At 53.4% G+C, this 140,813-nt stretch overlaps 1 protein-coding gene and 1 long non-coding RNA gene across 7 annotated transcripts in view; one reads left to right on the top strand and one right to left on the bottom strand.

The window, feature by feature from the left end:
* LOC134759045 (uncharacterized) overlaps positions 1 to 599 on the bottom strand; it is a 4,038-nt gene extending 3,439 nt beyond the window's left edge. Inside the window, exon 1 of the long non-coding RNA XR_010134903.1 lies at positions 476 to 599. This is a non-coding gene — a long non-coding RNA (uncharacterized lncRNA). The remainder of the gene's footprint in view (positions 1 to 475) is intronic.
* A 32,139-nt stretch (positions 600 to 32,738) lies between these two features.
* On the top strand, positions 32,739 to 133,872 carry SLC45A4 (solute carrier family 45 member 4). Of its 6 annotated transcripts, none has more exons than XM_004047576.5 (9): positions 32,739 to 33,029; positions 85,480 to 86,118; positions 119,245 to 119,433; positions 121,201 to 121,380; positions 121,998 to 123,019; positions 123,841 to 123,940; positions 125,060 to 125,271; positions 128,488 to 128,847; positions 129,352 to 133,872. In XM_004047576.5, the coding sequence occupies exons 2-9, from the start codon at positions 85,878 to 85,880 to the stop codon at positions 129,475 to 129,477; spliced, it is 2,430 nt and encodes an 809-aa protein (XP_004047624.2). In that variant the 5' UTR covers positions 32,739 to 33,029; positions 85,480 to 85,877; the 3' UTR covers positions 129,478 to 133,872. The 6 variants fall into 6 exon arrangements, with proteins under 6 accessions (XP_004047624.2, XP_063565618.1, XP_055205345.1 ...); XM_055349369.2 differs by lacking the exon at positions 32,739 to 33,029 and adding an exon at positions 35,109 to 35,266; XM_055349370.2 differs by having other exon boundaries at positions 32,740 to 33,029; positions 128,488 to 133,872.
* Positions 133,873 to 140,813: the final 6,941 nt, after the last annotated feature.

Raw genomic sequence — 140,813 nt, 5'->3', positions numbered from 1 at the left:
TGCACCCTGCGGGGATAATGTCATGAGCCTGAGAAGCCACCAGCTTCCCCTACTCCGTGAGCACCAAGCTCCAGCCTGCTTGAGCTGTTGGGGGCCCCCTGCCTTGGCACTGTTCCTAATAGAGGTTAGGATCTTGTTTGAGCCCTACAAGGAGGCAGGGATCCCAGGCATCATCTTACAAACAAGGAAACGGAGGCTTGGGAAGGGGAGGAGCTTGTGGGTCCATGTTCCCTGCCGGCTGTAACACTGTAGCAGTCAGAACCTGGCCAATGCCTGGAGGGGGCTTCCCTGGCCAGGGCTGAGCCTCAGGCTGCCCCCACCCCATCTCTCCCCCACTCCCATTGCATATGGAAACCAGAAAATCAATCCTAAGACCCCCAGCCAAATGAACGGACCCTCATCTTGGCCAAGGACATTCCAAAGTTAACCTGAAAAACGAGTTCAGGCCACGGTGGGAAGCGGGAGACGGACATACCTTGTTATCCCCCCTCCCTTTTGGAATGACTGGCAGAACAGTCTTTCAGTCTGATAATAAACATCTCCCATCCATTCTCTCTGCAGTCTGCTGCCTGGAGGCTTCATCTGCATGATGAAACCTCGGTCTGCACAACCCATTATCGTAACCCAGACATTCCTATCTACCGACAATAACTCTTTCAACCAACTGCCAATCAGAAAATCTTCGAATCCACCTATGACCTGGAAGCATCCCCGCTTCCGGTGGTTCCGCCTTTGTAGGCATAACCAATGTACAGCTTATGTGTATTGATTGATGCCTTGTGTCCCCCTAAAATGTATGAAACCTAGCTGTGGCCCGACCACCTTGAACACATGGTCTCAGGGTCTCCTGGGGCTGTCATGGGCCCCCAGCCATTCATCTTTGGCTCAGAATAAATGTCTCAAATACTTTACGGAGTTTGACTTTTTGTTGATATATACCTCCAGGGAGGTCTCACTGCAGACTCACTGGGCCGCAGGGGCCTCAAGGACCAATATGGCCCCTCCTCTTGGAACAGACGGCCCCAAGCCAAGAGGAATTGGGGACCCTGTGGCCCAAACGGGTCATTTCACAGAATGGGAGATGGGGGCCCACACGGGGAATGGAGGAGAGCGAGGTGGAGCAAGGCCCTTCCCAGCCCTGGGTGGCCCCTTGACCCTTTTGCTCCCCCTCGCTGCCAGGCCTGTGACTGGGTGGGCCTGGGTCTGCAGCCCTACGGGGCCTGGAGGGACAGCTGAGTGAGCAGAAGGTGCCCTGTGGGCCAAGGCACAGAGGCGTCAGGGCCCAGCTGCGTTCAGCAGGAAGAAGGTCTGTGAGTGGAATATGGGGGTGCAGCGGCGGGGGGGGGGCGGCCAGCTTGCAGCTCAGATGCTGCGCTGGGGCCTCAGCCGTGACCACACTCAGCCTCTGTGTCCTCCCCTGTAAAGTGGGAGGAATCGCCTTCCACACAGGACTCAGGGCTGGGTGAGGGCTGGGCGGCCACCATCACCTGCCCTGGGGCAGCAGGAGCTGCAAAGCCAGGCTCAAGGCCTGGGGGAAGTAACCCGGCGCTGGGTGCCCAGAGTCCAGATGAGATGGGTGTGGGGGGAAGGAACCCAGCGCTGGGCGCCCAGGGCCCACACGAGATGGGTGTGGGGGGAAGGAACCCGGCGCTGGGCGCCCAGGGCCCACACGAGATGGGTGTGGGGGGAAGGAACCCGGTGCTGGGTGCCCAGAGCCCACATGAGTTGGGTGTTGGAGGAAGGCGACCCCACCCAGGCCACCCCAGCCAGGGCTCAGGGACTTTGCCCACATGTTACCCTCTGGATCTTTCGGAACATTCTGCTGAATAAAAACTGGATTTAAAAAAGAGGCCAGGCACGGTGGCTCATGCTTGTAATCCTAGCACTTTGGGAGGCCAAGGTGGGCAGATCACTTGAGGTCAGGAGTTCAAGACCAGCCTGACCAACATGATGAAAACATGTCTCTACTAAAAATACAAAAATGAGCCAGGTGTGGTGGCACATGCGTGTAATCCCAGCTACTTGGGAGGTGAGGCAGGAGAATCACTTGAAACCTGGAGGCGGAGCTTGCAGTGAGCTGAGATTGCGCCACTGCACTCCAGCTTGGGCAATAGAGTGAGACTCCATCTCAAAAAATAATGAAAAATAAAAAAGGTATATTCTATGAAACTCTATTTGGGGTGTGCTCTCGTTTTTAACAAGTATTTAAGAAGTAGGCTGGTGCAAGGTGTTTCTAAATGCTTCACAGTGTTATCTCTAGCAAACATTTCATCTGACGGTCTTTTGAATGAGGAGCTCCTGAACGTTCGGCAGAGGAGGCGGAACAGAAGAGAGAGGGCGGGCAGGGGCGTCTCCCTTCTTATCAAGGTATGACTAAGGGCACAACCTTATTTCCAAACAGAACAGTGGACAAACCGGGAGAGGGAGAGTCTGGAGAGATGAAGCGATACTATTAGTGCGGCTGACATGTCAATCACGGGGCTGGCACCGTTCACAGCTCTGAGGCTGCTGGATCTTTCCTGCCTCTCACCTCTGCTCTGCTCAGGCAAGCCTAGCCAGGCAGGGACTGGAGTGGGGGGCTGTTTTCCAGTTCACAGAAGAAGTCACAAGGCCCTAGGACACTCAGGGCCTTGGGAAAGCCAGCCAAGGACCAGAACAGATGTTTCGGCCTGACAGCACCTACTCTTGGGTTAAGCATCACCCTCGGTTTGAAAAATAGAAGTGAGGCCAGGAGTGGCTCACGCCTGTAACCCCAGCACTTTGGGAAGCCAAGGCGGGCAGATCACTTGAGGTCAGGAGTTCAAGACCAGCCTGGCCAACATAGTGAAACCCTGTCTCTACTAAAAATACAAAAATTAGCCGGGTGTGGTGGCCGGCACCTGTAATCCCAGCTATTCGGGAGGCTGAGGCTGGAGAATTGCTTGAACCCAGGAGGCAGAGGTTGCAGTGGGCTGAGATTGCACCACTGCACTCCAGCCTGGGCAACAGAGCAAGACCCTGTCTCAATAAATAAATAAATAAAATTTTTAAAATAATTAAAAAAAAAAAACAGGCCGGGCACAGTGGCTCATGCCTGTAATTCTAGCACTTTGGGAGGCCACGGTGGGCGGATCACTCAAGGTCAGGAGTTCAAAACCAGCCTGGCCAACATGGTGAAACCCTGTCTGTACTAAAAATACAAAAAATTAGCTGGGCGTGGTGGTGCACACCTGTAGTCCCAGCTACTCAGGAGGCTGAGGCAGGAGAATCGCTTGAACCTGGGAGGTGGAGGTTGCAGTGAGCTGAGATCGTGCCACTGCACTCCAGCCTGGGTGACAGAGCGAGACCCCATCTCAAATAATAATAACAATAATAAAACAGAAGTGGGTAGGGCACGGTGGTTGACATATGTAATCCCAGTACTTTGGGAGGCTGAGGCAGGCAGATCGCTTGAGCCCAGGAGTTCAAGATTAGCCTGAGAAACATAGTGAGACCCCGTCTCTACAAAAATAAGTAAATAAATTAGCCAGGCATAGTGGTGCCCACCCATAGACCCAGCTACTCAGGGGCCTGAGGCGGGACGATTGCTTGAGCCTAGGAGTTCAAGACCAACCTGGGCAACATAGGAGACTTTGTCTCTATAAATAATTTTTAAAAATTAGCCAGACCTAGTGGCACACATCTGTAGTACCAGCTACTCGGCAGGCTGAGGCGGGAGGATTGCTGGAGCCCAGGATGTCGAGGCAGCAGTGAGCTGTGATCGTGCCACCTCACTCCAGCCTGGGCAACAGAGCAAGATCCTGTCTCTAAAAAGAAAAAAAAAGAAGAAGTATTCGTAGGAGGATCACAGAAGACCCCCAACACCCTGGTGATGTCACCCTGAAGTCCAAGAGAGCCGAGGCTGGAGTCTCGAGGGGAAGGACCTGGCCTGGACTGGGCCGCAGCCTCGGCGGTGGAGCCAGGCCTAAGACACTGCTCTCTATCACGCTGGGCTCCCCCCGCGGTGCTGCACAGCGTGGGCTGGGCACCCTCTCTGGGATCAGTTTGCGCCCTGCAGGATGACAGGGTAGGCAGGGACGTGTATGGGACTCACCACCCACAGCAGGGACCCAGGTCCTTCCCCATCTGGCTGGGGTCAGCCTGGGAGGGGCAGGGGTCGGCCTGCCTGATGCATTGCCTCCTGCTCACCAGCCTCAAGCAACACTCCAGTCACTTCTTACTTCCATACCAAGTCTTCGCACTTGCTGTTCCCTCTGTTTCCCATGCCTTTCCTCAGGAGAGCTCCTATGCCTCCAACACACAGCTGGGCCACTGTGTGGTCTGGGAAGCTGTCTCTGAGCAGAGGCAGCCACTGTGCCCCAAGCCCCGTGGGCCCTCGTCCTCACCTCCGTTCAGCTGTGGCCCTGCTGGATCGTCACCATCCAAGCTGATACTCTCTCCCAGGGCCCCGTGAGCCCCATCAGTGCAGGGACTCCATCTGCTCTCTCCCGACTCCCTGCTGCACCTGGTCCAGGGTTCCCCACGGAGGAGCTACTCCATGAAGGCTCAGGGACCAAATGTGGAAGTCCCAAACATGGGCTCCAGGGAGGAGGAGAGACAGGCAGGGCCATGCGGTCAGATAGGGACAGTGAGGACACCATTGACACGCTGATCTGTGTCACCCACATAGGAACCCTGGGGAGATGCCAGTCTCTTCTTCACAAGATATGGGAAGGGGAAACTGAGGCTCAGAGACATGAGAAACCTGCTGGGTTTCAGGAGTCTAACCCACCAAGGACCCCAGGATGCCTCACACCCTCCCCAACCCCACTTCCCAGCACCAAGTTGAAGACAAACTGGACTCACACCCTGGTCAAGGACCACCACCACCCGCCGCTGCCCATGTGCAGCCTCCGGTCTTCCTGCCTGGAAGCGGGCATGAGTGTGCATGTGTGCATGTCCACACAGGCATCTGCTGCACACCCACCGGCTTCCTGATCCCCTAAACAATCTGTCAGCTGTGACTGCCCATGTCCTGGCCCAGGTGCGTGCAGAAGGGTGGGATTAGGGAGGGAGCCCGGAGGATCTGCAGGGGAGGCCGGGTCCAGGTCAGGGACACAACCAAGATGGCTGATGGGGTGGAGACGGCTCAGGCTTTGAGCAAGGACTTGGAATGTAATCCTGTGTCCAGATCCTCGTCAACAGGAGGCTTAAAACATGGGTGAAAGGATGGCACTCAAGAAAGACTGACCTGCCCCTCCAGGGCCCAGATAGGGCACACCTGTGGGGTCAAAGCTCTGGCTTCTGGTCCAGCAAGATCCAGCTGAAGATGGTCACTAAGAGGCCTAACTTCAGAGAGCACCCTGAGCTCCCCTACATCCTGAGCCCTGGCCCTGGTCACTCCTGATACACAATGAGCCCTGACCTCAATCACAGTCTGAGCCCTGGCCCTGGTCACTCCTGATACACAATGAGCCCTGACCTCAATCACAATCTGAGCCCTGGCCCTGGTCACTCCTGATACACGTTGAGCCCTGACCTCAATCACAGTCTGAGCCCTGGCCCTACCCACAGTCTCAACCAGGGGCCTTTATCGGGCAGTGCCAGTGCTCAACCAGTCCTTGAGTTGGGGTTGCAGCTCCATGACCTCCTGGCCCCAACTCCAACACCTGAGGAAGTCAGAGCTGCGTCCCATGCCTGCGAGCTGCCCCGTCTCTGGACCCCGAACCTGCAGGTCAGTAGGAGTCCTCAGGGCTGGCCCCCGCGCTCCACACGGAGCTGGGTACCAGGTACTGGGTGGAGAGCTGCATCACGTCCGCTCCCCCGGGCACCCAGCAGGAGGCTGGAACAAGGGACTGGAGCTGAGGGCGGCGATTTCTCTCCAGAATATTTCCCGTGCTCCTACTGTTTACCAGGATCTGAAAAGACTCACAGGCCCGTGGGTTCCCCTCTCTCCCAGGCTGCGGTCTGCAGAGGAGGTGCCGGCTGTGTGGGGTGCTGGGCATTCGAGCAGTCTCGGGTGGCCGGAGGTGTCAGCCGGGCAGAGTGGACAAGAGCCATACAGACAGAAGTGCGGGGGTCCCTGGGAGACCCCAACAGTCCACGGGAGGCTAGGGCATCCGGGTGGCAGCAGGAGGGTGTGGAGGACCCAAGGCCTGGAGGACAGAGAGGGGATGGCAGCAGGCTCTGGGAGAGCAGTGGGGCTGGGACAGAGAGGGACGAGGGGATGTGCATTTGCCGGGGTCTTGGCCTCTGGTTGTGAAGCCTGGGGTCGGGTGGGGCTGGGGGTAAGGGCCTGAGCTGAGCCCCAGGGCTCTGGCTAGGAGGCTGGGAAAGTGGTGGAGGTAGAAGACCAGCAGGAGGTGTGTGCTTGTGCACACGGGTGTGCATACACACACACACACACACACACTGTGTTTGCACCATTGGCTCCTGGGCAGATGCTTTTCCCCACTACCATTGTAACTTCCCTTCCCCTCCACCCTGCCAGGACATCTTTTCCCAGACTTCCCACCCCCATGCCCTTGCCCCACTTTCTCCCCATCTAAATCTTCCCAAACTGCCAGCCCTCCTCCTCCAGGAAGTCCTTCCTGTCTATTCCTGCCCCTGGGCTCCCCATTTTGGCAGAGGCTGGTATGCAGTGACAGTCCCTCCCCTCCTCAGCATCCATCCAGCACCCACCGCAGCCAGACCTGTCCTGGATCCTGAGGGCTGGGGCACCTGACATGTAGACATTCCAGGGACAGGTGGCATCCTACTGCACGTGCATTTCCTCATCTAGCCCTCACACTCTGAGGGTGGACACTGAAACGGTCCTGTTATGCAATGAGGAAACTGAGGCAGGAGGCTAAGACACTTACCCTTAGTCACAGAAGGAACTTCTGTGTCTGAAAAGACCAAAGTCCCCCCCTGCCCCGCCAGGTCTCTATAAAACATCTTTGGGAAAGGGTTTGGCTGCCTCTGCCGTGGGACTGGGGCTGTTCACGGCCTGCCTGCGTTCTCACTCACCTGCATCCTCTGTGGGTCCCTGCACACAACCCCAGGCTTTCCTCCAGCCCCTCCTCTCACCCCTCCCCTCCAGCTCCCCTCGGCTGCTTCCTCCTCGTCTTCCCTCCCACACTCCACACCCCTGTCCATCCTCAGTGCAAAGACATGAACTTGCTTCCCACGGACCCTGATCCCCTCCCCTCTGGGCCCCACCTTGACTTCTCTAGATCTTTTCCTAAATAAATTCCAGGGAAGGATTGGGAGCTGGTCTCACGGTGATGGGCTTTGCTTCCTTTGCCCAGTGCTATCACATTTCATCTTTGCAGTGACCTGGCTTCATCCAAAGTACCAGGCCCAGCCCCTCCAGCCTCACCTCCCTCCACCAGCCGCCCTTTTCTCTGGCTCCAGCCCCTCCCTCCCGCCTCCAGGCCTGTCCCCAGGTACACACTCTCCACCCATCTCCTCCTTCACCTGCTCACCCCCTGCCCTCCACAGGTCCAGCTGAGACGCTGCTTGTTCCGGCAGCCATCCTGACCTGCTCAGTCTCCCTGATGATCCTTTGCAGGGGCCGTTCCCACTGCCTGCAACACCCTGTCCCACCCCCCTTCTCCGGAGGCCTGGCTGTTTGTGCATCAGCAGGGGAGATGATCCAGATGTTCCGGATGGTCCAGAAATGCCATTCTTCTGGGCTAGAAAAGAGAACTGGGTAGGAGTCTCTTCTGTGGGGCCAAACCAGGTGCCAAGCCCATGAGTCCAAGGATGGCATCTGCTCAGAGGAGGGGATTTTTCTAGTTCTCAGGGAGGGCTGTAAACCTAGAGGCGGGTGCTGGCACAGTCGCCCCGATGCCCAGGGGCACACTTCAGCCCTCCCAGAACACCCTTCCCTGCTCTGTGCCCCCCTTACTAGAGATCAATGTAAACACTAGCCCAATTATTTATTGTCAAACTAAATAGACAGGCTCCAGACTCTGGCAGGATCTTCCCATTGAATTCTCAAGAACATATTTTTGAATTATATCTTAGTATCCCATTTGATAAGAGGACACTGAGGCTCAGAGAAGTGAAGTAACTTGCTCAAGGGCACACAGCCCATTGTGACTGAGCAGAGCTCGAATCCAGAACTGCGGAAGCCCAAGGGCAGCCTCCCTCCCTTTCTGTCAGCCGCCTGGTTTCATCCAGCATGCTTACAGGGACCTGCTGCCCCCACCTGGGTTAGGGGTGGGCTCTAAAGATGATCAGGGTGCTCCTGGTCCCATCATCACATAGGCAGGGCTCCATCCTGCTTCTGCCACAAGCTGGGTGACCTTAGGCAACTTACCTAACCTCTCTGAGCTGCTGCTTCCTTTTCTGCAAATGGGTTACTGGGATTTATCCTGCATAAACAAGACATGTAAAAAAAAAAATCAAAAGGCTCAGGACAAAGCCTGCTACACAGAACACCCTCAGTAAGTGTCAGCTTCAGGCAACAGCTCATGACTGTGTGCTTAACGCTGGACAATCAAGGAATGTTATAGGACCAAAGCAATGAGGCCCCACTGGTGAGGTTTCAGGCACTGTGACAGCATTCAGGGGGGTACAGGAAGCCCCACAAAGGCCCTGAGGCCCATGGCCCTTCCCAGCAGCAGGTCAGCAGGAAGCAGGTGAAGGGATTATGGGCCCTGAGGATAGATGACCTGTTGCTGCCCATTCTTGTCGGGGTAAAGCGCTCCCCTCCCCCCAGGGAGTTTATGGTGAGCTCCCCTTTCTGCTTGGTCCTGGCCTGAGCATCTCCCTGGCATGGTGGTACCACTGCTCTGTGCCCTGACGCCTCTGCCCAGACCTCGGCTGCAGGGCCCATGTTGCAGAGAATTACTCCCCCTTCCATAGACGGTCCTGAGGCCAAGAACAGAAGCAGGTGCTGGCCCAGCACCCACCTCTTGTCCGCATCCTTTCCCAGACCCCCTTCCTTCCTCCACACACCCCGGTCATGCCCACCCCGGGTCCTTGGCCGCACAGCCCTCAGTGTAAACCCAGGATCTAGGCCCTGAGGGCTGAGCTCATGGTCTCTGCAGAGGTCCCGGCAGGCAGGCAGGCTGGACACTATTCCCGGTGACAGCTCAGAGGTCAAGCAGGTACCCCCGGCCACACGGGCACAGGAGTGAGGTCCCACAGGGCTCCCCCTCCCCTAAGCTTCCAGCCAGTGCCCCCACCCCAGCTTTGGCTGGGCCTCGAAGGCTTGGTGGAGCCCCTGTGAGATGCTGCTCCCGCGGAGGACAGGAGGAGGCCTGTCCCATTGCAGTGGGTTCACTCGCCTGCCACTTTATTTTCCCAGAAAGGCAAAAGACAACTTGGGATAGGACAGTGGGATGGAGTCTGATGTATTTGAAATTGGAAGCAAAAAACCCAGGTCCCAGGGGCTGGGAGAGAGGCCGAGGGCAGTGGGAAGGTGGGGCGGGGACACACCAGGACGCAGGAGTCTGCTGGATCATAGCCAAGTGCGTGGGGCCCACCCGACCAAGGAAGAGCAGGGGGACCCAAATTAGGAACTCCCTTGGGAGGGGAGCAAGCACTGGAGAAAGCCCAGCCTGCCCTGCTGCCCTCCGCATCCCTGCGGGCTCCTGCCCGGCTGCCCTCCGCGTCCCCGCAGGCTCCTGCCCGGCTGCCCTCCGTGTCCCCGCAGGCTTCTGCACCTCTAGCTCACACCACAGGCTGCCCAGGTGGGGACCTGACCTCGGCTCTTCTCACCCACAACCTCCTGCACCAGGGCCAGCAAATGCTGCCCCTCCTGCTGTTCCCCAGCTTAATTCCCAGCTGAAAACAGAGCAAAGGCATTGGCAAGACCAAAGCCACTTGTTTCCCAAGGACCTGGATTCTGAAGCGGGTGCCCAGGTGTACGGCCACACTGGACACCCTCTTGATCCTCCCTGGAGCTGAGCTAAGGCCAAGGGCCGGCCCCAGCCCTGGCTGCCTAGTAACTATGCCCAGAGGCCCAGCACAGAAGGCGTAGCCTGCGGAGGCGCTGGGCAGAAGGACGGAGCCCTGAACGTGTGCAGAGGACACACTGCCTGCGGGCAAGCGAGGCTGTGGGACTAAGTGAGTGGTGCAAGGTGCACCACCCGCCGGCAGCCCTGGGCAGGGACCCCCATCCATCTGCTACGTGCTCCCCCAAGGCCAACCAGGTGTCTCTGCTGGAGACAGTCACAGTTTGTGATCTGTTTATCTGATTAGTGTCTGCTACAGACTGTCAGCTCCAGGAGGGCAGGGTTCTGTCCTGTCCCTTCCAGCTGGACCCCCACGTCCTAGCATAGTGCCTGACGTATCACATGAGCTCGGCCCATATTTGTGAGAAGAAGAGGAAGAGGGAAGGAGAGGCAGGCACCCCAGGGCCGACACGGAGGGCAGGTTGGAGGGTCTGGGAAACTTATTCAGAAGATGGGCATGGAGCATGAGTGAGTTAGCCTCCACAGCAGCTCAGGGTTTGAGTCCTGAGAGCAGAGTTCAGCGCAGGTGAGAAAAGGCCACATCCCAGGAATGAGGAGCTGGGCCTGACACTTTCCTACGTGGCCGCGGATGGCTCTCCTTTAGGGACCACGTGCATTCGCTGCCATCTCTCTCTGGCCCTAGGAGGGACAAACACCCCAATACCTCCATTTTCACAGAGGAGCAGCGGGAGGCCCAGAGGTGAAGGTCCTCACCAGGCATGCAGCTAGGGTCTGTCCCTAAACCTGTCCTGTGCTGCCCCAGATGCGGACAGGGGCCGAGGCTGAAGCAGAAGCCGGCCTGCTTGTCTGCTCTGTGTTCCCTGAGAACCCCGGCTGTCTAGTGGGGGCAACCCTGGCACGCCCAGAGACCCCACGCTGTGGTGGGGGAGCCCCTCACGGGCCCAGGCGCAGGTGCATGTCCTCCCTGCCCCAGAGGCCCTCGCCTCCTGCAGCTGCTGGGGGCCGCCCTGGCTGAGCGCCCACCAAAGTGTGAAGTGCTTCCCGAGGGAGTCCCCGGGGAAGCTCCAGCCCTGCCTGCTGTGGCTGCATCAAGGAGGCGGCCTTCCTTCCGGGCCCATCGCCTGGGCCTCTGGGGTCAGGCCTTAGGTCACCCTCCGGCTGGGACAGGAAGCCTGACATGAGTCTGGAGTTGGGGGTAGGGCAGGGCCGGGAGCCAGCCCAGCGGGATGGGGATGCCGGCTGTCTGGGCAGACACCGGCGGGGTCAGGGAGAAGGCTGCGGCAGGGTAGCTGCCCTGTGACCTGCCCCCCAGGGATGCCGCAGAGCCCAGGCCCGCTGCTTCCCTCCCATGCAAGCTGGGATGGGCTGGCAGCTGAAGGGAGGGCCAGGAACCCCACCACAGCTCCAGGCCAGGCACCATCATTCCTGCCCTGGAAAAGGGCCTCCTTCCAGCCTCCCTGACTCTACTCCGGCCACCATAGCCCGATGTCCACGTATGTGTCATCCAAGACTGCGGCCTGAGTCTCATCCAAGATGTCATACAAGACTGCAGCCTGTCTTCTGAGTACATGAGGTGCAGCTAGTCCGAATTGAGTTGTACGGTAAGCGTGGAATATGTCCCCACCTAGTATGAGACAGACTGTGAAATATCTCATTCATAATTTGTTATATGAATGACACGTTTAAATAATATATTGGATATATTAGGTTCCATAAAATATATTACTAAAATAATTTGCATCAAATTCTTTTTCTGTTTTCCTAACGTGGCTGATAGAAAATTAGAAATTATTCACAAGGCTGGCATGAGATTTCTAGTGGAGAGTGCTGTCTCTGTGCCGACAGAGGGAGTGTCTCCAATCTAATTCACACCAGTCCCTTCCTTGCTTAAATAAAGCCCATCAGGTCAGGGGAAAGTCTCCCATGTCCGGTGTGGACTTCTCCCAGGACTCAGTCTCACCTCTGCCCACCAACCCCACTTTCCAGCTGCCCCGTGGTGCCACATCTTCCAGCTGCCCCTGCGGTGCCACTGCTGGGCCTCTGTAAGCTGCTCCTTCTCTAGGAGTGCCCTTCCCTAACCCTGTTTCCTCCTTTGTCTAGGGATGTCTTCTGGGCTTTCACAGATGCCTGGAGTGTCACCCTTTCTTCAGTGCTCCCAAGCCCACCTCCCCTGTCCACCCCCAGCAGCCCCTGCCTCAGCTCCGCTGGCTTGGGCTCCAAGAGGCGGGGCACCGTGCCGGGGTCAGGGGATTGAGCAACTTGCCTCGGAGCATCAGTTTGCTCATCTGTGAAACAGGTGCCCCATTCACGGGACCCACATCCCAGGCAGTCACTCAGCTCAAGTGAGGTCATCTAGACAGCTCCCTCAGGGCTGCCGCACAGAAGGGAATCTTTGGCTGGAGGATTAAATGTCCAGGTCACCAAGGTGGCCACCCTCCTGAACAGAGCTGGTGAATCTTGAAAGAAAAAGAAAAATTGTTTCCTGAGCAGCAGCCCTGCACTGGGCCCGAAGGTGATCGCTAAGCAGGTCTGGCCCGGCACCTCTTAGTGCTGAGAGGGCCCCTTCACTTAGGGCAGGGCTGGCTTTCAGACCAAACCTGGCCAGCCACCTGTTTCTGTAGGACTGCAAGCTAAAATGGTTTTTACATTTTTAAATGGTTGAAAAGAAAACTAAAGAAGGGGCCAGGTGCAGTGGCTCACACCTGTAATCCCAGTAGTTTGGGAGGCTGAGGCAGGCAGATCACCTGAAGTCAGGAGTTCAAGACCAGCCTGGCCAACATGGTGAAACTCCGTCTCTACTAAAAACACAAAAATTAGCTGGGCGTGGTGATGTGAGCCTGTAATCCCAGCTACCAAGGAGGCTGAGGTGGGAGGATTGCTTGAACCTGAGAAGTGGAGGCTGCAGTGAGCCAAGATGGTGCCACTGCATCCCAGTCTGGGTGACAGAGCGAGACCCTGTCTCAAAAAACAAACAAACAAAACAAAAACCAAAGAACGAGAATATTACATGAAGTTCTACTTTCAGTGTCCACGAATCAAGTTTCCTGGGAACTCAGCCACACCCACTCCTTTACATCTGCTCTAAGGCTGCGTGCAAACTGCAGCTGCAGAGGTGAGTCTTACAACACAGACCTCACAGCCCGCAAAGGAGAAAAGATTTACTCCCTGGGCCCTTCCCGAAAGAGTTGGCCAACCCCTGCCTTAGGTAATCCTCCAACCCCTTGGGTGGGTGCTATTGGCCAAGGGGGAAACCGAAGCACAGGGGGGCTAAGTGTGTCCCCCGAGGGCCCCGGCCTTCAGCTGTGCTGCTACCCGTCATGATGCGTGGTGCCCACCCCCATCCCCGGGACCCAGAGGTCAACTACGAGTCCTGCTTTTCCCACCCACCTCACACCCGGCCTTGGTGTTGTCTTGTTTTGTTGGCTGTGTGCCGTGTTTAGGAATCACTCACGCTCACCGGAGGCCCTCGTCTGCTGGGCGTCGCTCCGTGCCTCACACACATCTAAACAACCTTAACAACCCCCTGTCACCTGCCGGGGCTGCCAGAGCACAGTTCCACTCGCTGGGCGACTGAAACAACAGGCATTTATTGCCTCACAGCTCCGGAGGCCAGAAGTCTGAAATCAAGGTGTCAGCAGGCTGGGTCCTTCCGAGGGCCAGAGGGAAGGGTCCGTTCCAGGCCTGCCTCCTCGGCTTGCAGAGGGCCATCCTCTCCTTCATGTGGCACATCTGTCTCCAAATCTCCCTTTTTCCAAGGACACAGTCACATTGGATTAGGGCCACACTCCAACGACCTTATTCAACTTGATTACCTCTGTGGAGACTCCCTCCAAATAAGGTCACATTCTAAGGACTTCAGTTTGAATTTGGGGAGTCACAGTTCAACCCATAACACCCCAAGAAGGAAGACTCTCCGCCCCATTTTACAGATGAAGAGGGCTGGGACCCCTGCTTCAAGTGGGCTGGGGCCTGCAGCCCTCCCTGGAGAAGGAGGCTCTGGGAGAAGGTGGCTCCCAGCCTGGTGGGGTGAATCCAGGTTACCAGGGCGGTTGTTGCAGCTACATTTCAAAATCTGGCCCTTGCAACAGCCTCCTCCTCCTCTGCCTCCTCCTCCTCTGCCTCCTCCTCGATTAATTGACCTCAAGCACCCACAGGGGTATCGATGTCTCTTCTCCTGGTCCCACCCCACCTGGGGAGCAGCCCTGGCACCTCCAGCCCTGCCGCCCCACCCCCGGTGGGCATATTCTCAGCTCAGCCTGCTGCTGTCTAGCTGTGTGCCCCAGCAGGCGTCTCTCTGCGCCCACCTGTGAAATGGGCGTGATGAGGCTCGAGTGAGTTCGTACCGTAGCAGGAAACCCCGAAGGAAGCCCTGAGCCCTGGAAGGAGCTTTGCGGGAAGCAAGCTGCCGGAGACCCCACCACAGGCAGTCACGGCCATCTGCTGAGCTCCGGGGTGAAAGCTGGCAAGCTGGGGAAATCTCTTTAGTGCTTAGGGCACTCCTGCAGGGCTGGACTCTCTTAACGGCGGGGTAGGCAGAGTAGGACTGGACCTCAGGCTGCCAGGCTGGACCAAAGCTTCCCCTCCTCCGCCCCTCCTTGTCCCCCCGGCCCCTCGCCCTCCCTGGCCTCCAAGTCCCCACCGTCTCCAGTGAGGCTGTCCGGGCGTCTGTGTCTTGAGCTGGTCCCAGCGTCTTTGTTCCTGCTCTGGAATAGGGATGGCTGAGAAAGCATTTGGGAGGGGCGCTGCGTTTTAGTTTAGATTGGAGGGCATGGGAGCTGGGCAAGGCCGGGCGGCATCTGACTGAAGGAACAGTGTGTGCGAAGAGGCCGGAGTATGGATGACCTTTGACCCCAGGCCCTCTCTGGGTCCTTGCCCCCGCCACCCCCACCCCCGCCTTCTGTGGCTGCAGCCCTCGAGGGGGCTGGCAGCCCAGCCTTAGAGGATCTCCAGGCCTTGCTGTTTTCACAGCGCTGCTCCTTCAGCCGGGAACACCTTTCCATCTTTTCCGTCTGCGGAGACCCTGCCCGCCCCTTACCTCCTGGCCAGGAGTCCAGCCCCCGTGTGCCCTTCACGTCCCTGGGCCACAGCGTCTTCATTCACAAAGTGGGCTGATCCTGTCCTTGCCGCCCCTCATGGTGGGGGTTGGCTGTAGGGTCGGCAGAGCCCCTGGGAGTACAGTCCTCTGTGAACCACAGGTCCCATGATGTGCTATGTGTGTCGGGGCCACGGCAGGTGGGGGCGCTCAGACCCCAGCATGGCAGGCACCACGTGGCAGCTTGCTCAGCAGCCCCAGGGCCTCCGCATCCCCCGGGGGGTCGTGTAGCAGCAGCCACACCACGGGGCGCTGCTGGGGTCAATGCCGAAGGCCAGTCGGGCTCAGGACCAGGGCCGGCTGTTGTCTCTTGGTTTTTCTTCACTCTCTGGGTTCGACATCGAGGGACTGCCACGTGCTGACGCAAGAGCCCCCTCTCGCCCCCAGAGCTCAGAGTCAGAGCCAGGGCTGTGCTTCCCGGGGTGTCATGCTACGTGACCCAGACCGAATGCTTCTAGTTCCCCAGCAGCTTCAGGGAGCCTGAGAAGCTTCCGGAAGGAGCTCACTCTCAGGGGTGCTATGGCCTTGGGGCTGAAGAGCTTGTGTCTCATTGCTGCCGTCTCATCGCTGCCCCCTTTATGCAGGGCCTATCACCCCCTCCTGCAAGCCCTGTGGGCCGGTCGGGCTGCATTCCCTGTCACGGATGAGGAGACTGAGGCTCGAGGCGAAGGCTCCTCCCACCCACTGTGGGCAGAGTCCTGGAAGGAGCACAGTGTTCTTGAAGGAGCCTCCAGGGATGAGCAGAGACCTTATTCAGGTGACCCCAGGATTATGGCAGATGAGTGTCCTGGAGCCACCTGAATGGGGGATCAAGACCCCCCAGCTCCGCCAAGTCAGCACCTCCTATAGCAGGCTGGCCTTCCTGGAGCCTCCGTGTGGCACCACTTCACCCAGGGCCACCCATTAGTCCCCTGTTCCAAGGGCCCGTGAGGTGGGTACTGCTGGTGTTCCCACTGCACAGCTGAGGAGACTGAAGCAGAGCCCAGTGCTTCCCAGTGGCCACGATTGGAGCCAGGATTCCAGCCCAGCCCCCTCCACCACACCCCACTCATGGCGGCGAGGGGAGGGAGGGTCCCCAGACTCCTCGTCAGGAGAGATATGTGAGGCCCAGAGGAGTGCAAGGCCTTCCAGAGGGCTCCAAGCATGGCCAGGACAGACTACACCCTGGACCTGCACAGCTTCTGGTGGCTTCACCCTGGGGAGCCCACAGCCCAGGCACGAGACTTCTGGTCTTATGTCTGCTGCAGGCCGGTCAGCAAGACTCTGTGCCTTGGAAGGCCCTGGTTGGGCAGAGCAGCCGTGTTTAAGGTGGGTGGGTTTTGTTCCTCGCTGGCCTCCCACAGACCAGGCTCTGGGCTGGGCACCAGGACGGGATGGACAGCCTTAGTCCCTGCAGAAGTCACCATGGCATCATCACGGAGGCCGCTGGGAGGTGGGAGCTGTGCATCAGGGTCCTCCCCTGAGAGGCGTCTGTCCACCTGATCAGTGCTGTGCGTGCAGGCGGACACTCAGGAGCCTGCACACAGGACTCGCCTGGCCAGCGAGGCCCACGTTTCCAAGCCTAATGGGCCCACAGGACAGTGGCAAAGAGGATGTGGCTGGCATTCCTTGCAGAAAGGAGGGGTCTCCTCGAGGGGCACCTGGAGACACATCCCAGAACAGCTGCTGGACCGAGAGCCAACAGGGTGTCTGGCACAGGCAGATGGAGCATCAGCCGCTAACAGGAGGACAGGCGGGGTGGCTTTGGCTCTCAAGGACCCCCACTGGGGCCCAGACCAGGGCAACAGGAAGAAGGGGCTTTGGTCCAGCGCCTGGCCAGTTCCTCTTTCTCTGAAGCTGTTCAAACCCTTAGGCCCAGGGCAGACTCCCTCAGGAAGACGTGAGCGACAGAGAAACCTGTGTCAGAAAAAAGGGGCAGGGGACAAAATGAAAAGCAAGACACCCTGGGGCTGGGGCATGGGACACTGAGGGACTGTGTGTGTGAGCAAGGGACAGGAGGGGTGTGTGTGTGCCTGTGCAGTGGGGCACACCCAGCGGGGCAGGATCCGTGGGCACACATAGACCAGCGGGACAGTGGCAAAAGGGGAGTATGGGACAGCCGCCGGCGTGTGCATGTGGATGTGTACATGTATGTGCATACACACGTGTGCGAGCCTGTTCACCTGCAGTCTGAGGCAGAATGTGGGCATGCCTGTGCGCTCTCAAATCCCCATCCGGTGCCCCGGTGGCCCCCACTCAATGGGCTACAAATCTGTCTCATTGGCCTCAGAGAAGCGAATGCTCACAACAACCTGTACCAGTGCCATGTGCTATACACATGGGGAAACTGAGGCACAGAGCGGGGAAGCAGGTTGTCTGATGTCATAGCTTGCAGAGAGTGGAGGGGACTCCAACACCTGGATCCAATTGTGCCTGTGCCCTTTGACCCCACCCCAACTTGGGGCCAGGGTAGCCAGGATGCAGCCTCCAGGTGGGCCTGGGATTCATTCATCCATGAAGCCAGCCCCTCACGGCCCTGGAACAAGGGGGCTGAGCTGTGGTGTGTGGCACCTGCTGGCCAGCATTCAGAGCAGAATCCATGACCCTCCTGGGCCTCTGTGAGGGGAGGTCACGGCCGAATGTTGTAGATGTGGGAAGTTGGCCTCAACCCTCCATGTGATCTCCCCCAGTCACAGACCGGGCTCCCTGGACATGCCTGCCTCCCACGGTGGTTGTGCACCTGCCCTCACCCTGGAAGCTGGTGGGGCTGAGGCTTTGCCTGGAGACCCAGGAGGGTCAAGCCCAGCTCCTCAAACCCATGTTCTCTGGAGACTAAGGAGGGTATCCCAAAGGCCCAGACCCCCCACGGCTAGGGGCCCCCAGCCCAGCTGCGACTGCAGAAGTCCCTGCTCTGGGAAAGAGCAGGTGGGGAGGGCGTAGCCTGAGGGTGCTCCAGGTGTGGGGTGCCAGCAGGGTCAAACCAACCTGGCAGGTTGAGCAAGAACTGGGTTAGTCTCGTTCATTTCTGTACCCCACCCCTGCAGGATGAGAGTGACCTTATTACCGGCCTTGAGGACAGCCTGGGGCAATGGACAGAGGGGCCAGGGCTCTGCCTTCCCCTAATGAGTGTCCAGGCTACTGGGCCACGCCCAGGCCCATTTATGCATCGGTAAAGGGTGATCAGAATATGGCCCTAAAATTGCAAGTGGCCTCGAATGAGCAAGGGATGAAAAGTGTTTAGCATGGAGAATGCTCCATAGATGTCAGCTGTCATTGGTCATCGAGGCTCAAATGGCATCATGGCTGTGAGAGCAATGGGGTCATACCTGTGTCAGGAACCTGAACAGGAGTTGAGTGGGGAGCAGGGGGTGAGGGGCCCCACAAATGCCCAGTCACCTCTGAACTCAGAGATGGTATACTCCCACATCCAGCCCTTTGACCAACACAAGGCTCCAGTCTTTTTATTTTGTATTTTATTTTATGTATATTTATATTTTTATTTATCTATTATTATTATATTTTGAGACAGAGTCTCACTCTGTTGCCTAGGATAGAGTATAATGGCATGATCTCGGCTCACTGCAACCTCTGCCTCCCGAGTTCAAGTGACTCTCCTGCCTCAGCCTCCCAAGTAGCTGGAATTACAGGCGCCCAACACCATGTCTGGCTAATTTTTGTACTTTTAATAGAGATGGGGTTTCACCATGTTGGCCAGGCTGGTTTCGAACTCCTGACCTCAGGTGATCCACCTGCCTTGGCCTCCCAAAGTGCTGGGATTACAGGTGTGAGCCACTGCGCCCAGGCATTTTTTGTCTATTTTTTTTATTTTTAATTTTATTTATTTATTTTCTTATTTTTGAGGTCGAGTGTTGCCATGTCGCCCAGGCTGGAGTGCAGTGGTGCGATCTTGACTCACTGCACTCTCTGCCTCCCGGATTCACACCATCCTCCTGCCTCAGCCTCCCGAGTAGCTGGAACTACAGGCGCCCACCACACGCCCGGCTAATTTTTTGTAATTTTAGTAAAGATGGGGTTTCACCATGTTAGACAGGATGGTCTCAAACTCCTGACCTCGTGATCCACCCGCCTCGGCCTCCCAAAGTGCTGGGATTACAGGCTTGAGCCACAGTGCCCAGCCCTTATGTATATTTTTAAATTTTTAGTAGAGACAGGGGTCTCACTTTGTTGCCCAGGTTGGTCCTGAATGCCAGGACTCAAGCAATCCTCTCACCTCAGCCTCCCAATGTGCTGGGATTACAGGCGTAAGCCACCATGCCCGGCCTTACTTTACTTCTAATTCGAGTCCTCTTGCTGGGGAAGAGTCTCCACTATTAATAACCCTGACCGCTCTTGGGATCAGCAGCCTGGACTCTATGGCTGGATGACTTTGATGTGTCACTTAACTGCTCCAGGCCTCAGTTTCCTCATCTGAGCAGAGGGAATAATGATAGCACCTGGTCCAATGAAGCAGGCTCTTAGAGGGTTGGATGAGTTGCTGTGAGAGGTGCAGGCCCTTCAACCCCACCTGCCCACTGGCCGCTCCTGCCCTGTCAGCAGGCTCAGGTCTCCTCCTCCTCCCAGCCAGCCCCTGCACCCCAGCCCTTCCTGCTTTGGGGCCTCAGAGTTCTGCCGGGGAGGCAGCCCCCTGCCCCTCCAACAGCCCGCTCTCTCCCCAGCCCTGTCTCTGGTCTCTGGGGATGGGTTGCAGGGGGAAGGGGTGGGAAGGAGTGAGAAGAGGAGTCAGTTTTGGAAGAATTCTCAGATGGAGAGGCCTCAAAGGAGCTGATCGCCTGGTCCAGGCCTCGGGGTGCAGGAGTGTCAAGAAGGAAAAGATGATTCTGGAAGCTCTGTGAAGATGGACATGGAGAGAGGGCCAGGCTGGACACCAAAGCCGAGGTCTCGGGGAGGTGGGAGGCCTGGGCCTAGCAAACCAAGGCCATGCAGCTCTGTCCTTCCAGGTGCCCACCCGCCCAGTCCCTGCACCTGCACACCCCTGCACAGATGGCAGAGCACAGGGCCTCGAGGTCCCCCAGGCAAAGCCTTCAAGCAAGAGGTGGGCAGATGGGGCCTCGAGGCTGCAGGGGTTTGGCCATTCCATCAAGCTCCCAGAGGATGGCACCCACCTGGGGACTCAGCCACCAAGGTCCCCACACACCCCAATGTGCCCCGTGTTGGCTTTTTTCTTTCCAGGGCACTACCCACCCTCACCTGCTCTGCTGCCCTGGCCTCCACCCACCCTTCCGCACCCGTCCGCCCCCTTCCACCCGCCATCCTTGTCTGCCTCACGCAGGTTCATTCCTTTCCATTGTCTTCCGGACTCTGGTCCACCCAAGGTGGGCGGCCTCCAGAGCAGGGAGTGCCCACCGGCTGCTAGAGCAACTACTGTCACCTGGCAGGAACTGTCACCTGGGGCCCCCTCAGAGCCCATGAAGACCCACTGTCCGATAACTGAGCCCTCTTCGCACACAGGTGACTCCAGCTCCCAACACTTGCCAAGCACTCATCTTGGCAACCAGCCTTTGTGCCTTTGCTCAGGTGGTACCTGCTGCCTGGAATGCCCTCCTGCCCCCTCCTTCAAGTGACCCAGCCTGCAAAACCTCCTCCAGAGAGCCTTACTGAGTCCCTGGGGAAGAATGCCTCCCTGGTCCTCCCTGAGCCTCTAAGTTATCTTGGTGTGTTGTACAATTGAGACCCAACTGGGCTGCCTGGGAGATGGGAGGTCATTCAGGGCTGGGACTGTGGCTAAGTGGCCCTTGAGTCTGTAGCACCTAGGACAGGTCCTGGCACAGAGAAGATGGTTCTCAAATGAAAGAGAAAGAATGATGAATGGGGCTACTGCTTCAGTGAAAAGAGACCAGGACACCCTGAGTCCACTTTAGGGCTGTGACTGTCACATGGCCCTCATGTTGAGTCCTGGCCTCAGTCAAAGACTGAGTCCTGATCCCACTCGTTACTAATCCTCATAACTGACTGTCCTGATCCACACTGAACTCTCTAGTCACATTCTGAAACCTGATCCTAGTCACAGGCTGCACTTTAACCCTGGTCACACACTGAGCCCTGATCCTGGTCACACACTGAACCTGACCCTGGTCACACACTGAGCCCTGACCCTGGTGACACTCTGAGCCCTGACCCTAGTCACACACTGAGCCCTGACCCTGGTCACACTCTGAACCCTGAACCTAGTCACAGGCAAAGCCCTGACTGTGGTCACACTCTGAGCCCTGACCCTGGTCACACTCTGAACCCTGAACCTAGTCACAGGCAAAGCCCTGACTGTGGTCACACTCTGAACCCTGACCCTGGTCACAGGCTGAGCTCTGACCCTGGTCACATGCTGAGTCCTGACCCTGGTCACACTCTAAGCCCTGATCCTGGTCACACACAGAGCCCTGATCCTGGTCAAACTCTGAGCCCTGACCCTGGTCACACTCTGACCCCTGACCCTGGTCACACTCTAAGCCCTGAACCTGGTCACACTCTGAGCCCTGACCCTGGTCACACACTGAGCCCTGATCCTGGTCACAGATGGAGCCCTGACCCTGGTCACAGAGTCCTGGGCCTGGTCACACACTGAGCCCTGATCCTGGTCACACACTGAGCCCTAATCCTGGTCACACACTGAGCCCTGATCCTGGTCACACACTGAGCCCTGATCCTGGTCACACACTGAGCCCTAATCCTGGTCACACACTGAGCCCTGACCCAGATCACACTCTAAGCCCTGAACCTAGTCACAGGCAAAGCCCTGACCATAGTCACACTCTGAGCCCTGATCCTGGTCACAGACGGAGCTCTGACCCTGGTCACATGCTGAGTCCTGACCCTGGTCACACTCTAATCCCTGATCCTGGTCACACACAGAGCCCTGATCCTGTGGTTCACATTGAGCCCTGACCCTGGTCACACACTGAGCCCTGATCCTGTGGTTCACATTGAGCCCTGACTCTGGTCACACACTGAGCCCTGACCCTGGTCAAACTCTGAGCCCTGACCCTGGTCACACTCTGACCCCTGACCCTGGTCACACTCTGAGCCCTGATCCTCGTAACACACTGAGTCCTGATCCTGGTCACACTCTGAGCCCTGACCCTGGTCACACACTGAGCTCTGACCCTGGTCACATGCTGAGCCCTGACCCTGGTCACACTCTAATCCCTGATCCTGGTCACACTCTGAGCCCTGACCCTGGTCACACTCTGAGCCCTGGCCCTGGTCACACACTGAACCCTGATCCTGGTCATACTTTGAGTCCTGATCCTGGTCACATGCTGAGTTCTGACCCTGGTCACATTCTGAGCCCTGATTCTGGTCACACTCTGAGCCCTGATCCTGGTCACATTCTGAGCCCTGATCCTAGTCACACTCTGAGCCCTGATCCTGGTCACACTCTGAGCCCTGATTCTAGTCACACTCTGAGCCCTGATCCTGGTCACACACTGAGCCCTGGCCCTGGTCACACACTGAACCCTGATCCTGGTCATACTTTGAGTCCTGATCCTGGTCACACACTGAGTTCTGACCCTGGTCACATTCTGAGCCCTGATCCTAGTCACACACAGAGCCCTGATCCTGGTCACAGACTGAGCCCTGACATTGCTTGGACATTAATCCCTGACCCTGGTTATATGTTAAACCCTGATCCTTTCCTCGACTTAGCACTGGCTCTCATTTTACCCACTAAGCCCTGATCCTATTCGCTTCCCGGCTGAGCCTGACCCTGTTGACTGAATTGTGACCCCTTTGCTGTCTGCTGTGCCCCTCCCTCACCAGGTAGCCTGGAAAAGTGCTCCCAGCTCAGCTCCACCCAAATCAGAGGTGGGCCTGGGAAGTGGCTGCTCAGGCTGTGGTTAAGGAGGGTGGAGCCTCCCCTCCCACTCATGGGTTGCCGGGCAGTCTGCTGCCTCCACCCTTCTCCACTGGCCCAGGGTGGCATCAGCACAGCCACCCCCACCTCCCAGCGTGCTGTCAAGGGGCTGACCCCAGGCACTCAGCCCAAATACTCAGAGCTCCTTGGAGCCGGAGAGCCCAGTAAACACCCTGGAAAACAGGCCTCCTGGCACCACTGCCTCGGGAAATGGGGTCAGCCCTCTCTGCAGCCTGCGTTCCTGGCTCCGGACCTCAGGCACCCTGGGCAACTTCTATTGGGCTCTCCCACCTCAGGGCCAGACAGTAGCAACCCTGCCATGGGCAGCTGTCTAACAGGCTGCCACCCTTGACCCAGGATGCCCTGCCGCACCCAGTCACTGTGGCCCCAGTTGCCTTTGGCTTTAGCATTGCTCTCTCCCACCTCCCTTTTTTTTTTCTCTTTTCTTTTGAGTCAGGGTTTCACTCCCATTGCTCAGGCTGGAGTGTAGTGGTGCAGTCTCATCTCACTGCAGCCTCAACTTCCCAGGCTCAGGTGATTCTCCCACCTCAGCCTCCCAAGTAGCTGGGACTACAAGCTCACCACTATGCCCAGCTAATTTTTTGTATTTTTAGTAGGGACAGGGTTTCACCATGTTGGCTTGTCTTGAACTTTCAGGCTCAAGTGATTTGCCCACCTCGGCCTCCCAAAGTGGTGGGATTACCACTGGCTCACTGCAGCCTCAAACTCTCGAGCTCAAGTGATCTTCCCTCCTCACTTTCTGGAGTAGCTGGGACTCTAGGTGGGTGCCACCATGCCTGGCAAATTTTAAAAATTTTCTGTAGAGACAGGGTCTCACTATGTTGCCCAGGCTTCAGCTGATCTTCCCACCTTGCCCTCCCAAGTATTGAGATTACAGGCATGAGCCACCATGCCCAGCCAAAAACACTATTTGTTGAGCGCCTGCGGGGTATTGTGTACCCACGCCTAGACCAGTGCCCAGCATGAATGGGGCCCCATTGAGGCTTTGCTGAGCCAACGAGGGCTGGCTTCACTCCCACATTTTCCCTGGCTTCTTCTCACTAGAGCCTTGGCAGTGAGGTACTAGCACCCCACTTCACAGGCGAGAAAACTGAGGCTTCAGGAGGCTTATGCAAGCTTTTACAGCCGCATCCTACTCCCAGCACTCCAGTGATTCCGCCCTGCAGCTTCAGTGTTTACCAAGAATCCGGCCACGGCTCCTCCACTGCCAACACCCTGCCTGCAGCCATCAGCTCCCTGAATTGTCAAGAAGCATCCCACGTCCTGTGCCCTCCAGCCACCCTCAGCAGCAGCCTGAGCCTTTTTAAAACATCGAGATCCCTGAGTCCCTCCTCTGCTCAGACCCTCCTGGGGTTCCCGTACCCAACTCGGGGGGGCTTTGCTGGCCACCTGCTATCCATAGCAACACCCTCCTTGCTCTGCCCTCTTTGTGTATTTAGTACCACCTGGTCTTCCACTATGTATTTATTCCTATGTCCTTGGATGTAACGCCGTTGAGAGCAGGGACTTTATCCATTTTGCTTCACACTCCACGGGACCCTGATCACCTGTGCTTCTTGCAGAATGGGAGCATGCATGAATGAATGCACGCGTGCATGAACGCGGGAGCGTGTGAGCCCGTGAGTGAACAGGAAAGCATCAGAACCAGGATGTGCCTCATTTCCACTAGTTTCTCCAGGGTGTGCCGTTTCCTACAGGGCCTCCTCCTAGGGGAGGGCACATTCCTGCACCCACCTGTACCCTAGACAAGATGCAGCTGGGAGCCAGGCCAGTCACACTCGCTCATTCACTCCTTTCTTGTCCATTCCTTTGTAAGTTGTGAACTGTGTACCAGGGGCCCAGGGACGGACAGGGTGGGCTAGAGCCCACCCACATAATGCTCACAGTTGAGGGCAGAGGGTCGAAGGCAGCTGGGGCTGGAAGGGGGCTGGCTGGCAGGGCCAGGAGAACTGCAGCAAGGTGGCTGAGGGCAGCCCTACTATGCCTGATCGTGGGGTAGGGGGTGTCTAATTCCCACTGAGAGATGAAGCTAACTCCTCTGCCCGTTCCCTCTCTTCCTTCAGGCCCCTCCTCAAAGTCCCCTTCAAGGGGGACTCTGCCTGCCCCCTTCCCCGCATTTCCACAGCAGCTATCGCCGGCCGGCTTACTGCATGTCACTTGCTTCCTTGCTCCTTGGCTGTCTCTCAGCTGGGATGCAGATTCCAGGAGGTGTGGCCTCCCTAGCATCTATGTCAGAGTACCTGGAGCAGAGCAGGTGCTCAGTCAATGTTTAGTGAATGAGTGAATGAACGAATGAATGATTAGAAATCACATAGGCCAGGCTTTGGCACCCAGGTAGGTCTCAGTGAGTATTAACTATTGGTGCAGTGACACCCCAGGTGAGCTCTGGTCCTGCCCTCACCTTTTAGGCCCCCATCTGTAAGGGGAGACAAGAACTGACTCCACAGGGCTGCTCAGAGGCTCCAATGAGACTGTGGACAGGACAAGCACGTTGTAAAGTATAGGTGGTTCTTTAAATGATGATTCAGGACTTAAAGCCTAGGTGGGCCTTATTTTTGCTATGTGCTGGGGGAGGCAGGAATTATTGAGAGCTGGGGTGGTCTGGGAGGGCTTCCTGGAGGAGGACACATGGGACAGGCAGACCCAAGGGAAATGGTGGGCACTACCGGCAGGATGAGCAGTGTAAGCAAACGCAGGAAAAGGGAGAGCCAACCCAGAGGGCTGAGGAGGCTGCTGACTAAGCAGGGGCAGGGGTGGGAGTCCAGAGACGAAGCTGGGCTGAGGACCACGGCCTGGAGGGGATGTCTGGGAGGGAGGCTTACCCTGGGTTCCGCCCTGCCCTGGTGCCATCAGCAGGTGGGGCCTGCCGCAGGGGTCCTGGGTGGGGTGACCCCAGACATCACCTGCCTTTATTTACGCTTCACTGTGAGAAGCCGTGCCGGATGCCCCACCCTGCTGGCCGCCCTGGGTGGCTGCCTCCCTGCTTCCTTTCCAGGTCACCCTGGTCATTAGGTCCATGGCTATGGCTCCAGTGCCAGCCCCTGTACTGGGCCCTGCCCCTCCTCCCCATCCTGACAGGTGGGCTAGAGATGCCAGCAGATGCAGCAACCACTCCACACTCTGACAGTCTAGGAGCCCCTGGCAGGCCCTGTGACCTTGTGGAAGGGGGCACGAGGACTCAGAGCCAGATGGCCTGGGTTCAAACCCTGGCACAGTCACTGACTCGATACGTGACCCTAGGCCAGCTACCTCCCCTCTCTGTGCCTCAGTTTCCTCTTCTAGCAGATGGGGAATCTAATGGCACCCAGCGCAGGGCTGCTGTCAGCACGAGATGACTTTGATCAGGCAGGGGCCCAGCTGGCTTCGGAGCCTTGTGGTAACTGATCCGCATCATTATCTGGGCCCTGACCAGCCCAGCTGAACAAGCACTAGCCAGCCACTGCCCCACTAGGCTCTAGATCCAATTTCTCAGCCCCGCCCCATATGCCCCACACACGGGCCTCGAGGAGCTCTTTAAGACCCCCATCTGGCCGCTTGAAGACCTCCCCGGGAAAGAAGTCAAATGCTGAGGCCCTCAAACCTGGACAAAGTCGGTGTCTGATCGTGTTGACTTATTTTACAGGTTTCATTGTGGGATATAAGACAGCTACAGAGAAAGGCATCACAGAGCTGCAAGCGTGCACATCCTGCTGCCGGACGGGCGTGGAGCCTGCCCCAGCCCCTCACCCCTCTCGTGCTTCTGAAACCCGGCCTTTGCCCAGGGCGGGCCCATGTGGGGAAGGCCCTTCAGTGAAAACCTGCCTCAGTCTCTTCTGGGGAATCTTCAGGGTCTGCCCAGGCCTGGAGGGCCAGCACCGTGCTGACGGCCACAGCCAGTCCTGGGCAGCTGCCCTTTCCTGGCACTGTGGTCACTGATGAGCTCTTCCTAGTAAATGACCTCCACTGGGCCCTGCACTGTCATTTCCTCACGTAATCCTCTCATACAGTCCTTTGTGCTAGAGAAACAAAGATTCTGTCCACCTCACTGATGAGGAAACTGAGGCTCAGGGAGGGGATGGGGCTCACCCAGGACACAGAAGCAGTGGAATGGCCTGGATTGCATTGAACTTCCAATGAGACACACCAGTATGGGGAGCCGTGTGGCCCCAGGTGTCCATGTGACCTGGGGTATGACCCCGAGTGGCTAAATCACTCCATCATCAGGTAGCTGTGTGACTCCTAGCGATTGTGACCGTGGGCAATCACATGCCTTCAGGTAGCCATGAGACCCCAAGAAGCTCACGATCATAGGATGCCACATGGCCCCTTGGTGGCCATATGACCCCGGGCAGCCATATGACCCCAGGAAGAGAAGCCGTGGGACCCCAGAAGCCCATTGCTCTGCAGCCAATTCAGGTACCTGGAGGTTCCGACCTGGATTCGTGTCCTGGTCCTGGGGCTGCTCTGAAAGCCCTTGGCTGCCCAGGACACTGGGCAGGCACACGGTCTTTAGGGTCTCAGGTCCCCTCCTGGGCAATCGAGATCCAAGACCTGTGGGTTGTGGACCCACTCACCTGCATCCCAGGGCTTTGGCCCCTACCCTCTGTGGAACTCACACCCTCTTCATTTTGCCTTGGGGCTCACAGAGATTAGGTATTTTCTCCAAGGTCACACAGTAAGCTAGAACTCTGCTCCTGCGCTCTTAGCCACACCTAAGCAGAGGCTGCTCCTGGGGAAGGGGCGGAGCAGGCGGAAGGACGCTGGCAGGGTGAGTAGACACAGCCTGAACATCAGCGCCCTAAGCACGAGAGCCAAGCGGGGCAGTGTCTTAGGAACACCTGGTGATACATGAGCGTGCTAATTGACATATTGGGGTTTTGTGAACGAGTTTGTTTAAAAACGTGTTTGTTGCTTTGAAAAGATAAAAGATTTGTGAAGGAGCACAGGAGGTGTCACTAAGGGACTGTCTGGCTGGGACACTGCTTCAGCTCGTCCCCTCTCTTTCCTCCCTCTTCAGGGCCCACCTACTTGCCGCCCCCACCCCACCACTGTGTAGGCTGCGGTCTCTGGAGAGAATCCTGTGCCTCCATTCTCTAAGGAAGCTGGGCAGGGGTTGAGGGCAGCTGGAGCACAGCAGGCCCTTGGTTAAAGGCGGGTTGTTGTTTGAATCATAGTAAAATTGGAGCCAGTTCAGGGAGGGCTTCCATATGTACCACCTCCCTCCCTTTCCTTTCGAACTGGGATCAATGGTTGTTGCTCTCGGACACTTCCTCATGGCAGGAGAGCACCAGGGACACTCCCAGAAGAGAAAATGGCAGATGCAAAGGTCTGGGGATGGGCTCAAAAGGGTGGCACGGACAGTCACCTGGTGTGACAGAGGAGAGAGCCAGGGGAGGGGGGACCTGCCAGGCCCGCCAGGAATGTGGAGCTCCTGGCGCCTGCGGGCTCTACTGGCACCCGCATGCCTCACCAGCCCTCTAGCCTCCACCTCCGTGGGGGCTTCCTGCCCAGAAGCCCTCCTGCTCTTCCTAGGAAGAGAGGCTGCTCAGGCAAGTCACGCTACCTCTGAGCCTTGGTTTGTTTGTCTGTGCAATGGAAAGGCTGACAGAGGGCCAGGGAAGCTGAGGGCAGGGGCTGGAGAAGTCTGAGTGGCCTTCTTTCCTTCTCCTTCTCTCCTGGTTTACCTGTTGTGCGGAGCACCTTCTACCTCTCTCCCATGGCCCAGTGTGTTCTCCACAAGGTCCAAAGAGGGCAGTCTTGTCTTTTCAACCAAGGTAGGAGCTGTCCATACCAGGTCACCAGCTGGCCTCTGGCTCAGAGTAGGTCACAGCCTGTTTGTGGGATGTGGACGTTTTGCACCAAACAGGCTCTTTCCTCTTCATTTACGAGGCACAGAGGAGAGGAAGGGAATGATGCCCAGCAATAGTAAGATGGGTGTGTTCACAGACGTCATTCATTCATTCATTCATTCATTCAATCAGTCAGCCTGTTCACCTAACACCTAACCAGATATGACCCAGGTCTAAATCCCGGCTCTATCGCCTACCAGCTGTGCGGCTACAGGGACCAACAACCTGTGTCGCAGCTTCCTCCTCTGCAGGATGACACCCATCTCACAGGAAGGTGTGCACACATGAGCGCTGGGGATGAGAGGGGCCTGGCCCTGCTCCAAGGCATCCCCAGGTGAGGCACGGAGAAGACAAGGTTGGAACCTAAGCAGTGATGGAGGCGTCACGCCCTGGACTCGTCCCAGCAACGGGGAGGTTGTCATGCTCACAAAGATGCAGTATTTGCCACAGCATTTGTGGGGCCCTTCTTAAAAGCTGTGAAGCATTTAAAGATGGCAACAGCAGAGCGCTAAGCCAAGCGTGGAGCTATTCTGAGCACTGGGTAAGTGTGACTACACAGGTCACACACCCATGACAGCTAAGGGCCCAGGCACGCCTGCTTCAGATCCAGGCCAGAGTCCGTGTCTTTCTGACCCCCGGGCAAGAGGGCTTCCCCTGTATCAAGCTCTCTCCTCACAGGACTGGGGAGCCAGCCATTTAAGGAGGGGGTGGAGTGGGGCAAAGATGTGTGGGGGCCCTGGGGATTCCATTCCCCGGCTTCCATGGGCAGCTGGACAGTGGGGCCACAGGCCACTGACACATCTCACCCTTCTTGGTGGTGGCAGGTAATATAAGGCCCTGGCCGGGTAGGCTGGGAAGGAGTGCTGCAGGGTGGCCCTGCCACTGCCCTCTTGCATAGGCATGCACACACACGTGCACATGCACACATGCACACGCGCACACACACACACATGCACACACGCACATGCACACACGTATGCACACACACATATGCACACACACTCATGCACACACACTTGTTGAGGTGCTTGCACAATGGGGATATATTTTTTCTTAACTTTACTATGGTCTCTGTGTTTAACTCCAGGTTATAGAAGTAAATTAGTTGGGTTTCCACATCTCAGGCTTAGAAACTGCCTTCTAAGTTTCATTCACAAGAAACTTCATGCCTACACTTTCATTCTTTTTTTTTTGAGACAGGGTCTTGCTCTGTCATCCAGGCTGGAGCACAGTGGTGCAATCATAGCTCACTGTAGCTTTGAACTCCCAGGCTCAAGCGATCCTCCTGCCTCAGCCTTCTGAGGGCTGAGATTACAGGCATGTGCCACCACACCCAGCTAATTTTTGAATTCTTTATAGAGATGGGGCCTAGCTATGTTGCTAGACTGGTGCATATACTTCTATACTTGCATTCAGTTACTCTTCTAGAGGCTTTTTTTTTTTTTTTTTTGAGATGGGGTCTCATTCTATTGCCCAGGCTGGAGCGCAGTGGTGCAATCTCAGCTTACTGCAACCTCTGCCTTCCAGGTTCAAGTGATTCTCCTGCCTCAGCCTCCCAGGTAGCTGGGCCCACAGATGCACACTGCCCCAGTCAGCTAATTTTTGTATTTTTAATAGAGATGGGGTTTCGCCATGTTACCCAGGCTGGTCTAGAACTCTTGAGCTCAAGCAATCCACCCACCTCGGCCTCCCAAGGTGCTGGGATTACAGGCATGAGCCACCACCATGCCCAGCCCCAAGAAATACTTATGGAGCACCTACTACAAGGCTGATCCTAGACTGGGCTCCATGGCTACCATGGCTGGTACATACCCCACCATGCGCTCCTTAAGAAGAGAGATGGGATCATGTTCCCAGCTCCAGTACTAGGACCCAGCAAAGCATTGTGGCACATAGTAGGCACACACTCAGTAGTTGGTTACTGCATGAATGACAATGAAGACAATTCAATCAATACCAGCAATTTGTGAATAAACAAAGTCTTTACCTGTTCTGTCCTCTTGACTGTATTGTCATTTTAAAAAGCATCATTTTGCTATTTTGTTTAAGCTTCAGGACAACTTGTGAACTAGGTACTATTAGAATGCTCACTTATAGAAGAGGATTCAGGGAGGTTAAGTAGGTGCCCAGGCTCACACAGTTGGCTCACAGCACACCTGGAATTGCCGCTGCCTCTATCCTTTGGCCATTGAAAGAAAAATCACCAGGGAAGCAGAGGTACAGTTTGAGCACTCATGATGTGTCTGATGCTGCTTTGGACTGTCTACAGACCATTGATGTACTTATTAACCCTCTGTTGAGATACTGCATACACATGGAAAAACACACACGTCTTTTTTTTTTTTTTTTTAATAGAGATAGGGTCTTACCATGTTGCCCAGGCTGGTCTCAAACTCCTGGGCTCAAGCAATCCACCCGCTATGGCTTTCCAAAGTGTTAGAATTACAGGCGTGAATCACCGCGCCCCACAGGCACATGCATCTTGACTGCACAGCTGGAAAAGTCATCACAAACTGAGCACACTGTAACCAGCACTCAGACCAAGACACAGAACACAGCCAGCCCCCAGACACGTCCTCTGTGCCCTGCTTCCTGGCTCTGGCACCCCTCCCTCCAAGGGTAACCACTATCCTGACTGCTACCCCCATATACACCTTCTACCACTTTATCCACATGGAAACAAATATGGCTTTTTATCCTCTGGCTTCTTTTCCTCAACATCATTTGTGAGAGTCATCCATGTTGTTGTGTGTAGTTGTTGATTATTCACTGTCATTGCTGTCATTCCACTGTGTGAATATATCACAATTTATGATCCATTTAACGGCTGATGAGCATTTCAGTAGTTTCCAGTTTGGGGCAATTATAAACACTGCTGCTATCAACAGAAACACAATGTTAGGTGTGTATCTAGGAGCAGAATTGCTGGGTAATCAAGGCCTTTCAAAAAGATTTTGAAAGTTGTACCACTTTGCATCTCCAACAACAGTGTCTGGCAGTTCCAGTTGCTCCATTTCCTTGTCAACACTTGATATTGTCAGATTTTCCCATTTCCGATGCTCTTGGAGGCTCTGCTCTGCACTTCACTTCTAAATTCCTTTAGCAACAGGTGAGATGGATCTTACGATTTCTATTTTACAGATAAGGACGCCAAGGTTCTGAGAAATGAAGTAATTCCTCCAAAGCGACTTAAACCCTGGCAAGGGTGCAGGGCTGCGACGTTAACAGGGTTGGCCTCAGCCCATCACATTTGTCTGTTAAAGCCGCCTCCCCAGACCTTGTCTTGATGGGGTTTCCCAGCAGTCCTGCCCTAGGGATTGTGGCCCTTCTACACGTGGGGAGAGACGGATCTGTGCCCCTGGCCAGGGCCAAGCCTGAGAGGGAGGCCCAGCCTCCAGGAAGCTCCGGGTCGGGTCTTCGTCCTGCCCCGCTCTCCAGGTTGGAGAGGGGACCCGCAGAGCGCGGGGCGTTGGGGGAGTTGGGGACGGGGGGGGGGGGAGGGTGGTCCGGGACCAGGTAGGAGGTCTTCGGAGGGTGGCAGGGAGGGGAAAACAAGAGAGTTTTCTCCTGCAGCGGAGGAGGGGCTGCAGCACCTGGATGGGGCCCATGTCGCCGCGCCAAGGGCAGGCGCTGAGGGGGCGGGAGGGTGCTTGCCAAGGGGCTGGGCTGCCGGGGGCCGGGGCCTCGTGGCTAGCCGGACCCCTCTGCGACAGAGTGGCGAGAGGAGCGGGGAGAGAAGGTGGGGACAGGCGGGGGCCACCTCCTGCGGCTGCGGAGAGGGATGGGGTGGATTGGGGGCCAGCGCTTTAGAGGGGAGAGGGCGGACGCTCGGTGCGGAGGGGCCGGGGCCGGGGGCGTAGCGGGAGGAGGGCGGGGGCGGGGCTGGACTAGGGCCGGGGGCGGGGCCATGGCGAGACGGGGGCGGGAGCCGCGGTCCGCGCGGGGGCGGGGCAGGGGCGCGGCGGGGGCGGGGCGGCCGTTCGGGGGCGGGGTGGGCGGCAGCGGAGGCCAATGAGCGCGTGCGGCGCAGACCCCGCCCCACGAATCCCCGTCCCGCGGCGGCGGGTGCTGCATAGTCATGAGGCGCAGGGGCCGGCGCTGCGTCAGCGGAAGCGGCGCGGAGCGGCTGTTTCCGACCCGATAAAGCGGCGTTGTCTCCGCGCGCCGGCCGCAGCCTCGCAGCGCTCTCTCCGCGCCCGCGTCGCTGACTGACCGCCCGGCCGGCCGGCCGAGGGAGCAGCCCCCGCCCGGACCCGCCGCCGCCTCCCGACCCCGGTGCGCCCGGGGCTCCGCGCCCCCTTCGCCCCTGCCCGGCCCGGCCCGGCCCGGCCCGGCCGCCCCGCCGCCCCCGCGGCCCCGGCCGGAGGAGACAGGTGAGTGGCCTGCCGCCCGCAGCGGCCCGCCCCGCCGCCCCCTGCACCTCGCACCTGGGCGCCGGGCACCTGCAGCCTCCCCACCCCCACCTCCCGCACAGCCTCGGCCTCCAGGTCGGGTCCGCGCCGCAGCCCCAGCCCCGCACCTTCTTCTTCGGGGGAGGGGACGTGCCCCCACCCGGCTTGCGCTGGCTCCTCAGGGCCGCCCAATTCCTTCCCGCCTCCTCTTTCCGGATTGCACCTGCCCTAGTCCCCAGCCCTGCAGCCTCCCTGATTCCCCCCACCCCGGCCCCCACCCCGGAGCGCGCGCCTTCATTTGGACCCGGCCCCCTTTCGCACCCATCAGTCCTCCCCGCCCCCAGTTCCTCGGGTTTCTCTACCCAGAGAGGAGCCTGGCGCCTCTAACTCCTGGTCCTGACCCTGTCCTGTCCTTCTAACCCCTGCCTGCTATCTCTAACTTATGAGAATTCAACCAGCGATACACCACTCGCGAAGTGGCCCCCTCTCCCCTCTGTCTGGACCGGTCCTCCCAACCGAACACACTTCCTTCTTCCCCTTCTTCCCCTTCCCTTCTTCCCCTCCTTTCCCTCTGCCCAGTGCACACACGACCCTGGCAGCACTGCTAGCCAGTGTCCCCCACCTCGGACCCCCAGCCTGCACCGCCAGACTGTGGCTCTGCCCCGGTCTTATCGGCACTGCCCTCCCTTGTGTCCCTTTGAAGATACCTTGATTTCCTGAGACCGACCTTGTCCCTGGAGGAAAGAGGCCAGGGCATCAGTTCATCCGGGCCCAGATTCCCTGCTCTGTAGAAGTCCCCGCACCTTCTGCGTCTCAGCACCCGCTGCCTCTTTCCCCTTTGCGCTTAACCCGTTCCTCCCCCAGGTATCCTGCTCTGGATTGGAGCACATCCAGCAGAGGCTTTTCCAGCGGAGGCGGATCCACAGGGGGCCCAGCCTCCTGGTTAGCTATTCAGAATGATTCTAGAAGGCGGGGGCTAGGGAGGGCTGGGAAGGGCCGCTTGACCTCTTAAGGAGCCTGAGGTGTTTGTGTCTCTCCAGTGCGGGTCACTGATGGAGTGTGGTTTCAGGTTCACAGACCTAGCCACTGACCCCCATCTGATACCTCAGCTGACTCCAGCAAAACAGGGCTTGTCGTTTTTATTACTGTTTTGGGGGCTGTCTTTTCCAGTCTAGGACCCGGAGCGAGGAGGGTTTACCAGATGAGTGATTGAACTAATTGTTGTGGGGTCAGATGATTCTTGTGGGCTGGTAGATTCTGAATCGAAGCCCATTTCTGCTGGGGAAAAGCCACTGCATCTGCCCAGCATTACTGAGAGCGCCCTGCGCTTCCATTCCCCAGACGGTCTCATCCTTCCTGTGTCATTGGCAGACAGGTAGAATGTGGTAGGAATCTTATCCTTCTGTTATTTAGTGCTGGCTTTAGGAAAAAGTAAGAAAACAAAAAGCTGGAGTACTGGTGTACGGGTTAGGGAGTGTAACACATGGGGATCAGAGCAGGTAACACTCACTGTCCTTAAAAGAAATGTATAGTGTCCTCACTTTTCTGCTAGGTTTGAATTATTGTTAAAAGAACGAGCAGAGATTATTTAAATGCTTGCGAGAGGTTTTGCAGAAGCCACTTGAGGATGAGAAGAGGCAGCCCTGCAGGTTCCGGGTGGAGGAGACTCAGGCGCAGTAAAGAACTCATGTGTTTCTAGAGAGAGGCTGGGGAACTAGGTCGTCTTACACATCAAGGATTTCACACCCATTCAGGCTAATTGTTTTTGTGGCAGTGGCTGTAAAGGAAAGAAGCAAATCGTTTGAAATGTGTTTGAAATACACACTGGGTATTTAAAGGTGTGTTTTTTGGCCCAGGTGTTCATAGGGCGGGGAGGGGGGAGGCTGCCCAGGGCCACCTCCCGGGCCTCGTGGGGGGAGTGGCCTGCTGCCCTGCCGAGATGCGTGCTGCAGCTTTGGCCCTTGTCGCATCGTGAAAGCAGATCGGAGATTGGACTGGGTGAGCTCCAAGGTGTGTGTCTTGCAGCTTGTAACACCCTCTAACTTTGCTTATTGGAGGGGGGTGGGGGAGGGGCGGAGCAAGCCTGTAAACCGGATTCTGCCTCCTTTCCGTGAGCTCTGAGATCCCGCCCCAGCCCGCCCCGCAGATCTGCAGGGAAGGAGAGGGCTGCGGCAGCGGCAGCTCCCCCCTTTCCCGATGGTGGAAAGGAGCCGAGGAAGGTATTTCAGCCAATCTTGAGGTTGCTTGGTGGTGAATGGATTGTATCTGTGTTGTCAGGAGAGAGGTGGGGAGGACAGAGGAGTGCAGCGCAGGGGTTCGGGCTGTGATTGTCGTTCTGACCGTGGTGCATCCCAGTGCCCTCTCCCGCTCTTCCCGAGGGCCCCGACGCCCAGTGGCTGGCTGGGGTGGTTTGTGACCAACAGCCTTGTGGCCTGGCACCGAGTGAGGGTGACTGACAAGCACTGTAGGTGGCAGACAACCCCAAATTGCCAGTGCCCTTCTTGGGAACACCCCTGGCAGAGTCGTGTCTGTAATTTGTGGAGCCAGAATATGCTGGAAGCCGCGTTCCTGCTAATGATGGGTGAGGACTGTTCCTCGCTGGCCTCCTAGGTTCCCCAGGTTTTCATCACCGCGTGATTATGCTGACGAAGGCGCACCTCGTGAAACACCATCAGAAGGGTTGTCTCCACCTGAGCCAGGAAACAGATTTGACCAGAGGGAGCAAACCTCCCAGCCGAAGAGCAGCCTTGTAGAAAGGAAGGGGTGAGAGGACCCCAAAAGCAGGCGTCTGCAGTGGGTTTTCATGCAGAGGACCTGAGCGGCTGCACCTCCCCCACCGGCTCCTAGACAAGGTCCCCTTGTTTAGATTAGCTTAATTACCCCACCAAAATCAATGAACAAGGATCTTTTTAAATGTGAAACTTTCAAAATGTGCTTCTAGTGGCCTTTTCCCCCGAGTATCAAATGCTAAGCCTTTGTGAAATCAGGCACTTTCAGAGGACCGGGAGACCTCTTTAATGTTCGTGGAAATGAATCTTCTCTACCCTGAATCAGGAGGGGGCCTGCTGAAAGGGAAGCTTAACAGGTCATATTGTCATTTTCAACCCCTTGCCATTTGGGTGGAGGTGACAGGAGAAACAGCTAGTGGAGGCCTCATAGTGTTTACGAAGTGGCCTCCTTGGCAAGTGACTTTTGGAGGAGGCATTTTAAGAAGATTAAAAACATCCATAGACTTAAGAGGGCAGCCGCATAACCCACTTAGTGTTTCATATCCCTGATAGAGTGGCCCTTTGAGAGCCGTGGATGGGTCGCTATTGTTCCCACCTCAGACGACGTGGGTGTTAGTGCCCCAGGAAGACGGGACACTTGGTAGGGGTCGTTTGTTGAGTGCGACTAGTTAGATTGCGGGAAACAGCACAAAACCCTGATGATGGAGAGAAGGGCTCTGAGTTCTCTTTGGCTCAGCTGCTGTGTAGCTTGGGGACTTCAGGTGAGAGGGAGAGGAAGTTCTCTCTCTCCCCTCTTTTTTTTTTTTTTTTGAGACAGTCTTACTCTGTCACCCAGGCTGGAGTGCAGTGGTGCGATCTTGGTTCACTGCAGCCTCCACCTCCCAGGTTCAAGCGATTCTTTTGCCTCCGCCTCCCGAATAGCTAGGACTACAGGTGCACATCACCATGCCCAGATAATTTTTGCATTTTTAGTAGAAATGGGATTTCACCATGTTGGCCAGGCTGGTCTTGAACTCCTGACCTCAAGTGATCTGCCTGCCTGGGCCTCCCGAAGTGCTGGGATTATAGTCTCTCTCCTTTGCGTGTGTGTGTGTGTGTGTGTGTGTGTGTGTGTGTGTGTATTTAAGAGTCGGGTGGTCTCACTGTGTTGCCCAAGCAGGTCTTGAACCCCTAGGCTCAAGTGATCCTCCTGCCCCAGCTTCCCAAGTAGCTGCTGGGTTATAGGTTCATACTACCACACCTGGTGGGATTTCTCTTAAGTTAGAGGTGCTGGGCTGTAGCTGCATTATTTTGAGGGTCATCCCAAGGCCCACCTTCCTGTCTAGTGAGGGCTCCAGAACACAAGTTCACTCTCAGAGTCTGTCGGGAGCCCCGGGGGGCAGGGGTCGGGGGGCGGGGGGGATAGTGCTGGGCATTTTGTCCCCAGTGCAGGAATAAGGGTGCCAACCAGTCCAGAGTGGGATCCTGAGGCAGCTGAAGGGATTTGCGTAACCTTTCAAGTCATTGAGCTTGGCCATCTCACCCTCCCACCTCTACTGGGCCCAGGCCCCAGTGAGGGAGGTATTGTTCAGACCTGGGTCTCGGTACTTTCATCCTCCTAAACCTGTTGAAGGATTTTGCTGGCAGTGAGAGGAAACTGCATTCCTGAACTCTGGCCCAGAGGTGCTTAATTTGCTGCATTGAAAAGTCCCTTCCAACCTGGGATTCTGTTAAGCTACTTGCTCTGAGTTTTTGTAGTTTGCCCCAAGGTTTCTCTTGGGGTTCTGCCTTGAAATCCTGGAGCCATCTGAATTGACTGGCAACCAAATTTTTCCTATTTCAAAGAAAGGAAAATCTTGAGTGAAAAATGCATAGCAAACCCTTAGAATAGATAATAAAGAGGGATCAACACAGTGCTTACCTGGTCAGGTGTGGTGGTCATTGTACTTTTATATATGACCCTTATTGCACAATTTTAGGAAATCACTCAGGCTGGGCACAGAGGCTTGTTCCTGCAATCCCAGCACTCTTGGAGGCTGAGGCAGGAGGATCGCTTGAGTCCAGGAGTTCCAGGCCAGCCTGAGCAACACGGCAAAACCCCACCTGTACAAAAAAAAAAAAAAAAAAAAAATTAGCCGGGCACGATGGCATGTGCCTATAGTCCCAGCACTTTAGGCGGCTGAGGCGGGCAGATTGCCTGAGCCCAGGAGTTTGAGACCAGCGTGGACAACATGGCAAAACCCTGTCTCTATAAATACAAAAAAATTAGCCGGATGTGGTGTCTCACATCAGTGGTCCCAGCTACTCGAGAGGCTGAGGCGGGAGGATTGCTGGAGCTCAGGAGGTCCAGGCTGCAGTGAGGGGAGATCACACCCACACTGCACTCCAGCTGGGGCAACACAGTGAGACCCTGTCTCAAAAAAAAAAAAAAAAAAAAAAAAGACATTGTAAGGCCAGAAAACAAGAAAATAAGAAAAAACAGAAAATAAGTTCCTTATCACCAACAATGTAGTCATCATTTTAGGGAAATACATTTATTCAAGAGCATGGTTTTTGGTTTGGTATATATGGGAAGGGAATATTTTGTAAGTTTTTTGAGGGGAGGGGTTTGACATCTCCACGCTGGAGATGAAATCGCATATTAAGAGCATGTTAGACACGAGGCGAGGGGGACTGCCTGAGTGTCGTAGAGGCAGCTCTTTCGCCGTCAGTGATGAATGAGTTAGGAATGTTTTAGAGTTACATTGCTGTCAAGCAAAGGCCTGAAAACATTTTTGCTTCTGTGTTCTGTAAAATAACTTTGACGCCTGCCGCGGTGGCTCATGCCTGTAATCCTAGCTCTTTGGGAGGCCAAGGCGAGTGGATCACCTGACGTCAGGAGTTCGAGACCAGCCTGGCCAACATGGCAAAACCATCTCTACTAAAAATACAAAAATTAGCCAGGTGTGGTGGTGCATGCCTATAATCCCAGCTACTTAGGAGGCTAAAGCACAAGAATGGCTTGAACCCGGGGGCAGGGGTGGGGTCGGGGGGAGGGAGGGCAGCGGGGATGGGGGGGGTGGTGGTGGTGGTGGTGATGGTGAGTGGCGTGGAGGTTGCAGTGAGCCGAGATTGTGCCACTTCACTCCAGCCTGAGCGAAAGAGCAAGCCTCTGTCTCCGTCTAAAAAACAAAAAAAACTTTGAAAAACTATAGACACATTTTTAAGTTGATGTTTAAATTTTTGGTCCTAATTTGAAACAACTGCAAAAGATGCAATTTCTAGTATAATGTTGGCATTTAAAAGTAACCATTGTATTGCTTTTTAAAAAGTATCCAATGTTAAATATCCTAATGATACCTACCATCAGTCACCCTTTAAAAAAATGAACAAATTGTTCTTAACAGTCTTGACAAGGCAGTTTTTTTCTTTGTGAACTTGTATGTTTGCTCCATTTGAAAGTCTTTTCATCCCTCATTCTTTTTTTTCTTTTTTGAGACAGTGTTTCCCTCTGTCACCCAGGTTGGAGTGCAGTGGTGGGATCAGGGTTCGCTACAGCCTTGACCACCTAGGTCCATGCAATTCTCTCTCTCCAGCCTCCTGAGTAGCTGGGACCACAGGTGTATGCTATCATGCCCAGCTAGTTTTTATTTTTATTTTTTGCAGAGATGGGGTCTCACTGAGTTGTCCAGGATGATTTTTTTTTTTTTTTTGAGATAGGGTCTCATTCTGTCCCCCAGGCTGGAGTCCAGTGGTGAGATCATGGCTCACTGCAGCCTCGACCTCCTGGGCTCAAGTGATCCACCCACCTCCGCCCTCCAGGTAGCTGGGATTATGCCCAGCTAATTTTTCTTTGTATTTTTGGCAGAGACGGAGTTTCACCATGTTGCCCAAGGCCGGTCACGAACTCCCGGCCTCAAGCGACCCTCCCTCCTGCCTCAGGCTCCCAGAGTGCTGAGATTACAGGCGTGAGCCACTGCACCCGGCCTATGGACTGTCCTCCATACTTCTCTGTGACAAAAGTATATATTGCAATTTAAAACATTTCTGTGATCATTAGGCTATGTTAACATCCAGAAGAATGTTTTATGTCATTGTAATTATCAGTACAGAATTGGTCACAGAAACATAAATATCATTGATCTTGATAAACAATTACTAAATGCACAAAATACATTGGAAGGAGGTCTCAAAGAGCTGGGGGGTGGGGCCCGTTTAAGGTGCCTTAGTTAAAGGAATAATTGAACTGTCCCTGGTACCGGGTACATCTCTGTTGCTGGAACGTTCCCTGGGAAGAGTGCCTTCCTCTTGTCTAGGCGGGGCAGGCAGGGTGGAGGTGGGGGCTCCCTGGGCACCGGGACTTTCTCCACAGCAGCTTCTCAGGCAGTCCAGTTTTAGGCAGGCGTTTGTGGGGACCTTGCGGCTCCCTGAGTTCCCCACACCGGAGGCCCCCTCAGGATGCTCCTGTGTCTGCACGGGGCGCTTGCTGTGCTGTGTTCGCACACTTGGTCCACAGGTAAGGCCCATGCCACTTCGTCGAATCACGGTGTCCGTGCTGCTCCATGTTAAGCTTTACTATTTAATTGCCTGTTTTCTAAATGCGCAATGTTAAAGGGCAGAAGTTGAACCATTTCACCAGTAAGCATGCTGCGGCATTTTCATCTGGTTGGGCTAAAATGTAAGACGGTGGAATTGTGCCTTGGGTTAAATTTCAATTTGACAGAAAGGTGTGTTAGAAGCAGAGAAGACTGACATGGCCAGACTTTAGATTTGCTAGAGGTTTTTGCCTGGCAGGAATCTGGTCACCCTGCTCTGCCCTTCTTCCTGCACAAGGCATCGCTGTGCCTGTTCCGGAGCGAGGCAGCTGGTCTCAGGCCATCAGGTTGCCGTTAGGATCAGGGCCATGGGGTGGGTTGGGAAGGTGGGCCTCTCCCCGAGAACCAGATGAGGCTGGTCCGGGGCATGGACACTTGGCATCCCTGAGAATTTGCTCAAATCTGGAGATGCTCAAAAAGTAGAAAGATTTACTATTTTTAGCCTTTAGACCTAATGAAATTTGGTATGAAAATCAGTTTCGTAACCAAAAAACCACCGCTTCCCATCCCACTCAGAAACAGCACGCTGAGGACTGAGAGCAGTAGAACTTTGCGTTGTGTGATGGTTTTATGACATAAGAGGAGATTTGACGGACCTGGGGTCTCTGGCGTCTCCCAGCTTTGTTGGAGGAAAGCAGGCTACTCGCCCAACTCTGTGGAATCGGTAATGTGGGTCCAGCTGAAGTTTTAACTTGTCTTCTGTCCTCAGGGCTGGCCATTAGGAGTCCACTAAGAATGCGTCACTTCCAATTCGGCCATGCAGCTATTTGGGGAGGCGATGATGTCCTCAGATCATGGGGCCAGTGCCTTCGTTCCAGGGATGGGTGAGGAGAGGAGCAGTTCCACAGTCATGTTCTAGGAATCCTGCGGTTTAAACAGTGAAGAACGGGACCAGGAAGACAGGCCAGCCCCTAATCACCCCACAGAACCGGATTAAATCACCCTGGAAAGGGGATCCTCCATTGGTCCCTTCTCCAAAGCAGCAAATCCTTATATTTTCGTGGTATTTTGGGTATTAATACTGAAATCAAGGTTTCAGTCTCTTAAAAGACTTTGAGAAACGTTTTGGCTGCTGAAGAAGAACAGGTACAGCAGAGTCCAGTTGGTTCTAGAAATTCCTGCCCTAACCTGGGGCTTTACTTCAGTATGCAAATCCGCTCCCAGCCAGGAGTACTAGAATAACTGCTAGTGGTTTTTTTCGTGTTGCTTACGTAAAACGGCATTAAAAGCTTGGAGTGTGGAAGTCCTCCCCCATCAGGGCCTGCGCACCACCACCCTCTGCTGGATGGAGCTGGATCCCAGGGCTGCGGCCACTGCCACTCTGCTGTCCCTAACCGTGCCCATTTGAAGGGCAGCTCTGATTTGGTGGTGAGAACGACGCCCACAGCTCAGGTGGTCTTGTTATGGACTTGCAGCCTGGAGCTGGTGTCTCTAGTGTGACAGGTATCTCCCTAGGTAAGCCGAAGGGAATATCAAGGCTGTTGAAAACATGTCTAGCCCACTACTGAACTGTTGAGGTGTCGAGAGTGTTTTTAATTCTTAAAGGCACGGGGCTCCCTGTCCGCTTTCTCCTTCCGTAGAAACATCATGAAGCCTGGCGTCCTCATTGTGGGTGGGGTGCAGGGAGAGTTTATAGTCCGGGCTGGGCCCTCCTTGGCTTTGTGACCTTCCAGAAGCCACCCAGTGCTCAGAGCTTCTGCTTCCGTGTGGTAACCGGGGTGTGTGAGGGGTTTCTGTCTCCAGCACTCAGTAGGCGCCTGAGAAGGGGTCACAGCAGCACTCACGCTGCTAGACAGTGCGGCATTTGCATCCGTGCCGGGCGCCCAGCTGGGACCTCTGGAGTAGCGCCTGGTGGGGGCACTGGTGAGGGAGAGGAGCCACCGGATACGGCCGGCCTAGTGCAGTTGTGGGCCACTGGGTCGCACTGCTCATCAGCTCCCCCTACCCCCTACTGAAAAGTGCCGTTTGTCTTCTGCCTGGAGAAATGCGGCAGTGCCCTCCATGCCTTGGATTCGACTTTGAGGCACCTTTGCGGTCACTCCCCATGCCAGGTAGCTGCTGCTGGAGGGGGCTCTGTGGCCACCCCTGCTGTTGGCCCACGCAGCATGCTGGTTCCCACATCCCTCCTCCCTGGCCAAGAGCTTGGAAGGAAGGACTCCTGGCTGCCACAGGTATGGGCAGCTGTGCCCAGCTGGCACTGCCCTCTGGGTTGGCTCCCTGGCTCCTGCGGAGGTCAGGGAGGAGGTGCTGCCGCTCCAATTTGTTTCCTTGTTTCTTTCGGGCTGGCCACTTGGCTTGCTGGGTTGAGCCTTTGGTGCCCAATTTCGCCCTCTTGTTGGGCACTGTCACTAGGCTCAGACTGTGAGCTAGCAGGGGACTGGGCCTGCTGTGGTATGTTCCATTCTGGAGATGGTCCCCAGGTGGCTGCTCAGTGCCAGGCTCAAGACAGGTGCCTGAGAAGACAGCCATCTGGGCAGGGTGATGGGGCAGGCCTGGGAACCCCGAGGAGGGCATCTGACCCATGGCTGGGTGCGGAAAACGTCTGAGCAGGTGGTCCTTGAAAGAAACAGAATGTTCTTCTTAAAAACTTCTTACTGTGGTTGTTTTGAGACATGCCTAAAAGTAGTGAAAATAGTGTAATCGTGTTATCCCCGGATTCATCACCCATTAGCAATTCTGTTGACTCTCGCTAGTCTTTGAACTGAGTTTTAAAGGACATGGCCTGTGGGATGAAGGGAAGAGCTTTGCAGAAAGAGTCTGGGGAGTGTGGACATGGGGGATGGTGGGCCAGTCGGGCTTGCCGCAGGGGCTGTGCCCATGGCAGGTGGGCCTCCCGGGCAGCGCTGTGGCCCACCATCCACAGCTGGAGTGAGAAGCTGGGTGAACAGTCACATGGAGAAGATTTTTTTTTTTTTTTTTGCAATTTTGGGTTTCATGTCCTTCTCTTTAATACTATGGCTGTGTGTGAGAAAAATCTTGCTAACTTTTCCTGAAATGAAATGAGGTAATGTTTAAAGCTAATCAAATTTAAAATAAAATTGGAACAGTTTTTTTCAACAAGTGAACTAGCCAGTGGCAGTTTTGCTAATTCAAAAATCTATGCAAAAAGAAGAAAGCATTTTGCCATTTCCTAGATCTCTGCAAATGGAAAGTCCGCAGGTGCAGCCTGTGTGTGGCATGGCCACTGGCCGGGCTATCAGTCCCGGGTTGGTTCCTGACAGTTCGTGCCATCTCTGTAGCAGCGAGGCTGTGTGCCGATAAGGGCCCTGTGACTGGTGCCAGTTTGTGGTTGTAAAGTTCAGATAGGTTTTTGATTAAGTTTTCTGGGTCTGTGGGAGAGCCTGGAAGCCCTGTAAATGCAGGCTGTGATTTCTGCCTGGTGATGATAGGGTTCTGGGAAATAGATTTTAAACATTTCCATGTGGATTTTCTCCTGATCCCCTCAGAGCCTTGTCCATCTGGGGATTTATTTTTGCCCACACAGTTCTGCCTCGGCTTAGCAGGCCTTAGGCGTGGACCCCAGGCCTGCCTCCCCCGCCAGCATCCACTTGCCGCATTGCCAGGCAGAGTGCCCGGCGCCCACCGGGTGCCCGCCTCTTCTTGGTGGAGCCCTGTTGCATTTGGCTTTAATAACTCAGAGGGGAAGGCAGCCAGGGAGCTGCCTGTGCTTCCTGAAGCACCAACTGGATGGTGTAGAGAAGAACCAGAGGAAGCAGTTTCTGACCCTCCTCCCAAGGCCCTCACTGGTGTTTCTGGTTCAGTGTGGCAAACCTGGGGGGGACTCAGTAACTTAGGGTGGTCAGACTGCTTCAAACACGTACCGTAGACGAGGTGGCTTTGCAACAACAAACATTTCTTTCTCAAGTTCTGGAGGCTGGAAGGCCAAGAACAAGGCACAGGCAGGTTGGTGTCTCCTGAGGACCCATTTATTGGTTCAAACATCGCGCCTTCTTGCTCTGTCTTCATATGATAGAGGGTGTGAGGGTCTTTCCCTCCACTTTTTTTTTTTTTTTTGTAATGGAGTCTCGCTGTGTCCCCCAGGCTGGAGTATAGTGGCATGATCTCGGCTCACTGCAACCTCTGCCTCATGGGTACAAGCGATTCTCCTGCCTCAGCCTCCTGAGTAGCTGGGACCACAGGTGTGCGCCACCACACCCAGCTAATTTTTGTATTTTTAATAGGGATGGGGTTTCACCATGTTGGCCAGGCTGGTCTTGAATTCCTAACCTCAGGTTATCCACCCACCCCAGCCTCCCAAAGTGCTAGGATTACTGGCGTGAGCCACCACGCTTGGCCTTTTTTTTTTTTTAATTTTAATTTTAATTTTTTTTTTTTTTTTTTTTTTTTTTTTTAAGAAATGAGGTCTTGCTCTGTCACCCAGGCTGGAGTGCAGCAGTGCAATCATAGCTCACTACAGCTTGAATTCCTGGGCTGAAGCCATCTTCCTGCCTCAGCCTCCTGAGTAGCTGGGACTACAGGCATGTGCCACCATGCCCGGCTAATTTATTACTGTTTTTTGAGACAGGGTCTCACTCTGTTGCCCAGGCTGAAGTGCAGTGGTACCATCTCAACTCACTGCAACCTCTGCCTCCTGGATTGAAGCGATTCTCGTGCCTCAGCCTCCTGAGTAGCTGGGATTGCAGGTATGAACCACCATGTCTGGCTAATTTTTGTATTTTTAGCACGGACCAGGTTTCAGTGTGTTGGCCAGGCTGGTCTCAAACTCCTGGCCTCCTGTGATCCGCCCACCTCAGCCTCCCAAAGTGTTGGATTACAGGCGTCAGCCACTGTGCCCTGCTAATTTTAAATATTTTTATATAGAGAGGGTCTCACTATGTTGCCCAGGCTGGAAGCCTGTTTCCTAGGGGCCAGGCTTGGATGGTGGTCTTGTCGGGCTGACCCCGGGCTGTGGACACCTTGTCCCTTTGTGCCAGAGGGGCAAGGGCTCCAGCACCAAAGCCAGAGAGCCTCTGACCTTACGAGATGAACTCCGCACCATCCTGGGCTGTGCAGGGTGCAGGGCCGCTGGCTGCTGGGGCGCTCAAGGCCTTCAGCCTTGAGAAGTTGTTTTTTCTCATCACATTCACTCAACCAGGGTAACCTTCCCAGGTGCTTCCAGCCTCTGGAGACCTTTCAGACTGATGTTGGGTTCCGAGTGGTCAATCGAGGGGCCTCAGTCAGTGCTGCCGTGGGGCAGTTCAGGGAGATGGAGCTGCTTGTGGGGCCGTTTACCCTGTTTTCTGCGTCCCCCTGGGTGCTGTGTTGTGGAAGTGGGTGTTTCAGACCAGCTTCTTTGCATATTAGATGCCTTCATGTGATTGCAGAAGGGATTTCCTTATACCTGTCCCCTGCTGAGTGCGGTAGTTCCTGATAACACTTAAACTTTCAATGTTAATAGCCCTGTGATGCGCTGTTATCTCCATTTTAAAAAGAGAGAGATCTTCATGGAGGAACTGAGCCTAATTTGAAGGTGGCGGCCTTGGGAGTTCCGCCTGGTGCCCCTGGGCTCTTCCTGCCAGGACTGGGAGGTCCTGCAGAGATTGGATCCTGGTGCCTCTCTCAGGGGCCTGGGGCAGATCTCTAAGTTCTGTGAGCCCCAGGGCCCCGCCCATAAAGCAGGTGTGGTCCCAGCTTCCCTCCTGCTTTCCCTTCACCCACAGGGGCTGCCTTCCCTGGCTCACGTGCCTCCAGCCTGTGGCAGCTCCTCTCTGACCACACAGCGCTGCTTCCTCCTGTCCAGTGTGTGTACTCACTTCCCTCTCTGGAATGTCCATACCCCTCTGCCAACCCAAGACAGACAGGCCTGCCCGTGGCTCTCTCCTGAAGCCCAGTGGGAGGACTGTCCCCGGAGAACCTGGGGGACCTGCTGCCCCCACTCTGCCGGGTGTGAATGCTCCATTACCTGCCAGTTCCTGACTCACTTTCCTTACCTTCGAGCTGAGGCTGCCACTTGGGAGTGCCCTGGGAGCCCCCAGAGGGTTAGATGAGGCCTAGGTTTGGCATTGGCCCCTGGTGGGGCTCTGCAAGTGGTGACTTAGGAGCTGATTCCCTCCCAGGGTGCCTACCTCCCGGGGGTCCCGCACCAACTGGGCCTGGGGCTCAGCACCGCCGTTCCCCTCTCTTGTGCTGCCCTCTGTCTTCACATGTGTGTTTCTCCTGCCATGCTGGCTGGTGGCCCCCATTTAGCATGCATGGGTTCCCTGGGACGTGGGTTGCCACGTTGAGCTCACAGCAGTTCCTGCCACGGGAGTGCTGGTGCAGTTCCACTGCTCACAGGGAACTGGCTGTGAGGCGACCGCTCTGGGGAGGCCTCATGGGGCTCCACAGTCCCAGCCTTGGACCAGCAGGGACCGTGTGTCCCAGCAAGCCTCAGGCCAGCCTTGTCCCCACTGGCCGTCTGCTTGCAGTGCTGCCTTGGAATTGGGTTGGTGAGGCGGGGGCTGGGGTCAGGGCTGCCTCTGCAACCTCCTGCTCTGCTTCTAGGCAGGGGCTGGCCCCCGTGCATGTTCCCTCTGCACGCACTGGTCCCTCCCGGTGCGGCTTGTTCATTCACAGCAGGCGTTGACTGAGACCTGCTTCTGTCCAGCCACCCTGACCAGTCGCTGTGGGTTTTCTCAGGTGGCACATTGTCCCCAGGAAGCTCAGGCAGGGTCCCTCGGTTGGCCCTGGGGGAGTGCTATGCTAGCAGTACACAGAGACCCTGGTCCACGGAGACCCTAGTCCACAGAGATCCTGGGCCACGGACTCAGGTCCCCCTGGTCTGCAGCGTGGCATGCCCAAGGGTCTTCTTTTTGCTCCCAGCTGGCCTGAATCCCCAAACCAGATGTCTCAACCCTTTTTCAAACCATTTTTTCTCACTTTTTCTTCTGTAGATCTTTACCGCGGATGATTTTTTCTTTACATTTTTTTTTTCCTTGAGATAGAGTCTCACTCTGTTGCCCAGGCTGGAGTGCAGTGGCACTATCTCGGCTCACTGCAACCTCCACCTCCAAGGTTCAAGCCATTCTTGTGCCTCAGCCTCCCAAGTAGCTGGGAGTACAGGTGCGCACCACCACGCCCAGCTGATTTTTGTACTTTTAGTAGAGACGGGGTTTCACCATGTTTGCCAGGCTGGTTTCAAACTCCCAACCTCAGGCAATCTGCCCGCCTCGGCCTCCCAAAGTGTTAGGATTACAGGCATGAGCCACTGCTCCTGGTCTGTTTCCATTTTTTGATTGCAGAGAAGTTTTATACACAGAAAATGCATTTCCGAGCATGCCTTCCCCCTTGTCCCAACACTCTAAGCTAAGCTCAAAGGCAGACATTGCCACACTGTCTTCAGTGGAATTTTGCGGATTCCACCCTACACTTTGTACAGTGCCATGCCATGCATTTCATTTTCTTTTTTTTTTTTCGAGACGGAGTCTCATTCTGTTGCCCAGGCTGGAGTGCAGTGGCGTGATCTGGGTTCACTGCAATCTCTGCCTACTGGGTTCAAGTGATTCTCTTGCCTCAGCCTCCCAAGTAGCTGGGATTACAGGCACCTGCCACCACTCCTGGCTAATTTTTTGTATTTTTAGTAGAGATGGGGTTTCACCATGTTGGCCAGGCTGGTCTCGAACCCCTGACCTCATGATCCACCTGCCTCAGCCTCCCAAAGTGCTGGGATTACAGGTGTGAGCCACTGCGCCCAGCCGCATTTTCTTTTTCACTTCGTGGGCTTGAGGAAGCAGGTGGCTGTAGTCACAGTGAATTGCTGGCGTGCATTATGTAGGCCCACGCATCCAGCCTCAGTGGGGGGGTGGGGGAGGATGGTGCTGTCCTCGAGTCACCATGCATGTGGGTGTCCGATCCCCATTTCTGATGACTGACCTGTAATCTGGGCCCTAGGGGGTATGTAGGCCGCTTGCCTGAGTGTCCCAGAGTCAGGCATCTGCGCACTCATCTGTCCTGCAGTTTAGAACCAGCTTCAAGGCTGATGGTTCTAGTCTTGATTTGTTAACAAGCTGATCGAGAACTTGTTAGAGTCAGCCCTTCATCATCGTTGATAGGGTGTGGTTTTTGTCACTGACACCTTCAGTGACCCATGAAGACTGTGTATGCCTGTGTGTGTTGTGGAGCGATGTTAGTTGCTGTGTCAGTCAGGTCCTCGTGTTACCAGGCGGCAAGTGGCACCTGCAAGGAGAGAGAGAGAGGAGGCAGTGGAAGGACTAGACCGAGGGTCGGGCAGGGCTGAGGGACACCAGCAAGGAGGGGTGAAGCCTCATGCTGCTGCTTCCACTCCAGGCCCGAGGGGCACACGGAGGGAGCTGTTACTGGAACCCCCCGAGAGAGCAGGGGTGCAGGAGCAGGCCGCAGCCTTCCGAGGAGGGACCCGAGGAGCCTGTGTGCTTGGCCAGCCTCCCGCCCTGGGCGCGTGCGGGGCTCTGTGCTCCACGGCCTCCTTGTGTGGTTCCCTGTTGGGTGGGAGCTGTGGCCGTAAGTTTACGGTAACTTAGAGCCTTGGGGAGGGAGCAGAAGGAGGGGTCTGTGTTGGCCCACATAGCTGAGGAACCTGAGCCCAGAGTGGGCCCAGTGTGCCACATGGCCTGAGCCCAGAGCTGGATTGGCGGGCCCAGAATGCCGCGTGCCCTGGTCGGGGATGTATGCGGGTCTCCTGAGTGTGAGCCGCTTTCTCCTGTGAGAACCTTCCCCAGGTTGTGCATGGACACCCGCTTGTCTGCCGTGGGCAGCTTCGAGGCAGCTCCAGGGCAGTGAGGGGCGGGGAGTAGGGCCGTGAGGTCTGGTTTCTCTGTGCTGTGATACCTAAGTTAGAGCATGGCCTCCCAGCACCAGGCACACAGGAGCAGCAGTTCTGAGGGCCAACGCGGTGGCCAGACCCCAGAATCTGAGGGTTGAGCGGTGGTGTCCCAGCCGCTTCTTTAAACCTAACATGCGGATGAGATGAACGTTTTATCTGGAGGATGGCCTGTGCTTTGGTTATGAAATGTGAAACCAGTATTTTGCTGCTTTTTTCTAGCTCAGTCTTTCCTTGGCTGGGTCTGTCCTGGGTTACTTTTCAAAATGCATGAGTTAACACCTATACAGAGGGTTCACAACAAGCTCACACTGCCCTGGCAAGCCACGCCAGTAGCATTGACCCAGGGACTCCACTCCAGACACCACTGCTCGCCTGATTTATTTTATTTGACAGATGCCAGTAGTTTTACCTGTAGTCGTTCATACGTTTGTCCATTCCTCTTGGATCAGTTCTAGAAAAATGTGGTTTGACTGTTACTTTCTGACATCACCAAGTACGTGTTTGATGAGCTTCAGAAAATAGTTCTGTAATGATCTGCGCTGTTACTTATAGCTTTTCCTAAACTTAGAATCTATTTTCCTTTGTTTCTATTTGCCCCCCCTTTTTTGTTTTGGTATGAACCTAAATTGCCCAACTAAATTCTGAAGTAAACTACAAAAGGGAGGACTGATTTAAAAAGAAATCATGAGAAGATAATAACCACATCACAACAAAAATTCCTTTGGCCAGTTAGATGAACATGTGTGTGTCCCCCAGCCCTCTTTCTCCAGACTGGGCTGGTTCTGTATCTTTTCTGGGTCATGGATTCCTTTGGAGATGTGGTGAAAGCTGTAAACTTGTTCTCACAAAAATGCAAATAGATGCAACTTTGTATACAATTTAGGGGGTGTTTTGCCAGTGCGGTGGCTCATGCCTGTAATTCCAGCACTTTGGGAGGCTGAGGTGGGTGGATCACCCCCAGCACTTTGGGAGGCCAAGGTGGGCGGATCACTTGAGGTCAGGAGTTTGAGACCAGCCTGGCCAACATGGTGAAACCCCGTCTCTACTAAAAATACAAAAATTAGCCCAGCATGGTGGCAGGCACCTGTAATCCCAGCTACTTGGAAGGCTGAGGCAGGAGAATCGCTTGAGCCCAGGAGGCGGAGGTTACAGTGAGCTGAGATCGCACCACTGCACTCCAGCCTGGGTGACAGAGTGAGACCCGGTCTCAAACAAAACAAACAATTTAGGTGTTGTTTATGTGTGTCCAGGGAAGATCCTCCCCAGGCCCCCCCACCGCACATCCCTGCAGTCTCTGGACTGCAGGGTAGGACCACACGCAGCATGGGCTGCCTGGTCTGTCTCTGGACCCAAGGACAACGTGCTTGACCTGGTCGTTCATGGGAGCTGTGTTTGGCAGCCCTGGAGGAGGGCGGCCTGGTTTCATCCCCAGTGGAGATAAATCCCAAGGGTGGCTGTCCTCACGCCTGGGTTGTTGTGTTTCATGTCGTTGTCGTGACCGAAACTGGCCGAATCTGCAGAGTGACTGGAACGCTGCCATGGTGGTGGCATGAACACCTCATATTTACTTTGTGGGGAAACATCAGGTAGTTAAAATTAGCAGTGAGCACCACGGAAAGTCAAGGTTGTCCAAAAGAATTGTGCAATGTCACATTGAGAAATGTGGCAGAGATAAGACTTGGCAGCGTTGGAGTGGCGGGTGGAATTCTCAACCCTGAGCCCAGCCTGAGTGGGAGGGCCGGGCTTGGAGCTGCGGCACTTGGGGCCTTTCTGCCAGTGCCGAGGAGTCCTGGAGAGGAGCCTGGGGTCAGACACCTGCATGTGTGGTGAGCTCACAGCCAGATGTGCACCACGCACTTAAAAAAAATAGATTCCTTTATACACAGTGCAGTGTTAGATGACCGTAGAAGATGTAGATCATGTATAATATATACATATATAAGTGAATATATTATATATGGACACGTATAATTATACATATGTATAATGAGAGTACTGTCTAGTATAATGTAACATAATATGTTTTTTGCTTTTTACTTCTTTAAAGTTCTTTGTAGGGCGATGTCTGGGTGTTGGAGTTCTCTGCTAGCTCATTTTCCCTGCTGAGGTGAGGGACTGCATGCTTTGTAGGGGACTGAGATCTGGGATCTGAAGCTGTAGGGCCGGGGGCACCTCGCTCCAGTGTCCGGGGCCTCCAGGGCAGAGTTGGCTCTTGGTGGGCTCCTAGTGCTGAGGACTTGGAGGTTGGTGAGGCCTTGCCTTACCTGGAGTGCTCCCTGGGCTGGGCTGGAAGACCCCGGGCCATGGGCTTTCTCTAGCCCTCACTCCAGGCCTCCCTGAGCCCCCCTCTGCAGAGGCCACAGCCGCAGGGGCCCCCTGAAGGTCCCTCTGGCCCCTGACCTCTTAGCTTCTCTTACTACAGGAAGCTGACCCTTTCCAGCATGGCGTCCACCGGAGTAGGAAGCTGGCTTCTCAGCAGGCCAGCCGGCTCTTCTCCACCCAAGGAAAACCCAGTCATACCCATTTGTACAAATCGCCTCTCTGCACTCTTCAAATAAAACTGATAATTCTCAGCAATCTGTTTCCCATCTGGAGCCCTGAAAGATTAGAATCCTTGTTTGAATGCTGAGCCATGGTTGAGATAACATCTTTGTGACTCTTAGACTTCACTCCAGATGACTGTCTGTCATAGATGGAAGGGGTGAGTGAGTTAAGGGGAACTAAGGCATGGAACTTAGGTTTTTGATCAGTGTAGGATTTAATGTCTTTCACTAAAAAGGACAAAAGTACAACCCCTGTTGGCTCCGAGTCTCCCAAGCAGCAGCCCTGTTTCTCACTCCTCGAAAGTGCAGTGTGCACTCCCCTGCCGTCCCCGCCTCTGCCCCTTCTGCTCTCGCCCTGGCCTCTGTGCCCACTGCTCCCTGGCACCGCCTTCTCCGCTCATCCTCTTCCCCAGGCCCTGACTCCATCGCGCACCTGGCTGGTTTCATGGCCGGCTGAGGCCCTGCTTATTCCTCTGGGACCACATCTCTGCCTCTGCCTCCCTCTTGGGAGCTGGGATCCTTTCCTGGACCTCTTTTCCCACCCACGCCGAAGGATTAGCGCCTCGATGTTACTGACTCATCTCTGACTGCAGTCCAGACTGCTCCCCAAGTTCTCCTGCTGTGCCAGCTGCCTGGCCATCTGCATTTGGACGGGGAGTCCCACAGAAAATGTGGCTGCACGGGGACTTGTGCCCCTTGCCCTCGTCTTCCTGTCATCTTTCCCAACCCAGCAATGGCTCTGCATGAGATAGCCAGGGCCGGCACCCTCCGTGAGTGCCCCAAGAGCATGGGTCCCATCCAGTCCCTGCTGTGTGTCCAGCACAGACCTCAGGCAGTGTGACTCCACTCACTGCGGCTTGCTGGGCTCTGGCTGCCTCAGTCCTGCAGGACAGGACAGTGCCATAGTGAGTACACAGGTCCCTGGCTGTGTGAAGTAGGCCTGTAGGAGAAATTCCTGTGTGTAGACTAGCTGGGCTCCAGAAGATCTAACTTGGTGGGGCAAGAGAAGGGTGCTTCTCATGAGCCGTCCAACCAGGCGTGGTCCCCATCAGACACGGTCAGGGCTTTTGCCTGGAGCCTTGTCCCGTGGTGGGTCACTCTGTCGTATGTGAAAATGTGGCATACCGGTGCGCTTGCAATTTGCATTTCTCTTACTGGACGTGAGCTTGAACACCCCTAAGTGCCATTTGCATCTCCTTTTCTGTGAACTATTTCTGGTGTTTGTGTGTTTTGCACTGGGCGGCCAGCCTTCTGCAGGTTTTGAATGAGCTGCACAAGGGCAGCCCTCGAGGCTCTGAAGGGCAGCGTGAATATGAATTCCCAGCCTGTCTTAAAAAATTTAAGACATACTCAAGCCTGTCGCCCAGGCTGGAGTGCAGTGTAGTGGCAGGATCATGGTTTGTTGCAGCCTAAAACTCCTGGACTCAAGCGATCCTCCCACGTCAGCCTCCCAAAGTGCAGGGATTACAGATGTGAGCCACTGCCAAAAAGGAGGCTGTTGACATGACATAGGCTTGAAGGGGCAAGGAGGGTGGGAGAAACGTGGGGGTCGGTGCAAAGCCGTCTAGTCCCCCTCGGTGGCTGTGCAAGAGGGTACGAGATGGAGCTGCTCCTTCTCTGAGCCCCGTCTTCCTCCAGGTGCCCCTGGCCCGGGGCCCTCCTGTGTGCTACCCTGTGGACTGTGCCCTGGGAGGTCTGAGAGCCGTCTCCTCACCGCCCCCCTGAGGCCTGTCTGCAGATGCTGGAGATTCTAGCTGTTCCACCCGGCTGCCTGCTTCTGCCCAGCAGAGAGCCTGCTTGTACCTTGGCAGCTCTTGAATGAGGTGGCAGGTGAAAGGAGGCACTTTTCACCTGTTATGGCCTAAAGCATTCTCTCGCTAGACTGAAAAGATGCCGCACAGAAGATCCTTTTAAGCTAAATACATGCTAGTGTTCACAGAAAAGACAGTACTCAACTGTCTGTAATTGTCCAGTCAGCCAAGGAGGCCAGAAGCCCAGCGTCCTGGCCATGGAAATGCGAAACTCCAGACTTGCCGTGAAGGGTTAACGAGGGACTTTGGGGAGAAGGCCGGTCTGTGGCAGGGGCACAGTCTGTGCTCCGTGCCCTGCGTGTGGGTTATTTCCTCTAGTGAAAACACCTGTAGTATCCAGGTGACCTCACCTATCAGAGCATCAGAGCAGCTGAGTCACGATGCTGTAGTTAGTATCCGCCGGGAGAGGTTTTCATAGCTGCGGTTATGTCTTCTGCCTGTTAAAATCAGTCTTTTGAAGAAAGCATGAGCTGTGCTGAGTTTATAGTCTGTTTATTATAGGTTGCTGCTGGGCTCTGAAGGCCTCTCTCTCATGATGATACACACACCTTCGTGTGTGGTTTTCAATTGTAGAATGAAAGCGTGTAGAAGTGGAAGGAGCCGGGAAGTGCTCTGTTCACACCCTAAGGCCTCGCACATGACCTGGAGCGGTCAGGCGACTTCTTCAAGGTCACACGGTGCTTGGTTGGCCTCAGATGTTTTCTGATACTCTTAGGATTTGGTGATAAAAATACTAACTTGGATGAGTTCAGGAGGGAGCCCCGTGGCCGCCGGCGAGAGAACTCTGCAGCTCCTCCCCACCGCAGCTGACATTGAACTATGGAGTTATTTTGGTTGGCTTCATTGTAAGCTTTAAAGTAGTTTGTGAAGAGCAGCTGCTTCTATTTTTCCCAAGTCTTGAACTTAACTGGGGGAGGATGGGGAAGAGGTTGGAGGCTGTGGTATGGGGTCGGTGGTAGGGGAGGGGGGGCTGCTGCTGATAAGCGAACAAGTGGGAAAGTTAAAGTTGGGGCCTTACCCATTCCTGGGGCTCCTGGCTGATAACAGGGGGTCACATTTCTGGGGGGCAGGCTCTGAAGAAAGCGTGAGTAGGAAGCAGGGTCAAATGCAGATGAGTGCCGTTACTCTTTTAAATATTCTTCAATGGGGAAGTACTTTTCTTGTGAAGTATAAATTCCTCGATTTGCACCTGCCTTCATCTGGAAAGGGTTTCAAGTGGTTTAAGTAGGGCGTGTGGGTAAAGGGTGCCCCGAAAGGGACCAGGAAGATACATTGGCAGGCTTCTGCGCTTACCTGGCTCTGCTTGTAACAACCGCGCATGTGAGGCCACCTCTCGGACTGAGTTTCCTGAGGGCACAAATCCCATGTCCCACGCAGGGTGGTGAGGGTGGAGGCCTTTTCTGAACATGCAGTAAACCACCACCGCCCATTCTCCTCAGCTCCCGAGGGAAGGAAGGGGTGTCACAAGCCCATACCTCACCTTCCCGAGGAGGGGCTGTGGGCACCCAGTGCCTTGGGCACCCGAAGGGCTGGAGCCAGGCCTGTCTCCCCTTGTGCCTTTTTGACTCCTCTGGGCATAGCTCACGACCAGGAAGTCCCCAGCGGAGAGGAGCCAGTGTGTCCTTGGTCCCTGCAATGCAACTGCCCACGCCTGTGGGGTCAGTAACAAGAGCCACAGAGCCACGAGGTGCCGCTCACGTCTGCCCCCACCCCAGGCAACCGCAGGCCCCTTCACGCTGCTGGTTCTCCTGAGGAACAGTGTGAAGGAGGTGCCCGGCTCTGTTCTGTTGTGAGAAGCACCACACAGGTTCCAGAGGTCTTGAGGGTGCCCTATTGGGACCATGGCTAGAACTCATGATCTCACATCTTTAGGATGCACTCGGGAAAGACTGAAAGCCAAGGATGTGTTCAGGTGCCCTGGGCCGGTCGGAAGGGGGCACGGGGCGTTTGCAGACCCCTGCCCGGTGTCGTGCTTTCCGCCGTGGGTCGTGCTCCTGCCTCTCAGTCTTGTCCTGTTGGTCCTCGTTATCCCAGGGAGGCGCTTCCCTAACTTGGGGTGCGCGTCTCTTTGGGAAATATGTTTAAACGGACGTGGCCGTGGATGTGCAGTGGGTGGAGTGCAGACCTCACAGGACTTGTAAAGATGCATTTGTTGGAGGCTGACTGCTCGTGTGCGGTTTATACCCCTGGTCTTGTCTGAAGTGGGGTCCTTCCGCAGAAAAACATGACACACCGTGACCTCGGGCCAAGTGCGAGGCCGGTCACTTGTGGAGTGGGGATTCGGTAAAGATTTAGTGAAGGTCGAACCCGTGTAACTGGGGAGCACACGGGGGAACCACCTATCTTCCAACGTAGGCGAGGCCCCGTCATGGCGCAGGCCGAGGAATCTCAGCCACGGCAGTGAAGGAAGCCATGAGGCTCCGTGACCCGAGGATGGCCGCTGGGGTGCGGGCGCGTTGTGGTTCCCAGCGGACGCTCTCTGGTGACTGCTGTGGCAGGCAGGGCTGGGCAGTGACCACGTGCTGAAGGCAGGAGCTGGCGTTTCACCCGCCCTCAGTCCGTGCTGGACCCCGCTGGGCCGCTGGAGAGGAGAAGCTGCCCGTGAGGTGGGAGAAGTCTGCTTGGGAACCAGTGGCCCCGAGTCCCACTGCCAGCTCTGGACCCCGTTCTGCTCAGGCCTCTGCTGGCTACTGGTTCCTGTCAAGCCGGCCTTGCTGGGGGGCCGAGGCCCCAGGGAGTCGGGGTGTGGGGCGGCTCTGCATGCCACGGTGGACGCTTGGGACAGAGCTCCTAAATGTCAGCTGTGGCAGGGACAGGGGCGGGGCAGGGGGCACGGGCAGCTGTTCTCTTCCACAGTCAGGCCCTGGTGGGGACACAGAAGGGCCTCCCGGGGTGGGGAGGGGCAAGGAGCCTCCTGCCCTTCAGTCCTTCTTCATGGGACCCAGGCAGACACAGGCAGGCTTCGTACTGGGTTAGGCGTTTCATCCCCCAGGAGAGCTTTGCTCTAACCAGATAAACAGAGTAGAGTTACTTGGGGCCACTGGCCAAACTAGAAATATTTTGGATCTAGTGATCTTTTTCTTTGGGTCACTGTTCACCGTAGGAGGTTTTGACCTGTATTCCATTTCAGAATAGGAAGAACGGCTTATTTTTCAGAGTGGCAAATAAGGAAAAGAATGAGAGTATCTCAGAGTCTCTGTTTTCAGCGGCCCTCCTGGGAGAAACATTTTTTATAGACACCAGACGTCCTCGCCAGCCCCGCCAACTTTCCTTCCCCGGATGGCCGTGGAGTGCCGGGGGTGGCCCCTCCCTCCCGAGCTGGTGCGAGGAGAGACCCGCACTGGCTGGGGTGGGTGCTGGGCAGGTCCCCTCAAGTGCACACTGCCACCCTGGCCCTGTGGCCACCTGTTCTTTGCTCTCGAGGCCCCAGGTCCCTGTGCCCACCAGCCGAGCTCTGTTTTGGGCTGTCCTTACATCCCAGACCTCAGAGTCTTCATGACTTGACGGTGGACAGTTGACCTAGATGAACAATTGATCTAGGTGGACAGTTGATCTAGGTGCGGGTGGTTTGGGGGAAGGTGACTGTCATCAAATAATCACTGAGTCATTAAGCAAATTGCATGATGTGTACATGAAAGCCAGTGGAGAAAATATATCAGCAGTCCTAGTTAAAGGAAGCTCCTGCCATTAGGATGAGCAGGAAGACTTCGCATCTCAGGCTTCCTCAGCCTCTTTAGGTGGCATGAGCTCCACAGAGCCTGCTTGGGTTTGAGCGGGTGAAACTCTCCTTCCGTAGAGCTCATGTGCAGAGCTGGGCTTTGATGTCCCTAAGTGCTTTGTAACGTGCTGGTTCTGGGAGTTTTCTGTTTCCAAATGTCCAGCCATCATGGGCCCCGCTGCAGTAGGGAGCAGGGTGGAGCTGGAGGTTTCCCTTTGTAACCTGGCTGCCGTTGATTCTTCTGGGCCCACGTGGAAGTGTGGCTGGGCTGTACCCACACTGCCACTTTTCTTCTGCTCCTTCAAGCTGCCCAGCAGTCACTGTAGGAAAATCCTTGAGGCTTTGCACTTGGGTGGCTGAAAGCTGACTGACCACAGCCCGGTGGTGCCCTTTGTCCCTTGCTGCCCCCTGGGACTAGCCTAAAGCGTAGGCGGGGGTGACACCGATGTTGATGCCTGGAATTGATTTCTGGAGCGGTTGGGACATCCAGGGATGCAGTGCGAGAAGCCTTCATTGGTTCTCCTCTCTGCTGCCTTCTTCTGCCTGTCCCAGGGTGCACTGCACTGGGAGCTGGAGGTAGGCCTGGAGCTTTGGGGCTGGGAGGGAACCTTCCCAGGACATGAGACTGTTGGGCCTGCTAGGAGGCCAGGCATTGCCACTGGTGCCCCTTAGAGAGAAGTACTGAGCGCCACCTGCTCATCTTCCTCATGTTCGCAGGGGCTGCAGTGTTCTTGAGGTGTCTTAGCCTGGGCTCCCCCCGGAGTCATGCTTCAGAGGTTCCGTATCTAGCATCTAGCTCAGGACTTGAGGAATCTCATGTTCGTGAGGTTGTGGGATACGAGAAGCAGCGATGTGACAAATTTTGGATGCAGAAAATCATAAAATCACAAACATTCCAGAGGCAGTAGGGGTGGTTTATCGGCACTTCTTTATCCCTTCAGGTTTTGCCAGAAACTTCTGCCGGCCTCTGGCGCTGAGCCTCAGGCAGGATGCCGGTCTGCAGCTTTGCCGCAGGTCTGTGCAGGTCTCCGGCTAGGCCTGATGGCCTAGGCATGAGGCCATGCTGACATCGTGTGACCCCTGCTCTGCATCTCAGACTCACGTGCCAGCCAGCCCCACTTCTGGGCACCCAGACGAGAAGTCACTGTGGCACTTGAGCGGGAAAGGAGCTGAGCTCAGGCCCATGGACTTGCAGCTGCCTGTTCAGGCACTGGAGGCGCACGGCAGACTCTTGCGACATCGTCGCAAATGGCGAAGGCAGTGCCAGCCCTGGGAAAGGTGGTTGACTTCTTGGCATCTGTTACCTGTAGCCCAGGCCTTGGACGTTGGGTTGAAGTTTAATGTTGTGAAGTGCAAAGGGGAGGTGAGTGCAGAGTTCATGGAAAAGGAAGGACCGCATCCACGAGCTGTGCACGGGGTGGTGTGAGCTGAGCACAGCGCGCCCTGAGTGGCGGCGGCCTGTGGGGAGCATCCACGAGCTCTGCATGGGGTGGTGTGAGCTGAGCGCAGCGCGCCCTGAGTGGTGGCCTGGAGAGAGGGCAGCGATGGAGGCGGCGTGCCCTGAGCGGCGGCCTGGAGGGAGGGCAGCGATGGAGACAGAGGCTCAGAAGTGCAGTTTGGTGGAGGCGGGGCCGCCCAGCGGGTGAGCTTGACTAGTGGCTGCTTAAGTTTGTGCAGCTGCCTTCTTCAGGCTCGTTCAGAGCAGCTGGCCAGTTTTCAGGAAATTCGAGGAAACTCCATCGTGGGGCCACCTGGGAAGGCAGGAGGAGCATAGTGTCAGGTCGGCTCTGCTCACGTGTCATTGTCCTCTTTGCTGAGGGCCCCCCCTTGGCCTCCCGGGCTCCGTTTCTGCCCTGCAGGTTCGAGGTTGGGCAGGATCAGCTCGGATGCTCCTTCCATCCTTGACGTCCTGAGACCCGGGCCTGCCTGTATTTCTGACGATCGTCCTACTTCCAAAGGAGGTTCCCATGCATCCTTCGATTTGCTCTGGGCTTCCCCAGATGAGGAATTGGAGGTCAATCCTGGGAGCCCCACAGCTGACCCGTGTCCTTGCCAACCATGTGTCCTGGCGTTAGGAAAGGTGCCGTGCAGCTCCGGACGGGGGCCAGGCTTTCACTGGCTTTCTGATAACCAATGCGAAACACTTATTAACCTAAGGTTTTCGTTTTCTAAACCAAAAATATATCCCTTTTAGTGACAACTGGGTAAAAATCCTAATGAAACCAATGATATCATCATTATTAGATGATTCTTTTATTCTTTTGAGCCATTGAAACAAAAATTAGACCATGTTCAGTAGCTGCTGCTTTTCAGCTAGATGGTCCTGTGTTTTGTGTCTCTTTCAGGCTGAGTCTGTGTATGTGCAAACACTCTCATGTATTGAACCAAGGATTTGACTCATCCTAAGGCCATTTCAGAAAGTCGCCTTAGTTGGCAGTACCTTGTCTCTGAGAGCAGTCGAGGGGCCACATGCTGCCACGGAGCTTTAAGGCCATTAGCAACTGCTCTGTCCGTGAGAGCCTGCTGTGACAGGCACTGTGCTGTGTCGCCACCTGCCCTTTACAACACTCGCAGTGTTGCTCCCATTTACAGGTGGGGAAACTGAGGGCTGAGCCTGTCACAGTCACAGCTACTGTAGGAGACTGATTCAGAGTTTTTTTTTGTTTTTTGAGATGGAGTCTTGCTCTGTCGCCCAGGCTGGAGTGCGGTGGCATGATCTCAGCTCACTGCACCCTCCGCCTCCCGGGTTCAAGTGATTCTTCTACCTCAGCCTCCCGAGTAGCTGGGATTACAGGCGCTTGCCACCACACCCAGCTAATTTTTGTACTTTTAGTAGAGACAGGGTTTCACTATGTTGGCCAGGCTGGTCTCGAACTTCTGACCTCAGGTGATCCACCCGCCTCAGCCTCCCAAAGTGCTGGGATTACAGGCATGAGCCACCACACTTGGCTGAGACTGATTCCGACTTTTAAAGTCTGTTTCTCTGCACCAGGGGAACTCGTGCGATGCTGAGAGGATGCCTGGACTCCGTTGTCTTTGAGTAGGAAAATGTGCAGGAGAAGGCAGCCTGGTGTAGGACGCACAGCCCGGTCTTGCGGAGACCTCACGAGGCCCTTTTCCTTTCCCTGCCCTGTGAGAAGCAAGGTCGTGCTAGGACAGTCCTTCGGGAGGTGCCCGGACAGGGACCTGCTCTCTGCACACCCACCTGTTGGGGAGGATTCCAGTTACCTGTGCGAGTCAGGCTCTGTCCTGACAGCTTGCTTCCTGTGTGTGTGGAGCTGCACGCTGTCGCATTACACGAACAAAAACCCCCATGGTGGAGGTACGGGTGGGGCAAAAACACACCCTGCAGAGGGTGGGCCGGCCTAGCACCCACTGAGCCTGGCTGTTTGGAGTCTCAACCTGGGATTGCTGATAGCAGGGGCCCCGAGTGACCCACTGCCCTCAGAGCTGGCCCCAACACCATGTTGCAGGGGCCCTGCGTGACCCACTGCTCTCAGAGCTGGCCCCAACACCATGTTGCATTTGGTTACCCAGGTTACTTAAATGTCTTTCAAGAAAGTAAGTTGGAATCAAATCTAAGCTTGAATGCTCCTTTGTTCCCTTTTATTCCAACCATCATCTTAAAACCTCTCCTTTTAGTTAAGTCCATTCTCCACCTATTCCTGTTTGCTGTGGTGGCTTATCTGTTGCCAGGCGCCTGGCCATCAGGGATCCAGGAGACAGAGTCGCAGTCCCGCCCTCACGAGCCGGTGACCCCAGGACAGGGTGGGCAGGGGGCACGTGGGGCCCAGAGGATTGGCGCCCTTGCCCCGTCTCACTCACAGTGCCCAAGGTGAGTCCTGCTGCTCAGCTCGCAGGGGGCTGCATGTGGAGTGTGACACGGGGTGAGGGGCCAGCGTGGTGCTGGGTGCAAGGAGGTGCCTGGGGAGTCGAACTGTGTGCGGCAAGGCTGGAAGCAGAGCCTGGGCCCGTGCCTCGCTGCCCTGTGGCCGCCGCCGCTGCCGCTGGTTCTTGCTTTAGAACTGCTGTCTTGGCAGCTTTTACTTCTCATGTAGGCGAGTCCCAAGCTAATGTTTATCCTCCAAAGTATCTTAACAATGCTAGAGTGCTGAGTGTTTGGGGGGAGCTTTATTAATCTTTGAAAGAGTTATTGTTACATTGATAAACTGAGGCACTGTTTACAATAGCCAGATTGTGTTTGGGCTTGCAGCCTTTAATTCTGCTGTTAGTTTTTGTTCGCAGATGGAATTGTTTTGGCTGTTCTTGTAAAGACTCCTTTGTCCGTGTGGGTTTTGTTTGTTGCCGGCCAGCGCGGGGCGTGTGCCAGGGAGGGCAGCCTGGCCAGGGAGGGGTGCACGATGCACCAGGTCAGGTGTTTCCACTGCATGATTGGCAGGCTTCTCGGGAATGCGGAATTGTGTACTCGAAGCCCCCAACTTTTTATGAATTGTCGGTTTACGACTGAAGGCGTCTCCTTCCAGAGGGAAAGCTGGCCTCCCTCATCAAAGATTTGCAACGTATGTGACAGAGCAAGTGACAGACATAAGAATGGGGGTAGAGGGCACTGAGGTATGGTCCGTGGGATTGCAGGTGTAAAGGAAAATGACACTCTTAGCCGACTTGCTCCTTCAAACAAAGTCAGCTAAGAGTCTGTCCTGCGGATGTTACTTTTCAGTAAAGCCAGACTTGTCCTGGCTCCCCTCCAGAGCCGTTTCCTTCACCTGGCAGCCATCCTGGGCTTCTGAGTAGGCGGATGGGAGGCAAGGAAAGGCTGCCTGGCACGGTGGGGATAGAGCCAGGGCCCCGAGGCCACAGGGGCTCCCATGAGCATCGGCCCTTCCTTTCCAGGCTGCGTGGGGGAAGGTGAGAGGAGAACCAGCAGAGCCTGGAGGTGGGTCCTGCAGAATGTGGGAGCCGTCACAGAGTTGGGGGTCGTGGGGTGAAGGCTGGAGCTGGAAGGTGTGGAAGCTAGGCCCAGCCCAGCCTGTGGAGAAAAACTGTGCCCACAGGCTGGGGGCCAAGGTGGGGGCTGGGGCTTGGCTTGTCTGGCCTTGAAGGGGACAGAGCAGGCTGAGGTGTGCTGCCCTGGAGGCTGGAGCCCTGGCCCCCAGCAGCCTGGCAGTGAAATGTGCCTGGGGGCAGCAGGGACAGAGCCCGGGGCAGAGGATGCCCCCAGAAGGTCTGAGCAGCCCTTGCTGTGTCCTGCAGTGCTGCCCACTCCCTTGCGGGTGCGTCTGTGCCTTGTTGAGACGTTAGCAAGGAGCCCAGCTTCCTCTCTGGTCAGCTGACTGCATTGCATTTTCCTGCTCACTCACAGTTCCTCTATTTCCTCCACTTGCTTGCCTGTGCTGCCCGTGGGGGCTGTGGTCAGCACTCAGCTGCTGGTGGCTAGGGGGCGGAGGCCTGTCTCTCCTTCAGCTGCCCGCCCCACCTCCACTGCAGGTGCTCACCCCTGTCTCACCAGTGTCCTCGTGGGTCGGCCGCCCGCCCCGCCTCCACCGCAGGTGCTCACCCCTGTCCCACCAGTGTCCTCGTGGGTTGTGCTCACCCCTGTCCCGCCAGTGTCCTCGTGGGTCGGCCACCCGCCCTGCCTCCACCGCAGGTGCTCACCCCTGTCCCGCCAGTGTCCTCGTGGGTTGGCCGCCCGCCCCGTCTCGCCAGTGTCCTCGTGGGTTTCACAGACCGAGGAGTCCCAGTTGGTTCAGTTGTTGGGTTGCACTGAGATCCCATCGGGAAAACCCACTGTCTAACGAGTGTGGCCTCAGCCCAGGCTCCCTATGTACTGCGGGAGCTCAGCTCAGCTGCCTGGTGCTGGGGCTGTCAGAGGGCGGGGCTGCTGCTGAGGCAGGTGCAAAAGTGTAAGGGTGTGTCCTGGAACTATTCGCAGATGAGAAGTGTGCTGTATTTAAAACAGTGACTTATAAGCTGGACATGGATGTTGGCATGCATCTGTAGTCCCAGCTGCTTGGGAGGCTGAGGCCGGAGGATTGCTTGAGCCCAGGAATTTGAGGTCACCAGTGAGCTATGATTGCACCACTACATTCCAGCCTGGACCACATGGTGAGACCTTATCTCTTAAAAAAATTTTTTTCACTTTGTGAGGCTGAAGCAGGCGGATCACGAGGTCAGGAGATCGAGAGCATCCTGGCTAACACGGTGAAACCCCATCCCTACAAAAAAAATACAAACAAATTAGCTGGGTGTGGTGGCGGGCACCTGTAGTCCCAGCTACTCTGGAGGCTGAGACAGGAGAATGGCGTGAACCCGGGAGGCGGAGCTTGCAGTGAGCCGAGATGGCCCCACTGCACTCCAGCCTGGGAGACAGAGCAAGACTCCATCTCAAAAAAAAAATGTTTAAAGATAACACAATTTGAAGATTTTTTTTTTTTAAGAGTAAAAGGATGGACTTTTTAGTGAACTAACAGTAAAATCTAAAACATCTAAAGTACGTGAATCATGTTGATTTTATCACGTCTGTGATAAGCTTTCAGGTCTCACTGTCATTTGGAGTTCACATAAAGTAAATACAGTTTATTGATGAATTTGAGGACTCCATTGTGACCAGAGTAGCTTGGCTTAATTATTTTTCTAGGTTTAAACACTGTTGTGTGTCAGCTTCATGAACCTTTGTCCAGCACTTAGCAAGGTTTTAATATTCGGGCAGGGATCAGTTGACATTTCTGAAACTGGTCTTTTTGGTAGCCCATGATGGTCCTTTCATTCCGGTCCTCGCCGGACCCGGACCTGCCTTGTGTCCCCAGATGAGGAAGATTCTGATGAAGTTCACCAGTGTCACAGGATGCAGACAAAACGATGTCTGTCCACATGTGGCTGGCGTGTGTGGCTTTGCATTGCCCGTTGCCATCGTGGCGCACCCATCTGTAGAGGGCGGCGCAGGCTCCTCACCCCTGTGCTGGGCATCCTTCAGAGCCTGGCTCGCAGGTGTCCAAGGGCTCTGCCTGCCTTCCCTTGCTGCTGGGAGCTTGCTGGAGGCGACGTCCTGTGCTGGCTTGCAGGTGGCCATCCAATCCTGGAGGGCAGTGCTTAGGCCGGGGGGACGTCAGCACCTAGGAATTAATGAGTTGGAAAGGTGCCCATGATATCTTCAGCTGAGGAGCCCACGTGAGGTGTTTGGCCTTGGAAGCCCAGCGCTGTCTGGGCCTCAGGCAGGGAGGATGCTGTAAACTACCCAGACAAGAAGCAGAGCTTCTGAGCCCGTGTGGGCCTGTAGCAGGCCATGTCCTGTGGTCTCTTTCAGCCTGGAAAGAAGGGAAAAGGGCAGTCGACTCCTTTCTCCCTGGTAGGCTCAGTGCCTTGTAGTCGCGGCTGACTCATGGATACCTGTGAGTGCCGTGCTGTGCAGAGGCGTGGGTGACACTGGGGCAGAGTCCAAGTGAGGTCCCCGCCAAGGATCCTGGAGGAATGAGTAGCACCTAGGTTCTGAGAACATTTGGGAGGAACCTGCTGTTTTTCTGGGTGGGGTTATGGACCTGCCACTTTCATGCTGTTGCCAGATCGGGGAAGGCTTCTGTAGTGTTTCCGTACCAAATAGCTGGACCCGCGAGCACCTCAGTGCAGTCAGCTTTTCAGACTTGCTGTCCCTACTGAGCTTCAGGAGCTGCTCGCATCGCAAACCTCTGTTGGAAGGTCTAGGCCATCTGAGATTCATTAAGTCAAAACACTCCTGAATGTCATGTCACTTACCCAAACTTGTGTGATGTTGGACAGGGAACCAGAAAATCTGTTTTTAAAGGTAATTTATTGTTTGTTTGTTTTAATTAAAAGTAAATTTGGCCAGGCAAGGTGGCTCACACTTGTAATCCCAGCAATTTGGGAGGCTGAGGAGGGAGGATCACTTAAGCCCAGGAGTTCAAGACCAGCCTGGGCAGCATAGTGAGATCCCATCTCAAAAAATCAGCTAGGTATGGTGCCATATACCTGTAGTCCTAGCTTCTTAGGAGACTGAGGTGGGAGGATTGCCTGAGCCCAGAAGGTGGAGGCTGCAGTGAGCCGTGATTGAGCCACTGCACTCCAGCCTGGGTGACAGAGTAAGACCCCATCTCAAAAAAAAAAAAAAGTAAAGTTTAGGTCCTATAGGAGCAGAAAGACTCTATGAAACATGCATAAATAACACCTTTTTGTCTGCATCCGTACCTTTCTAAAGAACTCAATGTGATCATAATGTAGTTTTAACCTGCTTAAACTTAGTAGTGGGTAAGTATATTTGCATGTGAACAAACTGTCATTCATCATGATTTTGTGATTTTGTATGTGGATATGCCATGCTTTATTTTACCAATCTTTTTTGGATATTTAAGGTTTCTTAGTGGTGTAATAAGCATTGCTCTGTAGTGTTTCATGGTTGTTGTTGTTGTTTTTTTTTTTTTTTTTTGAGACCGAGTTTCTCTCTTGTCACCCAGGCTGGAGTGCAATGGCACAATCGCCGCTCACTGCAACCTCCGCCTCCCGGGTTCAAGCGATTCTCCTGCCTTAGCCTCCCGAGTACCTGGGATTACAGGTGTCTGTCACCACGCCCAGCTTATTTTTGTATTTTTAACAGAGACTGGGTTTTACCATGTTGGCCAGGCTGGTCTTGAACTCCTGACCTCGGGTGATCCACCCGCCTCAGCCTCCCAAAGTGCTGGGATTACAGGCGTGATCTACCACACCTGGCCCAAACTTTACATTTTGTTTATTTGTTTGTTTGAGACTGAGTCTCCCTCTGTTGCCCAGGCTGGAGCGCAGTGGCGTGATCTCGGCTCACTGTAAACTCTGCCCCAGGTTCACGCCATTCTCCTGCCTCAGCCTCCAGAGTAGCTGGGACTGTAGGCGCCTGCCACCACGCCCAGCTATTTTTTTGTATTTTTAGTAGAGATGAGATTTCACCGTGTTAGGCAGGATGGTCTCAATCTCCTGACCTCATGATCCGCCCGCCTCGGCCTCACAAAGTGCTGGGATTACAGGCGTGAGCCACCACGCCTGGCCCAAACTTTACATTTTTTAAAGATGAGCTTTGACATCAACATTGCTGAAATATCCATCATACTTCCTTTCAAACACACGGACATCGTGTGTCCTGAGTGCACACCATAATTGAAATAGCTCCATATCATTGGACAGTTAGCCATTTCCATTTTTCACTTTTGTAGCACGACATTCACTATGTTCTTTTCTGCTTGAGGTTAAGTTCAGGACCTGGAAACCGCTTTGATTTGACTTGATTTTACATGGAAGCACCATCAAAAGGTCTAATTCCATCTTGGCAGTCATTAGTGGTATTCCTCAATTGTGCCCTGTCTGTGAGGTCAGTTCTTGATTATATGTGTGTGATGTGAGGGTTTCTGCTTCCATGTTTGGATACCATTTAGCTGCTTCGCATGCTGTCAGGAACACGCGACCTGCCTCTCCCACGCTGCGGGTGACAGACTCAGTTTATTTGTACCTGGGTTTGCTCCTAAAGTAACCGCGACTCGGAGACCTAGTTTATCCTAGGATTATGGGCATTTCAGGTTGATACTGGCGCTTGATTTTCCTGAATTCCCAGCTGAGATTTCAGGGGATGCGCAGGCTAGAAGCATGCCACCATTTCCATGGCGGCCAAAGCGTTCTTCGGACCCTGGCACACACACCAGGTCAGTGCTTGAGCATTTGGAAAGGAGGGCACACCCCTCATTGCCTCTTAATTAAAAATCCAAAAACCTACTCAGCTGATCGTGCAAATCAAGGAGACTATATACAGGTAAGAAGGGAGATGAGCAAAACTTTGTATGTTCTAACAGAAGCTCAGTGGCGCAGAGAATATTTTCTTTGGGGGGCAGCGTGTCCTTGTTTTCATGTGATTTCCTCTTAAATGAGCTCTTCTCGCGTGTTTGCTACGTGTCGGACACTGCATCTTCTTCCTGTTGACATTTAGGTAACAGTTTGTTTTGGTAGAAGATGAAGAGGGATTCTGTTTAAAAAGGTGTCTTATTTCAAATCCTAACACCTTAACCCTTAAATTTTAGAAAGTGGAGTAATAAATGCTTTGATTCGATGCAGTATTGAGGAGTATTTACCGTCATGTAAATTGTCACTGGCCTTTGCCTGTTTAAATACACTGTCGCGTTTACTTTCTGTCTGGTGTTGTGGAGGGAAGGGGGAGAGCTTGGGGTCCTGTTGGAACTTGGCTCCAGGCAGCGCTGGCGAGGAGGCTGTTTGACCAGTGTGCCTAGGACAGCACCACTGAGGGGCAGCAGGCAGAGGGTATAGCAGGAGTTGGGGGGGGGGCCTAAGGCTTGCAGGTGCCGTGTGGCAAGGGCCCCGTGGTTGGGCTGGGCTGGCAGGCTCTCCGGAAGGGTTTGGGGAGCCAGGCGGGACTCCGTGAGGTGAGGAATGGCTGGTCTGACTCTGTGTTGTAAGGTACCGCCCTGTTCACAGTACTGACAGCGGGTACTGTGGGTAAGGGTGGAAGCTGTGAAACCAGTCACGACCCTCCCGTGGTAGCCTGGGCAGGAGATGCACTGGCACGGACGTGGAGGAGAAGGTAGGAGGGGAGGTTCTGGGTGCACTGGGAGACAGAGCCCAGTCTGCGAGATCAGCCGTAGCGCGTGAGCTGGTGAACACACCACATACCACTTCCTGTTCAGATTTTGGCTTTGGTGTATTTTGGGGACTGTCCTGACCTGTGTCAGCAGGCTTCATAATCGTGCTTCTCAACTGAATGAATTTCTCTGATTAGAATATGGCAACCGAGGAGACTGCATTTCCTGTCTTTATATAGTTTTGAAGATCAGGAAGATCAATGAAAATGAAAATTTTTGAAAGAGACACTTTCAGCTCAGACTGCCTGTGTGTTGCGTGCACATGTGTGTGAATGCATGTGTGTGTGTACGCACGTGTGTGTTGCATGCACACGTGTATGGGTGCATGTGTGTGTACGCAGGTGTGTGTTGCACATGTGTGAGCGCATGCGTGTGTATGCAGGTGTGTGCTGCACACGTGTGTGAGCGCATGTGTGCACGCAGGTGTGTGTTGCATGCACGTGAGTGCGCGTGTGTGCGCGCGGGGGTGTGTGTTGCATGCACACTTGTGTATATACACTCAGTGCCTGTCCTGTGCTGTGTTGGTGCTGGGGTGGTGTCAGGAAGAGTGTTGGTGAACTGCGGACTTCCCCTGACATATGATTATATCTGTGAGAGTGGCTCTCCCCTGCCAGTTGTTGGGGGATAGAACGGTGTGTGGTGGAGAAGAGCTGAGCTTCCCTGGCCCCTTCTGAAATGGGGTCAGGAAGGGGATCAGGAGGGGGATTACCCTGCTGCCTGCTGCCATTTGATCCACCCACACAGCCTCTCAAGGTAGGGGCTGGCACCCCGTTGTCCAGCTGTGTGTGGCCTTTCTGAATGACGTGGTTCTTGGGCATCTGAGCCAGTCGCCAGCCATGTGCCCTGCCCCACAGGCCCTGGGAGTTCCCGGTAGGATCCCACAGCTGTTGGCAAGTCTGAGGTTTGCCTTTGCAGATGGAAAAATGGCTTCCAGAATTGAGTGTGGTGCCAGCCAGGAGAGCCCAGAAGCTGTGAGGTGATACTCTAGCCTGTGGTGCAGGGGCCTTGCCACCAGCATCCTACAGTTGGCCTGTGACTTCACCGGCAGGAAGGTCATCTTCTCCAGGAAGTCTCTGGGAGCTCTTCCAGTAAGCTCAGTTCCCAATGGATTTCCTAGCCATAATGTGTGGGGTTAGCCCCGTGTGCTGGGCGCCAGAAGCGGGCAAGCGTTCTGGCTCATCAGTAACTATGAGAACAGCATTGTCGGTGTCAGTCAGAGCCTTTGTGGGAATAGTGCCATTGTGGGTCCTTTACTCTGGCTTGGTGTTAGCACCCAAGGCACTTCATTTGCTCATTTACAGGTCCTTCTGAGTCCCTGTCTCGCCAGGCCAATGCCCTCTGCCTGCCCCTGGGGTCAGGGATCTTGCCGTGGCTGGGGAGACACAAGCACATGACTGACTAGACAGGGAGGTACGAGCTGGTCGAGCTGGTGGTGGGGCCGTGGGGACCCAGAGGAAGTCCACCTGTTGTCTTGGGGTCCAGGGAGCCCCCTGGGCTGGGGGAAGGGCTCTTTGGTATGTAGAGTTTACTGCTGAGAAAGCAGGCCCAGCAAAGGGAAATGAGCTTGCACCAGGCCTCCTGGAGGTCTGGGCGAGTCTGCGAGGGTCACGCTGGCATCGGACACGGGACAGAGACTCTGTCACCCTGGCTAGAGTGCAGCGATGCGATCTTGGCTCACTGCAGCCTCCACCTCCTGGCCTCAAGCGGTTCTCCCACCTCAGTCTCCTGAGTAGCTGGGACTACAGGGGTGTGCCACCACACCTGGCTAATTTTTTTTTTTTTTTTTTTTTTGTAAAGATGGGGTTTTGCCATGTTGTCCAGGCTGGTCTGGAACTCCTGAGCTCAGGCGATTCTCCCGCCTCAGCCTCCCAAAGTGTTGGGATTACAGGCGTTAGCTACCGCGCCGAGCCTTTTTTTTTTTTTTATATGTATTTATTTATGTAGAGATGGGGTCTCGCTGTGTCGCCCAGGGTGGTCTTGAACTCCTGGCCCCAAGCAATCCTCCTTCCTCAGCCTCCCAAAGTGCTAGGATTATAGTGGTGAGCCACTGCCCCCTGGTTTTCTTTATTGATGGAGTAATTATGGGTTGGACTGGCCCCTCTGCCTTTAGCACTTAGGGATTCATTTCTTTTAAAGACCATCTGGGTGCCTGCGCTGCGTGTGTGCTGGACCCAGAGGTAGTCCAACTGCGCTGTGCCCTCAGGGTCTGTGGGGCAGGAGGCAAGGTCTGCAAGCAGGCGTGAGAAGGGCAGGGCAGGGGTCTGGAGGAGGCGGGAGGAGACTTCAGGGCACTGTCTAGGGCTTGGGCCAGGCCGCCCCGTATGGTCAGCAGAGAAGTGCGGGGAAAGACATGCGGGGGGCATGCACACTGGGCTGCCTCTGCTGTGGGGATGCCAGCCATAGACACACTGTGGCCATACGGTGTCCGCTCACTCCCGGGGGCCCTTCCAGATTTTCCTTAATTCAGTTTCTTCAAACTTAGGGTATTTTACAAACACAACACATACACATACACACGCACAGATATACAGACACAGACATGCAGAGATAGACACAGACATACACATATAGATCCAGAGATGCAGAGGCAGACACACATAGACACAGACACACATACACATACCCACACAGACACACAGAGGCAGACACACAGACACCCCCACACACCCCCCGCACAGACACATAGGCAGACATTGATACACAGACACACCCACACACACACCCACACAGACACATAGGCAGACATTGACACAGAGACACACCCACACACACACCCACATAGGCAGACATCGATACACACACGCGACACAGGCAGACATCACACACAGACACACACACACAGACGCATAGGCAGACATCGACACACACACACCTGGCCTCTGCCCACTCCCCTCTGCCGCTGCAGATTCACAGCAAGCTCTAATTGAAAGGAGAGCAGAGAAGAAGGATCGATGTGTGGTCTGCTGTGCATCCTTTTCGGTTTCTGAAGTGCCCTGACTTGTGGCACAAAATGCACAAAGAGGGTTATCAGAAGACTTAAGGCACAATTAAGCTTTAGATCATTCATCTCTGAAGTGCTGGGATGTTCTAACTGAGACACTCTTGAGGGTGAAAGGGGGGACGTTGTAGCTGCCCCGCCAGGGTGACAGCGCAGCCTGGAGCTGTCGGGTGAGGCGGAGCTCGTGGCGCCCCCTATACAGTGTATGACTCAGGAGTGGCTGCAGTGCAGACTCTTGGTCTCTGATCCAGTGGGTCTGGGATGGAGCCCCAGAACCTGCAGTTTAGGGAAGCCCCTCCACACTGATCCACATGAGGCGCTGAGTGTTTGGAGGATGCCAGGATGTTACATGCCTCGTTGAAACTGGTGTGAACTTTGTATTTCTTTAGCCCATGTGTCTGGGACTAGAGGCTCGTTGTATGATCAGAGGCAGCCAAGCTGGGTTTCTCCAGGTGATGCATAGCACACCTGGAGATGGGCGCCTCCACGATTGGACACTTTGTTCAGGTGTAAGCAGGTGGCACAGAAAGCTTCCCCAAGTACGCGGCAGTCAGCATGGATGCCCCTTAATTCCTTTCTCATGAAGAGTTTTGGTTTCTTCCTAACACTGGACAACCAGGGATTATCAGGAGTTTTTGATTGCCTTATTTATTTATGTAAATACAAGGACACAACATTGAAAATCAACAAACTACTTTCTAGAGCAGTTTTAGGTTCACAACAAAATTGAGAGGAAGATAACAGATTTCCCTTGTGCCCCTGCCCCCACTCCCAGCCTCCCCCAGTGTCCATGTCGCCAGCCAGAGTGGGACATTGATTACGGTGGATGAGCCTGCAGTGGCACGTCTCTGTCACCCCAGTGCGGAGGTCACGTCAGGGTCTCCACTCTGGGCGCTGTAGCTCCAGTAGGTTGGCAAATGCATAGTGACATGCGTCTGCCATTAGAGTGCCATACAGAGTAGTTCCACTGCCCTGACACCCTCCTCAGCCTTTCTTCTTTCCCAGGCCCTGGTCACCGCTGCTTCTTTTACTGTGTCCTTGATTTTGCCTCTTCCAGAAAGTCATCTAGTTGGAATCACGCAGTTGGTAGCCGTTTCAGAGTAGCTTCTTTCACTTAGAAATACTCATTTAAAGTGCCCGCCTATCTTTTCGTGCATGGCGTCAGAGCTCATTTCCGTTTAGCGGTGAATGACATTCCATCATCTGGATGTTCCACGGTTTATTCAGTCACCTACACAAGGACGTCTTGGTTGCTTCCAAGTTTTGGCGATGACGAATAAAGCGGCTCTCACATCTGAGCACAGGTTTTTGTGTGGACATAAGTTCTCAGCTCTGTTTGGTAAATACCAAGGAACTTGGTTGCTGGGTGGCATGGTTGAAAGTATGTCTGGTTTTGTGAAAATGGGCAAACCGTCTTTCGAAGTGGTTGCTGCATTTTACATTTCTGCCAGCCGTGAACAAGCGTTCCTGCTGCCCCACATCCTCGCCTGCTTTTGGTGTTGTCTGTGCCCTAAGCTTTGGCCATTCTCATAGGTGTGTGGTGGCACCGCAGCTACAACCCATTGAGGACCTCGAGTGTGGAGTGTCTTTCCATATGCTCATTTGCTGTCTGTGTGTCATCTTTGGTGAGGTGTCTTCAGACTTTTTGCCATCTTTTCCCCCACATAGCAAAAGATCGTTTATTGGCTCTTGTTCTTCCAGCTCTTTGCTTTGAAACTGAGCAGACGCTACTCTTTAAGCCTCAAAATCCAACACATCATGTGCATCATACTTTCTATAACAAGAATCCATCTCACACAGTGTAAAGCCTTGTCTTGCCTCAAAAATGCAATTCCCCGGCACTGTCCGGCGTCATCAAGTAGTCACAACATTCTTGCCCGCACAGGGCTTCTGTGAACTCTGCAGGCACGCATTTGCACAGCCGTACGCTCGCTGGTGAGCCTGCCTCCCTCCCTCAGCGTCTCCACTCCAGTGCAGGAGCCTGGACTGTTGCACTGTGTAGCCACGCAGGCCCCACGGGACACAGCAGAAGGTGGTCTGCAGGCTTCCCAGAGCTGCTGCCCCGGCATCATTCCTGAAGGACAGCAGTGAAGCTGCTGAGGCCAAGGGAAGGCCAGAGTCCAAGGAAGGCAGTGGAAGTGTCACGGAAGTCTCCTGGCTTGTGGTGAATGCAGCACTTGCTATATGCCCACACAGATCTGGCCCTTCACAGGCAGGTCACCTGCCCCGTCCTGCCAGCCCCCGCAGTTCAGGGACCCGCCCACCGCTGTCCTGGGGCTCCCTTGCTGTGTCGTGTTGCTTGACTATATGCCTACTCTGAGTCCAGTATAGCTCAAGACAGCTTGCCAGGCCAGGGTACCACGAATTGTTAGAAAATTAATCCTTCATTTCCTCATTTCCAGTATCTTAATGGTAGAGTGATGGCGGACATTTGTGGGAATAAGGCACTTCAACATCTGGGCCCTCTTGTTAGGTCTGTTTTGGAAATTTCCACCCTTCCAGCACACACTGCTTGCCCCACACTTCCTGCCCAGCCAGGCATGCGCTGAATACATGTGGGGAGGAACTTGTAGAAGAGCTCATTTTCTTTTCGTTGAGTTTTAAGGACTCTTTGTATATTGTGGATGCCAGTCTTTTATCAGATATGTCTTTTGCAAATACTTTTACCCCGTTTGTGGCTTGTCTTCTTCTTCCCTTGACACACACTGGTTTCATGCTGGAAGTCAGTGGGATTTCTCACATGCTTTTCAGGAAATAGCCTTAGACGCAGAATTGCCAATGCTGCTGTTAGTGTTCCTCTCCGCGGCCATCTGGAGAGGCAGGAAGACACGTGCCGGCCGTGACTGGGGGAACTGCATTGGTAAAGATTGAACGGGGCCGTCCGAGGCTGATGGTGGTGGTGGGTTTGTCTGACTGTGGGTGCCCCTACTCATGCCTGTTTCTGGGTGGTGGATGCAGAAAACACACAGCCGTTCTCATGAGCCGGCCCTCATCAGCATGTGCCGCCCACAAGCGGTGTCTGCAGCCCACGGCGTCGGGCCCATGCGTGCGTGTACATGCGCTTCGTGTGTAGGGGCTGTGAAAGGGGCAGCACACGTTTGTGGTCACCGTGGGGACGCGTGTTGTCCGGATTCGCTAGACCGCTTCCCAGGAAGCATGGCTCACGGAATTCTCCTGTCGCTGTTGAACGCTGGGACTGTGCTGTAGATCTGAAAGTTTCACCCAAGCTTGAGGTGTGTGTCAGCAGCAACTCTCCAGTTACCTTTTTGGTGAAATTTAAGTTTACAGCCAGCTTTTCCACTCAGCAAATTGTAGGAAGTCATGTGTTTTGGCATCAGTTACCCTTAAATTAGAAACAGGACAATAGAGGAAGTTGTTGATTGGAACAATTGTAGTTTCGCTTGTCTGAGTGCATCTGCGAATCATAACAAAATTGTTGTCACCGAATGCCCTGACAGTCGCTGGAACAGGTTCCAAAGGGAAGCTTGCTTTTCCATGCTAGGGAAAATCTGCCCGAAAAGTTTTACTGTTCTTTTGAATATGAGATACTAGAACAGGTCACAACTTAACTTTTGAGCTTCTCCGCATTTTAAGCAGCTGAGGCGGCAGCAGCTCTCAGGGGTACAGGATTGCCTGTGCTGGGGGAAGGAGGAGCATGACCTCCCTTAAATGGGTTCAGTGTGACGTCATGCCTCAGTAGGGAGTTTTCAGCTGTGTACTAGCGAAGAATCATTTTCCTTTTTTCAGATAATGCTCTCGTGCTTATATAAAATAGTTTCCTTACAGAAAACAATTTGCTTGCTCTAAGAAAGTGACCTCACGGCTGTAGTTTGCTGGGCATTGGACTGGTTTTATGGTATCTGATTGCCCCCGCGCAGTGTGAGAACACGCCCTGCGCTGGCACCCAGCCCCTCCCTGCACACTCCTCCCTTCTCTTCTCAGAGCTGCTTTCCTTTCATTTCTTGTGAGGCCCTAGAGATGAAGTGACTGGGGGAGGCTGTGAAGGCAAGGATTTCAAACTGCCTCAGAGTCTTCGTGTTCAGGAAATATGCACCACATGGGCCCTTGTTCCAGTCCCAGCGAGGGCTGTGGGTGAGGAGGACCAGAGGGCCTCGAGGTGTCCACTGCTGTCTCTCGGGAAGTGGACCATCACATCCAAACATGTGTCCATAAACTTTGGAAATACAATCCATCTTTAAGTTGGCAGCTATGGGTATTTTGGTAATGGTTTGGTAGACTTGTTAATTTGGTTATATTCTTTTTTTTTTTTGTCCATTCTCACTCAGACAACAAAAGAATTAGATTATAAACTGAAAATATAAGAATGAATAGCCTTAATTAGATGGGAAGGAACACAGGGGCCTTTCCAGCATGATAGACGGGTTCTGTCTTGATAGGAATTTGTTGAAACTGTCTGGGTAGTACCTTCTCACTGCATGTAAATTATAGCTGACTTCATAAACAACACTTACCAGCTGTCATGATCTAGCCAGTTAGAAAACATAAGGGCAGAGGAAATCCTATTTGCAGTGACCATGACAAAGGTTAATTAGGAGAAAACAACGTGGAAGACCATGGAAGGACCGCTTTTAAGTTCTCCCCAAAGGCGTCAGGGTGGACTTGGACAGGTGCAGGAGCGCTGTTGTTCTTGGAGAGAACGACTCAGCAGCCTGAGGATATTGGCTCCCCCCAGGCTAGTTTATAACATTAATGGAATCTCAATAAAAATACCAACAAAGACTTTTTTCCCAGAGCTAATCAAAGTTCATGTGCTCATAAAGTTCTTGGCAATAAACATGAGAGAATTATTAGGACAGCACTGATGGGGAATAAGCAGCAACATCAGGACCCTCCCCTCCCCCAGCAGAGGTCGAGATGTCCCGGCAGCCTCTCTGCCTCCCACGGCTAGGTAGACAGGCACATGGGTGGGACAGATTGCAGCCTTGAGAAACGGAGACAAGTGCACGCCGACATTTGATGTGTGATAAAAGAGCAGTCTCAGGGCTGGTGGTGGACTCCTGACTGCCACTCCTGCAAAGTGGCTCCTGACTCACACCACACTCGAGCATATGGATCCAAGGCCTCACACGGACCCACATAGTTTTCCACTGGGAGCTGTCATCTGGGTTGAACATTCAGTAGCCTGTTACATGGATTTCCTGACCGGGACACGCTCTTGCGTTCTTAAACGTATCAGAATTTGCTGGTACCTTTCCCATGGGCTGCGGACCCAGGAACCTGTCCTTCAGCCTTGGCCCTTTAACTGAAGAAATACTCAGACTGGTTCTTCTGGCACCAACCCGGAGGCCACCAGCTCTCCTTTCAGAGTGGCCAGTGCTCAGGCCGGGTCACCATGGCCTTCTCTGTGTGCTGTCCCCTGCAGTTCCACCCTCTAGATCTTTCGGTGTTCATAGCCACTCCTTGACAAGGTGATAGGACCCTTAATTAATTAATTAATTAATTTTCTTTCTCTCTCTCTTTTTTTTCTTTTTGTTTTTATTATTATTATTATTATTTTTTGAGACGGAGTCTTGCTCTGTCGCCCAGGCTGGAGTACAGTGGTGCAGTTTCGGCTCACTGCAACCTCTGCCTCCCGGGTTCAAGCGATTCTCCTGCTTCAGCCTCCCCAGTAGCTGGGATTACAGGCACATGCCACCATGCCCAGCTAATTTTTGTATTTTTTTTTTTTTAAGTAGAGATGGGGTTTCACCATGTTGACCAGGATGGTCTTGATCTGACGTCGTGATCTACCCGCCTCGGCCTCCCAAAGTGCTGGGATTACAGGCATGAGCCACTGCGCCCGGCCATGACCCTTGATTTTCTAAGTAAACACTTAAACTTTATTTATTTTTTCACAGTTTATGTTGACTTTATTTTTTTTTCTTCTTCTTTTTTTAAAAATTTTATTATTATTACACTTTAAGTTTTAGAGTACATGTGCACAATGTGCAGGTTTGTTACATATGTATACATGCGCCATGCTGGTGTGCTGCACCCATTAACTCGTCATTTAGCATTAGGTATATCTCCTCATGCTATCCCTCCCCACTGCCCCCACCCCACAACAGTCCCCAGAGTGTGATGTTCCTCTTCCTGTGTCCATGTGTTCTCGTTCAATTCCCACCTATGAGTGAGAACACGTGGTGTTTGGTTTTTTGTCCTTGCGATAGTTTACTGAGAATGATGGTTTCCAGTTTCATCCATGTCCCTACAAAGGACATGAACTCATCATTTTTTATGGCTGCATAGTATTCCATGGTGTATATGTGCCACATTTTCTTAATCCAGTCTATCATTGTTGGACATTTGGGTTGGTTCCAAGTCTTTGCTATTGTGAATAGTGCTGCAATAAACATACATGTGCATGTGTCTTTATAGCAGCATGATTTATAATCCTTTGGGTATATACCCAGTAATGGGATGGCTGGGTCAAATGGTATTTCTAGTTCTAGATCCCTGAGGAATCGCCACACTGACTTCCACAATGGTTGAACTAGTTTACAGTCCCACCAACAGTGTAAAAGTGTTCCTATTTCTCCACATCCTCTCCAGCACCTGTTGTTTCCTGACTTTTTAATGATTGTCATTCTGACTGGTGTGAGATGGTATCTCATTGTGGTTTTGATTTGCATTTCTCTGATGGCCAGTGATGATGAGCATTTTTTCATGTGTTTTTTGGCTGCATAAATGTCGTCTTTTGAGAAGTGTCTGTTCATCTTCACCCACTTTTTGATGGGGTTGTTTTTTTCTTGTAAATTTGTTTGAGTTCATTGTAGATTCTGGATATTAGCCCTTTGTCAGATGAGTAGGTTGCGAAAATTTTCTCCCATTTTGTAGGTTGCCTGTTCACTCTGATGGTAGTTTCTTTTGCTGTGCAGAAGCTCTTTAGTTTAATTAGATCCCATTTGTCAATTTTGGCTTTTGTTGCCATTGCTTTTGGTGTTTTAGACATGAAGTCCTTGCCCATGCCTATGTCCTGAATGGTATTGCCTAGGTTTTCTTCTAGGGTTTTTATGGTTTTAGGTCTAACATGTAAGTCTTTAATCCATCTTGAATTAATTTTTGTATAAGGTGTCAGGAAGGGATCCAGTTTCAGCTTTCTACATATGGCTAGCCAGTTTTCCCAGCACCATTTATTAAATAGGGAATCCTTTCCCCATTTCTTGTTTTTTTCAGGTTTGTCAAAGATTAGATGGTTGTAGATATGTGGCATTATTTCTGAGGGCTCTGTTCTGTTCCATTGATCTATATCTCTGTTCTGCTACCAGTACCATGCTGTTTTGGTTACTGTAGCCTTGTAGTATAGTTTGCAGTCAGGTAGCGTGATGCCTCCAGCTTTGTTCTTTTGGCTTAGGATTGACTTGGTGATGCGGGCTCTTTTTTGGTTCCATATGAACTTTAAAGTAGTTTTTTCCAATTCTGTGAAGAAAGTCATTGGTAGCTTGATAGGGATGGCATTGAATCTATAAATTACCTTGGGCAGTGTGTCCATTTTCACGATATTGATTCTTCCTCCCCATGAGCATGGAATGTTCTTCCATTTGTTTGTATCCTCTTTTATTTCATTGAGCAGTGGTTTGTAGTTCTCCTTGAAGAGGTCCTTCACATCCCTTGTAAGTTGGATTCCTAGGTATTTTATTCTCTTTGAAGCAATTGTGAATGGGAGTTCACTCATGATTTGGCTCTCTGTTTGTCTGTTATTGGTGTATAAGAATGCTTGTGATTTTTCTACATTAATTTTGTATCCTGAGACTTTGCTGAAGTTGCTTATCAGCTTAAGGAGATTTGGGGCTGAGACGATGGGGTTTTCTAGATATACAATCATGTCATCTGCAAACAGGGACAATTTGACTTCCTCTTTTCCTAATTGAATACCCTTTATTTCCTTCTTCTGCCTAATTGCCCTGGCCAGAACTTCCAACACTATGTTGAATAGGAGTGGTGGGTGAGGGCATCCCTGTCTTGTGCCAGTTTTCAAAGGGAATGCTTCCAGTTTTTGCCCATTCAGTATGATATTGGCTGTGGGTCTGTCATAGATAGCTCTTATTTTGAGATACGTCCCATCAATACCTAATTTATTGAGAGCTTTTAGCATGAAGGGTTGTTGAATTTTGTCAAAGGCCTTTTCTGCATCTATTGAGATAATCATGTGGTTTTTGTCTTTGGCTCTGTTTATATGCTGGATTACATTTATTGATTTGCGTATATTGAACCAGCCTTGCATCCCAGGGATGAAGCCCACTTGATCATGGTGGATAAGCTTTTTGATGTGCTGCTGGATTCGGTTTGCCAGTATTTTATTGAGGATTTTTGCATCAATGTTCATCAAGGATATTGGTCTAAAGTTCTCTTGTTTGGTTGTGTCTCTGCCAGGCTTTGGTATCAGGATGATGCTGCCTCATAAAATGAGTTAGGGAGGATTCCCTCTTTTTCTATTGATTGGAATAGTTTCAGAAGGAATGGTACCAGCTCCTCCTTGTACCTCTGGTAGAATTCGGTTGTGAATCCATCTGGTCCTGGACTCTTTTTGGTTGGTAAGCTATTGATTATTGCCACAATTTCAGAGCCTGTTATTGGTCTATTCAGAGATTCAACTTCTTCCTGGTTTAGTCTTGGGAGGGTGTATGTGTCGAGGAATTTATCCATTTCTTCTAGATTTTCTAGTTTTAAACTTTATTTTTAAATTATTTTCTGACTTCCCCTAAAGTGCTTACAGAATCCCCAGGGCTTTGCAGAAATAAAATGTTTGGAAGCAGCAGCTGCACCAGGTGGCATCCTGCTGTGAGCTGTTGGGTGTTGTCTTCAAGATACTCACTTTAAAACTGGGTTAGTCCAATGCGTGCATATCTTTGAGGAAATTAAGGTTGGTTAACATGAGGTGATGTTGTTGTAGTGGTTAATTTAGCCTTGTTAAGATTACTGTTTGGACAGTTGCCTCAACTTTGCCTGCTCTTAGAAGCTCGGAAGCTTGCATTGGTGTTAACACCCTAGGTTGATGACATTCCTTGGATAAGTTCATGAAGGTGTGAGACATTTGGTAGATTTTTGTACTTACTGCTACTTTAAACAAACTCAAGATGTCTAAAGATATTTGTTGTTTTCATCAATATAGATGCCAGTGAGGTCACCTGTGTAAAATCCGTGTACTGTGCCCCTGCCTCTGCCCTGCTTGAGGAAGGCAAGCCAGCTGTGTCCATGCGTAGACTACTTGCGTAACAGGTGACACCAGTGCCATGCTCATGCTGTTTCATGAGGACTTCAGGGACGCATAAGCCGGTGGCTGGTCACCCGGGGCACCTGGGCGTGACTTCAGCATAGCTGGTGGGGTGGGGAATGGTTTTCCAGTGCAGATACCCCATGGTAACTATCAGCTGATCAGCCTTATTCATTCATTCGCTTCATTTGTTCATTTAACAAATCTTGTCAAGCTCTTGCTGTGTGGCTGGAAACGGTGCATATGGAAGGGAAAGCCCAGGTTCAAGAAGCATGGACGTTGCCCATTGTGGACTGATGCTGGGAGATCTGGGGACAGATGAAAGCGGGGGATGAGGGTCTCTTGAGGGGGCTTCTCTCACTGCTTGGCAGGGTTTTGCCACCTACCAGTAGCTGTCATAATCCTTTGTGCAAGATGGGGATCACCCGTTCTAAAGGGGTCCAGTGAGCCCTGAGAAGAGTCTCTAAAAACGGGGTGGTTGAGCTGAAGGTGGGAAGGGCAAGAGAAGATGCATGGGAGGAGATGCAAGAGGAGATGCATGGGAAGGGCAAGGGAGATGCATGGCCGGCGGCGTGGGCAGAGCCAAGCTCAGGGGAGAGACGGAAGGGTGCAGGCTGGCGGAGAGGCAGCCTGCTCCGAAGGGTGATCCCTCGACCGATGGGCAGCACTGCCCAGGTATGGTTCTGGAGCTGGGGGGCCTGAGGTGGGGCCTGTGTGCACGGCTGAACGTGCAGCGCCATCACTGGCGGGCTGGGTCAGCAGTGTCCCAAGGCGTGAAGCCGTCTTGCTGGCCCCTCAGCCTGCTGAGCAGCGGTGTCTGGCGGCTTGCCCTGACCGTGGCCATGCGGATACTCTGGGGGTGTGGGCTAGATGCCTTTCCCACCCAGATGCTGGTCTCCCTCCTTTTCATCTTCTCTTTGGAAGGCCAACTTTACACCAGTTGTTAGAAGTTTGCTAGGAAAGCCCCAACATGTCAGAGGAACTCCAGTGAGGCAGCTGACTTTCCATGTCAAGGGAGCGCTCCTGTACCACTCTGTCCTTCTGTGGACTTGTGACTCTGTTACTAAGGACACAGGGCCTTTGCTCCCTGAGGGCTTAGTTTTTTGAAATCCTCAGCTATTCGCAGGTAAAAAGACATCTTGTTTTAGAGTCTGTTTTTAAAAAAACAAAAAACAAAAAAACAAGGTCTCACTGTGTCTCGCAGACTGGACTGCAATGGCATAATTGTAGCTTACTTCAGCCTTGAACTCCTGGGCTCAAACAATCCTTCTGCCTCAATCTCCTGAGTAGATGGGACTATAGGCACATACCATCACATCTGGCTAATTAAAAAATAATAATAATAATAATAATAATTATAGAGATGGAGTCTTGCTGTGTTGCCCAGGCTGGTCTTCACCTCCTGGGCTCAAGCGATCCTCCTGCCTCAGCCTCTGGAGTAGCTGGGATCACAGGTATGCACCACCATGCTATCTTTGAAAAAAGGGTCTGACTGTGTTGCACAGGCCGAATGAATCTTTAGCTGATCCCTAAGACCTTTTGGTGGCCATCCCTGTGGCCCCAAGGTTGGAGTCCATGCTCCATGTGGGAGGCCGATGGTTGCCTGGGGCTTTTCTCTGTGGCTCATCAGTGATTCTTACGCAACCTGCTCTTTGCAAACAAGGTGCTGAGAAATAGCACTGGCTGGGGCGCAGCTGAGCTGCTTGGGAAAGGAATGGCCTGTAGCGTTGCCGCCTACACTCCTGGCCTCGGGTCGTCTGGGCACACGGGAGCGTGTCCGGTGTGTTTTCCAGTTCTGCTTTAAGTCAGGACTGGACAGTTTAGGTGGCACGGAGCAGAGTGAGGCTGGGGGTGCGGGAGCCAAGCAGGGCTCCACCGTCGCCTTCTTTCCTGTTAAACAGAGAGACTATGGTGACTTCCTGACCCTAGGCCAGGCCGGAGGGCAGCAAACTGTGACCCAGGGGGCAGATCCAGCGCAGAGCTGGGATTTACAAGAATGACCAGCAAGCTAAGAATAGGTGTTGTGTTTTTAAAGGATTGTTAAAAAAAAAAAAAAAAGGAAGAAGAAACAAAAAAGGAGAATGTGCAACAGAGACCATCTGTGGCCCGAAATCCCGGAAATGTACATCGTCCAGCTTTACAGAGAAAGCTTCAGTGTCTGGTCTCGTCGGTGGACTTGGAATGGAATAATCAAGGGGTGAAGCATTTTTAAAGAAAGCCGTTTTCCTATTTAGTAATAACCCTAGAACAGAGTGTCTCCCTTTGGTGCTGTTGACGTTCTGGGCCAGGGCCTTCTCTGCTGGAGGCTGTTCTGTGCACTGTGGTGAGTTGAGCGGCATCCCTGGCCTCCGCCTATAAGATGCCAGTACTGTCCCCTCCTCCCCCTGTTGTCGCAAGCAGAGATGTCTCACGTCATTGCCAAGTGTCCCTGGAGGGTGCAGAGTTGCCCCTGGTTGAGAATCACTACCTTAGAATAATTCATATATTACTTATTACAGACATTTATTGCCTAACTCTCAGCTCTTACTGGAACGACTCTTAGGAACAGAGACGGCTTCACTTCAGGCACAAGTCTCCGAGGACACTGTAATGGCACAAAGAGCCGATTGAGCAGGCATGAAGGGTCTGATGTTTATAATTAAGTCATTAGGATTTCTTAGAAAACTAATTGCTTTTGTTCCTGCCCAAAACCCAGCTGATGTTTTCAGTCTTTGCAGACATGTCTGGGTGTTACTTCTTCTCACAAAAATGACTCCTCTTACCTGGTGGAAGAAAGCAGTTAAAATCATTGACCCTATTCTGGTACAAGATTGACAGACTGAAAACAGGGAAAATCGTGATATTTTCTGTTAGGAATGATTCCGAAAAGGTGGGGGCAGAACAAGAATAGCAGAATGTTGGTCCTTATTAAACCTGGGTGGTTTCTTACACTATTCTGTTTACTTTGCATATGTTAGAAATAGTTCTGGCTGGGTGTGGTGCCCCACGCTTGTAATCCCAGCACTTTGGGAGGCCAAAGCAGGTGGATCATGAGGTCAGGAGATCAAGACCATCCTGGCCAACATGGTGAAACCCTGTGTCTACTAAAAATACAAAAATTAGCTGGGCGTGGTGGCACGTGCCTGTAATCCCAGCTACTCAGGAGGCTGAGGCGGGAGAATCGCTTGAACCTGGGAGGCGGAGGTTGCAGTGAGCCGAGATCACACCATTGCACTCCAGCCTGGGCGACAGAGCGAGACTGTCTCAAAAAAAAAAAAAAAAGTTTCATTACACAGTTTTTTGAAAAAATATTGCGGTAAGGTGACAGTTTGGAAACTCTTGTTTTAATTGAGATGTTTCTACGGTAGAGGACATTTGGCAAACTTGAAAGAATTTTCAAGGGCTGTCGTGTGGAATTGTAGCGACGTTCGGGGGACGTAAGAAGCAAATACATAGGTAGCACCACTTGAACCTTTGGTTCTTAAGGAATTAGTAGGCGTTCTGGTTTCCGCTGCAGCGTGAAAGAAGATGTAGGGAGGAGCTGGGACGGAAGAGCCAGGCGCACGGCTTCCTTCCAGAACCTCCTGTACAGCGGAGTCTTCTCCCTCCTGGGGCCCACGCGCCGGGGGCCCACGCGCCGGGGACCCACCTTCTCCATCAGGGCTGTGTGAGAGAGGAGCCGAGTGAAGACAGCACCTCGAGGTTTCTGGTCTCCTCTGGGGAGAAAGAGAGGAGGAGCTAATTAAGACCACCTTTGGTTCGGTGGAAAGTAATGAGAAATATTTTTATTGAAACCCGTTGTTGGAAAAATTCTCAGTAAGGTATTGGCCCATAGACCTACCTTAATATAAACGGTGAACACCATTTAGGTGTGTTTTCAGGGGCTCTAACACTTCAGTTGAACCGAACCCCATGTCTGGAGACCTAATTCCAGAAGTCCTGAACTTGGGGTGTTCCACATCCCCGATCTTATCTTACCTGAGGAGAGATTGACCTCATTTCCTAAAACATTTCCAAGGTGGCATTTCCAGTTAGCTTATTGCTGCTTTATTGTGTGTTTGCCCAGGTGGGGAATTTGTCACCAAGCTGGGTTTGTCACTGGAGGCAGGGTGGTGGAAAGCCGAGGGTTGGGGTGATAGGGTTCCATAGACCCTGGGAAAGCTGCGTGTGGGTTGGGAGTCTCCGAACCCCTAGGTACTATAGTCGGAGTTTGGCACATGCGCACATTTTTTTCTGGAGAGAAGGTCTATAATTTCATTTTATTCCCAAGAGGTTTTATAACCTAAAGGCCAATACCACAGGAGTCCAGGTGCCTTTGGGTAGACTTCGAACTCCCCCCGGACAGAGAATCATGCTATCCTCATTCCACCCAGCCTCCTACTTTTCATTTTTCTTTTCTTTTTGTTTTTTGTTTGTTTGTTTGTTTTTGTTTTTGTTTTTTGAGACAGGGTCTCACTCTGTCGCCCAGGCTGGAGTGCAGTGGTGCGATCTCAGCTTACTGCAACTTCCACCTCCCGGGTTCCAGTGATTCTCCTGCCTCACCCTCCTGAGTAGCTGGTATTACAGGCGCCTGCCACCATGCCTGGCTAATTTTTGTATTTTTTAGTAGAGATGGGCTTTCGCCATGTTGCCCAAGCAGGTCTTGAACTCCTAATCTCAGGTGATCCACCTGCTTCAGCCACCCAATGTGCTGGGATTACAGACTTGAGCCACCGTGCCCAGCTGCTTTTTTTTAATTTCCACCTCCCCAGGCAGGGTCTACAGTTTCCCTTTTTGGCTGGGCACGGTGGCTCACACTTGTAAATCCTAGTGCTTTGGGAGGCCGAGGCAGGGTAGATCGCTTGAGCCCAGGAGTTGGATACCAGCCAGGTCAATGTAATGGGGACCCTAGAAAAATTAGCTGGGTGTAGTGGTGCGCGCCTGTAGTCGCAGCTACTCGGGAGGATGAGGTGGGAGATCACTTGAGCCCAGGAGTTTGAGGCTGCAGAGAGCCATGGTCGTGTGACCGCACTCCAGCCTGGGCAACGGAGCGAGACCTTGTCTCTAACAAATTAAACTTTTTTAAACAAAAGTTTTCCCTTTTGATTCTCTTTTGCCTACCTCCCCCACTTTTCCCTTCACCTCCTTACTTCCCTCTCATGATATCTGCAGCCACAAAGGGTGTCGCCAGCTGCCTCCAGCCTGCTGGAATAGTTACGTGCTGTGGTACACAGGGTGGACGATATTGTTACTGGCCAAAGAGTGAATATTTCTAGCGTTTTTCTCTGTCTGTTCTTTGATCCTGCTTTCCTTGATTGCCCCACCTTTGTCCTTCCCCAGGATTCACTTTCGTATGAGAAAATGTTTTTCTAGAAAGTAGGTTTGGTTATTTGCACAGACGTACCCAGAGTGAGTGGCAGAGAGCTGTGTGATCTTGGGTCAGGCCCTTGGGGCACACGGCTTGCTCGGGGGTCGGGCGGCGGTCCACAGGGCCATCTGGTGGCCGTCCCCTGACTCTCTGGCCGGGTTGTTTTCCTCTTTTGCAGGTCATCCAGTCACTCGATGGGGATTACCAGCGGACCACCTGTTTGTATCACCTTCCCACCTCTCTGTAGCAAGAAAAATCACTTCAGCACCTCTTCAGTAATAATGATGAAACTGGTATTAACTGAATGGCAATTATGGATTTTTAACTCTAATTCACAGTAAACCAGCAAGCCATATGTTTAAAATCCAACCAAAAATCGTTGTGTTGCTGCATGTCTCGTACCGTTGTGAGAAGTTGTGAGATAGCCACTTGTGCAAAGAGGAATGTAAGTGTTACCTGCCCGAGGAACACAGCAGAAGCAGAAAGAGAAGACGTCTTAATTTATCATTACAGATATATGAAAGCATTATTTATATAGATAGAATATATAGATAAATACATATATTTTTGGTGGTAATGAAAATGGCTCCGCAGAATGCCGACCCGGAATCTATGCAAGTTCAAGAGTTATCCGTGCCCCTGCCGGACCCGCAGAAAGCCGGAGGCGCAGAGGCCGAGAACTGCGAGACCATCAGCGAGGGGTCCATAGACCGAATCCCCATGCGCCTGTGGGTGATGCACGGGGCGGTGATGTTTGGCAGGGAGTTCTGTTACGCCATGGAAACCGCTCTGGTCACACCAATACTGTTGCAGATTGGTAAGTCTCCTCCCCGTCTGTGCGCAGTGAACGCTGAGCGGAGTGCTAGCGGACTGGGCGTGGCTCTGATCCTCTGGAGGCAGAGGATGGTGCGTCCTGGAGAGCCCCGGGCACAGGAGTCTTTGTCTCCTCTCCCTTCAGCCTGCCCTGATGGTGGTTTTCGTCTCCTGTTTTCAGCCATGTTTGGGGAGGAGTGATCTTCGGATGTTGACGTTGAATTACAGTTTTGGCAAAGTGGTAGCTCAGCATCTGGGGCAGAATTGGCACTGATAAGTACTGGCTCTCAGCCGGGGCTCACCTCTCCCGCTGTCCCTGCCAGGCCACAGTGAACAACGAGCAAAGGGCAGGGTCGCCAGCACTGACAGTCACTGGCTGTGTCATGCAGGCGAATTCGGGAGCCCCTCTGTGCCACACTCTGATTCTTTGTGTGTAAAGTGATTGCAATCGCAAACCAACCCTAAGAGGGTCCCAGGTGTGCTTAGAACAGTGCCTGGCTGTGGGAGATACTGGAAGATGCTGTCATCTTATTGTTGCTGTTGACTTGAATCCAAGGTTATTGTGGACAGTAGATGGCTCAGAGACAGGCATTTCCAAAAGCATGGAAATTCACAGGCACGCACAGGTGGGCATGAAAACACGGAAAATCACAGACACGCAGGTGGGCATGAAAACACAGAAATTCACAGACACACGCAGGTGGGCATGAAAACACGGAAATTCACAGACGCGCAGGTAGGCATGAAAACACGGAAATTCACAGACACTCGCAGGTGGGCGTGAAAACACGGAAATTCACAGATGCACAGGTGGGCGTGAAAACACGGAAATTCACGGACACGCGCAGGTGGGCATGAAAACACGGAAATTCACAGACACGCAGGTGGGCGTGAAAACACGGAAATTCACAGACGCACAGGTGGGCATGAAAACATGGAAATTCACAGACGCACCGGTGGGCATGAAAACACGGAAATTCACAGGCACGCAGGTGGACATGAAAACAGAAATTCAGACACGCAGGTGGGCATGAAAACACGGAAATTCACAGACGCACAGGTGGGCGCGAAAACGGAAATTCACAGATGCAGGTGGGCATGAAAACACGGAAATTCACAGACACACAGGTGGGCATGAAAACATGGAAATTCACAGACGCACAGGTGGGCGCGAAAATGGAAATTCACAGACGCAGGTGGGCATGAAAACACGGAAATTCACAGACGCACAGGTGGGCGCGAAAACGGAAATTCACAGATGCAGGTGGGCATGAAAACACGGAAATTCACAGACACACAGGTGGGCATGAAAACACGGAAATTCACAGACACACAGGTGGGCATGAAAACACGGAAATTCACAGACACACAGGTGGGCATGAAAACATGGAAATTCACAGACACACAGGTGGGCATGAAAACACGGAAATTCACAGACGCACAGGTGGGCGCGAAAATGGAAATTCACAGACGCAGGTGGGCATGAAAACACAGAAATTCACAGACACTCGCAGGTGGGCGTGAAAACACGGAAATTCACAGACGCACAGGTGGGCGTGAAAACAAATTCACAGACATGCAGGTGGGCATGAAAACACGGAAATTCACAGACGCACAGGTGGGCGTGAAAACACGGAAATTCACAGACGCACAGGTGGGCGTGAAAACACGGAAATTAACAGAGACGCGCAGGTTGGCATGACCAGGCTCGCATGGGCAAGATGTGGTGTTTCTTCCAGATTACAGGAAGCAGAGCGGGGACCCTGTAGGGAGGCCCCACTGGGCATGGGCCCCATGGGCCCTAAAAATTTTGTCAGAATGTTTATTTTCTTTATGACCTAAGGAAGTTTTAAAAAAAATCTGTCATTTTCCAAACCCTTAGCAATATAAGGTGTCTGGGTAAGAGGCAGACAGTTTAGAAGCATCAGTTTTATTCTAGAATTCAACATATTGCATGGTAAAGTATTTTCAAGCCTACTTATTTTGGTTGTTTTAGGGATGTTTGTTGATACAAACATAATAAAGTGTTTCTTGTTCTGTGAGCGCTCACTCAGCCTCGCTGCAGTGCGGCTCCCTCGGTTATGTGCACAGATCTGACTCCAGCGTGAAATCGTAGCATTTTCTTCGATTGTGTGTGGGGCAGCCCCGCTGGCATCAGCACTGATTTCCTGTCACCCTGCCGTGGGAGCTGATGCTGATTATTACCAAAATCACAGGAGATACTGTGTCCATCCCTTGATCTTATCACTTAATACATTAATGAAAAAGCACTCATTTTACTTTTCCAGTGCTTCCATGATTGTATTTCAGCGTGCTTTTCCGTCTGCAATCCTGTGTCTTTTTTCATCTTTAAAAACCTTGTTTTGAGAAGGCTTCATGAGAAGGCCAGAGGACCTGGGGCTCAGACAAGGTTAGAGGACTCTTTTCTGGAGGGTTGGGGACTCGGACGTAGGAGACTGGGCGCAGTTGGCGCTCTTGTTCTCTCCTCTGTGTGTGTCATTCTGCATTTATTCTGCTTGTGCTCCTTGGGTGGCCATCATATCGTAGGGCACGGAGGGTGGACAGGACCCACATCTGTGGGCCAGGGGGCTTAGCTCTGTGGCAGGGGGGGCGCTTCGAGAAAGAAAGTGACCCGACCAGCGAGGGAAAGAAATGGGCTGGACCAGTGTGGGAAGGCCTTCATGGAGAGCAGGGCAAGGGCTCTTGGGCATCACATCCAGAGGCTGAGGGAGGGGAGACCTGGCTGTGTTCATGGAACTGAAGGACCACTTTCGCGACTAGACCTTAGCCAGGGAGAAGTTGGGTAGCAATTAATTTTACTAAACATTTATTTTGTCCCTTCAGTATGTAAGGACTTGGCACTGAGCTAATCATGAAAGCATTGTCATAACAAAGCTAAGGCGATTGGAATTACGAATTGGGCACCATCCTTCAGTTTCTGGACAACGAGTTGTGGTCGTGGTGACAAATACAAAATTTAGAACCTCCGGTTCCTGAGAATAAGCTGATGTGATAAAGAGTCATTAGGAACTGCTTTTCCCTAATTTTCTCTATGGCAGATGATGTGTATTGTGGCTTTGAAAACCCTAATACTTCCACAACACCTTGGAATTTTCATAGTTTATAGATGGTGAGTCTCAATTTCTATGCACGTTTCATTGTTTTGTTTTGATTATTTATTACATGAGACTTGTATAGATTTTAGATAATTTAGAAGGACAAATACAGATGCTCCTCAACTTGCAACGGGGGTATGTCCCAGTAAACCCATCATTGAAAATACCTTGAGTCGAAAATGGATGTAACACACCTACCGCACCGCACGTCATAGTCCAGCCTCACCTTCCTTAACCATGCCCAGAACACTCACATCAGGCTGGGCACTCTGGCTCATGCCTATAATCCCAACACTTTGGGAGGCCCAGGTAGGAGGACCACTTGAGCCCAGGAGTTCCAGCTAGGGCAACATAGTGAAACTCCGTGTCTACAAAAAATAAAAAATTAGCTGGATGTGGTGGTGCACACCTGTAATCACAGCTATTTGGGAGGCTGAGGTGGGAGGATTGCTTGCGCCTGGGAGATGGAGGCTGCAGTGAGCCATGATCATCCAGCCTGAATACAGAGTAAGACACTGTCTCAAAAAAAAAAAAAAAAAAAAAAAACCACTCACACCAGCCTATAGTTGGGCAAAATCATGTAACACAGAGCCTATTTTATATAATAAAGTGTTGAAGATCTTGTGTAATTTATTGAATACTGTACTCAAAGTGAAAACCAGTGTGTATGAGGACTCAAGATATGGTTTCAAATGAATGCGTATGGCTTTGACGTTAGTGTGAAGTTGAACAATCATAGGTCCCACCATCATAAGCCCAGGACCTGTCTGCTATGTACTTTACTACACAATATATGTAGTGCATATTAAAGGTAGCTTTCCAAAGTTGTAGGGGTGTCTGTTCCATAGATTCCATATAAACCTCCAGAAATGCTGACTGAAATAGGGAGAGTTGTAGTAAGTGGTTAGGCTGTGGCAAACTGACCCTCACCAGATGAAAGTAACCTTTATTGACCCTGAGCATTACAGAGTTCACGTAAAACTGTAAGCCCTGGTCTGTGTTCAGCAGGAGAGCAGGAATCATGAATAGAAGGTATTTTTACAGGTTATAGGAACAGGGCTTTAATGAGTTTGTTCTTAGACGTGCTTAGATTGAGTCCAGACAATAAAAGGCCCAATTTATTTCTCAGAGTTTGACTGAAATGACACTTACAAGGGCAACGTAGTGACCAAAGTTTTCCCTGATCGGAGTTGGAGTTTCTTTAAAAAGTTGTCTGCCGTCCGTACCCAGAGCCACAGTGCTTATGATTGGATTTGGAAATACTGTTACCTTCACTCCGGGCAGTTTGACAGTTGGCATGAAATGTCCACAGTGGTGTGGCTGCCACCATTAGGACCTAGAATATTTTCATCACCCCAATGCTCCCAAATGCCCCCCACATCAGCCCCGGCTGCCCCCAGCCACCACCAGCCTGCCTCTGTTGTCATGGTGCTGCCTGTTCTGGAATCGATGTAACTGGAATCGCACAGCGTATGGTCTGGCTCTTGTCACTTAGCATAATGCTTTTCTGATTCATCCATGTTGCTGCATGAATCAGTACTTTCTTTGCTCCTTTTCTGTGCTGACTAGTACTCCACTGAATGGACCTGCCATCATTTGTTTTCATGAATCAGGTGGTAGAGATTTGGGTTGTTTCCATTTTGGAGGCTGTGATAATAAAGCTGCTGTGAACATTCACCTGCAAGGCTCTGTGTGGATGTGTTTCATTTCTCATGAGTGGTTCACTGGGAGTGGCTTGCTGGGTCCAGTGCTTTCCAGGGTGACGGTACCGTCTTGCATTCCCACCGCAGCATAGGACAGTTCCCATTTCTCCACATCCTCGTCAATGTTTAGTGTTGTCAGTCCTTTTCAGCTTCATTCATCGAAGTGGGTGTGAACCATATCTCATTGCAGCTTTAATTTGCATGTCTTTTTTTTTTTTTTTTAAGATGGGGTCTCACTCTGTCACCCAGGCTGGAGTGCCACGGCACTGTCACAACTTACTGCAGCCATGACCTCCCTGGACTCAGCTGATTCTCCCACCTCAGCCTCCCAGGTAGCTGGAACTACAGGTGTGCACCACCACGCCCATCTAATTTTTGTATTTTTTGTAGAGATGGGGTTTCACCGTATGTTGCCCAGGCTGGTTTCGAACTTCTGGGCTCGAGCCATCCGGCCACCTCAGCCTCGCCAAGTGCTGTAATTACAGATGGGAGCTACATGCCTAGCCTGTTTTTTTTTTTTATATATATATTCTTACACTTTATTGAGACGAGGTTTTGCTATGTCACCCAGGCCAGTCTTGAACTCTTGGGCTTAAGTGATCCTCTTACCTTGGCCTCCCAAAGTGCTAGGATTACAGGCAGGAGCCACTTTTATTTATTTATTATTATTATTTTTTTAAACAGGGACTCTGTTTCCCAGGCTGAAATGCAGTGGTGTGATCACAGCTCTCTGCAGCCTCAACCTTCCTGGGCTCAAGTGATCCTCCCGCCTCAGCCTCCTGAGTAGCTTGGACTATAGGTACGCACCACCACACCTGGCTAATATTTTAAATTTTTTAGGGAGATGGAGTCTCACTATGTTGCCCTGGCTGGCCTAGAACTCCAGGGCTCCAGTGATCCTCCTGCCTGAGTCCCAGAGTGCTGGGGCTACAGGCGTGAGCCACTGTGCCAGGTTCCTTTCCATTTTCCTAATGATGTCTTTCAGAAAGCAAAAGTTTTAAATTTGGATGAAATTTGGTGTATCAAATATGTTCTTTTTTTGTTCTTTTTCAATTAAGAACTCTTTGCCTGACCTGAAGTCTTTTTTAAGAGCTGGGGGTCTCACTGCATTGCCTGGGCTGGAGTGTAGAACTGTGATCGTGGCTCACTGCAGCTTCGACTCCTGGGCCTGAAGTCTTAATGATTTTCCCTTATGTTTCCTTCTAGATGCCTCAGTAGTTCTCTCACCTAGGTCTGTGATCCATTTTGAGTGAATTTTTGTATACCGTAAGAGTTGAGGGATTCCCCCTCCATCTGGCACGTGGAAATTGAGTTGTTCCAGCATCACTTGTAAAAAGCCTGTCCTTTCCCATTGAATCCATGGCACCTCTGTTGGCATTTACTGGCTACCTATATTGTGAATCTGTTTCTAGGCACTGTTCTGTTCCATTGATCTAGATGTCTGTTCCTGATACAACAATTGATTGATTTCTGTAGTTTTATGGTGCATCTCGAAATTAGGAAATATGCCTACCTTTTGGAACTTGTTTTGGGCCAGGCATAGTGACTCACACCTGTAATCCCAGCACTTTGGGAAGCCAAGGAGGGAAGATTGCTTGAACTCAGGCGTTCGAGACCATCCTAGGCAACACAGCAAGACCTCGTTTCTAAAAAAGAAAAAGAAAACTTGTTTTGGCTGTTGCAGGTCTTTCACATCTCCATATAAATTTTAGAGTTATCAATTTCTACAAAAAGCCTGCTGGATTTTTACTGGGATTGCATTGAATCTATAGAGAATTGACATCTTAATTTTGAGTCCTTCAATCCATGAACATAATGTATCTTCTCAACACACTTAAGTCTTTAATTTCTCCTAGGAATGTTTCATAATTTTTAGTATGTAGGTCCGTCACATACTTAAAAGTATTTCATTGTATCATGTTATTGTAAATAGCACTGCTTTAATTTCCATTTCTGGTTGTTCATCGTTCTATAGAGTAGTATAAGTGATTTTTATATATTGACCTTATACCTTGCAATTTTGCCAAACTCACTTAGTAGTTCCAGTAACTTTTAATTGTAAGACCTGTATTGATGTTCCTTCTTTCCTGATATTGGTAATTTGATCAGCCTGGTTAAAGGTTTACCAATTTTGTTGGTCTCTTCAAAGACTATGCTTTCAGCTTCATTCGGTTTTTTCCTCCGTTGTTCATTTTCTATTTTGTTAATTTATGCTCTTATATTCATTTTGTTTTCTTCTGCTTACTTGGTTTTAATTTGCTCTTTTTCTAGTTTATTATTTTTCTATTATTAGATGGTGTCTCACTGTGTTGCCCAGGCTGGCTGGACTGAAACTCCTGGGCTCAAGCGATCCTCCTGCCTCAGCCTCCTGAGTAGCTGGGATTGCAGGTGTGCACCACCACAACTGGCTACTTTTTCTAGTTTCTTAAGGTGAAGCTTATAGCATTGGTTTTTTTAGATTTTTCTTTCCTAATAAAATCATTTATTAGAAATGGTTTCATTTCTAATAAATTTGCTGTTACACAGAGGGGTCAGGGAGGAGTATAAAGAGACTCTAAGAGACCCCTGAGATACCCTCTGTGTGACCCCAGTGACCTTCACCCCTTGGCTTTCATGGCCTTGTGCAATGCCCTCCCGTTGAGTAATTCTTGTTAAGCAATAGAATATGGCAGCATTGAGGGGATGTCGCCTGACGCAAACGTGTGACTCCACCTTGCTGGGAGACCCTCTCTGTTGCTGCCTTGGCCTGCACATCTTGAGTAATTCCTGTTAACCAATGGAATATGGCAGCATCGAGGGGATGTCGCCTGATGCAAACGTGTGACTCCACCTTGCTGGGAGACTCTCTCTGTTGCTGTCTTGGCCTGCACATCTTGATGAATCAAGCTGCCTTCTTGGAAAGACCCATATGGCAAATAACTGAGCAGGAGGCCTCAGCCAACACCCCCAGGGCCGAGGCTCTCAGTCCAGGAGTCTGTGAGAGGCCCCAAGCTAGAGCCACCCCGCAGAGCTGTGCCTGAATTCCCGGCCACAGGAGGTATGTGGCCGTAACTGTTGCTCTGTGCCGCTGGGTGGTGTGCAGTTTGTTACGCAGCAGCAGGAAACCAGTACACGTGCTCAGAATATTCTGTTTGTCAGACTCTTTGCACTGCTTCCCCCTGTATAACTTCGGGTACATTGGAATTTTTCCCGTTGTCTCAATCCTCATCTTGGTAGAAGGGGTACGAAGGTACTACAGAAGAAGCATGTTTATATTGATAAATATCTCAGCAGAAACCTTAGATTATAACTCCTTTTGAAATATCAAGCAATAGCAAGTCTGCCCTTTCTCTCTTCCCCAAAGAAAACTTTCCCTTTGAAAATCAGCAAACTGGAAGCTGTGAGAAGCAAATTGGCGCAGTCTCTGCCATCATCAGCATCAGTAGAGGAGTTGTTTGGAATCTAGGAGCAGCCAGCTAATGCCCGTGTGTGTGAGGTGGCCCTTGATGGCAGTTTCCTAAAGCGATTCAGCCTGCACCATCCTTACCCCAGGCAGTGTGCTGTCTTCTTCAGAAGTTAGTGGTGACACTGCCTGCGATGCTGCTGGCAGACAGTGCTGCTGCCCCTGGGAGGCCCCTCCCTTCCCCCTGCCCTTGACTCCTGGGCCTAAGGCTGGTCTGGGGTTGGAACACGCTGAGGCTCTGTGAGTCCCATCTAGCTCTAAGAGTCCAGCCTCCTCTGAGCGGCAGGTTGGGAGTTGTCTGCCATCAGGTGACTTTGGTGTGCTTATGATGCTGAGACCAGATTTTGGGGTCTCCTGGGAGCCCCTGATGCTCTGGGATTCTGCCGGCTGCCCCCGGGTCAGCCCTGGGGGAGGCAAGCAGTAAAGGGGGCTCTGGGAACCCTGGACAGAAGACGTGATGGAGCAGAAGGCCCATTGTTCGTTGAGTGATGAATTAACACTTTCCTTTATGATGATGATTCAAGTCCTGTTTCTGGTTTCTCTTTCATTTCCATTATTTGCTCAAGTGACAGAGATTTCCTGTCCCTCCTCGAAACGGTGGTGGTGGAGGTAGCAGCAGCCAGCAACCCAATGTTGGCTCCTCTTGGAGAATCCAAAAATCGACCATGTTCCAAGTGTGTAGCCTTACTTATCTCAGCAGATACCAGCATCTCCTTTCTTCTGGAAACGTGTGCAGAGTTGACACATATGATGTGCTTAGAACAGAGCCTGTAATTGTTAGCTGTTATTACTGTCATTATTTTTTTCTCCACTTGGGTTCATAGTCAGCAGCCTTGGTGGTAACTTGTCGAGGGCCTGCCTCGCACTTAGCGTGGAAAAGTCACTCAGTGGGGCAGTTTGCACCTCATTCATTGCACCCCACTCTGGCCCAGCCTCCACCTCCACACCCACTCCCCCGCCCACGTCTTCTTGCTGAATGCGCAGGGATGTCCTCATTTCCAAACTCAGAGGTTTTCTGGGCCCTGGTGCTGGCCCTGTCTCCCATCGCACAGGGCTGAGTGGGCCTGGCTTCCGGCTCTGCCCTCCCTCACTCTTGTCCTGTGTGTGTCCCGTCCTGAGCCCCGTCGGTGTCACACTGGACAACTCCAGGGTTTGTCACATTCAGTACGTTTGAGAGAGCAGTGCTTTTGAAAATGGTGGCATCTTGGATTTGATGAAATACAGCCCATCTCCAGGCCAGACTTGTCTCTGCAGCTGTTTACTGCTCACATCCGCCTGGCCTGGCCCCCCTGCATGCTCCCACTCAACGCACTGCACAGTGTGTGCATCTCTTCAGTGTTCACATGTGCTCCAGGACCCCCTGCAGCCCTGTCTTTCCACCCGTTGTTCCTGAAGGTTGCCCTCTCCCTCCTAGACTGTGCGTCCCCTAAGGACAAGGTCCAGCTCACCTTTGTTCCCATGGCCAGTGTGGAACAAAGACTTGCAGGACTGAACGAGTGACTTGCTGATGAAGGAGAAATTGACCTGCCTTGGATGCCTCGTATGGCCACATGCTCCTGTCCAAGGCCAGAAGCTGATGTGTTATATTCCGGAGGAGGCTGGAGGCTACTCTGCCTCCGGCCCAGGCATGGGCTGGACTCCGTCTGGAGCTGCTCGCTTGGAGGAGGCACAGGGGAACCTCCTGCAGGCAGGGCAGGAAAGAGGCCTTTCAAACCCAGGTGTTACCAGTCAACACTGTGCCCGAGACAGAACCTCCTGTGACCTCAGGACAGGCGGAGCGCACCATGAAGAATAGGGGCAGTCTCCCAAGTAGCCGAGTTGATTGGGAGGGCAGTTGGGTATACAGCTGACCCTTGAGCAGCTCAGGTTAGGGGTGCCGACTCCCCATACAGTCAAAAATCCATGTGTAGCTTTTGACTCCCCCTAAAACCTGACTACCAACAGCTTCCTGACTGGAAGCCTTACCAATAATATAAGCAGTCAGTTGACACATACCTTCTATATTATATGTATTATATGTTTATCGTAAATAACCTGAAGAAAACATAGCTAAGAAAATTATTAAGAAGAGAAATGTATTTCCTATTCATTATGTGGAAGTGGACCGTCATAAAGGCCTTCATCCTCATCTTCATGTTGAGTAGGCTGAGGAGGATCAGGAGCGGGGGTCTTGCTGTCTCGGGTGGCAGAAGCGGAAGAAAATCTGTGTAAGTGGACGGTACAGTTCAAACCCACGTTGTTCAAGGGTCAACTGTATTTTCATTTATTTTTGAGACAGGGTCTCTGTCGCCCAGCCTGGAGCACAGTGGTGCGATTACGGCTCACTGCAGCCTTGACCTCCCAGGCTCAAGCCATCCTCCTGCCTCAGCCTCCCAAAGTGCTGAGATATGATAGGTGTGAGCCACTGCACCCGGCCTGTATTTAAATCTTGAAAGGTTTTTGGCAAATGTCATTTCAGGTTTAGTATGGTTGATGGCAAGTAGTTTTGTTTTTCTGACAGCGGAAGGAATGGGTTTTCCTGTTCTTAAAAACCCTTTCTAGTTTGTGGGAATGAGAGCGCCATTGACACAGATGCCACTGCGCTTCGTGCTTGCTGTGGCGGGGGGCACCTGGCAGAGCTGCTCTCGGTCACATCCCCACACCGCTGTGTAGGCTTGCTCAAACCTTGCCCTCCCTCCGACATTGGAGGACCTGCTGAGCCACATGCAGTGTCTTGGGACACAGAAGGCAGACATGGGGTCCCCCTGACTTTCTGGCGGCCCGGTGGGCAGGACAGTCATGGAAACAGGTTGCTGCAAGGTGCTGCTCAGAGGGGGACTGACAGTGTGTGGAGGGACCCTGGAGCGGGAGTAATACTCCCAACTCTAGCAGGTTTTTCTGTGGCTCCCAGCAAAGCCTTGGAGGTGGAGCCCTCTGTCACCACCCAGTAGATGGGTCCTCGCCCTGCCGGCTCCCCGCTGCACACGGGCTGGCTTAGGTTTGAAAATCCCATCGCCTCTTGTGAGAGATTCTATAGCCTCCTACCACATTGCGTGGCCTGGGATACACATTCAGGTCCACATTCAGCTTCCCGCGGTGTTTGTATAAACCCAGGATGGTGGTAGATGGGCTCCCCCAACGCGTGGCCTCCAGTCTCGGGCCTGTGCATTGAGGTGCTCGTGGAAGACAGTATCTACCGGCTCTCTTCCCAGCAGCCTGTGAGTGAGAGCAGGGAGTGGCAAGCTGCCTAATGGAGGAGTTTGACTCAGCGACTTGTCCAGGGTCAGTGTTGGGCTTGTTATCTGGGGCATTCACCAATGTACCACGGGAGCTGCAGCAAGCTACGCACTGAGCAACTTTGTATTCTCATGAGACCCTCAGGCTCTTTTCCCAGCACTGTCTCGCCCGTTCTTGATAATGGGGGAGTATGGTGTTCTTTCTGATACTGGAGCCCGCGCTTCTAATCACAGCACTTCCCCCACTGGTCTAAACATCCTCTGTGGGAAAACAATGTAGAATTGTCACAGCCAGGAGCCACGTTCATTCCCGCTATGGAAGTCACTTGGGCCTGGCCTGTTAGATACCTGGGTTTAAGAAATTTAAAAATCACGATGATTCCAGTACTTATTTTAGTTCTTAAATTCTATCTGTCACATGAGCTGGATTATTTAGAAGACTCTGGGCCTTTTGATCATCGTCCTGGTCATCACTCTTAGCTGTGGGGGATTTTGTTTTTCTTTCACGGTGAAGTTTGAGTCTGTGGGTTTTTATTTTCAGTTGCCAGTTGTTCCCTGTGATCTCAGCTAAATGTGCGTATAATGACGGCCACACTTGGCGGGATGCGCTTCTCTTTTCATCTCATCTGTGCAGGGAGTTTGAGGATAGGCTCCCAGCCATGATGAGGAGGGCTGCCTGCTCTTTTCTGTCTGACCTGGAGATTCGGGCTGTCCCGCTGTCCGTGCGAAGGCCACCGTACACTCCCTTGTCTTGTCCCTGTATGCACCATGCCTTCACAGCTGCCATCTGTGTCCCGGCAGGAATGGCCCTGCCCCCACTTCTGCCTGGCCAGGGTGGGACCTGAATCCTTGATTCCACACAGCCACATCCTTTTCTGAAGGCGCTCTAGAACAGAAGCAGTGGTCCCTCCTAGTGCTGGGGGATTGCTGGGCTCCCAGGCCTGGGAGGAAAGGCTTGGAGGCAGTGGGGGTGCCCAGACCTCTGGCTGGCTGTGAAGGGAGAGACAGACCACCTGTCTCCAGAGGACCCTGTCAGCACCATCCCCTGAGCAGGTCCTGCCCCACAGAGCCAGCCCACCAGCGGTTCCCAGACCTGACTCAAAAGGGAAGCCGTTTTTCTTTTTTTTTTTTTTCTTTGACTGTATTGTAATGGATGCAAAGGCACTGTTTTTAAAATATGAATTCTACTTTCTTAAATGGACAGCGCCTTCACCAAGTTCAGAGTTGAGAAGTTACCATAGGGCAGACAGCGAGGTTTCCGTCCACTCCTGTCCCGCAGCCTCCCATCTCCCTTCCCCGAAGGCAGCAACATCCCCAGCTTCTACACAGTCGCACCCTAGGCAAGCGTCCTTGGACCTCGCCACTGTCCCCAGAGCAACTCTTGGAGAACAACTGCGCAGATAAAGCCTCTGGTTCTGTGTCCACCGCGTTGCCGGTGAGCCGTCTGTCACCCTTCTTGGCTGTGCTGCACGGTGCCTTCCTGGCTGTGCTGCTGCTCCGCCTGCCCGCAGAGCCACTGCTCACCGCAGCCTGGCCGTTTGTGACGCTGTGTGTGTTATGCACTACATTTCCACACCATTTATTGAACGATGCACTTCTGGAGGAGACTTTTAAAAATATGTACATTCTTAGCTCCAGGCTGAGTCCCATAAAGGAGATGAGAGCACACCCACAAACCGGTGCCCATAGGCCCACAGTGCCCCAAAGCGGGGAGAGCGGGAGGGTGTGAAGTGGCCCCGATGTTAGTCAAGACCCAGGAAGATACTCCCCCTCCCATGGATCCGGGCGGCTGCCCCCAGCTGCCCTCACAGGACGGTCTGGAGGGGAGAGGAGGGCTTTGTCTGGGAAGCGTCCTGCAGGCCCCACTCTGCACATCCACATGCGTCTCCACTGCAGCACGGCAGGTGATGCGTGTGGTGTCTCAGAGCTAGGATCCAATCACAGTGTCGGGCAGCCAGTTTCTCATTTTACTTATTTATTTGTGAGACAGGGTCTCGCTCTGTCACCCAGGCTGGAGTGTGGTTGTGCAATCACGGCTCACTACAACCTCTAACCTCTACCTGCCAGGCTCAAGTGATCCTTTCACCTCAACCTCCCCAAGTGCTGGGACAACAGGCACTGTCCCCACCACTGGGCCTGGCCTGTGGTCACTTTTTAAAAGTGTGTTGTGGAAACAGGCTGCTCTGGAACTCTTTGGGAGCCGACCTTTCCAAAGAGCCAGCCCCCAGTCTCTGAGTCATGCTCAGCTCCGTTGGAGCACCCCTTCCCGCTGGGATGTGTTTTTCCCATGTAGCCGTTTTCCCTCGGGAAGGAGAAGTCCAGTCTCCCCTCCTGTTGATTGTTTTCTTCTTGGTTCAGGAAGTATACTCAGGGGAAAAGGAAAATCATGTAAAAGAAAAAAGGGGCGTTCTTTTGTTGCAGTCTCAATTTGACTCATGAGTTAGAACTGGATTAACGTGAGAGCCTAACTTCTCTCCACTCGACGAAGATCGTGAGCAATAGAGCATCCGAGAATGAATAAGTGACGTCTGCAGATTTATTTGTGGGGGAAGTCAGGTTTATTCTTGTCCGTCTCAATTCAGGAGGCTGGGCGTAATGACTAAAGCTATGCTCACTTTGTATCTGTCCATTTGTTTAAAACACCAGACTTTCCATTCTTCATTGTTGTTTCGTGTGAATCGAGATTCCTAGGATACAGTTTGTTGTAGCTTGAAGCTCGCCTTTTCTTCCTTTGGGAAAAGTCTACTCTTGAAAAGCCTGCCTCACACAAAACACTGGAAGTTTTAAAACATACATTAAGTGCTGGTCATTGCCCTCCACTCCCTGGGTTGTGTGGGGCCCTGACCATTCTATGCTGGGTGCTGGTGGGAGCAGGTGTGCAGAGATGACCAGGCCTCAGCCCTGCACTGAGTCACCTGCAGAGGCCATGCCCTCCAGAGCCCAGTCTCATGAGCGCAGCCCTTCTTAGGAACTCAGCGTGTTGTCTCTAAAACCGGCAGCCGTCTTGTGCAACTGACCATAGCTTAGTGTTGAAATCCACCTGAAAACACATCTTTGGCAAGAATTGAGAAACACATTCCTACCGTGTTCCGGTGAAAATGCACCTCATGATGCTGTGTGTGTGTGTGCGTGCGTGTGTGCGTGCGTGTGTGTGCGTGTGTGTGCTTTGCTCCTGCACCCTCCTGGAGTAAGCACTTACTTTGCTAAGCAGGTGACTAAGCAGTTGGTTACTTTCCTTCTGCAGGACGTATCTAACTGGGCAACTGTGTGAAACTTGGAACCTGAGCTGTGTTGCAGTTCCCTTGCCTGGGAGTTTGGCAAGTATTTCAATAGTGCACTTCTGCAGTTCAGGTACACTCGATGCCTTTCTAGGAGTTCCTGTGTGTGTGATGACACTCTGAAAGGGGTTCAGTAAACCTATTTTGTTTTGTCTGAAAACACCCACTGACCCAGGGGTGTCTGTGGATAGCACACTCTTGGTTTGTCTTCCTGTTTTGAAAAACCACACTCAGCACCTAGCTAACCCTAAACAGTTTCCTTTTTGGCAGGAATGATTCCTAAGGGGCATGTTTGCCACAGTCACGTGGGTCACCTGGCAGGGCTTTGTCACAGCAAGCATCTGGGGACTAGAGTGGACCCTGCAGAAATTCACCGCGTGGCCCAGGCAGCAGCCCTGGCTCACAGCAGCCGGGTGGTTAATTTTCTCCATCATGCTTCTGGTCTGATGGTTCTTTCTTCCCTATACTAACTCGGATGAGCTGGAAACTGCTGTTGAGGAACGTGGGGAAACTTTACTAGAAGAGTACCTTGCACTGGGGTTTCCCAGGCGCCCTTCATAGCACCTCCCACAGCCTGGGCTTTCATGGGGCTGCGTGTCTGCAGCTCCTCAGGGCAGGGCAGCCTGCTCTGCCCCACACTGGCCCCCTGGCAGCTGTACTGTGGGTGCAGGCACCCCACATCTAGCATCATGCCTGGTATTGGGGAGGGTGCTACGTAAATCTATACTCAAGGGCTCCTCAAAGTTACTAAGTGAGCAGTGTCTCCGTGGGGAATGGGTGGTGGATGCTGGAAGAGGCTGGAGAGCTTGGTGCCTGCTGCCCTCCAGGGGCCAGGGGGAGATGCGGTGGTGGGGGAAGACTGTGAATGGCCACAGCTGGATAGACTCGGTGAAAAGCTGTGTGATTCCACTCATAGGAGGCCCCTGGAGGTGTCAGATTCATAGAGGCAGAAAGCAGAATGGTGGAGGCCAGGGGCTGGGGGAGGAAAGAGGAGTGCATGTTTTGTGGGGACAGAGTTTCAGTTTGGGAAGATGACGTCGCTCTGGGGTGAGTGGTGATGGTTGCACAGCAGTCTAAGTGCGCTCACTGCCCCTGAGCTGTGCACTTACAGGGATTAAAAAGGTCAATTCGATGTTGTGTATATTTGATCACAATAAAAATGTGAAAAAAAAAATGGGGCGACTTTACAAAGCTAAAAATTGGATTTCCTGCTGACTGGAGACTTATAGCTTGATGGTGACGCAGGTCCAGGCTTGGAGCTGCGACTGCCCACTCTAGTCCAGTGGGAGAGGGTTCGGAGACTCGGGCACACGTCTGCTGCCCAGGAGTCCTAGGCATCCACGGAGCAGCACAGGTGGCCCGTGGCCAGCTAACCGCACACTAGAGGGAGAACCACGTATGTGGGCTGGACAGCATTCAGGGGATCTTGACCAAAATAGTTGAGAAACTTCTTGTGCAAGGATGTTTTGTTTAGACTGGGAAGCCTGGATTTCCTTGCATTTCAGATCATTGTATTTTTTAAACAATAAAATGTCAACTATGGTAATTTTTCCCAAAGAGTTACACGCCTATTATTCTTTCGTCAAGTACTTACGGAGCACCTACCTGCTGGATGCTGGGCATTGTGCCCAGGGCTGGAGGTGAAACGGGCAGCCTGAGGCCTCCAGCTCACTTGGAGATATGAGCACGTGACGTGGCGCTCCCAGTTCGGTGAGGTGAGAAGCGTGCTGAGAGGAGACACTGGCCTGCTGAGCACTCGCTCCAGGGATCGTGGAGCGCCACTTCCGGGAAGGCGTGGAGGGCGGCGGTGAGGGACACCGTGTGGCTTTGGGGTGAGGGTTGTGATTTTTGCCCTGGAGGCCCTCCAGGTCTGGAGGAGAAAGATTAGGAAGGACGGTTAAAATATGAGGCATTACCTGCTCGCTTCTAAAGGTAAGCATGGAGTACAGGGGAACAGGGCAGAGGGACACCCAGCGCAATGCAGACAGAAAGAGGGGCTGGAAGCCAGGAGGCAGTGCCCCCAAGTTGCAAGGGGTCACTAGGGGTCAGTGAAGCAAGGGTGGCCCTGGGCACAATCTGGGCTGTGGTGTGGTGGGGAGACCGTGGCATGTTATGGAAGTGGTGACTAGTCTAGCATGGCAGAAGTCTGTGAGCTCAGTGCAGAGTGGTGTTTCAGGCAGGGAAGGACGACATCACAGGAGGCCTTACGTGCCACTCCAGGGAGGTGATTTACAGAGAAATCTGAGCGATTCTGCCTTTTTTCAATATTGTGCATATGAGCACTGGTAAAGTAACAGTAGTTTTTAAATCCCGTATAGTAAGCAATATATCATATTTTGGCAATTTCCAAACTTACTAGATCGCTATAATTTTCAAAATCTTAGAACATGAACCATACACATTTGAATTAAGACCCAAAAAATCAATTATTTCTGCCGAAAAATGATCATTTAACAAAAGCCAAAAGGAAATTAAATATTAACAAAACAGCACAAATGTGTTTGAACTGATAGGAGTGGATACCAGCTAGCTCAGGGACCGATGGAGGTTTGTGTTGATCTGTGGGCCATGTGTTAGTGCTACCCTCTGGCCAGCCCTCCGCGCCCTCATCCACTGGGCACCGCCCAGTGGCTCTCTGAGGAAGGGTGCACTGTTCTCAAGGGAATTACTCCATAAATGTTTAATATTTCCCTAAAACATGTATCAAAATAAAGTTAAATTATGGAAATAAGTGGGCTTTTTGTGAAAGTAAGTTTTAGAATAAAATGCGGCAGTTACTTTGCCATTAAAAGCAATTAGTATACAATGTGTCCACCAGCAGGATGCTTCCCAGATGATGGTCATTTTGTCATTTAAAAAAACGGACTATTTAGATCTTACAGAAGGATAGGTACATGTGTAATTATGTCAATAGTATGTTAATAGGATTTGTCTTTGGGTGCAGAATAGGTTGTTTGCCCCCTTTTTAAAGTGAAGCATGGACTTGGATGTGCAGACATATTTTCTAGCTTATGAACTATTTGGGAACATCACAGAAACATTAAATGTGGAGTTGGAAGTAACTGTTAGACACTTGATATGTGAGGATTTAGGTGTAGATATGTTACACAATGGAAAACTTTGGGGAAACTGAGAGATTGAGTTCCAGTTTGAAGGCAGTCAGGGCTGGGCGAGAGGGAAGATCCAGGGACAGCTTTCTCTGGACGCCTACATGTTGAGTTAAATATGCCTTGGGAAGCCAGTGCCTGGGCTTTGGTGTTAGGGACGAAAGTCATCAGGGACAGTCGGCACTGCAGGCTCTACGCAGGCAGGGGAGAATCCAGGCACTGACTCTCATGTTTGTTTTTGTTTTTGTTTTTGAGACGGAGTCTTGCTCTGTCGCCCAGGCTGGAGTGTAGTGGCGTGATCTCGACTCACTGCAACCTCCACCTCCCGGGTTCAAGCGATTCTCCTGCCTCAGCCTCCTGAGTAGCCGGGATTACAGGCACATACCACCACACCTGGCTAATTTTTTATATTTTTAGTAGAGACGGGGTTTCACCATGTTGGCCAGGCTGGTCTCGAACTCCTGACCTCAGGTGATCCGCCCGCCTCAGCCTCCCGAAGTGCTGAGATTACAGGTGTGAGCCACCACGCCCGGCCAACTCTGATGTTTTGTACATTTCAGTCCAGTTGTTTAACTTTTTGAACATGCACACGCTTACATTTTTCATTTGAGAACGTGACTAATGAGAATTGCTGCCTATGTTTTGATGGCATGGTTATTTTGTTTTTTTACCTCGTAGCAGTTTTGTGCAATGCCTGCCCCTCTCTCTCCCTCTTCCATAAACCCAGGGCGTGACACCTAAGCTCTCAAACAGTTCCCCATTCTCTGCCAAGCCCAAGGCCAGCCTGGCTCCCTGTGGCTTTGTGTTTTCTTCGGATAATTCACCAGTTCTTATAAGCTTTACGTTAGAATCGTTGTGGGGTTCACAGAGGGTCTTTGGTCCTTCATATTCTCCAGAATACGAATACGTCCTCCTCGTCATCGTTACCCTTGCTAGACCATGACAGCCGAGCATGATTTAACTGCAGCCACACCGGAAGTGCACTCTGCAGACACACCCGCTGTGCCCTGGGTTGAAATGCCCCTCACGGTAACCTGACGCTCATGATTTATAAATGGGGCCGCCTGTGTGTCTCATGCATTTAAATTGCTTCACCTGCGTGAAGAAGGGGGGTGGCATTTGAGCAGTCAGTGCCGTTCCCTGCTGGTTTCATATCACCTGCTTTTCAGCACTGCTGCTGCTGTGGGTCAGGGACTTCAGAGTGTGACAACGTTGGACAAGCCTTAACAAGCCAAGCCATGGCTCCTGTGGGTAGAGAGCTGAGCGTGGTCACCTGCATCTTCACTCGGAGATGAAGCAACAAACCCAGTGCTGGAGAGTCAGTTTCGGTTTGCAGAGTGCCTTCCGAGCACCTGCTAGGTAGTGGGCGCATTCCTGTCCTCGGGGAAGGCAGACCAGTGTGGGGACACACATTTAAACAGCCAGTATCATGGTCACCAAGGGGGACAGCCGTTCCAGGCTGGGGAGCAAAAGCTCACAGTGATGCAATCCCAGGAGGTCAAGTCCTGCTGGAGCCTGGCTGTGCTGGGGGGAGGGGCCAGAGCGGAACGTGGAGGTGAGCTGTGCCCAGCTTTCCTGTGCCAGTCAAGACCTCTCCAAAGCCTGTTGTCATCAGTGTAGTTATCAGGGAGGTCACCTCAGGCCACCGCCACAGCCCTGACAGGGCCTAAGGGCCCTCTCCTGGCAGCGCGCAGGAGAATATCCCAGGGCAGGCAGACTGCATCAGGACCTGGGGTAGGTTCAAGCTGGCAAGTAACACTCCCTGCCCACCTCTGGACCCTTTGCTGGTGCACACGGAGTCCTGTTGGGGAAGCCAGGCCACCTGCGACCCTGTTTGGGTGGAAAGATGCTAAATGTAGTAACAGGAAAGGGAAACGTCAAAATGGGGTAGCAAATAGGGTTCAAATTGCCGGCCATGAGCAGGGAACAAACACGGACGCCTTTCTTCCACACTGGCCAGGAAGCCCACCCCGCACCCTTCAGTCCTGGGAAGAGCCCAAGCTAGGCCTACGAGGAGGTGGCCTCTGTCTCTAGAAACCAGGGCTCCAAAGGGAAAGGTGACCTCCTTGAGGTCCTGACGGTGAATGAAGAATGTGAATTGGAGGCCAGCACTTTTCCTTCAAACCAGGCTGCCTTCCACCGGCACCAGCAGGCTAGGGCTGAGGTTTCCGAGGGACGAGATGTGAATTAGGCCTCAGTGGACATAGAGAAGAACAGTCCCCACTCCCTCAGGTGAGCGATGCAGGCCCCGATGTTGGCGACGATTCACTAATGGTTTATGCCAACAGTGAGCTGTTCAGGATGACTCAGTTCTCATAAAAGCCTGGTGATGATGTTTACAGATTTCTGCAGATCAGGAAACGGACACTCAACAGAGCTAGTAGATGGTAGAGCTGGGATTCAGACTCGGAATTCAGCCTCCACTCAACCCTGGGGCCCTAGTGCTGGCCTCTGAAGCCCAGCTAAGCCCACAGTCAGGTCCAGCCGCAGACCCGCTGGACCTGCCTAGCCAAGGCCCCACACCAGGGAAAAGAGCACAGCAAAACGGGTGCCACGCTCCACAGCCGTTTCCAAGGGGCCTGCCGTCTTGGGCAGAAGTGTCATAAAGGGAGATATTGTTAGAGGGTTTTTTATTTCATTTTATTATTTATTTGTTTATTGTGAGACAGTCTCACTCTGTTGCCCAGATTGCAGTGCAGTGGCGCACTCTTGGCTCACTGCAACCTCTGCCTCCCAGGTTCAAGCAATGCTTGTGCCTCAGCCTCCCAAGTAGCTGGGATTACAGGTGTCTGCCACCACGCCCGGCTAATTGTTTTCTATTTTTGCTGCAGGTGGGGTTTTACTGTGTTGGCCAGGCTGATCTCGAACTCCTGGCCTCAAGTGATCTGCCTCAGCCTTCTAAAGTGCTGGGATTACAGGTGTGAGCCATTGCACCTGTGTTTTTTTTAATTTTTAAATACCCAAGATCTTTATTGATAAACTGCAATAGTAACCATCAGTAAGAATTCATTTTTTCCTTAATTTCCAAAAACTTGCTAGTTTTAACTTAATGGCATTCTCAAGCCACATCTAAATCAATGTGTGGCAGTAGGCAGGGTATAATGAACGAATGTCTGCAGCCCAGCTGTATGCTGGAACCAGCTCATCCTGGCTCCTGAGAGCCAGCTTAAATTTTCAAGAACTTTGCGGGCTGGCCGTTAAACACATCCATTGTGAAAAAAGTTACTTGCTGACAGTAGATTTAGGTTAGCAAAGTTAACGCGCACTTAGCACTTCCTAATGCCCGACTCCCTTTCGCCTTGGTGTGTCTGCCTGCTGTACCTGCGGGGCAGAGGTGCCGCTCAGCGCTGGCTGCTGCTCCTCTCCACTCCTGTTCAGCGATGTCACCTCAGCAGCTTGAGATTGGGCGGGGTGGTAGCATCTACACCATGGAAAGTGGCAACTGAAAGGAGACGCCAGTCCAGCCCAAGCTGGTCGTGAGCGTTCACCTGGGAGCCATTGAGTGCGTGTGTTCACGTTGCAGCTCGCGAGCGCTCACCTGGGAGCCACTGAGTGTGTGTTCCCGTTGCAGCTTGTGAGCGCTCACCTGGGAGCCACTGAGTGTGTGTTCCCGTTGCAGCTCGCGAGCGCTCACCTGGGAGCCGTTGAGTGTGTGTTCACGTTGCAGCTCGCGAGCGCTCACCTGGGAGCCGTTGAGTGTGTGTTCACGTTGCAGCTCGCGAGCGCTCACCTGGGAGCCGTTGAGTGTGTGTTCACGTTGCAGCTCGCGAGCGCTCACCTGGGAGCCACTGAGTGCGTGTGTTCCCGTTGCAGCTCGCGAGCGCTCACCTGGGAGCCACTGAGTGCGTGTGTTCCCGTTGCAGCTCGCGAGCGCTCACCTGGGAGCCGTTGAGTGCGTGTGTTCACGTTGCAGCTTGCGAGCGCTCACCTGGGAGCCGTTGAGTGTGTGTTCACGTTGCAGCTCGTGAGCGCTCACCTGGGAGCCACTGAGTGTGTGTTCACCTTGCAGCTCACAAGCGCTCACCTGGGAGCCGTTGAGTGCGTGTGTTCCCATTGCAGCTCGCGAGCGCTCACCTGGGAGCCGTTGAGTGTGTGTGTTCCCATTGCAGCTCGTGAGCGCTCACCTGGGAGCCGTTGAGTGTGTGTTCACGTTGCAGCTCGTGAGCGCTCACCTGGGAGCCACTGAGTGTGTGTTCACGTTGCAGCTCACGAGCGCTCACCTGGGAGCCGTTGAGTGCGTGTGTTCACGTTGCAGCTCGCGGGCGCTCACCTGGGAGCCGTTGAGTGCGTGTGTTCACGTTGCAGCTCGCGAGCGCTCACCTGGGAGCCACTGAGTGTGTGTTCACGTTGCAGCTCGCGAGCGCTCACCTGGGAGCCGTTGAGTGCGTGTGTTCACGTTGCAGCTCGCGGGCGCTCACCTGGGAGCCGTTGAGTGCGTGTGTTCACGTTGCAGCTCGCGAGCGCTCACCTGGGAGCCGTTGAGTGTGTGTGTTCACGTTGCAGCTCGCGAGCGCTTACCTGGGAGCCGCTGAGTGTGTGTTCACATTGCAGCAGCAGCATTCCCTGTCTTCACCTGAGGCCTTGGCGTGGTTGTTGCATGCTTGGGCATTTGGGGTGTTTCTGGCCATTTGTTATAATCAAAGCTACAAATAGCAGTATATAAGGGTGGCAGCTGGATTTCCCATCTGTCCCTAATTCAAACCATAAAGGCTTATAGCTGAAGGGGACATTTGCTGTCATCTTGTCCAAGCCTTGGACATGAACCAGCCCATGGCCAAAGCATGGCGCACAGAGCAGCGGGGCTGGCGTGTGATGGATTGTTGAGGTTCCCCGGCCCCACGTGCGGGAGCCTGAGGGGGGTTCCCCCGCCCCCTACAGTCCCTAGCATCTGTATGAGCTTAGGCAGATGATATAATCCATTGGAGGCTCAGCTTCACCCCTGAAGACCCCTTCTGTAGGCCAGCGGCAGAGGGGAGATGCAGAGCCTGAGTCAGGCACTTGGCGTGTGGGGCCTGGCCCCACTGGAATGTACTGTTCCTGCCATTTTCACTGGGCCTGGGCAGTGCTACGTGACCTGGAGCCTTGGTTACCCAGGCACTACCTCCCAGTGCCCATGGAGGGAGGAGAACCTTGGTAAAGAACTGAAGTGGGGTCTCCTGATCTCGGGCCATTTGCCCTCACCAGGCGCCGTTGAGAGGTGTCGCTGTGTGCTGGGCCTTCGCGCACACAGAGCAGTCTCATGTGGCAGTAACTTCCTAGTGGGATCCATGGCTCGGTGCCGTGTGGCGAGAGTGTTTCCTACTGTGCCTGTCAATGTAGTGGGTTGGGCAGGGCCCACAGTGGCTCTGTGTCTGATGGGGGAGGGTCCCCCATGGTCCCTGGATCTCTGCCTGCACCTTGGCTCGAGGGTTCTTTGTCTGGAAGATGCCAGGTGGCCAGGTGACCCGACCACTCGGTGTGGGTCCCACGATGCCAGCTGTCTGCCCACCTGCTGTTGCTGGGTGCTCCCCCATGTGGCATCCGACTCTGAGTAGCTGCGTGGCCCTCTTGGAGCAGCCCCTCCTAATGTGCCCTGTTCATCCAGTGGTGACCTTGTGATCCAAGCCTTTGACCTCGGGGACTTGGCTGGTCATCTGGTCCAGCGAGTACTAGGTTGGACCAAACCGGCCTTGTCATGGTCCTCCCCCCACCAACTTGCAGTGTGGCCTTCACGGGGACCTGCGTGTCCCAGCCCAGGCACCTTTGAGGGGTCCCTGCTGCCTCTGGCGCGAGGGGCCGTGCTCTCAGCCCAGAGCCAAGGCCTTCCCAGCCTGGCTGCCCCTGCCCTGTCTCCGGCGCTCCTTCCCACGCCATGCCCTTCATCCTACCCTCTGCACCCATCCTGGGACCTGCCAGGTCCTTTCTCTTCCAGGGTGACCTTAAGCCCTAGAAACGTGACCGAATATGGCTTCTCCCACACTAGTGTTAGTGTTCTTTGCAGAGAGGGCCTGTCAGGTGCTGGTCTCTCTCTCCATTTTACAGGGGAGAAGACAGAGGCCGGGCGGGGTGGGGGAAATGCCTCACTGGGTGTCACACGCTGTTGCCGCCGCCGCCACAGCGTCCCCGGAGCAGGAGGTACTGCCCCAGCATCCGCATTCCTAAATCCCCGGGTGGGGCAGGCCTGGTTCCGCGTCACTGGGGCTGTCATCAGTGCCACGTACCCAATTTGGCTGGCAGAATGCACTCACCACGCCTGTGCCACATGCTCTCCGGCAGCATTTCTCTTCTTTTCATTTCTTCAGAAAATGGACAGTGTCAGCATTGCACTTCCCTGGGCAGGAGACTTTTCAGGTGGCTAATTCCACAGGAAGATAGTGTCAGGTATAGGTGCCGGGGCAGCGGCTGGACTGTCCCCAGACACAGCGTGCGCTCGGGCAGCAAGGCCGGGCGGCAGAGGCAGCACTGGCCTGGGCGCTGCTCCTGGCGGCCCCCCAGCCACCAGGGCCCTTCCTCCCCCGCTGCTTACCCCATCCTGGAGCTGGGCATGCTTGGGGCTTCAGACCTTCACGTGGCCACCGGAGCTGCTGTCTCAGGACCCCTCTTTGGCACAGCTGTTTGTCTCCAATACAAGGACTGTCCTGTGAGTGTGCAGGGCCCTGTTGGCCGTGCTGGGAACACTCGGCACCCATGGGTCTTTGCGGCCGCTTCCCTCTCTGCCTTCTGTCCTGAGAGGCTTTCTGATGGAAGGGCGGGGACTTCAGGAGCGGCCCTCCCTTGTTGAGATGGGGTGCTCTGACAGCACCTCTAACTTTAAAGAACTCCAGGGCCCAGCCCTGACAGCCACAGTGGGTCTTACTTGAGTCGGTGATGCAGAAACAGAGGCCTGTGCTTCTTCAGCTTCTGGGAAACCTACTTCCAAGAGTCTACTCACCGGGCCGGCTGTGTTGTGGAAAAGAGTCTAATGCGGCCTCTGACATGTAATTCATTTACCGAGAGTAAGTAGACTTGCAGAGAACTTTCTTATCATCGTGTAATGGTGCTGTGGTGTTGTCCTTCCAGCATTTTGAACTCACTGCCCATGGACGTCATCAGAGCACCACGGCCTCGGGAGTGCAGGCCAGGGATCTAGTGTCCAGCGCTGAGCTGTGCACACCATGTTCTCCTTTAATCTCCATAATGCCCACCTTTCCCAGCGTGCCCCTTTACATGCAGGGCAGCACGTTCAAAGCCCAGGCTGCTCCAAAGTCCCGCAGCCAGAGTGGGGTGGGCTGCAAGCTCAGAGCCGAGCATTTCTGCTTGGAGGCCATGTGGCCCCTGCTGTTGGCCAGGCTTTGGCTGTGAGGGAGGTGCAGGTAGGGAAGTCAGGCTCATCACCCAGTGGGTCTGTTGTCAGGGCCCACCTGGCACGCACTGGAGTGGCAGCAGGGTCTCTGCCATGGGTGGAGGCCGTGGTCTGTGGGCACCGTCACCTGCCACGTGCTTGTTGAGAGCCTCCTATGATGCGGTCCTGGATGGTCCCGCTGCCTTGAAGCTCGTGGCCTTGACAAGGGAGTGCCTGGACACCAGGGGAGCTGCCCCTACCCGGGGAAGGCACTGGCCGGACCCTCCCCAGTGGCCGTGGCTGAGGTTCTAAGCGGGATGTGAGCCTGGTGTTTTCTAGAAGAGGAGGTGGGGTGGGGTGGGCGGTTGGAGTCTGGTGTGGAGAGGGAAGCGGCCTGGCATGGGCTGTCCAGCCAGTGGGTAGGGTAGGGTGTTGTGGGCTGCAGGCAGGAGGCAGGACTTTGAAGGCCCTGGACGCCGCAGCAGGTGCAAGCAGTGGGTTTTAGGTGGTCACTCTGACTGCAGGTGGCGGGTGGGTTATGGAGGATGAGGGAGGAACCAGGGGTCAGTTGGAAGCCTGCTGTGCTCACAGAACTCTGCTCCTGAGAGTGCAGATCTTTTAAGGGCACTAAGCAGTTATTGAGTGTCAGGTAAGGGGGAAGGTAGAGTACTTCAGGCAGAGGCAGCAGTGTCTTCGAAGGTCCCATGGGCGGGAGGAGCCGATGGGAGACAAGTGTACGGCGGGGATGTGCGGCCGAGGAGGCAGCGGCACCTGGCGCCAGGTGGGCTGTGGGGCAGGTGGTGTTGGTGCCCGGGGTCCTGACAGCATGAGTGGTGGGTGACAGAGCCTTTTCTCTGAGTTAGGGGACCCCAGAGGAGGTCTAGATGTGAAGCGGCACATCCAGAGATGGGTTTGGGATGTATTGAATTAGAACTTTCCTTTCTCTCTTCCAAGGCCTGGGGTAGCTGTTGGCTTCTGGAACTGATTGACCCCTGAGCTTAGCCAGGGCTGCAGGACATGGCCTGACCTGCATTTTGTGCTCTTCAGGAAGCTTCCGGAATCTCAGGCCAAAGGCCATACGGTTGTTTATACAGCTACGATAACATCACTGTGTCATCACAAAGATGTTTGCTTGTTGCAACATCTGTTTTAAAGAGCCGAGAATGGGTGGCTGTGCTGATAGGGCAGAGAGCAGCCCATGCTCCAGCTGCGGGGAGTGCCTGCCCGAGGAGCTGGCCAGTGAAGACAGGTGCCTGCCAGTGAAGACAGGTGCCCACAAGCTGGACACAGGGTCGGCTCTGAGACAGGACAGCAGCTGCGGAATGTTCCCGCTGGCTTTCTGGAGCGTCAGCATCCTGCTTGGGTCTGGCCAGGGGCCTCTAGCCAGGCTGTTGAGGCGCCCCTCCTTGTTGAAGAGGAGAAACAGTGGCCCCCTGGGAGTTGCTGGGAGGCGCCTGGCACAGGGCGGCAGGGACAGCATCATCTATGGGGAAAGCAAGCCCAGCCTCAGGGCTGTCCCATCCAAAGACCCTTGTGAGTCCACTGAGGTCAAATCAATGGAGTCTTCAGAAAGGTTAGAATGTTCAATTTCAAAACTGCTGCCTCCACCCAGATCACTCCATCTAAAGCTTGGGGTGAGCCACAGCCTCTCAGGCACCCAACAGCTCCACTCCGCACAGCTCTCCCCTCAGGGCTCTGCCTCACCCTCTAGAAATGAGGCGCTGGGTCCTGGGTTTCAAGTTTCAATTCCTCCTCTCCTACAAAAGGCCAAAGCCCGGGAACTTATTGTCCCCGGCCCTTCAATGCCAGATTCTCCCACAGGGTTCAGGGAGCCATGGCTGGCACTCCGGGAGGGGCTGGGTGGGCCGTGGGTGTTGGAGTGGGAAGGCGGCCCATGTGAGAACACTCAAGGTGCTGCTGTCCCCTCCACCCTAAATGACGGGCCGGTTTGTAGTAGGCTCAGGAAAAGCACCTGAGCTTGCCCCTCTTTTCACCCTCCCTATCTTCCTGTGGCTGTAGTGGTTCTGGAATATTCCTTGCAGCTGTGGGGCCCTCGCCAGCACAGAGCCTCAGTGCCGGGGGCCCAGTGCCAGTGGCCCTTCCCCTCTTGCAAGCAGGTGGCCCGAGCCCTGGGGGCCCGGCTCCCCCGGCCCAGTGTCTTTCCTGTCTGGGGCCCTTCAGAAGTGGCTCCTGACAGTGTTCCTTGACTTAAATTCATCAGAGGTCACTCAAGGATGCGAAGCCTTTCCCACGCAGGACTTGTGCTCACGAGTTTCACCGCACTGTGGCATTTGGTCCCGGCACACAAGCATATCTTGATGTGGAAGCTTTGTCCATTGAAAGAAAGAATGCAAGTTCCTGTTCCCATTGCGGATCTTTTGTTAAACATTTATAGGCGACTTTCCCACTCCTTGCCCTCCCCACCCCCCGCCAGTCTCCCCTCACCAGAAAGTCCCAGTTTATCACACACGGCACTGTGAACAGCCGCCACACGTGACCCGAGCGTCGCCCGTGACCTCACACAGCCCGCGGCCGAGCGGTGACACAGTATTTCCTGTGAACGGGGAGCCTTCCTGGTCTCACCATTGTTGTTCAACTTTTCCCTGGGAAAAAACAAAACTTATTTACTGGGCCCAGCGTTGTGTTTGTTTGGAGCCAGGCTGGGAAATGCCCCGTCAGAGGCGTCCCAGTGGCAGCCCCCTGCTGCGAACGGGGGAGACCGAGTTCTCACCGCCGGGGACGTTGGAGCAGGGTCTGCGAGGCAGGGAGGCGGCAGCTGTGCCCTCCCAGGGCCGTTTTGAAGATATGATGAAAAATGTTTATTTTTCTTGCCAAGATGCTTAAAACAAAGGAAGCTGTCCCCTGATACTCGGGACCACTCACTCCTGCAGCCTGGCTCTGTGGGCACCCGGCAGGCATCCCGTGGCCATGCTGCCTCAGGTGCTGGGGACTGAGATGGAGTTGCTGACTTCCTATTGGGCTTGAGCTTTCCTTGCAGCCTGGAATTGACTTTTAGGCTGACTGGGGAGGGAAGAATGAGACAGACACTGCTGGCCCTGTCCCGGCCCCCCGGCCTGTCTCTCCATCCTCAGCCTGACCTGCTCATGGTGTCTGCGGCCTTCACCCCATGACCACTCCCGAGGGAAGCCTCCTGCGACCCTGGCAACCCTCCTGCCTTGTGTACCCCAGTCGTGGGTCTCCTGCTCCGGCCAGATTCTGGATTCCTCCAGAGGGGACAGGCCAGCACCTGGGGTGGCGCCAGGCCCACCGAGAGGTTCAGCAGCGACAGCTGTCGTTGGGTGTAGATGCTTGGTGCCAAGGCGTGCCACCCCTTCCAGGGAAAGCACGTGGGGCAGGGCACCTTGCGCACCAGCATTGAGAGCACCCTAGCAGGAGGCCCGTGTGCTTCTCGCCGCACTGAGCATCGTGGGTGGGAGGCACGGGCGGTGGTGCCACGGTGGGCTCTGTGTCTCCACTGATCCCCTTAGAATGTGCCAAGTGCCAGTCCCGATGTGTAGACCTGGGGTTGTCCAAGCAGAGGGGAAAGATGGAGAAAGGAAGCCCCACGGTGTCTTGTTGAGGATTGGAACGCGGGCCCTGACACCGCAGGGTGTAAAGTTAAAATCACGATGTCAGGCCACAAGGAACGGTCCAAGTCTTCCAGGCACAGTCCATGGCAGCTGTGTGGTTTGAGGGGCTGACCTGGGTCCCAAGGCAGGCCGGCCAGATGTAGGGGTGAGTTAGTGGGAGTCAGAGAGAGGCATGGGGAGGCCTGACCTAGCGCTGGGGGCTGGCAACACAGGAGAGACCAGGACCAGGGCCGCACGGAGGCTGGGGCAGCTGTGGTGGCTATAGGAGTCAGAGCTGAGGGCAAAGGGGAGGAGGCTGGCGGGTGGAGGTGCCCAGGGAGGCCTGGGGCCGGGTCCCACCAGGCTCTGGAGGGGCCTGTGGGACAAGGGTGGAGAAGCGGCCTCCACAGGAGGACTGGGAGCCGAGGGCCTGGCCCGGGCCCAGCGGTTCCCCCCAGTGCCCTGTGTCTTATTGTCTCCCGGGGTGAGAAGCCTCCCTTCTGGGCTGGGGACGGCTGCCTGGTCCAGGGCTGCTCCGGACCCAGCGTCTTCCCGGCTCCCGGGGTTGGCAGCGCGAAGGCGGGACAGGCCTGTGCACGCAGCGCCTCCTCTAGATCAGGTGGGCTGGGTCGCACCTGCAGCTCCTCCCCACCCTCCTGATACCCAGCCAGCGCTCGGGGCAGAAACCAAGTAGGAAGGTGACGGCTGGAAGAGGGAATGCCTGGGTTTCTCTCTTGGCACCACTTTTAACCCGACTGTTGGCCTTCGTTGACGCAACACAGGGTGGCTAAAACTTGGATAGTTAACTCCACTCTGCCTTTCTTGAAGAACCCACAGGCAGAGTTAGGGTGGAGTTAGGAGATGGGGCGGGAATTTCAAACCCTCATGTTAAATAAAACCATGAACACTCTCAGAGGAATATAGCAGTGTAGTCTACGACACATCATTCACAGTGTCTAGGATACAACTCAATGTTATTAGACATGTTTTTTAAAAAAAAGAAAAGGCGACCGTTGCTGGAGGACGGCAGCAGTGGAGGCTGACCCATGATGATGTCGCATGTCGCACTGGTCAGATGGGTGTGCGTAACTATGCCCAAGGACAGAAAACATGCTCAGAATGGAGAGCACAGGGTCCCAGCAGAGAAATGGAAGCTACAGGAATAGAGCCAAGTGGAAATTCTAGGTCTGAAAAATACGGTATCAAAATAGAAAATGAACCAGATGGGGTTAACAGCAGATTGGAGGGGACAGAAGAGTCAGTGGACTTCATGATATGTCAACAGAAATGATCATATAGAGATTAAAGCCTGAAAAAAGAAATGAAGAATGCTCCAGGAAACAGAGGGATGATCTCAAAGGTCTGATGTCTGTCATGGGAACCCCAGAAGAAAGGAAATAGAGAATGGGATGTAAAACCTTTGCAGGGGCAGGTGCAGTGGCTCACGCCTGTCATCACAGCACTTCGGGAGGCCAAGGTGGGCAGATTGCTTGAGCTCAGAAGTTTGAGACCAGCCTGGCCAGCATGGCGAAACCCTGTCTCTACAAAAAATACAAAAATTAGCCGCCGGGTGTGGTGGTGCACACCTGTACCCAGCTACTCGAGAGGCTGAGGCACAAGAATTGCTTGAATCCAGGAGGCCGGAGGTTGCAGTGAGCTGAGATTGCGCCACGGCATTCCAGCCTGGGTGACAGCAAGACCCTGTCTCCAAAAACAAAACAAAACAAAACAAAAAACTCACAGCTTTGAAGTAAGACATAACGGGATGAACGGGATGTTGGTGAAACGTATAAATCTACAAATTCATAAAGCTCCAGAAAGCCCAACCAGGATGTGTGTCCAGAAATCCCTGTCTAGGCTTGTCATTGTCAAACTGCTGAAAAGCAGCAGTAAAGAGAATCTTTAAGGCAGCCAGAGGAAAAAAGATCCATGACATACAAGGGGACACTCATGGGAATCACCACAGCCGCCCTGTCAGAAACCATGGGGTTCAGGACACAGTGGATCACATCTTCAAAGATCTGGGCTGGGAGGAATTAACCCAGAATTCTGTGTGCAGCAGAAATATTCTTCAAGAGTGTAAGTGTAATAAGGAGAGTTCAGACAGAATCCAAGAGCATTTGTCGTCAGCAGAGCCCCTCCTATTAGAAATGCTAAAAAAAAAAACTACAGAAAATCCTTCAGGATTAAGCGAAAAGGGATATCAGATGAAAAGTCAGAGTTTTCAGAAAGGAAAGAGGACTGCTGGAAATGGTAAAGTGGTTTGGTTCAGCTCAGCTAGTGTTCGAGCCCTCTGTGGGTCACAGGTCCCATCTGGTGCCAGACTGGGGTGAGTGGTGGAGAGTGGGCAGCTACGGCCCTCTGGGGGCACGGTCTCTCGTGAGTGCATGTGGGTGGCCGAGGTGGCTTCGATGCTGTGTAGAAAACGCAGGACCTGGCGAGCGCAGGGTTGGCGGGGGCCTCCTGGGTGGATGGCCCCCAAGGAGTTTGAAAAGGGACAGCAGGAGGGGTTCCCAGGCAGGGAGGTGAGAACCAGCACGCTGCTACAGGAAGCACCGAGAGCCCTTCTGGGTGCCCAATCCAGAGGAGCCAGGGCCGCACACAGGCTCCGCAGCTCTGCGAGGGGCTGCCTGGCACGGGTTTGCCGACATACATTGGTACAGTCTGCATGTGGTGGGAGTAATGACCGCTTCCCATTCTTTCTGAAGTTTTGAGTGTTACGCCCTCTGCGTAGTTTTGATAAAGAGACTTTTCTGAGAAATAGGCTTCCTGATGGATAATTATTAACAAGGGCATGGACTCAGTTCTGGTGAAGCTGAGGAACCGCGGTCTGCCATGTAAACTCTCACCCATCCAGCGGACACGCTTCACGTACTTCTCGTTTCCTGAAACATCAGTCCTTTCTGCTGACTCCAAGTAGGAATAAAATTCACCCTTCCTGAAGTTGTGTGCAGTGCAAAGGTCAAAGCAAACACCTTAAATTCTCGGCCGAATGCATACATTTTTTAGTGAGCACATTAGCAATAACTGTGAAAGGTGCTTCCCTCCTCCTCTGAAAATGATCTCCTCCTCCCACACAAGTTTATTTTTCTCGCTAGCTCAACACAATATTCTCAATGGCTTTTGGCAGTGTACAATGTTAGCCAGATGAGCCGCTGGCGTGCCAAGCACCTTTATTTTGTAAGGAAGTGTTTTACTGACGTATAGTATGGGGAGAGGGCACAGATCTCAAGTCCCCTGTGGGATGAATTGGCACCGCGTGACTGGAGCGTGGGACTCCCATCCAGATCAAGAACAGACACCCGACCCCGCTTCAGCCACTGCCCCCTGCCCCCTGCCAAGGGCAACCGGCACCCAAGTTCTCACAGTGGAGGGTCCTTTCCGCGCCTTTGGACATCACACGACAGGCGTCAGAGGTGCGTGGTCGTCTGTGTGGCTGCTTCGCTCAGCGCTGTGAGTGGGCTTGTGCGCACGGCTGCACAAGGTGGCCGCTCGTTCCCATGCTGTGGTGCTTGTGACTGCCGACACTGTGTGCCCGCCTGGTTGGTGATGGACACGCGGGTTTCTGTGATAGGGAGGCAGCGTGTAAACTCAGGGACAGAGTTTGAAATCAGGTAGCCCTGGGCTGGAATCCTAGCTGTGTGACCTGGGGTAGATTACCTAACCTCTCTGAGCTTCAGTTTCTTTGTCTGCAATAGGCACAGTATTTCCTACCTCCCTGGGTGGTCAGGAAGGAGAATGTGAGCATGACAGGTGCCATCTGCAACCCCTTGGCTCCAGCTGGAGACACTCATGGTGCATCCCCCTGCCCCCACTCAGTGGCCACACAGAACAGCCTTTTGCTGGCTGTGGGGACCCTCTGCAGGACCCTCCATGGTACATTTTCAGCCAGTGAGATCCAGAAGTCATGGGTCCTTCCTGCCTCTGTGAAGCTGCAGTCACCGTCCTGCTCTTGTAGACTGTCTGGTGTCAAGGGACAATGGCCCTGTGCCTGCCACCCTCAAAGTGGCCTTCAGCAGCCCCGAGGCCCTGGACAGCACCTGCAGTATGGAGGGGCTCTCAGCCCTGTGTCCAGCCCCGGGCGGGGCACCCTCCATGTGCCTGCACAGTCAGTGTGTGCTGCCCCTTAGGCTCGGGCCAGTGCAGGTGGGGCCCACTGGCCCTCCAAGGCCTGGCTGCTTTTCTCTGGCCACCTGATGCTTACAGCTGGGGCCAGGTTGATTTCAGGTCATCTGGCCTCACAGAAAAAGGAAAGTCTACCCCATGGAGACAACCTGAGCAGGGGATGTGCGCATGCGTGCAGGTACACAGAGGCACCTGCCTGTCGCGGGGCTCCCAGGCAGACTGTGGCAGAGCCCGGCCAGTGCCTGCGTGTGCAACGGCCCTCGTGTCCCTTGCAGGCCTTCCGGAGCAGTACTACAGCCTCACCTGGTTCCTGAGCCCCATCCTTGGCCTCATCTTCACACCTCTCATTGGGTCTGCGAGTGACCGGTGCACCCTGAGCTGGGGCCGCCGGCGGCCCTTCATCCTCGCCCTCTGCGTTGGCGTCCTCTTTGGCGTTGCACTTTTCCTTAACGGTTCTGCCATCGGTAAGTTTCTCGGCCACACCTGGTGTCCTCACAACACAGACGGGGTCCTGGCCCTGGGTAGCTCCTCTCAGTAAAAGCTGAATGGTGTTGAATATTCAGGCTGACCCTCTGTGGGCCTGGCTGGGCTGCCGGGGCCGCCCTGGCGGTGACCACCCCTGGCGGTGACCACCCCTGGCAGCGCCGAAGCCGGCCCCATGTGGGAAAGCTGGAGGAACCTGTTCACAGGGAAACGCTTCCTGTTGTGATCATTTGTTTTTAATGCGTATCTGACACCACGTCCTGTTTCCAGCATTCTTTCAGAAATTATCTGGTCTTTTTTTGTTCTCCTTTTCTTCGACTTGGTGTTAAAATGTCCAGAACCTGGTTTGATGTTTGTGTTTTGCCTTCTTGGTTGTTGTTTTCTTTTGAATTAAAGCAACTCTGTGTGGGAAAATAGTTTTTGCCTTGAGGGCACCCATCAAAACTGTTAAAACATTTTTCTGGCAAGAACGTTTTGAGACAGAGGAGCTTAATCTGTGTTCTGAACTAGAGGAACTTGCCCCGGGCCTGCACTGATGCGGAGGGAGCTGAGGGAGTTAAGCGGCAGGAGGAGAGGCCCCGGGACGCTTCTCAGAGCCTGAGTGGGCACTGGCCATGGGGTGGGCTTCGTCATCAACAGGCGATGCCTCTGATTGCGTGTGGGGGTGCGGCTGCCCTGGCACCTGCTGGGCGCGGAACTGCCGGCCCCCTGCCTGTCCATGTCTCTCGAGAGCAGCCCTCCCCTCCCTGCTGGAACGACGTGGCTTCCCAGGGCTGTGTCCTTGGGGGTGGTCCTGCCCAAATGTGACCCAGATGGCAGCCAGCTTGGGAGCCCCAGCCCCTCTGCCTCGGAGCCGCCGCCTGCCCGTGGTCTGAGGAGGCCAGCAAGGACCACCTGGGCAGAAAGCCCTTCTCCCGTGCCTCCCACGGGACAGGTGTATCTGCGTTCAGGCCTGGGTCCCGGGCCCTGGCCTGCAATTCCTCTAATCTTGTCAGGAGGGCACTGCTTGTCTCCCTGGTGGGAAGTGGAGACCCAAGGTGAGCCTCAGCCATCAACATTGATCTGGATTCAGGGGCAGACTCCCCTGAGGCAGGAGGGACATGGGTGGGGACACTGCTTTTGAGTGCCGGCAGCCCACTGCAGGAGGACTCGTAGGTGAGGTGCGGCCACTGGCATCTTTCTCTCCAGAGCCACGTCTCCTGAACCCAGGCTGCCCCGAGAACTTGTGTGCAAAGCCCCTAGAGTTTGGGGTGTCGTTTCCTTTCAGACCTAGAGCAGGCCCAGCGAGACCCCCTGCGCCTGCCTCGCGAAGCCTCATCAGTGTCCCCTGCGGGTTGTCTGTGGCATGGGCGCCTTTCCATGCGGGCGTCTGCACTACCACGTGCGGCCTTCTTAGCAACAGTGAATTTGTGCTTCCAGCACAGCAGCCGTCCTCTGACGGCCGGGGTAGAAAGGTCTGTTCTTCCCCTTTCTGTTTGAAAAACGTCAAGGGCGCGTAAACCCTTGGAGGTCCGATCAACAGCTGACCGAATGGGGAGAAAAACCCTGGAACCCTCAGAAGTGCGTGGAACAAAGCCCAACTCCTTTCCGCTGCCTCTGTGCCTAAGAGCCTCTCTCTCGTGCCGGAAGGCTGGCATGGTTTTGTGGCCGTGCCCCCTCCGCACGCCCCTTCCGTGTGGCTGTTTGCCATCAGGTCCACCCTGGCCGGTGCTTGAGGACCTGACCGCCCTCCTGTGTGCTCTGCGCAGGTCTGGCCCTCGGCGATGTCCCCAACCGGCAGCCCATCGGCATCGTGCTCACGGTGCTGGGGGTGGTGGTCCTGGACTTCAGCGCCGATGCCACCGAGGGGCCCATCCGCGCCTATCTGCTGGACGTGGTGGACAGCGAGGAGCAGGACATGGCCCTCAACATCCACGCCTTCTCTGCCGGTAACGCTGCCACACCGAGGCTGGGTGGCCGGGCTCCAGCGTGCCCGGGCCTGGTGTCGGGAGGGGACAGGAGCCTGTGTTGTCAGCGCTGCCTCATCAGGCTGCATGGAGGGTTGAGGCAGTGGGCAGGGTCTTAGGGCTGGAAGGTAACCGGGGGCAGCCCCTCCTGACCACTGAGCACAGTGGGGCCAAGGCACTGAGGAGCCTCAAGGGGCAGGAGGCCAGGCCTGCAGAGGGTGATATGCATGCTGGCACAGTGAACCTCCCAGCCCTGCACTGACCTTGCCCTCCAGCAGAGCAGTACTCCCATCCAGGGTGAATGTGGCCAGCTCCGTATGCAGAGGGAATGCCCTTCAGTGCAGAGAGGCGCACACTTGTGTCCGTCCTGGGGTAGTCTGCCCTTCATTGATCAAGGGGCAGTTCTGTTGGGTCAGAATTCTCAGACCCAGCGGCAGCTGCAGTTTCTTGTTTTGTTTTCCTACTGCTTTCTCCTTCTCCATCCCCTGACTCCCATCATGAGGGCAGCCCCGGCCCCGTTAGAGGGAGAGGCCCTCCCAGAGCTTTCCTCCCGTGGCCTGGTGCCACCGGCTCACCGGCTGCCGCTTCCTCCCACGCAGGCCTCGGCGGAGCCATCGGCTACGTGCTGGGTGGGCTGGACTGGACCCAGACCTTCCTGGGCAGCTGGTTCCGGACCCAGAACCAGGTGCTCTTCTTCTTCGCCGCCATCATCTTCACGGTGTCCGTGGCCCTGCACCTGTCCAGCATCGACGAGGAGCAGTACAGCCCGCAGCAGGAGCGCAGCGCTGAGGAGCCCGGCGCCCTGGACGGGGGCGAGCCGCACGGCGTCCCTGCCTTCCCGGACGAGGTACAGTCGGAGCACGAGCTGGCCCTGGACTACCCGGACGTGGACATCGTGCGCAGCAAAAGCGACTCGGCCTTGCACGTGCCGGACACCGCGCTGGACCTGGAGCCCGAGCTGCTGTTCCTGCACGACATCGAGCCCTCCATCTTCCACGACGCCTCCTACCCCGCCACCCCCCGCAGCACCAGCCAGGAGCTCGCCAAGACCAAGCTGCCCCGCCTGGCCACCTTCCTCAAGGAAGCCGCCAAGGAGGACGAGACCTTGCTGGATAATCACTTGAACGAAGCTAAAGTCCCAAACGGAAGTGGCTCCCCCACAAAAGACGCCCTCGGCGGCTACACCAGGGTGGACACGAAGCCCTCGGCCACGTCGAGCTCCGTGCGGCGGCGGCGGCACGCGTTCCGCAGGCAGGCCTCCAGCACCTTCTCCTACTACGGCAAGCTCGGGTCCCACTGCTACCGCTACCGGCGCGCCAACGCGGTGGTGCTGATCAAGCCGTCGCGCAGCATGAGCGACCTGTATGACATGCAGAAGCGGCAGCGGCAGCGGCAGCGGCACCGGAACCAGAGCGGGGCCACCACCTCTAGCGGGGACACCGAGAGTGAGGAGGGGGAGGGTGAGACCACCGTGCGCCTGCTGTGGCTCTCCATGCTGAAGATGCCCAGGGAGCTGATGCGGCTGTGCCTCTGCCACCTCCTCACCTGGTTCTCTGTCATCGCCGAGGCCGTGTTCTACACCGACTTCATGGGCCAGGTCATCTTCGAAGGCGACCCCAAGGTGAGTGCTCGGCCACCGGAGCGGGGCCGCTCTCTCTGCCCACCTGCGGCTCACGGAGAAGCTCACGGGCTGGGCTGGGGGGCCTCTTCCTCGTGCCCACGCGTGTCAGGGAGGCCACACAGTGCCTCCCGTGCAGGTGAGGGACCCGCGGCAGGCAGCTGGCCCACGCGCGCCTCTGGGAACTTGGTGGGGGCCGTCGTGGGGTCACGGGGTGGGTTGCAGTGAGGCCCGCGGTGAGCAGTCGTGAATGCTGATTCTGGTGTGAACAGGGTGTCTGTTACTGTGTGTCAGACTACCCCAACACAGCAGCTAAGATAATGGCCTGCTGTTGACCATGCCAGGCTCATTGGTGGCCCTTCTGGTCCCTGTGGTAACGGCTGGGTCACAGCTGTGGCTGCGTTTGCCAGGAGAACCAAGGTGCCCTCAGCACACGCTTGGGCCTCCTGTCTCCATACGGTCCCTCCCTTTCTGGTCCAGTCTGAGCTGCTCCATGCGGTGGCTCCGAGAGGGCCACGGCGGAGGCTGCGGGAGCGCCACTTCTGCAAGTCCAGACCAGCCCAGACTGGGGACCGGGAGACACACAGAACCCTCCGCCTCTTGCCGCGGTGGCAGAGTCACATCACAGAACATTCGTGGTCTGGGAGGCATGGAAATGCTTTACAGATAGCAACCGACTTGGGCTGGGCTCTCCTCCTGGATGGGACTTTCCTGTCACCGCTCTTAGAATGAGCAGCCGGCCAGCAGTTCCCATGGGACATACGCTCCTGGCCTGGAGGGCCCAGCAGATGCCCTCGTCAGCCCCCGTCTCATTTCCGGAACAGGCCCCCTCGAACTCGACCGCCTGGCAAGCCTACAACGCCGGGGTCAAGATGGGCTGCTGGGGCCTGGTCATTTATGCCGCCACTGGTGCTATTTGTTCAGGTAAGAGCTCCCCAAGTCAGGTCAGCACTCGCACCGCAGAAAACTCAGCGATTAGAAATGCAGACGAGAGAATCCTGCACCTTAGAAGCTGGGGCCACCATTCGCACTGACTTCTGGGTCCCTCAAAACAGGGCCGCCCCTTGGGGAGAAGCATCGAAATTCCCATGTCCTCGTTTTAGGGAAAAGGCCGCTGTGGGCTGGCACCAGAAGCAGTGTGGTTCTGAGACCGTTTTGGGGCCTGTCCTGCCTGTGCGGTCCCATGATGCTGTCCCACGTCAATGGCGCTTCCAGACACGCTGTCCCTGGCCCCAGCACAGAGCTGGATGGAGGCCTGGCGATCAGAGCAGTGGAGGAGCAGGGCCCAGGCACGTTTCACCCTGAGGGATGGGGCCGGGGTGACAGGGTTCCGTCCTGCAGCGAGGCTCACCGGGAACCAGGGGCAATTGGGTCAGGGGTCTCTGAGCCGAGTGTGAATCGGGCTGGCCTGCCTGGACTCTGAACATGGGGAAGGCCAGCTTCATTTCGGCCTGAGCCAGATGTGAGGATGGCCGAAGTAAATGCCTCTTTGTCAGCGGCAGATGGCGCATTGGTAAACGGCGTTGTCACCGCTTGAACAGAGGAATTCTCAGCAGAGCACTTTCCCAGGGGAGGTGCCGTCTGAGCTGCCGCATCAGGAAGGGTGAGGGAAGAACAGAGCGGTGCCCATGAGAAAAACCAGCAAAAATGTGTGTTCCCGAGGCAGGACTGTCCACTGCTACCCACATCAGGAGAAGAAATCGTCCTGGGTGTATGGCAGAGAAGGCCACTGAGTGGGCCCAGATTGGCCTGGCAGGGCAGGGGGCCCCTGGGAGCTGCAGGAAAGGTGGGGTTATGGGGTCTGGGACAAGGAGGGCCAACTTCTGTCTGTGGTGCTGAAGCCACTGGGCATCCCAGCGGGCCCGTGAGCTACAAATACGTGCCAGAGGCCTGTGCCAGCTGTGCCTGCCTGACCAGGTCTGGGTTCAGCTGGAAGGAGTGGAGGTTGGGGGGATGTTGGGGGCGAGGGGAGGGATGGTGGAGGGAGCCCGACAGGAGCCAGCCGCCTGCCCACTGTCCTTGTCCTTGTGCCCCTCTCTGCAGCCCTGTTACAGAAGTACTTGGACAACTACGACCTGAGTGTCAGGGTGATCTACGTGCTGGGGACGCTGGGCTTCTCTGTCGGCACAGCCGTGATGGCCATGTTTCCCAATGTCTACGTCGCCATGGTCACCATCAGCACCATGGGCATCGTCTCCATGAGCATCTCCTACTGCCCATACGCCCTGCTGGGCCAGTACCATGACATCAAGCAGGTGCGTCCACCGTAGCCCTGAGATCTGCGCTCCAGCCTCCTGAGTGCCTTCCCTCCATACAGAGCAGAGCCCTATGCTTCCCCGGGGGGACGTTCATGACACAGATGGCCCTCCTTCCTCTCCGGTTCTGAGATGGCCCCTTCCAAAGCCCACAGAGCCACCACCTGCCCCTGGTTGGTCCCTGGCCACAAAGGGTCTTCTCCTTCAGCCGCCCCCACCCCTGCAGCACCTCCAGAGGCTTCTGGAGGCAAAAGCACTGTCCCTGCCCCTTTGGTCCTCTCAGGCCCAGTCACATTTCCCTGAGGGGGAAGCTCCAGCCCCGTGTTTTCCACTTGGATGGGAGGAAAGCCACCCAGGTATGCCTAGACTTCCTGGCGGCCACATTTAGAAAGTGAAAAGGCCAGTGAAAGCCATTTTCATAGCATATTTTATTCAACCTGGTGTATCTAAAACATTATTTCAGCATGTACTCTATATGAAAAAAGTCATCGAGACACCTTACACTCTTGCTCATCGTTGAAATTGTGTGTATGTTACATCACAGCACATCACACATGAGACAAGCTTTATCTCAAATGCTCAGTAGCCGCAGCACAGGCAGACTCTTGCCTCTTTCTGGACTTTATGCAGCTGAAACATCTGGCTTCATCCTCTAGGATTCACTCACGTGCTTGCTGGCGGCAGCACGGCCAGCCTTTTCATGTCACAGTGTGTGGCCAGATGCACCCTGCTTTGTGAGCCTTTGGGTGTTTCCAGGTTGGGGCCGTCACAGGTAGCACTGCACGAACGTCCCTTGCCACAAACACCTCCTGTTGTGCCCGTGCTGTTGGTTGACAGTCTCCTTGGAGTAGATGTGGTGTGTGTGGTTTGAGGTGGGGGTTCAAGACTTTTATTTTTTTCCCTACATATGGGTGTCTGCCTAGGTCATGACCCAGCACTGCTCCCCGCCCCTCTGTGCAGTGCCACCTTTGCCATAAATTGGGCTTCCGTGTAAGCATGTGTTTCCGCTCTCTTCTCTTCCGCTAGTCTCTCTATTCTTGCACAAATGTCAACTGTCTCTAACTAGTTTTATAATAAGTCCTGAAAACTGGTAGTAGAAATCCCTCAACTTCGTTCTTCTTCAAGATTGTCTTGGCTATTCTCAACCATTTATTTGTCATCTAAATGTTAGATTCAGCTTCTGGGCTTTTAAAATTAAAAACAAATTATATGGGTCAATTTGGGGAGAGTGAATGACTTTGTAGTATGGAACTTCCTATCCCTAAGTGTGACATACCCTTCTATTATTAATCCTCAGTGCATCAGTGTGACATGCCCTTCTATTATTAATCCTCAGCACATCTGGAGATTCTTTGGGCCATCTACTTACACAGCCACACCATCTGTGTCTAATGAGCTCCGTTTTCTCCTTCCTGATCCTTCGTACTTGTTACTTATTTTCCTTGCCTTCTTGGAATGGCTGGAACCTCCAATACTAAATACCTAGAAGTGGTGTTTGCTCTTTTAAACTCAACAGGGGAGTATTTAATATCTTACTAGGAAGTATGATGCTTTTTTTTTTTTTTTTTTTTTGGAGACAGAGTCTCGATCTGTCGCCCAGGCTGGAGTGCAGTGGTGCGATCTCGGCTCACTACAACCTCTGCCTCCTAGCTACTCAGCCTCCCGAGTAGCTGGAATTACAGGCGCCTGCCACCACACCTGGCTAATTTTTGTATTTTTAGTAGAGACGACAGTTTCATCATGTTGGCCAGGCTGGTCTCAAACTCCTGACCTCAGGTGATCCACCCGTCTCGGCCTCCCAAGGTGCTGGGATTACAGGTGGAAGCCACTGCGCCCAGCCCAGAGTATGATGCTTTAACTTGTGTTTTTCTGAGAATGTGTCCATTTCATCTGTACTTTCAAAATTATTAGCATTAAATTGTTCTCTTATGAGCTAATGTGATGGAACCTATAGTGATAACACCTTTTTCCTCCTGTGTTAGTTATCTGAGACTTTATTGATTTTATTTGTGTTTCAAAGAACTTTTGACGTCTTAGTCCTCCCTGCCACGTGTCCGCGTGCTTGCGCGTTCACTGCCGCCCTTTGCTGTCTCCTGCCTTCCGTTATGTCTTGGTTTAATTTGCTGTTGCTCATTTCTTACTCTGATTTCCAGGCTAATATTTGCATTTAAGGTCAGTTTCCCTCCACACACACCTTTAGCTGCACCATGCAGGTTTTAATGTTGTGTTTTCTTTTAAAAGATTTTTATAATTTTCATTACGATTTCTATTTTGAAACATGAATTATTTAGAAGGACACTGACGAATTTCTGACATTTGGGCTTTTTCCAGTTGTCCTGTTGTTACTGATTTCCAGTGTGACTCCTTAATGGCCAGAGAACATACCCCATGTGGTTGCAGCCTTACAGTTAGCTGAGGCTTCCTTTGTGGCCCAGCACATCACGCGTGTTGGTAAATGTTCCATGTATGCTTGGAAAGAATGTGGGTCCTGCACCTAGTGCTCCGTCTCTGTCTGTGAGGTCAACCTTGACATTGCTTAGCTCTTCTCTTCCTGCTTTTGTCTATTTTCTGAAAGGTGTATAACCATCTCTCACTGTGATGATGGTACACACATTTAGAGCTGCTTTGTTTTTTAGCTTCTTAGTGGACTGACCTTTTTTTCACTATCTCTAGGAAAAAGCCTTTGCAGAGATGCTGTCTAATGGTAGTAATATATGTACAGCAGTTTTCTTTTGTATCTTTGTGCAAGAAACACAAGTGAAACTGCTCACTCTTTCCGTGGGTCCAGCCTTTGTTGCACGTGGCCACCTGCAGTTATACTTTGGGAGGCATCAACCTGGGCTCACAGCACCCCTCCCCACTCAGCCCCTGCTGGAGACCACCAGGGTGAGGGGGAGCCCGCCTGGTGGAGCCTGGCCCTGCCACCTCTCCTTGAGACTGGAGGCCAGATTCCTGGGAAGCCCACGTCCCGACTGGATTGACAGAGTTGCTTCCACGCCTGCCCTCTCCTTGAGCTAGAACTTCCCACCTCTCCCGCCTGTACAGTGCTGGACAGGAGCTGGGGGATTGAGGGTGCTCAGGCAGGAGTGGTTGCCAAGAGACTTGGTGGAAGACAGGTCATGTTTCCAGGCTTCTGGGTTAATACTCACAGTTTTGAAGCGCTGGTGGCAGCCACCTTCTCCAGCCACTCACCGCCTCATGTTTCCTCTCTTGCAGTACATCCACCACAGCCCCGGGAACTCCAAGCGAGGGTTTGGCATAGATTGCGCCATCCTGTCCTGCCAAGTGTACATCTCACAGATCCTGGTGGCCTCTGCCCTTGGGGGCGTGGTCGACGCCGTGGGGACTGTCCGCGTCATCCCCATGGTGGCCTCTGTGGGCTCTTTCCTGGGCTTCCTGACGGCCACATTCCTGGTGATCTATCCCGACGTGTCAGAGGAGGCCAAGGAGGAGCAGAAAGGCCTGTCTTCCCAGTTGGCCGGCGAAGGCGGGGCCGGCGGGAACAGCGAAAAGCCCACCGTGCTGAAGCTCACGCGGAAGGAGGGCCTGCAGGGACCGGTGGAGACGGAGTCCGTGGTCTGAGCCGCACTCCCGTTTACACACATTCCACCGGGCGGGTGGGCGGGCGGGCGGGCGGGTGGCGGGGCCAGGCCATGGGCAGGAGCAGAGAGACACCGCGGAACCCTGCAGATGCTGTGGCCGACCCGGCGGTGTGGGCCAGAGCCCCTCCGCCCCCATAGCCACAATTCAGTAGTCGTAGGGTAGGTTTGAGCTACTAGGCAAATACCACACTAACCACTTTTTCGATAATTAAAAGAATCATTTGAAATATTTTTTTTAATTGAAAAGATCTTTTAATTTCAGCTCTTTTATTCTGCAGGTGTATTATTCTGCATGTTTTTAAATGATATAAAACATTTATATAGACAATAAGCAACTTAGAAAAAATAAGATTTTGCATTTCTAAAATTGTAATTGAAAACAAAATCTGACATTCTCTGCTAGGTCTTATCTGAATGCTTCAGATAATGGTAGTGTAGTCAGTGACTAAAATATTTTTATCAAATTTCCTCTCTGTAGACGCCTGCAGGTATTGACGTCTGTCAGATCTCGTCACATTGGCTGGTGCCGCAGCTGTTGGAGAGTATTTTTCTTTATGATTATTTTAGAAAAAAAATTTTCTTTTCCACAATGTGGTTCTCTTAGAAGAACGACGTGTCTTCTTTTCCTCAGCGAGTTTGACACATTGTGCCCAGGGCAGCCCTGTCCTTGGGCAGCGGCCGCACACCAAAGCTGGGAGGAGGCTGGTCCGGGGCGCCTGGGCAGAAGACAGTGATTTGCAGGGGTGGCTCCCAGACACCCTGCCCAGGGATGGGCTGGGCACCACCTGGGGGGCGGAGCGTGAGCTCCAGACAAGCTCCTGCGTGCGCGTGTGAGTGTGTCTGCGCCCAGCCATGTGACCCTGCTCGTCCCGTCTGAAGGACTCTCCTAGGAGGCCAGGTTGCCCCTCCAGACCCCTCCCAACGTCAGGGGGAAGGAAACGTTGACTTTCACTGCACTTTGATTCGTCTCTAAACCATTTGCTGGGGATTCCTGAGAGCAGAGCTCCCAGCGGGCCCTGCCTCCCAAGTCCCGCCGCAAGGCTACCTCGGGTGTGTGGATGTGCGAGGGCCTCCCCCGCTTGTGAAGGGGACATGCGTGCTGGAACCTGTCGGAACTCCATGCCTTCCTCGCCTGCTCACCTGCTCGACGCTGGAATCGGGACAGGTGCAAAGGGAAGCAGACGTCTGGGACAGCTAAGGCCCGTGTCACCGGAGGGCTCCGCACAGTCGTTCTGGTTTCAACGAATAAGCAAAACTCGGGCAAGTACTGCAGCTATTTGGAGATGTTTTCCAAACCACAGTCTCTTTAGAACTAAGCCGATTTGAAACGGTTGGTGTAAGCTTACTGAGATCAGGAGACAGGGAGGCCCCGCACATCACACAGATAAAGTCAGACAATTGTAATTAATACTTTTGCTGCCTCAAGTTGTTTTTTAAATAAAGTACTTTGAAATGCATGAGAATCATGCTGCAATATGATCATTCTAGAGCAAATATATATATATACACGTATATATATTTCAAGATGAAACTAAAGCAGTTTTTAAATAAATTACTTGAATTTTCTGTGTATTTAAAGGAACGACTGTTTAATGTACTTGATGGGCCTCTGGTCTTGCCGTGTCTCCTGCCGCTGGTGGCACTTTGTAGATTGTGTGTTTGTGTCCGGGTGGCAGTTGGGTACCTGCTCACGCACGGTGTGTCTGCCAGGCCACGGTGTCCCAGGATCACAGAGGACTGACGTCAAGACTTCAAGAACATTTTCCGGATGTGTGGAAACTTGAGAATGGCCTTGTGAATCTCGTGCTTGGACAGGGCAAGTCCGACTACTGAAAGTGCTGCCAGCTTTGCTGTGAGCCCTCCGGCAAGCGGGAGCCCCGTGGGCTGGGCACTATGGCCCTTCTTCTCTGGGGGACGGCACCCCTGGCTTCCTCACCTCGGCCGGGCATCCGTGGCAGCTCACTCTATGCAACTTGATCCTCTAGTGGCTTTAAGACTGTAGATCCCCTCTCTGAGACCTGGCTGTACTTGTCAGGATCTCGAGGTGCAGCTCCCGTCTTAGCTGGTTTCTCCGGCTTCTCGTCTTGACAACATAAAACAGTTGGAGGCAAGAGAGCAGCGGATGTGGGGTGGCCGTGGCCTGACCCGAATCAAGATCCGACCCAAACCACACCAAATGTGGGTTCATCTGGGGGCCACCCCTTGCCTGAGGCTTCCCACCCTCATCTGAAGGCCCAGGGGCTGGATCCAGGGCTCACCAAAGCCGATTCCTCGCCAGCTGGGAGTGCAGAAGTCTCAGGGCCTGGCTGCGACTAGATTTTTAGGAGGAAGAGGGGCTTCACAACCCCCCCTCTGAACAGTGTGTTAACCCTTGAGATCCCAGCCTCGACTAATCTGAAGTAAGGACAACAAAGGCCATTCAGTGCCCTCCACGTGGCCTTGCCACAGTCGCTGTCAGAGTATGAATGTGCCGAAGCCAGTGCCAGCCAGGGACAGGCGTGACTGTTGTGTGCTCCTCGGTGACAGGAGTCGGTGGCTGCACACTTTGTGGACTCGTCAAGCTATCAGCACTTCAGGTGTTTGCAAGCAAAGCCCTTCTTAGTGTGCAGGTCAGTGTGCAGACCCCAAATGAGGGGACCGCGGGGGCTGGGGTCCAGGGTCAGTAGAGTCGGTTTCTGGAGCTGCCTTCCTGGGAGGCAGGTGTGGGTGACCAGGGCTCTGGCAGTGCGTGTGGGCCTGGCCTGGCCACAGCAAGGACCAGGTCGCCACATCTTTAGCCTCAACCCCTCCCTTGCACTGAGATTATTTCCAGATTGCACTCACTTGAAACTGTCCGTGTCGTCACCTTGTGTCTTAAGGGAAGCCGAGAAGAAGGGCAGGTGGGCAGGCTGTCTTGTCTGCAAAGCGCCATTGCGCCCGCAGCTTGTGTTGGTCAGGCTGCAGCTCAGGTGTCTGTGGCTTCTAACCTTGTACCTCAGACAGATGCAGTAACAAGGCGGGGCTGGGGACGCCGGTCAGTGTCAAAGGGGAGGTGCTCTGACTGGTATCCTTGCCCGAGAGGGACGAGGAGGCCGTGCGGGTGCCCCCTGGGGAAGCTGGCCAGCCATCCAGTGCTGAGGACGCAGCTGGAGTTGGGCTCATGGCACCCTTGGGGTGTGGGCTGTGCAGGCTGGTGGCCTGGGTGCCTCTGCACACTGAGTGGAGTGTCAGGCAGGGTGTGTCGGTTGGTCGAGTCTTGTGTAATGTGCGCAGACCAGTTACCAAACTAGGATAATGTTGGTCTCATTTGCGGTGGTTTTGTTCCCTCTACAAGTCAGCTAAGTAAAGACTCTTTTAACGAGCTTCCCCTTAACACATGGCAGAAGTTTCCAGGTGCAGGAATGCGAGCTGGTGGGAAGGGGCAGAGGCCGTGAGCTCTCAGCTGGGCCGGCCTGCCTGTGTCCCCTTTCCTGGGTCTGTCGGCAGACTGGCATCATGACGTTCCCTGGTGGCTGAAGAGCTAGCTTTGGAGTGTTGTTTTTCTCACTCTCAGGCAGGGGCCTTAGCTGGAATCATCCAACCTGCCACTGAACACGCCAGCGCTGTGTGCTGCCTCTTGGACACCTGCCCTGGAAAGCCTCAGGCCCCTGGGAGAAGCACTCTGTCCAGTCCTGTCCCCGGGGGGAGGCAGGGCCACTGAGCCCTCCTCAGATGGTTAGTGGCTTCCAACAGCCATCAGGAGTGTTTCTTGAAGGCCTCAGGTGTGGAGGACTTGGTCTGTGACCACCTAGAACCCCAGAGCTGAACAGGAAGCTGTCCTTGCAGCAACAAGAGGGCTAGAAGGGGGGCTGCAGGCCACCCTCGGCTCTCCCACTGCTGGGGCGGTGATGTTCAGGTGACGTGTTTGAAAAATACTCTCAAAGATACCAACTGTTCCCTTATATGGCTAATGGTTTGTGCAGCCACCAGCGATGGCCCCTATTAGAGACCAGGTTTGTTAAAACACCAAATATTGCTGTCCACACTAGACATTAACCGGCTTCAAAAAAGATGGACACCTTTTCCCACGCTGTTTCGCTTCTTAACTTTGGTCCAGCTTTAGCCACCCCACAGCGTGTGAGGGACTGCTGCTGCGGAGTCAGCCTCGTTTGTCCCTCCGCCTCCCACCAGCACGCGCCGCTTCTGAGAGACACCAGCTCCCTGCCTCCAAGCCTGGTGCCACAGGCCTGTCGTGAGGGACCCCTGCTTCCGAGAGCTCCTGGGGGGGGTTCTGCCCTTCACCACCTGGGAGAGGTGTCAGTTCAGTTCCGAGTTGAACAAGGCCCGTGCACACAGCATGTTGGGGACCCAGCCTAAAGTTCTTGTCACCTCCTCATGCAAAGCCAGCCATCACTCTCCGGCCAGAGCTCAAGGTGGCCCCTTGGCCAGCCCCTCCTTGGGTCCTCCAGGAGGACTGAGCACCCCTCCTAGCGGCATCCCTCGCCCTCCACAGGGCTGCCAGGGGCACGTCGCTCTGTGCCGTGGACTGAGACCATCCCCTGGTGACAGGATGACCCGTTTGTTGGAAATGCCTCGTTGCCAGAGAAACTCCCCAGGCATCTCGGAACGAAACTATTTAGTTCCATTGTGAACTGGCCACAGGACAGCTTTTTATCAACTTATTAAGTTGGAGCACTGTAATAGCGCTTGCTGAGTTAGCAGTGGTGTTAAGCGTGTGTTAAACACATAATGTTACGTTTTAGGAGGAGGAGGTCGTAAGGAAGTGTCGTGTCGCTCATGACTCTCTTCTATTAGTTGGGTAACAGTGGCCTCATGTTTGTGTCTGTGTGTACACAGAGCCCTTAGGTTCTGCTCTGTTTCTTTGCCAGGTGAATGTTTGTGGCATGCGCTGCTGTCCGCGCCCCTCTGTCCTGCGCAGGGTTCAGCTGTGCAGCAGCCTGATTTCCTCCATGCACACACAACCTCCTTGTGTCTGTTTCTCTGTTCCTCTGTGGCTGACTCAATAAACTTTTCCCTCTGACATGATGATGTGGGTGTGTCTGTCACTTCCCTGTGGCCTCCTGCCCTCTGCCTTCCTGGAGCCTGGTGGGTCTAGTGGGCTGTCTGAGGCCTGCGGAGGGGAGCTGGGCCCAAGTACCAGAGCATTTGCTTCCCAGAGGCCCCGCCAGCTGGCAGATCTGGGGCCTGTCCCTGGAACCCACACACAGGCCCACTCAGGTGGGGGTGAGGCCTGGGCCTTCTGCAGGGCTGTTCTGGTGGAGCCGGGGTGGGGCCCGCGGTCTCCCTCTGCTGAAGGGTCCCTGACTGTCCCTGGAGCCAGTGTCTTAAGGAGGCAGCCTGCTTGCTGTTGCTGCCAGCAGGGGGGGCCACGCTGGGCTGAGGATGGGGTGGCCCGGTGTGTGCACCTGGCTTTGGCGCCCCAGGGGACATACGGGGTCCTGGGGCGGCTGGAAGAGCACTCCATTGACCTTCCTACAGGCAGAGTGAGTCATCTCTGTCCTCTGGCACCCCACTGAGGGCTGTGACTGGCAGTTGGCAGTGGAGGAAATGAAAGGGAGGGGACTTGCCCCGGGTTACCCAGCTGCTGAGGTTTGAATCCGGAAGCGAGTTTTCTTCAGTGGCTCTTCTGATTTGTGGGGCGTGGAAGGGGTCCCAGCAGGGCTGGGCTGTGGGGTTGAAGGGATCTGCTCAAACGAGGGAGAAAGGGACGAGGGACTTTGATAGTTGGGGGGTGCCACCACGGGGCTCCTGGATGGGACCTGCGCAGTCGGGGGCCCACGGAAGCCAGGAACCTCCGGATCTGGGGACGAGTCCCAGCTGGGCCACTCTGGCGCTGTTACCTGGGCGCCCCGCTGCAAAACGCAGGCTGATGGCCCTGTGGTGGGGACTAAAGGGATGGTCGCGGTCCTTCGGCCAGACGGGAGTGGGGCGGAGAGCCAGGGCCGCCCAGACTCTGCACCCAAGACTCCATTTGCCCTCCGGGACCCTGCTTGCCCTCTGGGACCTTGCCAGGGACCCTGCCCGGCGCCCTGGCTGACGCGAGCCCGCGGCATCCCCTGTCGTCCTCCCGGTGCGTGCGGCCCCGCCCTGTCCCGCCCCGCCGTCCCTGGCAGGGAGGGGCTGTGGAAGCCTCCGCCCACCACGGCACGCCCGGCACCCCCAGACTCGTGGCTAGGCTTTGGGAACACAGGTGGAGGCCCAGGGCGCGGAGGGCGGCGGGACCCAAAATCCAGGCGCTTCCCTCCCAGGTGGAGGAGGCAGCGAGCGAGAACAGCTTCCTGCAGGGGACGCCCGGCCACCGCGCCGCAATCCCGCCGCGGCCACAGAGACGCTCCCCGCCCCGGGACAGTCCTGGAGCAGTGGGAGCCCGAGACGCTGGGAGCCCCGCACCCCGGTGGCCGCCCGGGGCCCAGTGCCTGTGGGCGGGGAGGTGGAATCGACACCCCACGAGGACCCCCGCCCCCAGGTGGTGGGCGGCCGTGACGGCGGCGCAGGGGCCAGGGGCCAGGGGCGTGTGTTCCCCTGCCCGCCTCACCTGGCGCGCGGGTGCCTGGCCCACCTGAGCGAGCACCAGACCTGCACCCCGCCAACCAACGCTCCCCCGAGCGACCAGGCTAGGAGGGAACACCCGGCGCTGCGCCCCTTTCCTGGCCTTTCCCCAGGATGCTCACCAAGGATGAGCCCTGCGTGCCCAGCGGCCATCACGGGGCAAGAAGAAGTCGCCAAGACAGAGAATCAGTGCCCCAGGCCTCCCAACCCGCAGTCTTTGTTTGTTCGTTTTTGAGACGGAGTCTCACTTTGCCGCCCAGGCTGGAGTGCAATGGTGCGACCTCAGCTCACTGCAACCTCTGCCTCCCAGGTTCAAGTGATTCTCCCGCCTCAGCCTCCCGAGTGGCTGGGATAATTGACGCCCGCACCCAGCTAATTTTTATACTTTTAGTAGAGGTGGGGTCTCACCATGTTGGTCAGGCTGGTCTCGAACTCCTGACTCAAGTGATCTGCCCGCCTCGGTCTCCCAAAGTGCTGGGATTACAAGCGTGAACCACCGCGCCTGGCCCGTCTTCACATCTTTGTCTCCACACTACTAATGTTAATTTTTTTTAAACGAAATTTGAACCACTATGCAGTTTTGCAACCTACATTTTTTGTTGCTGTTTAGCAAAATATCTTCAACTTTCCTTGTTCCTGCATGTAGACCTACTGCATTCTGCAATAGCTGTTAGCATTCCAGGGTGTGACTTCTTTTTTTTTTTTCTTTGAGACAGGGTCTCCCTCTGTTGCCCAGGCTGGAGTGCCCAAGGATGATCGTGGCTCACTGAAGCATCCTGGGCTCTGGCCATCTTCCCGCCTCAGCCAGTTGAGTAGCTGAGACTGAAGGTGCACACCACCATGCCCTGCTCTTTTTTTTTTGGTAGAAATAGGGTTTCCCTATGTTGCCCGGGCTGGTCTCAAACTCCTGGGCTCAAGCAGTCCTCCTGCCTCACTCAGCCTCTCAAAGTTCTGGGATTACAGGTATGAGCCACTGTGCCCGGTCTTGTTTGCCCATTTTTAAATTGAGCTGTTCATCTTGTTACTGATTTGTAAAAACTCTATATATTTTGGATAAAAATTCTTTGTCAGATATAGTATTGCAAATATTTTCTTTTTTCCTTAATGATATATTTTGATAAAGTCCAATTTATCCATTTTTTCTTTAGTGTTTACCTTTTTTGTGTGTTCTCTCTAGAAAAATCTTTGCACCAAGGTGGCAAAGATGTGCTTGTTTCTAGAGCTTCTAGCTTTACATTTAGGTGGGTGAGCCACCTTGAGTTAAGTTATGTGTAGTGAGGTAAGTGTTGAGCTGCTTCCCTTTTCCATACGTTTATCCAGTCATTGCAGCGCCATTTGCTGAACAGACTTTCATTACCGAATTGTCTTGGAATTTTTGTTTTTGTATAGTCAACTGACTTTATGCTTGCGCATCTAGACCCTACGTTGTGTTCCATTGATTTAATTACCTACATTTATGTCAAATCCTACCGTTTTAATTATTATAGTTTTTTAGTAAAGCATAAAGGTATATGAGTCCTCTGGCTTGAGCCATCCCACCTGGCTTGATCTTCTTTTTGAAGGCTATCTTAAATATTCTACTTTGTATTTCCATATATGTTATAATCAAATTCTCAATTTCTTTTTTAAAAATTATGTTAGCATTTTGATTGGGATTAAATTGAATCTATCAGATCAATTTGGAGATAACTAACATCTTTACAATATTTAATCTCTCAGTCCATGAAAATGGTATATCTTTTATTTCAGTCTTTAACATTTTCTCTCAGCAATGTTTTTGAGTTTTCAGTCTTTTACATCATTCATTAAATTTATTTCTATTGAATGTTTTTTATGCTACTGTATTTTAACAGTTTACAAGTTGTTTGCTGTTAGAATATAGTAATGCAATGATTGTATATTGACCTTGTATCTAGTACCTTATAGAAAAAACTAGAAAAATATTCTAGTTTTAAAAATAGATTCTTTAGGATTTATATAAATGGTCTTGCTGTCTTCTAATAAAGATGGTTTTGCCTCTTCCAGTACCATCATCTTTTATCCCCCCTCAGTGTTCTGCTGAACCAGTACAATCTTTATGCCCCCTTTCCCCCCCCCCCCCCCCCCCGCATTGCCCTGGCTAGAATCTCTAGTACAATGTTAACAGGAAGGGGGAAAGTGAATATCCCTGCCTTGTTCCCATTCTTGGGGGAAAAGCAATTAGTCTTTCACCGTTAAGTATGATGCTTGCTGTGGGTTTCTTGTAAAAGCTCTTTATCAATTTGAGGAAGTTCCCTTTTTCTGCATCTATTGAGATGATCGTTACGGCTTTTCTCCATTGTTCTACTGATGTGTTAAGTTACATTGATTGAGTTTTGAATGTTAAATTCACCTTGCATTTTGCAACCCCACTTGGTCACGATATATTAACCTTTAAAAATATTGCTGGTTTCGATCTGCTAATATTTTGTTTAAGAATGTTGCATCTGTGGTGGTTTTTTTTGTTTTATTTTGTTTTTGTTTGTTTTGAGACGGAGTTTCGCTCTTGTTGCCCAGGCTGGAGTGCAATGGCGTGATCTTAGCTCACCGCAACCTCTGACTCCCAGGTTCAAGCAATTCTCCTGCCTCAGCCTTCCAAGTAGCTGGGATTACAGGCATGCGCCACCAAGCCTGGCTAATTGTTTTTGTATTTTTACTAGAGACAGGGCTTCTCCATGTTGGTCAAGCTGGTCTCAAACTCCCGACCTCAGGTGATCCGCCCGCCTCGGCCTCCCAAAGTGCTGGGATTACAGGCGTGAGCCACCATGCCCGGCCCTTTTGTTGTTGTTTAATTTAGGTTTTTGAGGAATAGGTGGTGTTTGGTTACATGGGTAAGTTCCTTGGCGGTGATTTGAGATTTTTGTGTACCTTCACCCGAGCAGTGTACACTGTACCCAATGTGTAATCTTTCATCCCTTGCCCCTCTCTCACCCTTCCCCGCCGAGTACCCAAAGTCCATTGTATCATTCTTATGCCTTTGCATCCTCGTAGCTTAGCTCCCCATATCAGTGAGAAAATACAATGTTCTCTATCACTTAGAATAACGGTCTCCAATTCCATCCAGGTTGCTGTGGATACCATTATTTCATTCCTTTTTTATGGCTGAGTAGTATTCCACGATGTAAATACACCACATTTTCTTTATCCACTCGCTGATTGGTGGGCATTTGGGCTAGTTCCATATTTTTGCAATTGCGAATTGTGCTGCTATAAATATGCATGTGCAAGTGACTTTTTCATATCATGACTGATTTTCCTCTGGGTAGATACCCCAGGAATTTTGCATCTATGTTTCTGATGGAGATTGATCTATAATGTTATTTTCCTGTAAGATCTTTGTCAACTATAGGTTCATGCTGGTCTCCTAAAATGAGTTTGGAAGGGTTCTCTCCTCTTTTATTCTTCTGAAAGGGTTTCTGTAAATTCTATTATGCCATACTTAAGAGTTTGTTAGAATTAACTAGTGAAAGCAATTGAGTCTAGAGATCTCATCTTTCTGGGAGATTTCTTCTTTCTGGGAGATTTTTGACTACAAACCAATTTCCTTTATAGACTTATACTCCTCCTTGTGTTGGTTTCATAAAGTTATCTTTAAGAAATTTGCATATTTTAAACTAGTTATTCATAATATCCTTGTGATGTATGTAAGATTTGTATCTCACTTCATTCCTGATACTGGAATGAAATTCGTGCATGTGTGTGTTTTTCTTGATCAGTCTTGATAGGGGTTATCAATTAGAGAACAAACTTGGCTTTGCTGATTGTTTTCCCTTTCATTGAGTTTTGGTCTTTATTATTACCTTCCTTTACTTATTTTATTTAAACATGCTTTTATTTTTCTACGTTCTTATGATTAAAATTTAGATAGCTGATTTGAAACCTTTCTGCTAATAGAGGCATTTAAAGTTATAATTGTTCTCCTTAGCTACATCTCATACATTTTGGTTTTTAATTTTCCTTAAAAATGAAGAGATAGCATCTCCCTATGGCTGGTCTCGAACTCCTGGGCTCATGGGATCCTCCTGCCTTGGCCTCCCAAAGTGCCAGGATTATGGGCATGCACCACCATGCGCGGCCTGCATCCCATACATTTGGATATATTGTGTTTTCACTATCATTCAGTTCAAAATATTTTCTAATTTCCTTTGTGTTTCTTTTTTGACTGATTGAGCTATTTTGAAGTATGTTGTTTAATTTCCCAACATAATTTTGAGATTTTTAGGCATATTATCACTGTTGATATGCCATTCCATGTCTGTGTGGTCAGAGAACATAGTCTGTAATATTTAAATCTTCAAATTTATTTTATAGGCCAGCATGTGATCCAGCTTGATGAACATTCCACGTGCACGTGACAAGAATGGATATTCTGCTGTTGTTGGCTGTAGTGTTCTATGTCAGGTCAGGCTGGTTGACAGTGTTGGTAAATCTATATCCTGGCTAATTTTTGTTTACTTTTTCTATCATTTTCTGAGAGAAGAGTGTTAAAATCTCTATGATTGTGGATTTTGCCTGTTTTCTCCTATAGTTCTACCATGCTTGCTTCATCTCTCTTAAATCTCTATTATTAGTTAATTCATCTTCTTGATGAATTGACCTTATTATTATGCTTTTTCTGTTTGGTTCTTGTAGTAAACCATGAAGTATGTTTTGTCTGATAGTAATATAACCATACCAGCTTTTTAATATTTACTGTTGGCATAGTAAAACTTTTTTTTTCTTTGTTTTCAGACAGGGTCTCACTCTGTCACCCAGGCCGAGTGCAGTGACATGAGCACAGTTCACTGTAGCATTGACCTCCCAGGCTCAAGCGATCCTCCCACCTCAGCCCCGTGAGTAGCTGGGCCTACAGGTCCACACCACCACATCCAGCTAATTTGTTAATGTTTTTATAGCGATGGGGGTCTCACTGTGTTGCCCAGGCTAGTCCCGAATTCCTGGGCTCAAGTGATCCTCCTGCCTCAGCTTCCCAAAGTGCTAGGATTATAGGTGTGAGCCACCACATCCAGCCTAAAACTTTTTTCATGCTTCTACTCTTATCTCATTTGTGTTTTTATATTTAAAGTGAGTCACTTGTAGACAACTTATAGTTGGGTTTCCTTTTAGACCTAGTTTGACAACCTGTGCCTTTTAGTTGGAGTGTTGCATCCATTTACACTGAACATAATTATCAGTATGGTGAGGCTGAAGTCTACCATCTTGCTACTTATTTTCTACCTGTCACATCTGGCTTTTTATTCCTCTATCACTGCTTTCCTGTCTTTTTGGTGAATCTTTTTTAATATTTCATTTTGTAGCCATCCCTGTGGGGGTGTCAGTGATGCTTGGACTCCACTAACTGCACCATTGTCCTACTCCATCTCCTTTGAGCCTGCTGTCAACCTCTGCACACAT

This window comes from Gorilla gorilla, chromosome 7 (assembly GCF_029281585.2).
Source record: "Gorilla gorilla gorilla isolate KB3781 chromosome 7, NHGRI_mGorGor1-v2.1_pri, whole genome shotgun sequence".
In the NCBI taxonomy this organism is placed as follows: Eukaryota; Metazoa; Chordata; class Mammalia; order Primates; family Hominidae; genus Gorilla; species Gorilla gorilla.
The sequence above is the reverse complement of the archived record's forward strand: the minus strand, read 5'-3'. Positions and strand labels throughout refer to the sequence as shown.

Excerpts from the sequence above, each read along its gene's own strand:
- SLC45A4 (XM_004047576.5), top strand. The coding sequence starts at position 85,878 with ATGAAAATGGCTCCGCAGAATGCCGACCCGGAATCTATGCAAGTTCAA. Across the intron at positions 86,119-119,244 it reads ACCAATACTGTTGCAGATTG|GCCTTCCGGAGCAGTACTAC; the intron begins GTAAGTCTCCTC and ends TGTCCCTTGCAG. Across the intron at positions 119,434-121,200 it reads CCTTAACGGTTCTGCCATCG|GTCTGGCCCTCGGCGATGTC; the intron begins GTAAGTTTCTCG and ends TGCTCTGCGCAG.